Here is a 144179-nt window from a genome sequence, read left to right on the forward strand (position 1 = left end):
TGGGAAATTAAAGAATTTTTATCTTGTCTTCTGACTGCTAGTTGGTGTTTATGGATATGTTCTGCTAGTCTTCTGCTTGTTTGTCTTACATGGTGGCTGTTATAGTCATTTCACTGCATAAAAAAACAGATGACTTCTGTTTTTTCTTCTTTGACTGCTGGGTCTTTGGGCTTAGGAAATTCTGGAATGCTTTAGTTGATTTGTGTACTACATTGATGTAATTTTTTGGTAGACTTGTGTTTCTATCTTGCCATCATAGTCTCTGCTAGTAAGAATATCTAGGAAGGGTAGTATCTTGTTATTTTCTTCTTCCTTTTTGAATTTGATTCCTTTGAAGGTGTCATTGATGGTTTTACGTGTTCTTTGTGCTCTGTAGTCTCTGTTTATTGTGATAAAGGTATCTACATACATGATCCATATTTTGGGTTGAATGTAGTACAGAACATATATTTTCCTCTATCGGTAAAATCTGTTTATCCAAATATTTTAGAAAGTTTAAGCACTGGTCTTGATTGAGTGATTTTTTTTAAATTTATTTTATTTTAATTCCATTTATATCCCACCCTTCTCCGAAGACTCAGGGCGGCTTACAAGCTTAGCAGTAGCCTTCATTCTATGTATATGCCTGATTATTAGGGCTTTCACAAAGACCCCAAGCGGCATTATTACAAAGTCAGCTTATTGCCCCCAACAATCTGGGTCCTCATTTTACCTACCTCGGAAGGATGGAAGGCTGAGTCAACCTTGAGCCTGGTGGGATGCGAACCTGCACTAATTGCAGGCAGCTGGTGTTACTTAAGGAGGCATTAGCCCACTGCTCCACCAAGGCTCTACATTATGTGTGATAAGGTCTGTAGTAGCCATACAGATAGACTTTTCCCAGGATAATCTGTGTTCATCCTGGCCATTCAGTTCTTCCAACACCATTGAAACCTGTTTCTTCCAATTTGCTGTTAACGTGTTTTCCTGAAAGTAAGGCCTACCCCCCAATTGGGGGTGGGTCTAATATAAGCCCTATCCCCAAAATAAGCCCTAGTTTGGGGGTGAGGCACACACCTAAAAATCAAGCTGGGGTGGGGGTGTGGAGCTGCCCCATGTGTCCCGTACCCACTTACCTTGTAGCCAGGTCTCTCCTTGCCGGCCCACTTCTTCTGTGGCGTCTTCTGCAGCCAGGCCTGCATTTCTCAGTCACAGGCCTTTCAAAAGGCCTCTGTAGCCGAGAACCGAGCTATAGATTCAATCCATAGCTTGGTTCTGCAAGACGTAAGGATTCCAGAGCTCTGTACTCCGCTGCAGAGGCCTTCCGGAAAGGCCTGACTGCAAAATGCAGGCTGGATGCAGCTGCAGAATGAGCTGCTTCTTCGGCCACAGAAGAAGTGGACTGGCTGGGCGGGACTCTCAGTGCCAGTGGTGAGTATAAAAGACACACACACACCCTGAAAATTAAGACCTGGTGCCCCCTTTGGAGGCAAAAAAAAGACCTGGTCTTATTTTGAGGGAAACACAGTAGTTATCTTCTTCTTTTTCTTTGCATAGAGTTGTTCTAGCCAACTCAAATGCAGAATTGGAATGTCAGACCTACAAATAGATCAAGAAACTAATCCTGTATATGTCTAAAGCTTTTATTAGAATGGCTGTAGTAGAATCTTTCAAGTTTGATTGTGTTTCCCCTCCTTCCTCTTTTATTTTCATGTGAATTAAATGAAAACTTAACTTGTTTGTAAATCTTTTAAGTATGGGCTTAAGACAGGGGTCTTCAAACTTGGCCCTTTTATGACTTGCGGACTTCAACTCCCAGAATTCCTCAGCCAGCATGCCTGGCTGAGGAATTCTTGGATTTGAAGTCCACAAGTCATAAAAGGCTAAGTTTGAAGACCCCTGGCTTAAGGCATGCTTCTTTGTTGCCTTGGTAATGGATCTTCCTCTCTTTATCAAGGCTATCCTCTGTACTCTCTACCTAGAGGAAGTCAAAGCAGTTGGGATCAGAACCAGGTAGAAGACTAGGATGGCAGGCATACCATATTTTTTCCTATGTGAACTTGCCCAGTAATAACAATTGAAAGCAAAGTGTAAATATAACCATGATGAATAGAAAGTTAAGTAGAAGTTATGGACCCATTAATGACAATGTCATTAGACCAGCAACCTGCAGATCAGTAGCAGCACAAGTTGTCTTTGGTAAAGCTCTCCCAAATAAAAACAATTAGAACCACAAAAGGGAGATGGAAAATTATACTCAATCATAATAAGGAAGTACAATGTCTTCTTGGCTATAGAACACCCATTCATGTTCAATGTATTGTAAGAACACATCATTTTGAGGAATTGGTTATTATTTTCTGCTTGTGCTGTTTAAGCAGTGTCAACAGAGGATAAGATTATGTGAAGTTCTTGCTGGAATTCAGTATTTTGGGTGCTAATTGTCTCACCTATAAGCATTGTGTTATGTTCGGACAGACGAATGACACAGTAAGGTTTCGCAGTAAGAATGTTTATTAATACACATATGTCAACTGTTAACTGTCAGTTAAACTCCAGCTTATATACTCCCGAACGTTTGAACTGTATCCAATCCCCAGCCCGGAATTTCCCGCCGTTTAAACATTAACCAATAATTGCAACCGGGCTTCCCGCTTCACAGAAACCTCTTACTAATAAGCTACTGACACAACACCCCTTCCCCCCCAGATGATGTTATTTGTTAACGTAATCTCTCAAATATTTTGGTGGCTTGTGAACCCTTGATGGATATCTATTGGTCTTGCAACTTACAGCTGTGTTTACAGGCTGGCTGATTGTTATGGGCCTAGAAGTTTGGGTCACTGGCTCTGATAATTCTCTATTAGCTAATTGTTGTTGCTGTTGTTGTTGTTGTTGCTGTTGTTGCTGTTGCTGTTGTTGCTGCACAGGAACTGCTGGTCTTTCCATAGGAAACAACTCCCAATCAATTTGACTGTGCTGTGGAGTTGCTACAGCTAACCTGGGTTGAGTTTCCACTTCCCCCCCAACAGCTATTGAATCAGATTGGTTATGACAGGACGAAGTGTCACCCCTGTGTTCAATTTGACCTGCATTGTCTGACACACTTTCGGGAACCCTTTTCCTTAATTGGTCAATATGTCTTTTGATTACTCTATTCCCTTCCCCCTCAATGGTGTACGACAACGGCCCCGTTATGTCAGTGACTACCCCTGGAACCCATTTGTTCCCCTGTCCATAGTTCCTGGCCCAAACTAAGTCTCCAATGTTGAGAGACCTGTTTGGAATGTCAGGTTCAGCATTTGTGGGTAGTCTGTCAGGGTGTAACCTGTCCAATTTAGTGGTTAGCCGTCTGCCCCACCTCATTTCAGCTGGGCTTTTACCGGTAGCCGTGCAAGGGGTCGTGTGCTGAGTCAGCAAGAAGTTTGCAAGTCTTTGGTGCCAATCGCCACGGATGATTCGCTTCAGGGCGTCTTTTGTGATTCTGACGTTGCGTTCAGCCAAGCCGTTGGTGGAAGGGTGGAAGGGTGCCGATGTCGCGTGCCTAATCCAATTGGCCTTGAGGAAATCCTGAAATTCAGTAGAGGTGAATTGGGGCCCATTATCAGATACAATCACATCAGGTAACCCATGGGTGGCAAAGAGGCCCCTCAAAACCTGAATTGTTTTAGCAGATGACATAGAGGTAACAGGCACAACCTCCAACCACCAACCACCGGGAGAAACTGTCCACCACAACTAGGAAGGTTAGGCCTTGAAATGGCCCCGCAAAATCAATGTGTATACGAGACCATGGATTCCTGGCCATCTCCCACTTATGAGTATGCGCGTGTGCCTGTTCAGGCCTAGAGCGCTGACACTGATAACACCCTGATACGCAGTCTTCTATTGCCTTGTCTAACCCGGGCCACCACAAATGACTTCTAGCTAATGCCTTCATGCGGACAATCCACGGGTGACCCTCATGTAATTCTGCTATTACAGTATTCCTGTGATGTTCAGGGATGACAACTCGGTTACCCCACAAGATGCAACCCAAATGAGATGATAATTCATCTTTCCTCCTAAAATATGGAGTGAAGTTAGGGTCCGGATTTTTACTTGGCCATCCACCTTGTACCCAGGTTGTAATCCTATTGAGGATACGGTCTTTTTTAGTGGCCTCAGCAATGTCTCTAGCTGTTAAAGGGCATTCAGGTATTTCACGTAGTGACAAAATTTGTCCACTGGCGCGGGGTCATCCTCGGTGTTAGTTAAAGGTAGTCTGCTAAGGGCATCTGCATGACCCATTTCCTTGCCAGGTCTATGTTTCAAGGAGAATGAATATGCGGAGAGGGAAATTGACCACCTCAGCATCCTAGGAGACATTATCTGGGGTGTCTGTTTATCAGTGGTAAACAGTCCCAGTAACGGTTTGTGGTCAGTGAATATGGTAAAGTTCCTACCATAAAGGTAATCATGGAACTTTTTTACTCCTGCCACAATAGCTAATGCTTCTCTGTCAATTTGTGCATAATTCCGTTCAGCTTTGGTAAGCGTCCTGGAATAGTATGCAATTGGCTTTTGATGGCCCTGATTATCCATATGGCTGATGACAGCCCCAACACCATAAGGTGAAGCATCACACGCTAAATAGATTGGTTTGTTTTCTATAAAATGTGTAACCGTGGATTGGCTAGATAGAATATCTTTTAAGGTTTGAAAGCTGATTCTATGTTTTTCTTGCCACTGCCAAGGGGTTTTCCTGTCTAACAGTCTGTGTAATGGTTCAGCGATGGCAGCTTTATGTGGCAAGAATGTGTGATAGAAGTTGACTAACCCTAAAAAGGCTTGTAACTCAGCCTTGTTTTTTGGTTCAGGTGCTAATTTAATTGCTTTAATTTTTTCAGCTGTAGGATGTATTCCCATTTCATCTATTCTAAACCCTAAGAATTCAGTGGATTTAACTCCTATACAGCATTTTTCCTTTTTTAATTTGAGTCCTGCCTCTCTAAATTTCCCCAGTACCTGTTCCAGACGATCAGCTAAAATTTCTTCAGTTTTTCCAGCTATCAGGACATCATCAAAGTAAGGGCATACACCTGGTATGCCCTTTAAGGTCCTCTCTATCACCTCCTGGAAGATGCCTGGAGCTGCTGCAATGCCAAATTGCAATCTGTGGACTCGGAACGCCCCCTTGTGGGTAACAATAGTTTGAGCTTCAGCAGCTTCCCTGGAAACAGTGAGTTGCAAATACGCCTGCGCCAAGTCAAGCTTGGCAAAGATGGCGCCGTCCTGGATTGTCGCGAGGACCTGTTTCACCGTTGGGACCGGGTAAGCATGCTTTTTCATTCCTAAGTTCAGGGTGGCTTTGTAATTGGCACAAATCCTCACATCCCCATTAGGTTTTAGGGGTGTGACGATTGGTGTCTCCCACAAGCCTCCCTCGACCGGTTCTAATACGCCTTGGCCTACAAGCTTATCGAGCTCAGCCTCGATTTTTTGTTTTAGGGCAAAAGGCACCCGTCGGGCCTTAAGCCTAATAGGTTTTACTGCCGGGTCCAAATTAAAATTAATAGGGGGCCCTTTGTATTTACCTAAAGACCCGTCAAATACGTCTGCAAACTCATCGCAGACAGACTTGAGGGTCTTATTATTAATAGTATTTATTCCCCCGACCCAGATTCCCAGGGCTGGGAACCAGTTAAGGACAATTAAACTAGTTCTCTGGCCTTCGGTGACTAATAAGTCTAAGAAGCCATTAAACCCCTTATAATTAACCTTAATGGTGACTTTTCCCTTAATGTTTATTGGGTTTTTTTGGAAATCCGCTAACTGAATCTCAGTTGAACTAAGTGGAATTTTACGGCCACTTCTAAGTTCAATGTGTTTAAGGGTTTCACTAGAAATTATTGATACTGAGGCCCCAGAATCAACTTCCATTTTGCAGGGAATTCCTTGCAGATGGACTACAATTTTTAATTTGGGCCTCAGAATATGGTTTATTTTTGATTTCCCTATGTGGTTGACTCGCGCCACCTCCCCGCGGTTGGGGTAACGTGCCACAGGTCTGGGGGTCTCAATGCCACTACAGTAGGGGGTTACCTTACCTTCGGCCCAAACGTCAATTTTGTGAAGGCGATTGTCGCGGGGACGACTACGGCTAATGGCCTGAATGTGGCCCGTCTTTCCGCACATCCTGCATTTTGCAGAGCGGAATCTACATGTTGCTCTGGGGTGGTTGCCCCCGCAGCTTCCACATCTGGTGTCTGTGTCGCGCGGTCTGGTCGGGTTGTCTCTTGGTTGTCTTTGCGGTGCTGTTGTTTGATATCTGCATCCCGGTTCTGGTCCTTCGTTGCGAGAGGGTCTTGCCGACATTTTTCCGAATCTTCTGGCGACTTCGGCTATGTCGGCCTCCCATTGTTGATCCACCTCCCCACTGTCCACATGGCTTTCTAGATTTATTTCGGCTGAAGCGGCCATGCTATTGCGGGGGGGTCTCGACTTCCAGTAGATTCGTAAGTTAGCAATTCATCGAGGACTTCTTGTAGATCACCGGTGGGCTTAGCAATAATACGATTTTGTAAATGTTCATCTCGCAAGCCCAGCACCACTCTATCTCGAATTCTGATTTCGAGATTATCATATTTACAGCGCAAAGCTGCTTCTCTGACCGCTCCAACGAACTTCGTGATTGACTCGCCCGGTCTCTGATTGCGCTTTTCAAAAATACGCCTCCAAAACAGTTCAGATCTTTTCGGCGTAAAATGCACTTTTAATTTGGCCAATAAGTCAGCGTACGAGACACTAGATACCGGCATTGGTTGGCAGAGTCCAACGGCAACCCGGTACACGGGTGTGCCACTGATGGTCAATAAGGCAGCAGCCTTCTTCCGGTCATCGGTTATGCCATTAACAAGCATGAACCCTTCGACCTGTCCTACATATTGTTCCCAATCCTCTGGGTAGTTTGGATCAAACTCTTTCAAAGAGCCGACTTGCGCCATTCGGAGGATTTGTTAATTCCGCCGCGGCCGCCAACGGTTGACTGCATTTTAAATTTTACCGCCTTACGCGCAGCTGATTATCGCCGCTCCTTCACTAGCCCGCCGTCAATCCCACCTTCGTCGCCACTTGTTATGTTCGGACAGACGAATGACACAGTGAGGTTTCGCAGTAAGAACGTTTATTAATACACATATGTCAACTGTCAACTGTCAGTTAAACTCCAGCTTATATACTCCCGAACGTTTGAACTGTATCCAATCCCCAGCCCGGAATTTCCTGCCGTTTAAACATTAACCAATAATTGCAACCGGGCTTCCCGCTTCACAGAAACCTCTTACTAATAAGCTACTGACACAACACATTGATCACAGAGGAGATAGCTGAGTAACTTGTTCCTTCTGTAAAATAGTTATTTGGATCTTTTTGTGAAACATACCTGTTACTGGTTAGGCTGACACTGTCAAGGTTTCTTCACTTCCTCTCTACTCAATTCTATATTCTTCTGTCTCTGATAGGTGCAATATGGATTTTTACCTGGCTAATATTCTCTCCATTATTGAGGCACATTATAAGGTCTCCACTGCAGAAATACTTAAGTAACTCAAATTTTCCTTTCACTGTACTATTTTCACAGCCTTGGGGACGTTTTTAAGCTGAAATAATACTTTTAGCTTCAGTGTTTCTCAATATGCATATTCTTTCTGCCATCTGATAACCAGGAGCCCTTGCTCCAATCTTTATTTCTAGGTTTGATAACCAAAGAAAGGAATATGGTGCACTTCCAAAGAGTGTATAGTGGTAGTTGAGACCTGCATACAGTTTATATTAACAAACGGATGAGTTAAGTTAGAATAAAGAGTGAGTGGCTCAAAGTCTCCTAGGGATCATGTCAGAACTAAGCTTGGGTCTCTTCATTCACGCCTAGCACTTTAACAATATATCTTTGCAGCCATGAAAGAAAGTTTGAATAACATGCGTTTGCAAATCTGTTGAATTTGATTTATACATGGTCATTTTTCATCTTTCTCTTTATTCCATTTATTTATTCCATTGGATAATCATTTCATTTATTTATTTATTTATTTATTTATTTATTTATTTATTTATTTATTTATTTATTTATTTATTTATTTATTTATTTTTGGGACTTATAAACAATCCATTAAAAAGATCATCACATGGTTCCTAGGATATGCATTTTACTGCACTTTCCCTAATGCATTTTTTTACAAGAAACTTATTTTGTGATTTGATACATTATTGTTGTTGTTAGTTGCGAAGTCGTGTCTGACCCATCGCGACCTTATGGACAATGTTCCTCCAGGCCTTCCTGTCCTCTACCATCTTCTGGAGTCCGTTTAAGCTCATGCCTACTGCTTCAGTGACTCCATCCAGCCACCTCATTCTCTGTCGTCCCCTTCTTCTCTTGCCTTCAATCTTTCCCAGCATTAGGCTCTTCTCCAGTGAGTCCTTCCTTCTCATTAGGTGGCCAAAGTATTTGAGTTTTAGCTTCAGGATCTGGCCTTCTAAAGAGCAGTCAGGGTTGATCTCCTCTAGGACTGACCGGTTTGATCGCCTTGCAGTCCAAGGGACTTGTGATACATTATACTTACAAGCAAATATATTTGTTTCCCCACTTTCCCTAATCAGTCAGTAAAGCCAGTCCACTAGGCACCTTATCTTCAATCTCAGGAGCAGTACTGTTCATATTTACTATATTTATGAAATCTATAGGCTACCTGAATCTGTCATAGCTTTGGGCATGTCAGCACCAGGGAAATCAGGAGATCCAGGCAGTTCAAATGTGTATAAAGATTTATTGTAAGCTTAAATTCTCTACAAGAATCCGAACTATTAACAGTCAAAGGAAATTAGGAGAAGTTAAAAATATAAAGGAAATCAAGGTGGGCTGGATTTAGATCTCTTGCGGATGTGAAAGGGACTCGTGACTGTTGATGTATTTCACCCCTCCTTCGGGCTCAGCCTGGTCATCTCCTACAGGGCAGCTTATAAAATATAACAAGAAAAACTAGTTGTGCTTCCCTTAGAAGAAAAACATCTGGTGGAAAGAAACCTTCTAATAGATCAAATGCCACACAAAGAGTCTTTCCATCACTCTGATCCCAAATTTGATGGAAGAGCCAGGACATGGGGAGCTACAGGTAGTGCTTAACAATAGTAATTGAGACCGCCAACTCCATCACTAAACGATGCGGTCATAAAATGCAATGTCATTTGATTGGACCAACTTCCAACAGCAAGCTCCTATTGTTCATTTATTTATTAAATTTATTTGCTGCCCATCTCAACCACAAGGTAACTGGATAGCTTGCAGTGTTAAAAAGAATAAAGCAATGCAACGATATGTATACAATAAGAGTAAAACACTATAAAATACAAATAAAGTTAAAAGATGGGGAAGACAGAATAAGCTAAGCAGGGATGAGGTGGGATCTGTTATTAATCTCTCAGCCACCTCCAGCATGACCTTTGGAACCTCAGGCAGAGCAAATTGTTAAGCAAATGGTTGTTAGTCATGATATCACATGAGTGCCATTTTGCATCTTCCTGCAGGCTTCCCCAGTGACTTGACTTGTTGAAAGCCATCAGTGAAAGACATAAATAGTGATCATGGGACTGTGAGACACTGCAGCCGTCATATTTTTGAGCTGGTTAGCAAACATCCAAATTGAGATCACATCACTGTGGGAAAGTTGCAATGGCTGCCACTGCAACTCTCAGTCATAAATCTTGTTCAGTGCCATCCTAACTTTGAATGGTCATTGTTGTTGAACAAGTGGTCATTAAAGAAGGACCACTACAGTGGGAATGTAACAGCGTTCCGTGCGCCTTTGGCGTCTAGTCATGCCGGCCACATGACCACGGAGACGTCCTCGGACAAGCGCTGGCTCTTCGGCTTTGAAACAGAGATGAGCACCAGCCCCTAGAGTTGGAAACGACTAGCACGCATGTGCGGGGGAACCTTTACCTTTACCTTTTTATCTTGCTTATGAAGCTCTAAAAGCCATAAAGCCTGTTATGATCTCTTTTTCTGCCCTCCCACCCATATTTTTCTTAAAGAAAACATATCTTGCAAAAAATAATACATATACTAAACAGTAGATATGTATTTGTAAACCAAACAAAATTTTCTCCAATGAAATTGTGGGATAGAGCTAACATACTTAAACTCTTGAAATACTTGAATGTTATATTTTATTTGTACCATTAGGTGGCAGTGTTACATAATCTACAATTTGATACATACTATTAAAAGTTGTTTCTGAACCTTAAATAAAGTTTGCATTCCTTTGTCAGTAGAAGAAAAATAGGAAAAATGTATACCTTACATCACACTTTATGAAGATCTTTATAACATTTAATACAGAATTACAAACCTGGTATAATATATTTACACACTCACTATGCCGCATTTGCAGAGTAGAGCTTGTTTCCAAGTTTATTATAATCAAAGCATTTCATTGCAAAAAAGCAAAGTAATATTGGATTCTAATATATACAATGATACAAAGAATTTTAACGACCAATATTCAGATGATACCATAACTAGTAGGCAATAGGGTTTGTATTATTTTGTTCAGAGTTTCTTTCTTAATAGTTTTTATTCAACATTTTCACATAAGTATGTAAGTACATAAGTACAAAATAAACATGAAACTATATATAGTGAAAGAAAAAAACCAGAAAAGATAAAAGTAGAAAAGAGAGTGAAGGTAGAAGAAAAGAGATATTAAGAAGCAATTTTCAATCTTCTTTATAGCAGTTGCAAACAAATTCATTATGTGTCCTCCCTCTTTAAAGTTGCAGTTTGCTTTTCTTTTCCCCATACTGAGTTTATTTTAATTAGCAAGTCTGTAAATTATCAAATGCATGCTTTTCCATTTTCAGCATAAAGCTCTGAAGAGGTTTCCAATCTTTTATACAAGTAATTCTTGTCTTATCATTGATCAAACAGATTATTTTCACTATTACTGCGTGTTATGCCATCTGCATGATCTGTTGCTCCATTATGGATATTTCAATATTTGTCCATGTTTGTGCTTAATAATAGTTCTGCTACATTTACCGTATACAAAGTTGGTCTTCAATACGTTTACCCTAATTGGCTAACCATAAACCCGAATAAGAATAGTTATGGTATCATCTGAATATTGGTCTTTAAAATTCTTTGTATCATTGTATACATTTGAATCCAATATTATTTTGCTTTTTTGCAAGCCCCCCCACCATAACTCATTTTTAGTGGTGATGAGAAGTACTTTTATATATCTTTGATAATGTCTGCTCATGTAAAAACATATTTCATAAAAGTTCCTTCTTAAACTGTAATGTGAATTTCAGTATTTTGATCCACACTCTCCCATTTGTATGTTACAATAAAAAAATATAACCCGTTTTATTGTGTGTTCCTATCACATGTTCAATTTCAAATTCTGTTTTATGTTCAGTCCCATCTACTTTTTACTTATATAAAATGTCTCTTAATTATTTACTTTAAAACCATTCATATGTGAACCATCTGCATTTTGCATTAAAATTAGAAATAACCCAAACTGACAAGCTTGATCATACTTAAAATATAAGGCTCTTGGAACTTTTCTAACTGTGAAGAACTAAGCAAATTAATTCTGATTTTCCTTGTTGCTTAAATATGCTTGATGTTTTTTTTGTGTGAAGTGAAAATATTAGGCGCGTTTATTGTAACTAGCTGCAAATCTGCAAAAAGTGTAGTCATCTATAATTTTAAAAGGCTCCTAGAGAAGAATGTTGTACTATTGTACAGAAGTACTAAAATATTGCAGTATTTCCTATCTTAACATAACGTCTGGCCTAAATACAATATAGGATGGTATTTCTTTCACCTAGTTTGCATTTATCTGTGCTCAAAATAATATATCCGTTATTTGGTAAGGATGAATAGTGAGAGATCCGACAGTGTTTTCTCTTTTAGGAACGATTCTGGTCAGAAGTAATACCGGTCAATTAATGTTGATATCTCAACAAGCATTATTACAAGCTCAGAGTCAGACCTCAAATAATACCAGTGTAAGATGCTCAATACCTCCAACTCCACCTACAATCAAAATTCAGCCTGTACAGGTAATTCCTTAAATGTTCTTGCTGTTTTTGGTGCCTGTAAGAATTGGATAGTATGAGTTTAGGCATCGGTATAACTCCTAAAAGTGTCCACCAGTGTTCCTATTCTGACTTTTTATTTACTCCTTTAAAAATAAGAAAATGACAAGTATCAGTTTTTGTCATTATTGACCTTTGCAGGAATGTTTTAGACCCTTGTACTGGAGCCATAAACATTTTAAGAGAATAAAGATGGTAACTGTTCAAATAAATGCTTTATTTGAAAATTGAAATACAGCTCCAAATATGATTAAACAGTGGTGGGATAAAGTACCAGCGTGTTAGGACAGATGATGGGAATCAATTTCCCCAGTTTGTACTGTGGTAAATTGGTGTGTTGTGACTGCCTGCAGCCTCCATAGCAGCCAGTTTGAGACAATGCTCAGAATACTTCCAAAATATGTTCTCCTGCCCCCCCCCCCCCATTGCTGGCTCCTTTGCTGCTATAATGCATCTTTGCACATATGGAATTGCAAGGCCCTTAGATGTAGAACTTCTTTTGGTAGTACAATTTGTCTACAAGTAAGAAAGTGCAACAGAAGCATTTTTTCCACTATTACTGCCACTGCTACTGTTTTCACATGATAAATATTTGCAGTTTTAAAAATTATGTTCTTGCATGTAAGGTAGCATGAATGTGTATTTGAATAATCAGTCATAAATGCAACTTAACTCTGCACTAACCTTTCACATTACCCTGAATGCTATAACATTTGTAATAACACTCAAAGAAGTTTACAACTTACACAAAAATAGAAAAAAACTATATATGGGAGGCTGGGGGGAAGAGAAATGCCATTTTTATCCCAAAGCAGATAATTTATTTCCAGATAGTAAGGAACTTTCATTGATTACTAGCTGGAAAGTGATTTATTTTTTTACATTAAATCTGTTTCTTTACTGAAAGAGTTCTGGAACTCAGGTACTTAAAGTACTAACGGCTCCTGTTAAAATGCTGTCCTGGGCAACTCATTCTGTTACTTCTACTGTTAAGAAGCCTGCTATAATTCAGGTATGATTTGCATTCTGTTTTCTGGTTTTTAGTTTTCTTGGTAAGTTTTTTATTACAGTGGTTCACAAACCTAAAGAAAAGAGTGTGGTTTTAAAATATGCAGTTCCAGATTAAGATGTATCTTTCTCTAACGCAAACAGCCTATATACAAATTATTTCTGATCAATATTAGAATTTAGCAATTCTAAATTTCTAGTGACATATGCAGCAATAAAAGATGATCAACCTCGTAGATTCTCTGCTTCTCAGAGCTAATGAAGTTTGTGACATTTTTTTGTACATATACACGTGCTTGTAGTAGTCATGGCTTTAGGTATCCTGTTTTTATATTTTCTTTGATTTGAGGAAAATGAAACCGGCTCCTTGTTGCTTGCTATAAGAATTGGATAAGCCAGAAGTAAGAAGGCCCTTGCTTTTTTCAGTCTGGAGGGATTCTTTTACAAGCTAGCAGACTGCTAGCCAACCTCCTCCTAAAATAATAAAGTAAGCATTTAGCATGATACAGATGCTATGCAAGCATTGAGTAAAATAAGGGGCTACAATTTGGGAAGGGAGGGAACAAATCAGTAGCACAATCAACCACTAAGTCATGACTAGATGTGGTTTCTTGCTGGCCTTCAATATGAACCAGTATCCCAGATGCCTTGTTGATTGTTAGTAATTTTGTGGACTGAAAAAGAAAAGCAAAACTTTTCTTTTGTTAGCTCGATTACCCTATGGTGATACGATTGTGATGGTGCAGTGGTTAGAATGCAGCACTGTAGGCTACTTCTGCTGACTGCCGGCTACTAGCAGTTCGGCAGTTTGATTCTCACCAGCTCAAAGTTGACTCAGCCTTCTATTGGTGCTAGAAGTGCTATTGCTATCGTTATTGTGCCTATAAGAAGTAAAAGTAAGAAAAGACCCAAGATGCTGAATTGGAGTCATTTGGCAGCCAATCCTGTCTTCTGTCTCTTACATACAGAGGCGAAGATGTGAGACATCAGTCATCAATTATTTTCCTATTTGGGCTTGAATAATGCATGTGTCTGTATGAAATCCTGGAAAAGGCGTTGCTCAAAGGAAAAAAGACAGGGCAAAAAATTTGGATGCAGAAAAGAAAAGCTGATGCCAGTCTTTCTCTTCCTTTTCTTTTAGCACTCATCCAATAATTTAGAAAACTTGAAAACAAATATCACCTTATAAATAAAAAACAATATAACAAAATTCAGTTAGTCTTGCAATACAAGTAGTCCTTGATTTATGACCCCGGTTGAGCCTAAAACCTCCGTTGCCAAACAAGACAGGTGTTATTTGATTTTTGCCCCATTTTATAACCTTTCTTGCCACAGTTGTTAAGTGAATCATTGCAGTCAAGTTAGTAACATGGTTGTTAAGAGAATCTGGCTTCCCCATTGACTTTGCTTGTCAGAAGGTCACAAAAGGTGATCACATAACCCCCCAGTACACTGCAGTCATCATAAATATGAGTCACTTGCCAAGCATCTGAATTTTGATAACATGACCATGAGGAACAGTCATAAATGTTAAAAGCAGTCATAAGTCACATTTTTCAGTGCCATTGTAAATTTGAACTCAACAAACCATTGTAAAGACTACCTGTAAACCCTCTCTTGAGTAGCTAATTTAATCTATGGTTCTTTAAGAGATCACACATTAGTCAAAGGAAAATTCATTCTCATGGAAATAAGCTTTGTTATGCAGCAACATCTGTGTGGGTCCTGCCAGGAACGTTGCAAGTAACTTGTATGTCGAATGTCTTTCAGTCTGTAGCATCACCAAATATTATAGGCTTGACAGCAAAATCACAGGTTGCTGGATCATCAGCAAAGCCTCCTGTTTCTGACTCTCCTGTGTTGGCTTTGACTTCAAAACCAGTTGCTGATACAGGTGACTCAAGAGCCACCCAGCCTGTCAGTTATACGGTAAGTACAAAATAGGCTAGCAGTGCAGAAATAGTGATTTCATAACCATTTGATCTAAGTCACAATCTTCTGTTTTCTTGTCAGGAAATGCTGGAAAATGTGAAAAAGTGCAAAAACTTCCTTACAACACTAATAAAACTGGCATCCAGTGGACCTCAAGCATCTCAAACAGGGCAGACTGTGAAGAATCTGGTTCAAAGTCTGTTGGTAAAAGCTCATCTGCAAGTACTCTCGTCCTGATTCTGAATGCCTTTGTTCAGGAATGTTTCCGGTGGGACAGTTTGAAGCTGCTTGGTTGGAGTTTCCAAACTTCCTGCCCATCTTAACATACCTGCCTTCTGCGTAGTCTTTACATTTGCATTATCAAGCAGAGCTATTTAATGTAGCACTGTTGGCATCTTCATGGCCTCCAGGACAAGCCATAAGGACATGTAATTGATTTCATTTGTGTGATAATAGAATGATGTACAGTAGAGTACAGTAGAGAAGAATGGAATGAAAAATTAGAATAGAATAGAATAGAATAGAATAGAATAGAATAGAATAGAATAGAATAGAATAGAATAGAATAACAGAGTTGGAAGGGACCTTGGAGGTCTTCTAGTCCAGACATGTCAAACACAAGGCCTGGGGGCCGGATCCGGCCCACGAAGTGGTTTCATGTGGCCCGCGAAGCCATTCTGGAAATAGTGAGGGAACGGCCCCCACTGCCTTGGCCCTGGCCCAGAGACCCTCCTTCTGCCAGAGACCCTCAGATCTGTCCCACTCCTGCCCAGGCCCCCATAGGCACCCTTGATGCGAACGATGTAGAGCTGGCCATGCCCACCCAGTAGGCCATACGCACTCTAGCCACGCCCACCCAGTAGGCCACGCCCACCCTGGCCACACCCACCCGGCCCCCTGAGGGCAACCGCAATGCTGATGCGGCCCTCAATGAAATTGAGTTTGACACCCCTGTTCTAGTCTAACCCCCTTGCTTAGGCAGGAAACTACCATTTCAGACAAAAGGTGTCTAATCTTTTCTTTAAAAACTTCCAGTGTTGGAACATTCACACCTTCTGGAGACATGATTTTAATGTTGTGTATCTCATACCGTTATCACACAAATGAAATCAATTATATCCTTTGCATCATTTGTACCATTCATATAATGGTGCCATATGTCGTCATTTCATCACAGTTTCTTTATTTGGGCAGTGTTGAGTCACTGCCCAAATAAAGAACAACTGGTCACTTACCCTGCAGCCCAATACTGCCCAACAGGTACTAGCTATGAAAGTTACACAAGTATGTCATGTATTTATCTTTGTGAACATTTATAGGGGAGCTAATTTTATATATAAACTGTTGGAGGCTAACAACATCAGGTTATTGGAAGGGGTGGTTTTGCATCTATACACTGATTGCCTTCAGCTGCCATTTCTGTGATTGAGTTTTACTTCTGCTTGAAGTCAGATCACATTAAAACTTAGTAGTGCTGCTTTCTGGGGGGGGGGAAGGAATCAGCATATTTGCTATGTCCAACGTTAGATTTGCGACATGATAAAAAGAGAAGAATGTACCTTAAATATGAAAACTCATTCTTACACTTGTAAGTATGCTCATTAACCTTGGAGTATCATAATAGCTTGAAGCCTGGCTCTGCTATAATTTTGTGTCATTTTGTAAGATGATTCCAGAATGGAGACACTGTGTGAAATAACATCCCTGTGCTCACATTTTTATTCCATTATAGTGATCCCGATTAAATACTGACTTTTAGTTCTAGTAATCTCTGTTACATTTTTAAAATATATTTTAGCCCACCTTTATTATTTTTATAAAGTCAAAGTGGCAATCATACCAGTGGGGTGAATTGGGCTAAACGAGAGAGTGATTGATCCAAAGTCACCCAGCTTGCTATAATTCATTGTATAATTTTAAGTATGAGAGGGAGGAAAAAAAGGAACTAATATTTGTGCAAAACTATACAGGTGGCTCTTGATTTATAATTATCATTATTTTTTTAACATTTGTATTATTGTTTTTTATTGTTGTTAGCCGCCCTGAGTCCTTCGGGAGATAGGACGGCATATAAGTCCCAAAAATAAATAAATAATGGAATCCAGAATTTCCATCATAAGCCACGGTCATAAGTCAAGGCACCCCCATGACCAGACCCAATTTTATCACTTTATCTGTGGCGGTCATTAAGTGAATGCCATGATCATTAAGCAAATCAATGTATTCCTATGGGTGTGTTGTTGTTTTTTGGCCAGAAACTGGTTGAAAAGGATGGAAATAATCAAAAACATAGTAAATCACCGTCAATTTACCACAGATTTCTGCAACTGGCTTGAAAGGTGAGCTGGTTACCAAGTGCCAAAATGTGGCCTTGAGACTTCTGGGGTTTGCACAGTTGTTGGAACTCTGGAACTAAAGAAGCTTTTTTTATAAGTAGCTTTTAGTGGGTCTGTAGTGATTTTTAATAGTCACTAAGTGAGGACTGCCTGTAATCCTTACATTTTAAACTCGTAGTAAGTGCACTGCATGACCTCAGTAGGCAACCAGCTATTTTTGCTATGATTAGCACTACAGCACCCATACTTTTGCACCCTTAGGCACACTGGACTGAGTGGAGGGTAAAATTGAAAATCTCTGCAGAGTACCATATCTGGTATATTTTTGTTTAGGCAAAAGTGAAAGTCTAAAAGAAATTTCTTTTTTCAAGGTGCTTTGCTTACAAATGTGCTTTTACAGCTTCTTTAAACTTTTCAGGGTTTTTTTTAAACTAGTCAGGAAAATTTTCTTCTTTATATAACAATCTTCATTGTTAAAAAGTGAAAATTGGTTTGAAGGAGAAGACCTTCAATATAAAAAAGGCATTATATTGAAAAGGTGTATTGAAAATGTGCACATTATGGAATTAATTAGTACTAGAATGCAAGGGAATTGATGTTTCCTACCTACGAGGCATGTCTAGCAGAACGACAGTTTACATTTGTGCTGCATTTTTTTTCTACCTAGGAAGCTGAAATTGAACCAGAAGAATTTACCAAAGAACTATATGTGGAACTGAAGTCTTCTCCCCAGCCAAATCTTGTTCCCTTTCTCAAGGTATGTCTTAATGAATATTCTTGTTTTATGTATCACGTATTGGGTACTATGATGATGAAAATGTCATTTGGAGTTGGGGCATCTGAAAGCACTTTTGTTGACAAGAAATTTTGAAAGCCCTTGCTAATGAAATTCCTCCCTCCCCCTCTTAGTATTTTCATAACAGCTCCGTTACCCCATGGCTGGGTTAAGAGAACAGGTATAGGGAATTCTGGGAGTTGAAGTCCACACATCTTAAAAGTGGTTAAGTTTGAGAAACACTGGGCTAAGCCAAAGCCAAATTATCAATGAATGACGTAAAAGGGACACACATTTTTCACTTAGGTATTGCAAGAAAGCCAGGTAAAGATAGACCACTTTATAAATAATTAAGTTTCAGTTATATTCCTTTCGGATGAGTGCATTTCAGCATGAATGGTTCTGTCCATGAATCTGGAAAGAAGATGCAATGTTTAGCCAAAACATTATGCCTAGTTATTAAATTTAAGGGTGGCTCAGTGGGTTAGGATGCTGAGCTTGTCGATCAGAAGGTCGGCAGTTTGGCGGGTCGAATCCTGAGTGCCGCGTAACAGAGTGAGCGCCTGTTACTCGTCCCAGCTTCTGCCAACTTAGCAGTTCGAAAGCACGTAAAAATGCAAGTAGAAAAATAGGGACCACTCCGGTGGGAAGGTAACAGCGTTCCATGCGCCTTTGGCATCCAGTCATGCCGGCCACATGACCACGGAGACGTCCTCGGACAAGCGCTGGCTCTTCGGCTTTGAAACGGAGATGAGCACCGGCCCCTAGAGTCGGAAACGACTAGCACGCATGTGCGGGGGAACCTTTACCTTTAAAGTTTAGCACATTTTTGACACCATACAGTTTTCCTTGTCAAATATATATACTAAAACTGATATTAAGCTCTTCTGAGTAAATGTAACAAAAAAGATCACATTTCCACCTTCCTGCACAGATGACAATAATCCTTAGTCTTGACTGAAGCTTATGTAATTAACTCCAAATGTAGTTACAAGTGATTTTCACAAACTCCTATTTATCTAAAACAATTACCCTCCAGTTGCTCTTATGTATGAGAGATGCAAACAATATTTGGCTTGAAAAAACAACAGCCAAATGCTACTCTGAATTTGTAATATATATGGATAACTTTATAAAGTTTTTTTCAAAAATTCTGACAATGTATATGTACTTCAAATTACTTTAGTAGTATATTCTATAGTAAAAAGATGGTTACAACTCATTAATATTAGGTATTAACGGGACTACGGTTCTGTGGCAAAGGAATACAGCATGAAGTTCCAAGACTTCATCTATATACTATAACTCAGATATGTCCAACATTAGTTTGAAATGAAATGAAACTAGCTTTGTCCAAGCTACTTTGCGCTGCTTTTTGGAGTTCAATCCTACTGCATTGTCATTGCTCTTATTATCATCCGTTCTAGACCAAGACCTATCTCTGCCCAAGAAACATTTGTGCATATTTAGGAATGTTGCACTGAATTGGATTGAATTGTTTGAAAATATCAAATTGAAGACCACTGTGCGTTATTGTGGTAGTCTCAAGATGATTTCTAAACTTGTGATTGAACATGTTTAGAAGTAGATGCAGCTGGAAATCCTACCTTCATAGAAAGGGAATGAATGTGATTAGATGCATGCTTCTTCTCAGTACACAGTTCCAGGCCACCTAAGTTCAGGGTGTGCAAGAGTAATACTTCTATTGCAAATAAGATTATTATAAAAATAGCTCTTTTGCTAAACCTATAATATGGGTGTGTAATAATATTACCAGAAATGCTGGAAAATATGGGCGTTGCTTTTCAAACTGAAAGGATACAAAACAGAGCTTCAGAAAAGAAGATGCACTCTGACTGTGTATTTCATAAGTCCTAGTTTACTTATAGAAATTATAGGTTCTTTCCATTTCTAGCAAGGGTTGAACTGGGGCATGCTGGATACAAGTACAGGTAGATCTTTTTTTAAAAAATCCCATTTATATCCCGCCCTTCTCCGAAGACTCAGGGCGGCTTACAATCTAAGAAGCACAAATCAATGTGCTTAGCAATAGCCTTCATTCTATGTATATGCCTGCTTATTAGGGCTTTCCCCCCCCAGCGGCATTTTTACAAAGTCAGCTTATTGCCCCCAACAATCTGGGTCCTCATTTTACCTACCTCGGAAGGATGGAAGGCTGAGTCAACCTTGAGCCTGGTGGGATGCGAACCTGCACTAATTGCAGGCAGCTGGTGTTACTTAAGGAGGCATTGATCTTGATTTACAACCACTCGTTTAGTGACCATTTGAAGTTACAGTGGAATTGAAAAAAGTGACTTAGGACCAGTCCTTACTCTTACATCCACAAGTCACATGATCAAAATGTGGCATGTATTTACAACAGTTGCAGCGACCTGGGGTCCTCTGATCACTATCTGAGATCTTCACAGGCAGCTTCTAGCAAGGAAAGTAAATGGGGGAACTGGATTTATTTAACAACCATATGATTTGCATAACAATTTGCTTAACAACCATGGCAAGAAGGATGTAAAATAGGCATAACTCATTTTACAAGCTTTCTTAGCAATGGAAACTTTTGTTCCAGTTGCAGTTATAAATTAAGGACTACTGAGGACAACAGTGCTCATTCAGTTTACATGCAAATGGTCAAACTTACAAAACATTTTCTTGAGAAAGGTTAATGTTAACCAGGGTATCTAAAACTTCTGCCACAATGTACGAATGACTGTAGAAATGCAAAGGCAAATAGTCTGATTCTTGGCAAGCTCTTTTGAATATCATTTAACATAAACTTCATAGATTAAGCAGGCTTGTTATAATCCTTTCCAGTTTAGCTATTGTACTGGTGACTTTGGAAAATATTTACTTCTGAAAGAGATGTTAATAATAATAAAGTTGGAAGGGACCTTGGAGGTCATCTAATCCGACCCGCTGCTCAGGCAGGAAACCCTATATCATTTCAGACCAATGGCTGTCCAGTCTCTTCTTAAAAACTTCCAGAGTTGGAGCATTCACCGCTTCTGGAGGCAGGTTAATGTACTATACTGTGGCGTGGGAACAGCAAAATACTCTGTCTGGTTTTTATTTTATTTTATTTTTTGTCATCTTTCTTGCCTAGAAAAGTTTACTCGCCTTACGGCAATTAATGCCTAATACAGAGACTTTTATAGAACAATGTCTTCAGCAACCTGTCCCTCAAACAGCTTCTTCTACTTATCCCACTGCATCATCAACTTCTTCCACCGTTGCTGACAGCACTTTTGTGACAATGGCCTCTTCTCAATCCGCAACATCAGTCCCCAGGTCTCCACTTCAGATCTCTTTTCCGCAGATGTCCGTTTCAGTACCCTGCACGACTACAAGTGGTTCTGAATCTCTTCCACTTGTTGAGCCAGCTTGTGCCTTGGCTGCAGGGGCACTCTGTTACCAAGATGACAAGTCCATCCTCTCCACTCAACTGATTGGAGGAATCAATACCATGAAGGTCATACAGCCAACTTCCACTGCAGGGGAGACGGGAGCAGTTTCTCTTCAGGTAGCAAAGGCAGACTGTAACCCAACATTACCTTCAACTACTGTTACTACTAATTCTATGAAATCAGCCACATCAGCTGTGATGACATCACTTGAAGTGGGAAAGTTGGTCTTGACTACCACAGCAACCTCAGCTGCATCAGTAAGCACAACTCTCCAGCCTGTCTTGCCTATCACTGAGGTACCAACAGCTGTAAGGATTGCCCATCCCAATTCTGCCCTTCCCCAGCAAATTCAGACTTCTCAGGCTGTAAAGGTAAAACAGTTGGTAAGAGAACTTTACTTGATACTTCATCTACAGTGTTCTGAATTATGAATTACAGAGTTTGGACCCTTTGAACTGATTTATTCTCAATAATACAATTCAGCCAGAAATTCACATAGGCATCTGCAACAAGTCACCGTGGTGAAAATAATGACATGCCTTATGTACTAGTGTCCTGACAAAAGTATGTAAGTAGTTTCCTCAATCTACTCTGCCCTTGTACCTCCGTCTGCACAAGCAAGGTTATGAATTCTTTCCTTCTTCAGTGGAATTTGTGAACATTTGTGGCAATTATGTACTTTTTAACTACGGAAAGTCTTGCGATTGTGGTGGCATACAAATTTAATAAATGTGCCATACCTAAATAGTACCCATGTGGCACACAGATCATGATCAGTTAATGGCCATTACTTGAGCAATTATTCAAAATTTCAACAGTGCTGGAGGGAGAGATTTAACCTACTGCTCAAAGTTGCTGCTGTGGCAGTGTCCCTGCAGTCACCTGATTGCCATTCAGGTGCTTAGCAACCTGCTTGCAATTACAATTGCTGCAGCATCCCATGGTCACGTGATCATTTTCCTGGGTTCGAATAAGCAGTGTCAATGGGAAAGTCGGCAGGAGGTCACAAATGGTGATCATGTAGAGTTGCGCTTTACAACTGTTTCTTAGCAACAGAATTACCGTTGCTCACTAAGGACAACCTGTACAAAAAGAAGCTATTAATACTGAGCAAGAGATCAGTCTTGGGATATATCAAAATATATGTCAAATGGAGTTTGTTCCATTTTGACTTTGCAATAAGCTATGATATATTTAATAAGGTGTGTAGCCAGACAGCGTGTGAATGGGAGTAGATGCAATTTTTGATACTAAACCTGACCAAGGACACTCCTGCTGAACTCCTCTCTGGCTTTGAATTTTGGTCTCCTTCTTCCCCTATCATGTTCAGGTAGTGGACAAGATGTTCAAGTACAGGTTCTAGCAAAATTATCCTTTTTTTTAAAAAGACTGGTAGTCAGAAGATTTTGGTCCATAAACAGAGAAACAGTGGGAATGTTTAAGCATATGTAGGAGCCTGAAATGAGAACTTCTTTCAGTACACTGTTGTATGTTACAAAGGCACAACAAATAAGCAGTTGGGGAATTATTTAGGAAAAGGCTGTCATGTCCTTCTTGGTGTTACCTGAACACGAGAGAAACTACAGCAACAGGGATGAACTGAAACAGCAAATATATTAGGATGGTGAGAAGCAGAACACAGCCAGGAGTATGTGAAACCTTTCACCAAATGGATTTCTGTATCAAGACTAGATATGCATATAAGCTTCTATGGGTAGCTATCGCTTTTATTACTTCAGTTTGCTTTCAATTCTTGGGCTCAAGAGAAACAAATGATAAGGTAAGGTAAGATAAGATAACCTTTATTGTCATTTTTGTACTGTGGGCACAACAGCACACATCAAAAATGAAATTTAGTTGCACATGTTAATCCACGTGTTCACCAGGAATAAAAGCAGACAGGAAGAAGTTAAGCTCACACACACTTCATTAAGCCAGCCATGCTGGCTAGGGAATTCTGGGAGTCAAAGTGCATGTTTCTTTAAGTCGGCAATTTTGAGAAACATGGGTGGAGCAATGAATAAACTTTTTCTCAGCATGCAGATAGCAGCTGTAAAACTGATGACGGATCATTTTCAGAGTTCCATGTCTGTCTGAAATTTAGTGCTTTCTGATAAGTTAGGATGAAAGATATTTTAAGATATGTTATTATGCAGTAATACATTCAGCTCATTTTGTCTTGGGCTTTTCAGCCTTATCTTTTTTTCTTCTCAGCTTTCTGATTGTCTTCACCCTTCAGATGCCATATTAATTTATACTAGATTTTCCCTTCAGTTCTGAGCAGTTTATATTAAATTTTCCCTTCAATTCAAAGCATAAATTGCACAACTTCCGGCAAACTATCAAGATTGATGTTAGCCCTTTTAGGTAGGCCAAGTCAAACTTGAAAATTTCACATTGGCAGGCAAAATATATTTATGTCTCTATCTCGGTTCAAAGGGTTACTTATTTAATTTGCAGCATCTTATCTGTTGATGCTATGATTTCAGGTACTTAATTGCCATTGTTCCTTTTCATATTGGGATTACAAGTGTTTTAATTTAGCTGAAATGGGGACATCCTCAGTTCCTCTTCTAATGAAGTGTAAACGTTTTGATTCTGCGTTTTGATTTTAAAAAGGTCTTGGGTATTTGTTTGGCAATAGGAAGAAAATCACAGGAACACTTAACCATTAAGTTGGCTGAGGACATTGTGCCTTTAAAGCACAAGAGTTTTCAGTCTGCCGCTTAAAACTTTTTCACTTAATCAGGAAACAAATTTACTATAATTTAGACAATTTTATTCTTTTTTGGCAAATTTCCCAAAGAGCCTCTTAGAATCTAAAGAAGAAAACTTAACAGATGCCAGATACATATTGAAATAACAAGCCTTCAGTAGGCATCTAAGCCCTAAAAGAAGCAAGATTAATATTCAGGTAATCAGCTCAATGGCAGAGCATCTGCTGTGCATGTAAAAGCTCTCAAATCCTGTAGAAAATGGTGAATGGCAACCTGGCACTTAGTTTAGATGTCGCTTTACTCGACTGGAAAAAATAATAAAGTGGGTTTTTATGCAATTTCACAGGGTTTGTCTTCTGGTGATTGGACATTTATGACTGTTCATATCCATTGTAGAATTTATTTTGGGCATAGCAGGGTATTGCCTAGCGCCTAGCAGTCATTTTGTGTAAATATAGTTTAAATTTCAAATGTGCCTCTCAGTATGGGAATCCCTAGATTTTTACAGAAATACTGGATAGAGTCATAATTCAGATACTCGACTTCGGATGCTTCTATTGCAATCTGTATCCACATTTCTGCTTTATGTAATGTAATGTAATGTAGTCTAATGTGTAATTGAAGCCTTAATTATATTTCTGATTATAAAGGAGTATACTTGTAACAATATTTCTCCTCCCCATTCTTAGGCAGTCCAACAGTCTTCTGGAAGCATCTTAAGAAATGTGGTCAAGCATCAGCAGGGTTCTTCTGTCCCTATTGTGAACGAGCTATGTGAAAATAGACCACTGAATGCTTTTATCCAAGGTAGAAATCTTCCTGCAGATGTGGTTCCAACATTGGGTGAAACAATGACTTTCCCTTAAACCAAATGGTCAGCACTTCAAGGTTTACAACATGCTTTGGCATCATGTCTGACGGGCTTTTAAAAGTAAACGTGTTGCTGGGGTAGTGTTTGGATTTAAGCTGAGAAGTTGACATATTGAGAAAAGAATCATTTTGTGGTTTCTCTAAATGATGAATCCTTTGGGGGTTCACTTTCATCCTAGCTGTTTCTATTAGCCTCATGTTCAATTTCTGAATAATATATACAGAATTGTTGCAGAAATGTACTGTAGCTATGATCTGTTGCTGTGCTTTGTGTTGCTGGAATGGGGATAACTAGTATTCATAAATCTTAAAGGGGTTATAAATTCTGATATGGCTGCTAAAGGGCAGATTAAAAAAATACAATTTAATAAGTACTGTGGTTCAATCCTTTTGGTGCTTGTAGAGTAGATAGTACAACTGGGGTGCTTAGCACTGCAGCTCTCAGCATTCCCATAGCAGCAATGTGCTGTGTTGGAAATACTTTTCCTTAATAGAAAAATATTTTGATATTCCAGGGGTAGGGGTATTGTCACAATACTTTATCAACAAATGAACAGTATAATTATTCAGTTACATTGGAGAGAAAAACTTACAGCAGTTTATCTAGAAGAGAGAACAGGCTATTTAGAATTGACTTTTTATTTGAGCAATTGCCTCCTAATCAAACAATTTCATTATCTGTACTTAAAGGTGACTTACATACTTTAGTGAGGCTTTCATGCCTATCAAGAATATTACTCTTGTCCATGTCGTAGTAGAATAACTATAGAGAGAATACAAATACAATGGATTTTTGACCTTCACCTATATGTAAGTTTTTACATCAGAATTGGATGTAGCCTTTGCAGTGTTCTGTGCATTTGCTGAATGTCATTTTGGATTTTGCTTTCTGTTCTGGATTGTTTATCTTTTTTTTTAGGCTCTGTTGTGAAACAAATTACCTTGGCAGGAAACAAAATTCTGTCGCTTGAAGCATCTCCTGTTCAGAGAAATAAAATAAGAGAGAATGGAGCAACATCCTTCAGGTAAAAAAAATAAGTCAGAAATTTATTTGGCTACAGGGAAACCTGAGTTGTGACTCTGTGGCCATGTGGGTGTAAATATTTAAGATTTCTGATAACTGTCCTCACTTCCTTGCTTCAAAGATTTAGAGCTGAAGATTGGGGGCTCAAGGGACTCAATGCAGCTGTTTTAGATAATACTTTGCAGCTCCTTTGGATTCCAGAAACACAAAGCCCAAGCTTTCACTTGGTTAACTCTAGTACATTTGTTAACACAATAAACAAAACTGATTGCTTACTATTGAAAATGTATTAAATCAGATAAAAATATCCATATGGGTTTCCTGAGATGTTAAAAGAAGCCAGTTTATGAAGCTTAGGAACTCACAAGTGTTAATATTTTTCTTTGATGATAAAATCTGAAAATATTTTCTATGTAATATAATAGTTAAATGGTTTTAAGCCAAGGAAAATTAATTGCATATTGGTTTTTAATATGGTAATGTATTCAAAACACACACACACACACACACACATAAAATCAAATGTAAGAATTGATTAGAAATTTGGAGATGAAGCAGAGCAAACTTTTATGATGTCTGTCAATAAATACTACAGATGTTTGTGCTGTAGCTGATTGATGCCTCAGGCTTACCTTTCTGGTAGAGAGCAGAACAAAAACATTTTTATATATTTCGAGGGAATTATTTACTGAATGATATATGGGATTTTTGAGAGCCAGTTTGATGTAGTGATTAAGGCATCAGCCTAGAAACCAGGAGACCATGAGTTCTAGACTTGCTTTAGGCATAAAGCCAGATGGGTGACCTTGGGCCAGTCACTTACTTTCAGCCTGAGGAAGGAGGCAATGGTTAAAGCACTTCTGGAAAACCTTGCCAAGGAAATTGCAGGGACTTGTCTAGACAGTCTCTGAGAAGCAGGCACAGTTAAATGGAAGAAAAAAGTCATTTAATTAAAGCATGCATCTTTATTAACAGTGATTGCAAAGAATTGGTGAAAGGAAAGTCATGGGGTGGTTCTGTTTGGATTCCAAATATAAGCAATGGTTTGGAGAGGACATGGCCATCCTGGTTGCAGCTGTCACCATCTCCTTTAGGGACCTTTGTCCTTTGGATATGTGCAATAAATTTGCAGCTTTAGGAAAATACATCTTTGTGTTAAGGAGACAGTGATGAAGTACAAGTTGTCATTCCCTATTGCCGGCTCCTTAGCTTAAAAGCATAAAACTAGATGTCACTTAGTGACTGCAACTGGGACGGGCAATTCTGTTGCTAAGCGCCTCAGCCGCTAAGCAAAAAAAAAAATCATACAATAGGCATTACTTCCCATTTGGTTGTTAAGTGACTCATGTGGTTATTAAGTGAGATACTTGTGGTTATACTTCCGGATTCTTCATTAACGCTGCTTGTTGCAAGCTTTTTGGAAAGCCCATAAATCACAATGTCATGATTTATAACTACAGTAGTTATAAATGTGCACCAATTGTGAAATATCCGAATGGTGATCATGGACTGACAGTTGCTGTGATGGTCGTAAATGTGAGGACTACTTACAAAGCTGGGGTTTTTTTTATACTGTTGCAACTGCAAGCTACTAAAGGCAGTTGGTAAGTGAGGACTACCTGTATTTTCCTGGAACTGTGAAGCTATTGCAGGGGTCTCCAACCTCTGGGCCATGGCATGCCAGAAACTGGGCCATGCAAACAAGCAAAGCCCCATCCATGGGATGCAGACAGCATGCAAAACCGGTCCATGGAAAAAACTCTCCACAGAACCAGTCCCTGTTGCCCAAAAGGTTGGGGGCAAGTGAGCTATTGCATGAGCAAGGAAAACGGGGACTCCCTTGAGGAGGTGCAGACCAGTTTTGTGATGGTGCTTGCCTGTCCTCATGATTTCTACTTCTGAACAAAACAACTGAAAAAGAAATCACAGTTGGTTTCTTCAATTTCCATTCTCATTGTATAAGAAAGTATCAGAAGTCTGAGTATGTAAGGATAATTTTATTTTTTATAAAACACTCTGAAATCTTTCCTTGTATGAGCAGTGCTATGTTCGCAGTGGAGAACAAAAACACATGCCTTGTTTTAGTGATTGTTTGTTTCTTAATATTGAGAGGTTTAATCCATATGTCAGTTCCTTCTAAGAACAAAAAATGAAAATGTGTTAACTATTTCAAATGAGATAAGAATGTATATTTAAAATCTGATAGTATTGTTGCCTGGTCCAAGATTAAATCTAAATTATTCCATCAAGATTCGGATTATAAATCTTTTGCCTGGCTCATTACACCTGTCCCTATTTTTAGAACAATGGATTAATTAAATAATATTTAAAGTGCATGGCCACTATTTGAACAGCAGAGGTTGCTAAAGACTTGCTTGATCAATTCATGGAAGTTTTTGCCACTTGCATATTTATTAAATGAGATCAGAAGGGGTTTTCACTAACTTCGAATAATTGAATATATCAAAATCAGTGTTACTTGAGGGCACAGATATAAGTTATCAATAACGTAAGTGGAGAGAATAGGCTTCTGTAGTAGATGGATTAATTTAATATCACTCTGGATGAATGGTTCACAAATACCTTCGAATAATGTTTCTTAAAGTGTGATCTGAGGATCCCCGCGGGCGGGGTCTCTCAAGACTCCCTTAGAGTCTGCAAAATCAAAATCATTTGCCAAATGTTGAACACATTTGCAAAAATTAAAAGCAATGTTATTCTTCTTATTATTACTTTTCATTTGTTAAAAGAATAAAGGTTTCCATGAAGAATTTACTTATCTTCATATCTAATGCTTTAATGTTATTTTTACATGATTTAATAAATATTCTACAAATTCGTTGGTGTTCATTTTTAATACAGTTAATATCATACAAACTTATTGTTTTTAAAAGTGTAATAAAGAGAGGTTTCTGAAAGCAGAAGTTTTAAGAAATTCTGCCTTAGAAGAAGGAAATTTGTTCCCCATTTGTGTAATCCTAAGGATTCTTCCCCACCCTGCCCACATAACAGCTTGCGAAATTGTAGATGATGAAAATATGCATTCATGTTTTGAGCTGACAAATATGCCTCAATTCAAACCCAAAATCTCTTAATGCTATCCTTTGGTAGACTTTTACTAGGAGCACCCATGGCTTTTCATATAAAAGGATTGAAGTGTACATTTCTTTGATGAAAGAAGTGGTCAGACTGAAATGGTCCTCTTTGAAGTAATTCAGTTTAAAGTATCCAAATGGAGCAAGTGTTCAGTGAAGCAAGAGAGTGTATACAGTCCTTGTATAACTTTTGTTAAGTATTTTTATATTTTCCTCCCAACCATTCCACATAAGAAAATACCAGAGAAGAAGATTACTGATTTCTAACTTGTGAAGTGTGAATTCTGGTCAGAATATGACTTCACTCCAGCTCTTTTTCTTTAATTACTACTTAATGTATGGGATTTTCTCTCTGTGGAGAGATACAGGAGAAATAGCTTAGTAATTAGTGGCAGTAAAGTAGAAGATTAGTGGAATATCAACCTCAGTTTTGCTCATTTTAAGTTTAATTCCTACACCTATCTTAAATACTTCAAGTCATTTAGCCTAGATGTCTTTTTGATATGTGCCATTTTCATATTAACCCCTTGCAAAAATCATAGTGGATATTTTTAAACAATGTTCCAAATCTATAGAATTACAAAAAGCTTTTTCCAGTTATACACCAGATTTGACCAGCATCATTTGCTTGCAGATCCGATCCTTTTGTTTGAAAAATCATAGAATACAGTGTTCTTGATTTCTCCCTGAGTTAATAGGAAAATATGAAACACTGATTTTTTAAAAAAATAAGATTCAGAGCAGAGTTCAATGAAATTAATCCAAGCCAGACTACATTATCCTAATTCTTACTGCTTAATGCATAGAAATCTGAACAAGACAAAATCCTACTGCTTATCTTGTAATCTTATAATATCAATACTGTTTCTACGTACCAAAAGGAGTATCATTCTTTGACAACTTGTCAAATGTCCTGCACAGTGAAAATGAGTCTTCCTCAGCAGATTTGTCACCTCTTCCTAACTCGTCATATTGGAATATTATTTACAGTATATTCTTTAATTCATTTAGATGTCCATTGTCAGAAAATTCAGAACTTTTTTCAGGACCCAACGAACAACAGCCGTATGTGGCAAGGCATCTAGGCCATTACAGACTATAAGATTGCTCCATTGTGTGGAGTGACACAGACTTTTTAAATGAGCTGAACACCTTTTTCTGGAAGATTCAATATATCAGATAGCACCTCTGCGATGAAAGCTGTGCCCCATCCTGACGAACAAGTGCTTAGCTTTGTTGTTACCTCTGTCCGGAGAACATTGCGGAAAATTAACATTTGGAAAGCAGCAGGCCCAGATAATATCCCTGGGCATGTTCTTAGAGAATGTGCAGATGAGTTGGCTTATGTTCTTACAGATATTTTTAATCTTTCACTGCAGCAGCCAGTGGTCCCGTCATGTTTTGCCAGTGCCAAAAAAGTCTACAATGAAGGATCTCAATGATTACTGTCCAGTTGCACTTACATCCATCATTATGAAATCTTTTAAGAGGCTAATAAAGGACATTATAGTATCCGGCCTCCCTCTAGCATTTTACCTGCTTCAGTTTGGTTACTATCCAAATCACTCTACAGAGGATGGTTATTTCTTCTGTTCTCCATCTGAGCTTGGCTCACTTAGAGGAAAGAAACACGTGTGAATGCTGTTTGTCGACTTCAGTTTGGCATTTAATACAATCATTACTCAGCATCTAGTAGACAAACTGGGCCTTTTAGACTTTAATACTCCTTTGTGCAGCTGGAATTGTGATTTTCTTATTGATAGGCTCTAGTATGTGCGAGTGGGGACTAATATTTCTAACACCATTTTCTTGTGCATAGGTTCTCCTCAGGGCTATTGTTCACCCTGTTGACCCATGACTGTTGTGCTAGGTTTGCTCCCAACTACATTGTGAAGTATGCGGATGATACAATAGTAGTGGGTCTTATTCAAGATGACAATGAGGGTGCTTACCATAAGGAAGTATGTTTAGAGAGTTTAGTGAACTGGTGTAACAAAAATCTATAATGTAGGAAAAACTAAAGAGATCATTGTCAATTTCAGAAAAGGCAGGGACAGCCACACACTTCTGTATTAATGATTCAACTGTGGAGTGGTTACCATCAATTTTCTGGGTGTGCAGCTAACAAGTAGGCTAGCATGGTCATTCAACAGTCAGATACTGGTGAAGGAGGCACAGCAGCACTTGCATTTTTTGCATCACATGAGAAGAGTACATCTTCCTTCCCTTGTCCTTACCACTTCTATAGAGGATGATTGAGAGCATCCTGTCATATTGCATTACTGTCTGATTTGGAAGCCTCACTGCATCAGACAGTCAGTGCAGAGAGTGGTGAGGATGGAGATAGGTAGTTCACTTCTTTCTATTCAGGACATAGCATATAAGCCATGTTTGAGCAGGGTCCACAGGATTGTCTGGGACGCTACACATCCTCTTCACAACCTGTTTTCCTTGTTATGTTCTGGGAAGAGACTTCGTGGTATCAGAAACAGAACATCCAGATTCTCTCTCTCTCTCTCTCTCTCTCTCTCTCTCTCTCTCTCTCTCTCTCTCTCTCTCTCTCTCTCTGTGTGTGTGTGTGTGTGTGTGTGTGTAGGGGCATATAGGGGTGTATATATATTTAGAATATTTATATGTGTATTATGCATGTGTATGGATAGATACATACTTTTCAGAGCAGGCAACAGAATTTCATTTTTAATGTGGGTCAGTGCCCTCACAGTAAAAAAATGACAATAAAGCTTACCTTACCATATCGTCTTATCTTCCATACAAAAACTTGTATTTTCCTTCCCTCTACAATTTCCCTCTTCTGGCTGATGTTCATCCAAGAATATAAGGGCTGTTGATAATATTTGTCTGTGGATTTTCATTAGATATTCTGGATAAAAACTGGATGTTAAATGCTGACTTTTATGTTATAGAAATGTATGTTGGCCTGGTTTTATGTCTTTGAAAGCCTGCCCACAGCTCATTTCTTAACGTTTCACACTCTGGCTGCCTAAATTGGTTTCTTAATGTAAATGAAACAACTGTTGTTGTTGTTAGGTGCAAAGTCGTGTCCGACCCATCGCGACCCCATGGACAATGTTCCTCCAGGCCTTCCTGTCCTCTACCATGTTCTGGAGTCCATTTAAGCTCATGCCTACTGCTTCAGTGACTCCATCCAGCCACCTTATTCTCTGCCGTTCCCTTCTTCTATTGCCCTCAATCTTTCCCAGCATTAGGCACTTCTCCAGTGAGTCCTTCCTTCTCATTAGGTGGCCAAAGTATTTGAGTTTCAACTTCAGGATCTGGCCTTCTAAAGAGCAGTCAGGGTTGATCTCCTCTAGGACTGACCGGTTTGATCGCCTTGCAGTCCAAGGGACTCGCAGGAATCTTCTCCAGCACCATAGTTCAAAGGCCTCAATTCTTTGGTGCTCGGCTTTTTTTATGGTCCAGCTTTCACTGCCATACATTGCAACTGGGAAGACCATAGCCTTGACTATACGCACTTTTGTTAACAGGGGGATGTCTCTGCTTTTTAGTGTGATGTCTAGATTTGCCATGGCTTTCCTCCCCAGGAGCAAGCTTCTTTTAATTTCTTGGCTAAAGTCCCCATCTGCAGTGATCTTGGAGCCCAGGAAAATAAAATCTGTCACTACCTCCATTTCTTCCCCATCTATTTGCCAGGACTTGAGAGGACCGGATGCTATGATCTTGGTTTTCTTAAAGTTAAGTTTCAACCCAACTTTTGCACTCTCCTTCTTCACCCACAACAAGAGGCTCTTTAGTTCTTCTTCACTTTCTGCCATTAGAGCTGCCATTTACAGCATTGGACTTTCCTTTCACCACCAGACACATCCACAGCTGAAGACCCATTTGTTTGAATTGGCTGGTCTGGCCTGATGGGGGAGCTGGGTTTTAAATTGTTATTTTAGATTGTATTATTGTTTTTTAATGGGGCATTGATTTAATCTCTGTTTTAACTTTTGTATAGTATTGTATTTTTATTTATATGCCCTGTGAACCGCCCTGAGTCCCCAGGGAGAAGGGCGGTATATAAATTAAATAAAACGTAAACGTAAACGTAAACAGCTGAGCGTCCTTTCGGCTTTGGCCCAGTCGCTTCATTCTTTCTGGCGCTACTAGTACTAGCCCCCTGCTCTTCCCCAGTAGCATATTGGACGCCTTCCGACCTGAGGGGCTCATCTTCCAGCGTCATATCATGTGCTGCCGCCACGTGGCTGTTTTGGAGAAATTACAATGTGGGCAGTCAGACCCTCCTACCCTATGATGTATTTCCTCTTCCCTCCCCTTTCTGGGATGGACTTCCTCCTCCTTTGTCCCTGGAGAATCTCCTCCTCCATTAACCAGCAAACATGTGACAACAACAGACATGTGCAGACGCTGGGAGTATTACCATTTTCTGACTATTCTGGATCAAAAGCCATTGTATTGTAATTAATCCCTTGTTAAGACTTCTATGGTCTATATAAGCAGATGCCATTACCATTAACAGCTCTCTCTCCAGATAGCTGAACTCGTGGAAACACCCTTTATCATATAGAAATACCTTTATTGCATGTAGAGTCGAATACAGTAGGTGGGTGTATTAAGATGATGTTTGTACAGCATTTCCAAGATATTTCCAAGGTATCTCCAAGGTCAGAAAATGGTAATACTCCCAGTGTCTGCACATGTCTGTTGTTGTCACATGTTTGCTGGTTAATGGAGGAGGAGATTCTCCAGGGACAAAGGAGGAGGAAGTCCATCCCAGAAAGGGGAGGGAAGAGGAAATACATCATAGGGTAGGAGGGTCTGACTGCCCACATTGTAATTTCTCCAAAACAGCCACGTGGTGGCAGTACATATTGTTTTGCCTTTTGGTACTGTCCATAGGGTTTTCATGGCAAAGATACTGGAGTGGGTTGCCATTTCTTTCTCCAGTGGATCACATTTTGTCAGAACTCTCTGCTATGACCTGTCCGTCTTGGGTGGCCCTGCACGGCATAGCTCATAGCTTCATTGAATTACGCAAGCCCCTTCGCCACAAGGCAGTAATCCATGAAGGGGAATGAAACAATACTAAGCCATTAATGTGTTTATGCTAAATTTTAGTACTATATGCCAAATAAGTGAAGTAATTGAGTTTTTTTTCTAAGGATAAATATCACATTTATTAAATGGAAATTTTATTTCCTTGCATAACCCAATCCAAAATGTATGCTTGCTTTTAGGGAAGAAGATGACATTAATGATGTGGCTTCTATGGCTGGAGTTAACTTGAGTGAAGAGCATGCGTGCATATTCTCAACTAATTCTGAAGCAATCGGTACTGTTTTGTGCTCTTGTCCAGAGAAGCTTCTCCTTTCTTCAGAGGCATTGCAGAGGAGGATCTTAAAAAAAAGTGAGAAGTTCGGAGAATAATTTAAGGCACTTGCAACTCTTTGTTTGAAGAAGAAACACATTTTTTTCACAGTAAAAGTGTCCAATCTAAGCAGTAAACAGTTGGCCATATCATTACTAAAATGGATATAATGGAACTTCTGTATAACAAACTTAACATTCATCTTGAAACAAAGGGCATACATTTGAAGTTATCCTCAAAGTATTAAAAGTTTATTTTATGCTACTTTTTAGGGCCATGGGATCATCATTGTCTTAGGTTTCTTTTTTTTTTCCTGAGACCAATATGAACAGAATTGCAAGAGTGTTTCTGAAAAGATCATGAATGAAAACATATGAAACAAACAATTGAGAAAAATCTACCTGTACTTTTTCACCTATTTGGTCAGAAATCTACACATTTACAAGCAAGTACTAAACCACTTGAGTTTCCTATGTCTGTCATGCATGATTTTCTCAGAAGACATTAAAGGTTGCTTTAAATATTTATGACTTTCCCATCAACTAGGTAAGTCCTTGGTACAAAAGTTCATGATTGCCAAGTCCACTTCATAGGCTAACAGAGTTATTAGTGTTGTATGATTTATTCACAGCAGTCAGAAAATATGTGCTTGTCCTGGTCCAGATAGAATGAACCCATAGACTTTGTTCATTGTCTTTCTCATACAGCTGTCCTGAAAATCCCCTGGAAGATACTTTTTGCTAGATCCTTACTTTATTTTCAAAGTTTATTCACTTAATAAATTCATCTGTTTGAAAACATGGAAAACAATTGAAACTGTAAAACAGGATCTGAATCTATTTGGATTATTTAGATGTCCAATAGAAGAGAACCTACATGCCGCCATAAATTCTAATATCTAAAAATAGAAGATGAAATTATGATTTTATTTGACATCACAGCTCTCTTAGCACCATAGACCCAGAACTAGCAAAAGAATCCATAGCAGCAATACTATACAACATGCCCAACCTAGCCAAATACAGTAAAGTCAAAAAATCCGGAATACTAGACCTCATCAATTTCTGTCTCATTGCCTACTTATAGTTTGATGGACAAATATAAACAAATCAGAGGAACAGCTATGGATCTCAGGACTCATAGCAGAAACTATAATGTAGCATCAGGAAACTATAGCACTCCCACACTTACAATCAAAATATAGATCCGTGTATAGGCACCTTTGCTAAACTTAAAAAAGGAACAGCTAGAGAAAACTCAACAATTAATATCGTCTTCAAAGCAATAAAATTCACAAGGGAAGAAGAGCCATTCAGCAGGAACAGTAAAAAAAACCTAAGGAGGAAACAAAAAAATCTTGTCCAGCAAACAACATCTATATAAGCAAGGATTAGCGCCCTAACAAACAACCAAGCAGAAAATAAAATCTTAATGAAGGAACTACCAAGGGGAAACGTGCACCCCACCAGTACTGGCAGAGCAAGCTAATGTATATCAATAGGGAACAAATCCCACAGTCATTAGCATTGATGTTTACCTAGTTGGGTAATGAAACATCTGCAAGTGAGCAATAACGTCCCCATAGTATTTAGATGCTTTTGTGCATGTAAAGAAATGGGTTTGGAAATTGAATTTGAACTGTTTTTCAGAGCAACATTTCTGATCTGATTTGCCTAATTTCCATGGGCATGTCAGTGACCTGATCCCAGTTTCTTTTTATCTGGAAGAAGTTAGTGTGTGCTGATGTTCTAACTAATACTGCTTCTGAGGCACTTGAATGAACATTGGCTCACAACTGTTGTGCCTTTTCTACTGGGCAAAGAAGCGATACCTACAGTGAGGAATAGATTAGCTTGCTCCTTCCTTTCGTTAAATGTCTAGAACAGGGCTTTTCAATATTTTCACCCATTGCACCACTTTTAGGATATGGCAACATCCAAGTACCACCAGTCACCTAGCAAGGTGTCAAAAACTTGATGACCAAAAAAAAAGGAAAAAAGTGATGAAGTACAGGTAGTCCTCGACTTACAACAGTTCACTTAGTGACTGTTCGAAGTTACAATGGCACTGAAAAAAGTGCCCCGCAAGACACCTGACTGCCCACCCGGCGGCGCTCTTCCTTCTGTCCGAGATTTTCATTGTTGTGAGCATTTGTGTTGAGGATTGGCAGCGAGAGTGGGGTGGGGGGGGGTGTTTGGTTTTTATTTTTCCTCCTCTGCTGGGTGGTTGTAGCAGGTTTTGATCACTTCACATGACCCTGGGACACTGTGACCATCATAAATATGAATCAGTTGCCAAGCATTCTGAATGTAAATCACAAGACCCTGGAGATGCTGCAACATTCCAGCTGATCGGTGCTTCTTCTGGACTCAGAAGCGCCAGGATTGGTGCCTAGCTCCAGCTGGAGTTTGGCGCTGATCCTGGCGCTTCCACTGAGCCCTGACAGCCCTGCAGCTCCAGCCATCTCTCACTCAGGCTTCTGCAGTGCTGCCACCGGTTCAGCTCATTCCCTTCCCACGCTACCACTTTTCTAGGTTGCGTACCACCTGCCAGGTGCCAATGTACCACAGGTGGTACCCGTGCCACTGGTTGAAAAGCCCTGGTCTAGAAGAGCTAATTCTGGTGAGTCTACAAGAAATGCAACAAATACATGTAGTTCAACGTAATCATTTTCCAATAATAACAGTAATACAATATACTACACAAATATGGAAAGAACTCTTCTTGGCCCAGTTAGCTGCAGTCATGGCCGTACTGTATTTTCTTGGAGAATAAGCCTTGTTTATATTTTCATTCTGAGAAAAGTGAGATTCTGTATTTGAGTATTGCTTCAAAAGATTTAGGAGTAAGATGTAGAACACCTAGTCTGGTGTGTGCAAATTAAGATATTCATGCTTTAAAAAAATCCCAAGTTCTTTCTTTGCTTACTGGTTCTCAGCATCCGAATTACTAAAGGTAAAGCTTTTTTGCAATGACAAAACTTCTCTCTAAATCAGGCATGTATTGGTTAATAACACATCCCAATAATTTAATATACAAGACAAGGTGACTGTTTAGTTTTCAACTAAACTGTTCTCTTGCCATTAGAAGCCAGGAGCTGTATGCATCTATTTCGAAAGCACATTTTACTCTGGGCATAAAATAAGATGCCTTTTCTACATCATTACAGTTGGTGTTTTCAGTTATGACACCTCTGAGGAAGAGATGCAAGAAAATGCCTTTGGATGTGTGTGTTTTTGAAGTTGTTTGCTGCTGTAGCATTGAATTGCTCAGGTACTTGTAGTACTTCCCTAAGCCTGCACTGATGGAGGTCAGTTGTCAACAAGACAAAGAGCCCTGAATTAATATGTGTGCAACTTAAGGGCATGACAGAGATGATGCTTCCTCTTAGAACATTGCTCAGGCAGTTTCACTTGAAACAAACAGCATTCCTGTTGCTCCAGGGAATATTAGTGGAGGGAATGAGGACAGTAGCAGTGCAGAAAAAGCAAACTTTGGACAAGTTGCAGTTATGACAGAAATGGAAAGAGAATGGTTTTGGATCTTAACTGAGTGAGCTGTCCAAGTTATTCTCTAAGAAGGGTGGGTGTCATAGGTTATTTTGTAATATATTAATTTTTTTAATATGGTCACCTTAGTATTCGGTAAACAGTGTGTTGTCTGGGTTTACATTTAAAAAACATTTGCTAACCATTGGTTTCTATGATCTATAATCCACATAATAGCTTTACTTGATTTCCTCTTATTCCCATAATGTTCTCTTTTACCAACCTTAATACAATTCTTATTGTTTTGATAGATAACAACTGAATATATTTTTTTCTAATATTTCCGCTAATATCACATCAATATAATATTTCTTTCCTATCTAGTCATTCTGGTTGCCTCATCATAGATCCCGTTTATAGTTCTTGTTTACATTTCCCCCCCCCAATATTCAAGACATTCTTACTGGTTAAGATTTTCTCAAAGTTTATTACATTTAGATATTTGATTCTATTTTTTCTCATGTAAACCACCCCGTAACTTTTACCTTACTTAAGGAATAAATAAGACTAAAAAAAGAGAAAAAAAGAACAAGAGTAAAGGGGGATAAAAAGATAGCATACTACCGAAAGTCCATGTTTCCCCTAAGCAAATACATATTTATTTCCAAAAATTTTCCATCCTTTTTTTTACCATAATTAAGAATATATTTAATCTTTAAATATTCAATTTAATAAATCTAGTCATCTGGTCTTTTATCTCTTATTCAAAACATTTTTTTTTCAATCCATTGTAATTTTCTTAAAATCAATCACATGTAAATACCTAAAATATGTCCTTATATATAAGCCATTCTAACTCTTTTATATTACTCATGTCAAGAAATAAGAAAAGAGAAGTACTATGTTATTTGAGGGACTCCTCCCTCTTAAAGTAAAATTCATATTCAAAATCTTTCAATTACTTTAACCATAATCAAACAGGTATTTCTTTTTTAAATACCGTATTCTCTCTGATAAATCCCATCATCTATTTTCTTAATTTTCACTTTGGCCTTCTTCTTTTGCCCAATATCTTTAATCAATATATTCTGCTGAATCAAAGAGTCTTTCCATATTCTTGTAGGTGTCACTATAGATATAAAAAATAAGTCAAGTACAATATCTTTGGAAGAGGCATTTGCTTTTTCATGTTTGTTGAAAATCTTTTTTTCTCTGTATCTCTTATCATTTTTTGCCTCTCCAGTTCGAGTGGTGTTCCTGACATCTCCAATCCATTTTAACCAGTCTTTTTTCTTATCCTCAAATTTGTCTTGTGGTCTTAAAGTATAAGTTGCCTTTTCCAAAACTAATATTTCTTCTAAATTTTTTTCAATTTGGGTTAAATCATACTTCTTTGTTGTGTTAAGTTCCATCTTTGAGTCTCTATCCTCGAATTTGTGTTCAGTTATCTGTTTTATCTGCTCCTTTATTGTTATTTCCTGGGATTTTTTTGGTTGTAAAGTTAAATTGGAGATGAATTGGTTTATGTTTTCAGAGTTATTTTGGATTTCTTTGTGGTTAGAAGTCATTGTTGTTTGAATTAGTTGCAGCATCTCATATGTCTCCTCTTGAAAGGTATTTATTTTTTCGTGATAAGTTCTTTCTCCAAGTCTCTGATTTTCCATAGTGGTCAAGAATCTAGGTTTTCTTTTCTCTGCAAATAGCTTTAGAGTCACAGTTTAGTAAATATTTATAATCCAAAAAGGTTCAAAAAGATTTCCTGAAGTTTATAATCTTCTCTGTCTGCAACCCAAATTGTTTTCTTTTTTGGTCACAGCTGTTCTCTATTGTTATAGCTTTGAAGGTCACAAGCACAAATTAGTTTTTTCCAGATTTTGCCAAGTCCTTTATAAAAGCCATAGCTGTCTTAGTCTTTATCCACCACTAGATGTCGGCACCAATTTATTTTTCAAACTATCAAAATAAAAGTTTTTATTTATTTAATTGAATTTCTATACCGCCCTTCTCCCAAAATTGCGTTTAAAATGAGAATCCTAACCATTCAACAATTGCAAACATCCAAATTTAAGTTTTATATTCATTTCATTTCTGTATGTTTTGGTCCTCTATAAAAGGTTTAATTCACCGCTTCCGTTAGTAAAACGGTGGGGCAAAAATCCCCTTCCTTCACGTTTGGAGGTTTTTTGCTTCTTGGGAATTTTTTTTCCAGGAATGTTAATAATTGGGATAGAGAAAATCAATGATCTTACCCAGATTCAAACGCGCTGTTTACAATCAGCTTAAAATAGTGCTTGTAGCTTGGGCTAGTTGGTTAGGCCGTCTCTGCATGGTCCGTGGGACTTGCTTCTTTGTCGCCTCTTCGGGGCGACTTCTGGCCCATTTAGGGTCCCCTAACAGGAAGAAATTCAGCCAAAGTGCACGGAGCCCCGAAATCCCTTGGCTGCTGCACTACTGCGCAAGACCGGAAGTCGCCATAGGTTATTTTGGTTGGGCACAAATAGTATAGGTATGCCTTCACTAGACACCTCTGTTCATTAACACATCAGGATTTAATAAGTACAATGTCAAACAGGACAAAAACTGTGTCTGTATTTTTAATTACTGAAATTAACAGAATATGGCACTAGCTTCTACAGCTACTGCTTCTCTCCTTTTCCAAACCAGAAGGCCTGATTTCTGCATTCTTATTAACTTTATCCTATAAATGACCTTGCAAGGAGAGTGATTCTAGAGGCTAAGTGAAACAATGTCTATTTTCTGAAGCTGTAGGCTAGGTTTTATTAATGTAACGTCTAAGATCTTTGAAGTTGTGACTTTACCAGGAAAATCACAATCTCCCAAACCTTTATTCATAATGGGTATGACTTCCAGGGGGAACAGGATGCCTGCTGTGCTAATTATTTCAATTATCAGCTAGTACTAAAATACGTAATGGATTTTCTCTGCCTCAACAGGTAAAAGGCATGACATTATGGAAGTTAATTCTGATGTTCTGAACTTGATCTCCCATGCTACACAGGAGAGATTAAGAGGACTTCTAGAAAAACTAACTTTAATTGCTCAACATCGTATAAGGACCTATAAGGTAAAAATAATGATTGCCAAGTTTCAATTTCTCCTTTTAAAATAACGGTACCCTGGAATGATTCATCTTAATTTATCCTGAAGAATTTATGCTCACAGGACCTGGATTATATACACTGTGCAAAATCTTGATAAAACAAGCTGTATTCATAGATGGGAAGGAGCCAAAAGCCTTGTAGCCTTCTGTAGACTCCTGATTCTTTTGCTTTTATTTGTAGGGAGAGAAAAGTGCATTAACCATTGTAATCACTAAGGACGGCATGTTTTGCTTGGATAAAGTCTGGCAATGTAGAAATTAAGTATAGTCTTATGGAAGTTTAAATATGTAAATGTATTTTTTCCCTTTTGGTTAAGTAAAACATTCATTTTTGTTTAAGTATTATTCCATACAGTTATTTGGGAATTTTTGATTAAGATAAAGATAGGCAGCCTGCAGCCTTCGGAATCCATAGGAGTTGGGCACCAATGCATTTAAATAATAAATAAATAAATAGCCTTCATATAATTTTAAATTCATTTGCAGTAGATTAAAATCTCTGACAAACTGTATTCTGTCCTTTCCCTTTAATAGACAGAGAAAGGTACACACAGCCACTTAACAGCCATTCATTTAGCGATCATTCTAAGTTACAATGGCACTAGAAAAACAGTCTCTGCTCTTATTACCATTGTACCATTCCTATGATCATGTAATCAAAATCCATGCACCTAACTAGCATGTTTTTATGATGTGTGTATCATTCCGGGGTCATGTGATCAACCTTTGCATTTTTCCCAACTGGCTTCGGAGAAGCAAAGTCAATGGGAGAAACTGGATTCCCCTAATGTTAAGTATGATTTACTTAACAACGGCAGTAATTCACTTAAGAACCATGGCAAAAAAGAAAAAAAAAGGTTGCAACTGCTTTTGCTTAGCAACTGAAATTCTGGACCTCATTGTGGTCATAAGTGAAAAACTCCCTCCATTAATCAGACACTCATAATTAATCAGCTCCATAACTTTTTCCTACGGAGTTTACCTCTGCCTTTTTACATTTGACTTATTTTGGAGTTAGACATTTAAAATCATGTGTTTGAGAATTTTTACTATCAGGAAGCATACTATCACAAGAATGCTTTTCAGGAAAAAAAAATTCAGCAGTAATGTAAACTTTATCAGAAAACAATTTTTTTGGTATTTATTTTTATTTATTTATTTATTTATTTATTTAATTTTATTTAATTTATATACCGCCCTTCTCCCGAAGGACTCAGGGCGGTGTACAGGGCAATGCAATAAAATACAATGTACAAAAATTAAAAAAATTAAATACTATAGCCCTATTCAATAAAATTAATACAAAACTATAAAATACCCCTAAATCTTAACTGCAACTGCCTTTATTTATTAAAAAAAAATCCAATGAGCCCAGTTAGAACAAAGAGACTGCAGAACTGTCTTTGAAGTTTCTCCCAGGGATTTTCCCAGGAATGGCTCTACTTGCAAATGAAAGACAACTTCTATTCGGGTGCCACAAAGGGATATGCAAGTGAATAAAAAATTGAGTTCATTATGAGAAAAAGGGCATTTGGACTTTAAATGCTTCCAGAAAGGAAACACAGTTAGCTAAGTGACATGTCAAATATGTAGGTCTTTATCTCTAAAAGGTTCTTGTTTTCTATGATTGACAAATCACTGTATTCTATGTTATTTTGTAATTAAATAGATCCTTAGGTTGAAATCAGAATTTTGTTGCGCATGTAACAAATTATGCTCTTTTTCTTTAAGGGGAATGACGAGTACATTTTATCTAATGATACGCGGTCTCAGCTTCAGTTTCTTGAACAATTGGATCAGGTTGAGAAACGGAGGAAAGATGAAGAAGAAAAAGAACAGTTGCTCCGGGCAGCCAAGGTGAGAGAATTCAGAAGGCAAGGAATCGCAGTGGAAATCATTTTTTCCTCTTTGTTTTCTTGTTGGAATTATTTTACTTCTTATCTTTCTATGTTAAGGAATTAATTTTTAAAACTTGCTGCAGAAAGGATGATATATTAAGCCTGTTCTATGTAGTAAATACCAGTATCTAGGCAGGTCCCCCTCTCCTGTCGCCATGTAGGGGCAAGGCTTTTTTTGTCATAGAACGCTCAGAACGGAGTTCCGGCACCTTTTTTGGATGGAACCTTGTAGTGTAGGCAAGGTGGGTTGTATGACATGTGTGAGTTCCGGCACCTTTTTCTTTTACAAAAAAAGCACTGTGTAGGGGTAATTTCTGGAGTTCCCCCTGGAAGGAGGAGGAGTCTCCTTAAGACTTCCTAATTAATGAAAAGTATAAACTATAAAAGTAGTCCTCGACTTATGACAGTTCATTTAAAGTTACAACATTATTGAAAAAAATGACATATGACTGTTTTTCACACAACCATTGCAGCATCCCCATGGTCACGTGACACGATCAAAATTCAGATGCTTGGCAACTGACTCATATTTATGATGGTTGCAGCATCCTGGGATCATGTGATCATCTTTTGCGACCTGACAAGCAAAGCCAATGGGTAAACCAGACTCATTTAACAACCCGGTTACTAACTTAACCATTGCAATGATTCACTTAACAACTGTGGCAAGAAAGGTTGTAAAATGGAGCAAAACTCACTTAGCAAATATCTCGCTTAGCAACATAAATTTTGGCTCAATTGTGGTCATAGGTTGAGGACTACCTTACAAGAAAACTGAAGTTAGCTTCTCTAAAAAGAGGCAAGAGCATGTAAATAGAGTGGGGGGCGGGGGTCCCAGGAAGTAGGTTATTGTTAAAGCAAACTGTGGTTCAGCCTCCAGAAAATAGCCAGTGGAACAATTGTTCTTAGTTCTGGAAGCATTGAGTTGGATGGAAGTTTGATGGTGGATGGAACTCATGGTACCGATAGGCACAAGTTGAAATTAACAGCTTCCACTTAGCTAATGGGATAGGTTCCCTTCTGCACAGGATCATAGTGTTGTGATTCAGGGTCAGCCTGTGGGTTCGGCAGTTGGGTCGGACGACTCAGAGGAGGAGGGGGGTGTTGAAGACCTTGCTGAGGGGGTTGAAGATCTTGCTAATGATAGCCCTCAGGCAGGCCCCTCCCACTTGGTCACCATGGAGACCAGCTGTGTGAGCCTGACAGTGTGAATGAAGATGACCCACAGCTGGCCCTGTTCAAGGACGCCCGACGCAGGAGGCAGTCAATTAGGAGTAAACAGAGGAAGGCAATGGGGCTTCTCGGAAGGAGGCAGAGAGAAGCCACGCCCTGAACTCTATATAAGGGGAATGTCTGGGAGGGCTGGTTTGCTGAAGGCAACCGCTCGGATGGTTCATGTTTCTTTAAGCTTCTGTTTCTTGGTTCGTGTCTTGTTTGTTTTTGTTGCAATAAATTTGGCAGGCGTAATTCCAGCCTCTTGCCGTTTGTGGAGGGGTTGTCCCTGCCTCTTCTGCAGGGCCGGTAGCAGGCTGGTACAGAACACATAGTCTCACTTCCTTCCCATGTAATATTCCAATCTTACAGGTGTCAGTGGCTATCTGGCCTTTAGCCAGTATTTGCAGACTTACTGAAAACATCTGCTGGCTGATCATCTTTATTGACCTCTTGGCAGATACATTTTAACCGATTATCACAACCCGTATAAATGGCTCTATTTCTAAATCTACCTCATTCTGAAAAAAGGGAGTTTAAAATTAGCCCCCCTAAGGCAGTCTGCTGTATTATTCCAGCAGAACATGGGGTTAGAGCATTCTTTTTTTTCCCTTCTGCCTTTCTTTTCCTTTTCTCTCCCCAAGTGTCTGCTCCTGACATGAACATCATCATGCCTACGCTGGACCTGACTGACAACGTTAGCATCATTTTTAGTTCAAGCTTCCTCTGGGCTACAAGCAAGGCAACCGTCCCTGATGAAAGGATGTTTGGGCACACAGGGGTGGGGGAGAGCCAAGGCAGTCTGGCTTGCGGCATGAAGCCCCTAGAGCTAAGATTTCCAATCAGAACAAAAAAAATGTAGCTGATTAAATATTTAAAGATAATGTTTGTATTTTGGGTAACTTCCATTACATTTCATTTTCTGCCTCTCCCTCTCTCTCTCTCCCTCCCTCCCTCCCTCTCTCCTTTTTTAATAGAGCCGTTGCAATAAAGAAGATCCAGAGCAGCTGCGTTTAAAGCAGAAAGCCAAAGAAGTACGACTTTCAGGTTATCAGGTTTGGCTTTGTGTTGGGAGGAAAGGTTGGCAGGCCTCCCCTGGCAATTAGGTCAGGGTTTATTTTGCTGTTGCATACCATTTGTGGAGGCCTTGGGGAAGGACAGGAACTGCTGCAGGCAAGGGCAACGCTTCAAATGAGGCCAGTGAATTTATCAGCTCTCAACACTTTACTTTCATAGTTCACAAATAACTATTTCTAAGCAGAGCTCAACTCCGGCAATGTGCTGGATAGGAATATAATGTGGGATTAGGAGGGGGAAGAAAAGACACTTTAAGATTTAGCATCTGGGACTGTACAATAGCCTACATTTTTCCAGGGTAATTGTTCGTTTTGTAAATCTGATACTGCTTATAATTCTTTGGCTGGGAGGTGGTACTGGGATTTAGTTTTAAATGGAAAACGCCTCTGGCTTTTAATTTTCTGGGCCCAGCAGTTTTCTGTTCTGGAATGGAGCCCTTGTTTCACACAGTTCATGTTTAGCTGCAGGGGTTTTAGTTTATAGCTTAGACTGGTTAAGCTGTTACTCCCAGAGGCCTCTGCATAGCAACTGCAGAAATCAACAAATAAGTTCATTTATGTCTGCTGCAGCCTCCTCTCAGTAGCTGACTTTTTACATTTCCCAATATCCATTTCCTGACTTTTTTAGCCGGAGAGAAAAAAGCTCCACTAATTGGAGCTTATTTTAATTGAGCCTTAATATTGGATCTCGCTGGAGTTGCCCCCAGAGCTACTGGGAACAGAATTAAATGAAAATACCTAAGGTTGAAAACTGTGTGAGTGAGAATTTTTTTTTTCTTAACTTGACCTACAGATTCTTTTCCTCCATTGAATAAATCAAGCCTGTTCACATTTCTGATTAAGGATCTGACAGAAAACAATAATAAAGACAATTGAGGTGGGAGATGTGTGATACTGAGCTTAAGAAATTGGTTTCTATAGTTACTTGAGTGATTCCGGGCCATTTTTAAAAAGGATTTTTGTAGTAAATGAGTGATTTTTCTGAACAACCTTTTTCTTAACTGTGCCTCTTGAACTATGAAATTTGTTGTTGCTTAACTTGCTACGGTTGGCTTCTAGATGCCAATAGTAGCAGCAGTGGGTTATTTATGGATGCTTTAAAAGCCCTTATTGCTTGGATTAATGTAAGAGGTGAGCCAAAATAAATAGCAATCCAGTAAAATGGTCTGAAAATCAATGCATCAGTTTCCAGCCAAAGCAAAGAAAGGCTCCTAGATGAGAAGAAGTGAAGAAGTAAAGGTGCATGCCATTCTTTCATGTCAAAAGGGCTGCTGCACATTGCCACCTTTAACAAAAGCGACCTGGTCTTTGCGTCTCATTGGTCTCCATTAGGACCTGCACAACATTCTGTGCGGGCAGCATTTGGCTTCCCTTGTTTGTTTCGGAACAAAGGGGTGGTGTGTGAACTGCTGGAAGTCTATAGGCTGGAATTAGAAGGAAATGTAGGGCATTTCAGGATAAAAAAAACACCTCAGGCCAGATTGTGTCACTATAGAGTATGTGCATGTTACCATACATGCTTGTTCATATTGGTCCCTCTTAAAAATATTCCTGGCAGTGTACTTGACATATGTTTTATTGCAGTAAACGTAGGTCAGGGATCTCCAAACTTGGCAACTTTTTGTGGACTTCAACTCCCAGAATTCCTCAGCCAGCCAGCTTTGGAGACCCCTTGTTTTATATGATAAATTAGTATGATGAGCATTGCTGGATCAATGTACTGTTTTGTACAAAAATACATCTCCCCATTTGTATGAGTTTACAGCCAGAATCCATGATAAGGGAAATCAGGAGGAGGCACCAATGCATAATGTACTTATATCTAAGCATCTGTAACTAGCAGGGCATAAGGGCACTAGGGGGGTTGATCAAAGGCTAGAATGGGCAACTCAGCACAGAACAGGTTATACTAATTTATTTGAAAAATAACATCTTACTGAAAAGGATGGTGGAATATTTGAAGAAAGAAAATGATCCTGTAGTGTCAGATATTGCTTATACAGTTGGTAATGTGCACGTAAACCAAAGGGCATGAGTGTAGCACCTCGTCTCTTCTAGAATAAAATTGCTGAATGAAATAAAGATAAAGATTTCCCCTGTCCAATCATGCCTGACTTGAGGGTGCAATGCTCATCTCCATTTCTCAGCTGAGGGAGCCAGTTTTGTCCAAAGACACTTCTGTACATCTGGAGATACTAGGTTGGGGAAGGCTGCATATCAAGACACTATTTCTAGATGTGATTAATTGTTCTATGACAGAATTAATTACTATGAAGCTGACATAAGAGCAGTGACCATGATTTTGATACCAGAAAATTTCAAAAATCTAGTTCAAGATATAAATATAGCTAAACCACTTGGGAGTAATACTTGCACTAGCACTGAGCTTTAACTTTAATGTAATTGGAAAGGTGCCTAGAAGGTTCAAAATGCACATCTTGCATTTCAAAATGTAAGAATTTTTAAATGAAATCATTATAATTACAGAAAAGTGAAAGTGCTTCATACATGCAGAAGTTCTGCATACAAAGTTGCACTTAGCAATAGCAATTAGATTTATATACCGCTTCATAGTGCTTTATAGCACTCTCTAAGCCATTTACAGAGTCAGCATATTGTCCCCAACAATCTGGGCCCTCATTTTACTGACCTTGGAAGGATGGAAGGCTGAGTCAACCTTGAGCCAGTGAGAATCAAACTCATGGCAGTGGGCAATGAATTAGCCTGCAATACTGCATTCTAACCATTGCGCCACCACAACTCCTGCATATGTAAGGAACCTGCAAGTTTTATTAAAAGCTTCCACAATACAATACAATAGGGAATTTAAAAAAATGTCACAAATTAGAAGGATGATTAACTAATCCAAGAAATGCTAAGATATGTCAATACTAATGTCATCAAGTATAATAATTGGAAAGTTACTTTAAAATATATAGAGAGAGATGAACAAATATTTTGGGAAAACTAGTACAAATTGACATGAGGAAGGGAACCAAAAGAGGACATGCATTTTAAGAGAAACAGGACCAAGAAGTCACATCGGACTTTTGGGTATCAAAGGAAACAGGAAGATTGACATGTCCATCTGTTAGTTCCATTAGTTGTTACATGTTTGGCTTTTATTGCTGCTCTGCCCTTTTAGTTTAAACTTTGTAGTTTATGTTTTTAGCCACTTGGAGGAACATACGGGCTATATATTCTCCAACATATTCCTCTCCAATAAATCATGAATGCCACTGTTTTTTTAACTATAAGATGCTTGATATACCCTTTTTAATAGTTATTTCAGGCCCATCATAGAAAGCAGACGTACAACATTTCAGTGCTAAGAGAACATTGGTTGTTTTATGTTGTATGCAGAAGGATGAGATCCTTGCAGAAGGATGAGAAGGCATGGACGGACCTTGGCTGCTTTCTGATAATGCAGAAAGCCACAAGAGAGTTGTCAGGCTTCCCCAGCTTTTATCAGCTTTGGTCCCCTATGTTTGGTCTAGTTAGTAGTTAAGATGATGAACTAATCTTAGCCAAGGCCAATAAGCTCTATGTAATAATTTTAGTCTTGCCTTAGGCATGAAAACTAACTAGATGACTTAGGGCGGGTCAGCCATTTTCAGTGCTAGGAGAAAGGGCAATAAAAACTTTTGCCAAGAACACTTAATGGATTCGCTGTATAGTCACCAGGAGTCAAGGCTGATTCAAAGACAATCCCTCCAACCCAAGACATTTCAATATTTTAAGGAAGCAACAGACTAACATTCTAGAATTGGACCATCATTGTTAGGTATAATACATTAGCTTCTCTATTTTACTGTATGAAAAAAAATGATCATTTTTGTTGTTGCACTTATAAACAACCCTTTGCAGAAATACTTCTTTAATAAATGTCTTCTATTTTCTGTTTCCTTGTCCCTAGTTTTCTATGGAAGCTTTTAGAATCAGCTTTCTCAGTCTGGGTATATACTCTTCAAATGGGTGGACTTCAACGTGCCAAACTTTAGGAAGGCTGTTCTAAATTATCAGCATCCAATCAAATAGGATACATGAGATGTGCTATGCTGCTCATATTTTTAGAGATAATTTAAGTAGTCTTGTTTTTCAGGAACCTGTACATGAAATTAGATAAACTCAGTTGAACATTGCTACATATTAGACAGTTTTTACATTTCTATATCTACAAATTCTGATAGTAGATTTTAGTTACCATCACCTGACATAATGATTATGTTATTAGATTTTTTGTCTGTGGATCACCCGTGTTTATGGAGTGGAAAAACTGTTGATTGCAAGAAAGACCATGTACTTTCTTGTATTCATCATCAATAGGACAGGCAGATTAAGCAAAACCTCCTCATTACAGGACAGGTAAGTTTATAAATTAGATTTCCCAGACAATACATTTTAATGGTAGCAGTAACCAATTATCAGGAGTTGATGATTATATATTTCTTCTTCTCTGGGAGAAAATGAACGTATTTTTAGCTCATCTTTGGATGATGGAAAAGTGCTATAGTTTTTCCAAGATAGCAAGCAGCACCTATATTCAACTCTCCATCAGATGGCACTGCCCTTTCACTTGCTTGAACCAGTTTTCTTAATCTGTGTGGTTCCATACTTTACTTGCAAATCACACATTAAAGTATAAGAAGCCTTTGTGCTGTGAACTCTAAAAATGTTAATGCATGTGTTAAATGATATTAAAAAGATCACTTCTATAATGTGGATGTTTATTGCCTCTCTTTGAGCCCCTATGCATATCCTACTCTCCAAGTTCATACTTTCCTTTATTATATTCATGTCTCCATTAAGTAGCAATAGATAACAGTTTCCTACACATTCTTATTACCACAGTCACTCTGTTTCTTTCATGTTTAGCCGCTGTCTTCACTGGGATAAGCACACTTCAACCTTGTAGGATTCAGTTTCTTATGTTCTTCAGAGTCTGAGGTTACTTGAATATATTGTCTTTGGAGATGCTCTGCTATTTTCCACAATATGACCTGTTTACTTCCTCTGAGTTGCAAAATGCTTGTTCCTGTATTGGTGCTATTGCATCTTGATAGATGCTATTCCCATCTTGATAGATAATCAATTATTTTCTTGAGCATCAGTCAGGCTCTTTTGAATCTTTTTAGAATGCAGACAATGATAGTGTGAAATTATAGGTGTTCCATCAAACAGCTAATACTAAAAATGTTTGAAAATATATGAATAAAAATACAATTAAAATCAAAACAATTTTTATTTTTATATCTATTTCAATCTATCTGTATCAATCATAAATGCTAATATAAGTTAAAATGTTGCTTTAAAGTTTTACTCTTCTTTAGTGGTTTGGAAATTTTACCTGTTTTTTTGGGGTAGATTTAGAAATGTAGTTAAAATATTAGGTGATGTAAGCATGCTACAGTAGGGGAGGATGCTTAAGAAGGACAAAGAATACTGTTAGATACATTTGTAAGACAAGAAAAGTTATAAAACTAAAGATAGATAAACTGAGTGTAGGGGAAGAGTTTAGCAGCTGGCCATGGCTGAAAGACTCCTGAAAGACTACAGTATTAGGGTTTGAGGTCATAGTATAGTTAGTAGGGATTCTGCCTAGTAAAGTTGGTGCTGACATATGCCATGATTGCTAATTCCACCTGGTAAATGGATGAATACGTGATGATAGGTAAATAGTGTAAACACCTTGAGTTTAAAGGGCAGATGGACTAATCATTTTACTTGTCCAACATTAGGCTTGTGAGTGAAAAACAATAAAGATTCCCTTAGATGTAAAAGAATCATTCAAGTGTTACTGAACATTGTAGGGTGTTCTATATTCTCGCACAGGATAAAGCTTACTTTGGAGAACAATGTAATATTCAGTTAGTTTAGTTTATTAGTTTAGTTTTATTAAATTTTTATACCGCCCTTCTCCCGAAGGACTCAGGGCGGTGAACAGGGCATATAATAAAAATACAAAACTACAAAAGTTAAAATAGAATTAAATTAATGCCCAAGATAAAACAATAAAATATACAAATATTTAAAACCCAAATTAACTCCCCATCAGGCCAGGCCAGCTTGTTCAAATAGGTGGGTCTTTAACCCGCGCCGGAAGGAGCGGAGATCTGGTGCCATCCGGAGCTCAACCGGCAGTTGATTCCACAAAGCCGGGGCGCCCACAGAGAAGGCCCTCCCCCTGGGGGCCACCAGCCGGCATTCTCTGACCGGAGGCACCCTGAGGAGGCCCTCTCTGTGGGAACGTACAGGGCGGAGGGGAGTTGACGCCGGCAGCAGGTGATCCCCGAGGTATTCCGGACCCATGCAATGTAAGGACTTAAAAACCATCACTAAGACCTTGAACCTCACCCGGAAGACAACTGGTAACCAATGCAGCTCGCGGAGCAAAGGTGTAACATGGGAGTACCGGGAAACTCCCAAGACAACTCTCGCGGCCGCATTCTGTACCAGTTGGAGCCTCCGAGTGGTCTTCAAGGGAAGCCCCATGTAGAGAGCATTACAGTAGTCTACGGTCACGAGCGCATGAGTGACCGTACACAGGGCATCCCGGTCCAGATAGGGCCGCAACTGGCGCACCAGGCGAACCTGGGCGAAAGCCCCCCTAGTCACAGCTGCTACATGATCTTCCAGGGTAAGTCGTGAATCTAGGAGGACTCCCAAGTTGCGAGCCCTATCCACGGGGGGTAACAGCTCACCCCCCATAGAAAGGGATGGAACATTTTGAATGTCCCGGGATGCCGGAATGTACAGCCAGTCAGTCTTGTCAGGGTTGAGTTGAAGTCTGTTCCTCCCCATCCAGACCCGAACCGCCTCCAGGCAACGGGACATCACAGCGAGGGCATCACTGGGGTGGTTTGGGGTCGAAATAAAAAGTTGGGTATCATCAGCATATTGATGATACCCAACTCCAAAACCACAAATGATCTCACCCAGCGGTTTCATGTAGATGTTGAACAGGAGAGGCGAGAGAACCGACCCCTGAGGAACTCCACAAACGAGAGACCTAGGGGCCGATCTCTGCCCCCCTGCCAACACCGACTGCGAACGTCCCAGGAGATAGGAGGAGAACCACCGAAGAACCGTGCCTCCCACTCCCAATCCCCTGAGACGCCGCAGCAGGATACCATGGTCGATGGTATCGAAAGCCGCTGAGAGGTCTAATAGGACTAGGACAGAGGAACATCCCCTATCCCGAGCCCTCCAGAGATCATTCACCAGAGTGACCAATGCCGTCTCCGTGCTGTACCCGGGCCTGAAACCCGATTGGTACGGATCCAGATAATCCGCTTCATCCAGGACCAGAGGGAGCTGATGCGCCACCACACTCTCAACAACCTTCGCAAGAAAGCGAAGGTTGGAGACTGGACGAAAGTTGTTCAACACAGCTGGGTCCAAGGCTGGCTTCTTGAGGAGGGGTCTCACCACCGCCTCCTTCAAGACGGTGGGGAAATTACCCTCACTCAAAGAAGCAGATATCACCGCCTGGAACCAGCCTCGTGTCCTCTCCCTAGCTGCATAAACCAGCCAGGAAGGGCATGGGTCCAATAAACATGTGGTGGAGCTCAGCCTCCCCATAATCCTGTCCACTTCATCAGGGGTCACAGAATCAAACTCCTCCCAGATAACATTGACAAGACCGCCCGTGTCCTGATCGTCAGACTCTGCCCAGCTGGAGTCCAAACCGGTCCGAATCCGAGCGATTTTATCCGACAGATGCTGACCAAACTCCTCGGCACGACCCTGCAAGGGATCCCCCCTCACCTCCTGATTAAGAAGTGAGCGAGTCACCCTAAACAGGGCGGCCGGGCGGTTATCTGCGGACGCGATGAGGGTGGAGAAGTAATTACACCTCGCCACCCTCATCGCAGCGAGATAAGACCTAATATAGGTTCTTAACCGCAACCGGTCGGATTCGGATCGGCTGGACCTCCAGCATCTCTCTAGGCCCCGTTTCCGACGCTTCATCTCCCGGAGCTCCGCGGAGAACCATGGAGCTCGTTGGGATCTGCACCGGGTCAGGGGCCGCAAGGGTACAACTCGGTCCAGTGCCTCAGTGGCTGCCCTTTCCCAGGCTTCCACTAAGGCATCCGCCGAGTTGTGAGCGACGGAGGCAGGTGGGGATCCCAGCGCTGCCTGGAACCCGTCAGGGTCCATTAAGCGCCTGGGGCGGTACCATCTAATTGGTTCCGTATCCCCACGGCGGGGGGTGGTAAAACGGAAGACCAGCCGCAGGAGGTGATGATCGGTCCATGACAGGGGCATGATAAATGGAGAGCCCCCACCAAGATCATCCAACCATCGTCCAGATAAAAAAACTAGGTCCAGGGTGTGGCCTCCCTCATGAGTTGGTTCAGAAATTACCTGCGTCAGGTCCATGGCCGTCATGGAAGCCATGAACTCCCGAGCTAACTCAGATGACCCTCCCAGGGATGGTAGATTGAAGTCACCCAAAACTAAAAGTTTGGGGAACTCAATCACCAAACCGGAGAGGACATCAAGTAGCTCAGGCAGGGCTGCCGCTGTGTGACTAGGCGAAACGTACACCAGCAGCAAGCCCAACTGCGCCCCCGAACCAAACCTCAAAAAGAGAGACTCACACCCGACTATCTGAGGGACGGTGGTCTCCCGCGGACATAAGGTCTCCCTGATAACTACCGCCACTCCCCCGCCCCTACCTAATGCGGCTGTCTCTAAGTTGATATTCTGCAAATAGTTCAGGATTTCAACTTCCACAGTTACCAGCCTAGTGTTTGGTCAATTGTAATCCAAAAACATCTGGAAAGCATTGGTTTGGGGAAAAGCATTCCTGAAGTGAACAAAATCATGTTTCAGTTTACCTGGCAACAAACCGTGGTTTCTATGGGTATTTTAAGCTTGCATGGATCTTAAGCAACAGGTAGATAACATTTGAACAAAAAGTAGACAGAAGTGAAGGTGATGTCAGTGAAATGTTATAAATGAGAAAAATTTCATTTGTACAAAATAAATATTTTTTCTTAAAGCAGAGCATACCAGAGTTCCTTTGATAAATTCCTTTGTGCAACTGTAGCTTGGCTGCATATGCTATCTAACTATTGGGAAGGGCTTTAAAAATATATCTCTACTTTATTTGTGCTTCAGGTCAGATTAACTAAAATGGTTATTGTGTCACCTAGAAACTACTTGATTGCTTCAAGACTAGACTTTAAAAACCCTATATATTATTATTAAAAAGGCCAGGAGCAACAAAGACCATTTTACCATTTCTGCAATGTTTTCATGGCAATTTGATCTTTACACAGGTTTTTTAAAAAAATCTTTGTACTTGGAGCTGATGGAAAAATCGAAGAAGGGAAATGGTTTTGAAACGCTTTCTCTATGGCTTCTGATTATCTTTTTTTGAGTGAATATATAAGGATGTAGCTAGAAGTATCAGTTGGCTTTGTGGGTACTTGCTTTATTTAGTTTAAGAACACATATCTTCCCCCATATACCTCTGTAACTGTTGTTTATTATTATTAATTTTGTCAGGAGATAAAGGCATATAGGTGAGGCTCACATATACACAGTTGTCATAATTTATAACAAGACAGAGTGCATTTATATATGAGAGGATAGCTATTTAAGCTTTTTATAAGCAGCCTCCAGAATGGAATCTAAGTAAATTTTTATATTTCAAAGCTGCCCTTTGCAAGAAGGGAGCTAAAATATCTGTAGCAAAACCCCAAATGACTGTAAAACCTGGTGCATAAAATATCTATTTTAAAATAATACCTCAATTGATCTGATTGCATTTAATAGTTTTGGACCACATTTCTTATATGATAAAAATCCTACTGGAATAATTTCTTAATGTATAGCAGACATGTCAAACACAAGGCCCGGGGGCCGGATCTGGCCCGTGAAGTGGTTTCATGCGGCCCGCGAAGCCATCCTGAAAACAATGAGAGAATGGCCCCCACTGCCTTGGCCCTGGCCCAGAGACCCTCCTCCTGCCAGAGACCCCCAGATCTGTCCCACTCCTGCCCAGGCCCCCATAGGCACCCTTGATGCGAATGATGTAGAGCTGGCCATGCCCACCCAGTAGGCCATATGCACTTTAGCCACGCCCACCCAGTAGGCCACACCCACCTGCCCCCCTGAGGGCAACCGCAATGCTGATGCGGCCCTCAATGAAATTGAGTTTGACACACCTGATGTATATATAGTAAAGAGGGATCTTGTAAACAGTGATTCTGACCCAATATTTTTTGTTTGTTTGTACGTTTAGGACTGATAAAACTTCCTTGCTATTTAAAGAGCAAGTAAAAGTGGGGGGGAAAGCTGATAAAGCCCAAGGGTAGCTTTCATGATATTCAGATTTATTTGTTCATAACTTTCTCTTAATCTTAGATGCAACAACTGGAATTTGCACAAATGCAGCAAAGGGAGGCTAACCGGGCAGCCCTGGAAGCTCTTGGGCCAAGAAAGAAGAGACCTCTGGATTCGTCTAGTTCTTTTTCTGGACTTGAGGTTTGTAACATTATGCTTTTTTCCCCCTCTGCTATATTATCTTCACCAGTTGAACCTTGTTTTTATTTTTTGTAAAGAGTATGGTCTGCTTAAGGAATTCTTTTATAGTAGCATTTTTTATTAGTTTCATAGGAATCATCTCTCTGTATGGTGTGGTGGTCTAGTGGTGAAGACGCTCGCCTCTTCTTGGAAGGTTGAGAGTTCAATCTTAGGTAGTGTCAGATGTTTCTCTCCAAGGGTACAAAGAAAAAATATCTGCTGTGAACTCCAACAGTGTGTCAGGAAGGGCATCCTGCTAGTAAATGCTCAACTTCATCCAGTCACCCCCAACTCTACCCCGAATTAAGGGATTACAGGATTGTAAAATGGGAAGTGTTCTTTTTTTAATAATCAGTCCTCTATTTGGCATCCGGAGAACTGGACTTGATTGTGTGGTGTTCTGTGAAGGAAGTAATCCTGCAGCAAAACATATTGTTAAGGAAAATGTATATAAACAAAGCTTATAAAAATGCTTACCTAGAATCTTCCTATAAAATTCTTATGGGGTGTTGCACTATTGGTTTCCCAGTGTGAAAAAGGGTTGGAAAAGTCCAGTAATATAGAATTATTCCCATTAAAAGCACATCTGCCCACCCTGGGAATGATCTTAGAATTTTTTTCAGCAGTAAATCTTCCGAATAATTTTGGCTGTGCTCCAAATAAATTTTCATACAATGATATCAACAGATTTGTTGTTGTTAGTTGCAAAGTTGTGTCCGACCCATTGCAACCCCGTGGACAACGTTCCTAAAGGCCTTCCTGTCCTTTACCATCTTCTGAAGTTCATTTAAGCTCACGCCTACTGCTTCAGTGACTCCATCCAGCCACCTCGTTCTCTGTCATCCCCTTCTACTCTTGCCCTCAATCTTTCCCAGCATTAGGCTCTTCTCCAGTGAGTTCTTCCTTCTCATTAGGTGGCCAAAGTATTTGAGTTTCAACTTCAGGATCTGGCCTTCTAAAGAGCAGTCAGGCTTGATCTCCTCTACATCCAGATTCAGTCACTCTGTGTGTGTGTGTGTGTGTGTGTGTGTGTGTGTGTGTGTGTGTGTAGGGGCGTATAGGGGTGTATATATATTTAGCATATTTATATGTGTATTATGCATGTGTATGGATAGATACATACTTTTCAGAGCAGGCAACAGAATTTCATTTTTAATGTGGGTCAGTGCCCTCACAGTAAAAAAATGACAATAAAGCTTACCTTACCTTACCTTATCGTCTTATCTTCCATACAAAAACTTGTATTTTCCTTCCCTCTACAATTTCCCTCTTCTGGCTGATGTTCATCCAAGAATATAAGGGCTGTTGATAATATTTATCTGTGGATTTTCATTAGATATTCTGGATAAAAACTAGATGTTAAATGCTGACTTTTATGCTATAGAAATGTATGTTGGCCTGGTTTTATGTCTTTGAAAGCCTGCCCACAGCTCATTTCTTAACGTTTCACACTCTGGCTGCCTAAATTGGTTTCTTAATGTAAATGAAAGAATTGTTGTTGTTGTTAGGTGCGAAGTCGTGTCCGACCCATCGCGACCCCATGGACAATGTTCCTCCAGGCCTTCCTGTCCTCTACCATGTTCTGCAGTCCATTTAAGCTCATGCCTACTGCTTCAGTGACTCCATCCAGCCACCTTATTCTCTGCCGTTCCCTTCTACTATTGCCCTCAATCTTTCCCAGCATTAGGCACTTCTCCAGTGAGTCCTTCCTTCTCATTAGGTGGCCAAAGTATTTGAGTTTCAACTTCAGGATCTGGCCTTCTAAAGAGCAGTCAGGGTTGATCTCCTCTAGGACTGATCGGTTTGATCGCCTTGCAGTCCAAGGGACTCTCTATACTGACTGTATAGAGCTTCTCCATCTTTGGCTGCAGAGCACATAGTCAATCTGATTTCTGTGTTGACTGTCTGGTGTCCATGTGTAGAGCCGTTGACAAATTACTATCAGCCTGTGCCCTGCTTCATTTTGTACTCCAAGGCCAAACTTGCCTGTTATAAAATATAGTTTTTTCTAGAAAAAAAATGTTTTCACCTGTTAAAAACCCATCCCAGTCAAAGCCAATAAAAATGTTTTCTCACAGTACCTCTTTAATTGCTGTCACTATTTTTAATACTTTTGATTGAGGGGACCTCAGATAAGTAAGTGAAAAGAGGATTAGAATTGCCAAATTCACATGATTGTAGGTGCATCTGTCATGTGTTTAGTTTGGATGTACCTCCAAATATATTGTTTTCAGTCCATTATGTAACAAACATAGCACTTACATTCTGAGCCTTAGTTCAGAAAATTACGTTCTTCTAATCATATGCTCTACTAAGGGAACAAAAGGTTTGCTTGTTATTTCTGGGTAGGGAGTCTGTGTCTATATATTCTCACAGCTTCAGATGTTCAAAATATGCCTCACAGTCTTGAATGTGGACTTCTGAAGATTCTTTCAAAAGTTGTCACTAAAGTGTAATGTTTAAAATGACAGAGGAAACTACACTGGTAATAATTGTATTAACCGTATTTAATATAATTTTATTTTATATTTGTATTTATTTTGCTCTAAATTCTTTTTCCTCATCTCTCCACTTAGAATTTATGTTCACTAGTTTTTGATTATCTGGAAACCCACTGTCACTTGGTGGTTTTCCTAGCTTCTGAGAATAATAGTTGTATACAATATTCAGACTTGGTAGATCTCTAGATGAGGTTATATAATAATAATAATAATAATAATAATAATAATAATAATAATAATAATAATAATAATAATAATAATAATAATAATAATAAAAGAAGAAGAAGAAGAGGAAGAAGAAGAAGAAGTTGGAAGGGACCTTGGAGGTCATCTAGTCCAACCCCCTGCTAAGGCAGGAAACCCTATACCAGGGGTCAGCAACCTGAAACAGTGAAAGAGCCACTCGGAACCGGTTCCCTCACAAAAGGAAAAACTGGGAGCCGCAAAAAATGTATGCGCATATGTGCACACATGCGCAGAACAGGGTTTGACTGAAGAGTGGAGTCAAGGCGAAATATGCACCTACCCTGCATATTTGAATTGATTGGTTGAAATTTTTTAGTCCCACTTTTTTTTTTTTTTTTGTACTGCACATGGCAGAGGACTGGGAGCCGCAGGAGACGGCTGAAAGAGCCGCATGCGGCTCCGGAGCTGCGGGTTGCAGACCTGTGCCCTATACCATTTCAGACAAATGGCTGGCCAGTCTCTTCTTAAAAACTTCCAGTGTTGGAGCATTCACCACTTCTGGAGGTAGGTTGTTCCACTGGTTAATTGTTCTAACTGTGAGGAAGTTTCTCCTTAGTTCTAGGTTGCTTCTCTCCATGACTAGTTTCCATCCGTTGCTTCTTGTCCTGCTTTCAGGTGCTTTGGAGAATAGCTTGGCTCCCTCTTCTTTGTGGCAGCCCCTGAGATATTGGAACACTGCTATCATGTCACCCCTCACCCTTCTCTTCATTAAACTACACATACCCAATTCCAGCAACCGTTCCCTATATGTTTTAGCCTCCAGTCCCCCAATCATCTTTGTTGCTCTTCTCTGTACTCTTTCTAGAGCAGGGGTCGGCAACCTAAAAAAGGAAAAGAGCCACTGGGAACCGGTTCCATCACAAATTAAAAAAAGTGGGAGCCGCGTGCGTGTGTCCACGCACGCGCATGCGCAAAAATGCGCAAAATGGTTTTTTGCGCATGCACGGACGCACGCGGCTGCCATTTTTTTAAAAAGTGAGATGAAACCGAAAGCGGCAGCTTTGCAGACGGGCCGCGGCAGCCTCCTCAAAGAGCGGCGCCCCTGCCCATTCCGGGAGGTGCGCGCGTACCTCCGCACAAATGGGCAGCGGTGCCTTGGCAGCTTCCTCAAAGAGCGGCGCCCCTGCCCATTCCGAGAGGTGCGCGTGCACCTCTCCGAACGACCGGAGGTGCGCGCGTACCTCCGCGCGAATGGGCAGCAGTGCCGCTCTTTGAGGAAGCTGCTGCGGCCCGTCTGCGAAGCTGCCGCTTTCGGCAGCTTCGCAGACGGGCCGTGGCAGCTTCCTCAAAGAGCGGCGCCCCTGCCAATTCCGAGAGGTGCGCGCGCACCTCTCTGAACGACCAGAGGTGCGCGTGTACCTCCACGCGAATGGGCAGCGGTGCCGCTCTTTCAGGAAGCTGCCGCGGCCCGTCTGCGAAGCTGCCGAAAGCGGCAGCTTCGCAGACGGGCCGTGGCAGCTTCCTCAAAGAGCGGCGCCCCTGCCCATTCCGAGAGGTGCGCGCGCACCTCCCCAAACCTTTGGAGAGGTGCGCGCGTACCTCCGCGCGAAGGGGCAGTGGCGCCGCTCTGAGGAAGCTGCCGCGGCCCATCTCCAAAGCTGCCGAAAGCGGCAGCTTCGCAGATGGGCCGCGGCAGCTTCCTCAAAGAGCGGCACCGCTGCCCCTTCGCGCGGAGGTACGCGCGCACCTCCCCAAAGGTTTGGGGAGGTGCGCGCGCACCTCCGGTCGTTCGGAGAGGTGCGCGCGCACCTCTCGGAATGGGCAGGGGCGCCGCTCTTTGAGGAAGCTGCCGCGGCCCGTCTGCAAAGCTGCCGCTTTCGGCAGCTTCGCAGATGGGCCACGGCAGCTTCCTCAAAGAGCGGCGCCGCTGCCCCTTCGCACGGAGGTACGCGCGCATCTCTCCAAAGGTTTGGGGAGGTGCGCGCGCACCTCCGCCCATTCGGGGAGTTGCGCGCGCACCTCTCCAAACGGGCGGTGCCACTCTCCATTTGGAGAGGTGCGCGCGCACCACTGCCCGTTCGAAGAGGTGCGCGCACACCGGGCGGCTGGGAGCCGCAAGAGACGGCTCAAAGAGCCGCATGCGGCTCCGGAACCGCGGGTTGCCGACCTGTGTTCTAGAGTCTCAACATCTTTTTTACATCGTGGTGACCAAAACTGGATGCAGTATTCCAGGTGTGGCCTTACCAAGGCATTGTAAAGTGGTATTAGTACTTCACCTGATCTTGATTCTATCCCTCTGTTAATGCAGCCTAGCACTGTGTTGGCTTTTGTGGCAGCTGCAGCACACTGCTGGCTCATATTTAAGTGATTGTCCACTAGGACTCCGAGATCTCTCTCACAGTTACTACTATCGAGCAAGGTACCACCTATACTATACCTGTGCGTTTGATTTCTCCTGCCTAAATGCAGAACCTTACTTTTTCACAATTGAATTTCATTTTGTTAGATAGTGCCCAGTGTTCGAGTCTGTCCAGATCCTCCTGTATCTTAAGCCTATCTTCTGGAGTATTGGCTATTCCTGCCAGCTTGGTGTCATCTGCAAATTTGATGAGTTCCCCATCTATCCCCTCATCCAAATCGTTGATGAAGATGTTGAAGAGCACTGGGCCCAGAACAGAGCCCTGGGGCACCCCACTACACACTTCCTTCCATGTAGATGCGGTTCCATTGAGGACCACACGCTGAGTACGGCCTGTCAGCCAGCTACGAATCCATCTGGTGGTGATGCTGTCTAACCCACGTTTTTCTATCTTATCAATTTCCTTTTTAGAAACCAATTGGCCAAGCTGCCATCCCTGTCTCTTAGGGCTTACAGTCTTTTTCTGAATAGTTTTGTTTTATGGCTAAGAGTCAAAGTTAAGGAATTGCAATCACCACTTTCTCTGCATCTAATTCAATATTTCAATACCATAATTGTGCTTATGTAGCACAAATGGCAATGAAACAACAGAGGGAGTAACTTTAAGGTTTGCAGGAACGCCCCCTCCCCAACATTAGTAGGAGAAAGAAAATTTAGTTTGAGAGGAAGGAGAACAGCCAGTGGCTATTGTGTATAATGTTGACTGAGGGGGTCGAATTGAAAGAGGGTTGGAAGGATAATGAACTTCTGTGATTGAAAACCTAGGAAAAAATAGAAAAAAAGATAATAAATAAGTAGATATGCAGAGGAAACAATCTTATTGTCTTGATACAGAAACTTAATAAATTATAAATTTATTATATATATTGTTATATATATGTAAATTATTCTAACTAGAATGAGAGCAGTCTATGGAAATCAGAACATAAGCTCAGATTATAAAAATTGAAGTACATCCCACCCCCAAAATTGGATATTTATGGTACTTCTAGATGAGGAAAATGTTGAATAGGAATTGTTGGTTGCGCTTGCTAGAAAAAAATATTGAAACATTGTGAAATAGAATGTCCAGAATGTTAAAGCATACAGAGGACCAACCCAGCTAGCCCACAAAAGCAAATTAATATTAACTTGGGAGATATTAACTTGCCTTTGAGCTTGGGTGTATAACTTTAATAAATTAGTAGCTATCTACTTTATGTGTACAGAATGAGCCTTTATCTCTCTTAATTACTGCTGAAAGATTTGAGATCATGAGCTTGGTGTAACAGCTTTCCCAGGTTCCTCCCATCACAATTAAACTTTTCATTAGGTAAACCATTATGTTTACTATTAAGCAGGAAGAGGCTGCATAAGAGCAAGGTAGTAATTATTTCTAGCTTTTCCTTTTGTATAATGCTAGAGGGTTTGTAATGGGTGCCCCTTGGACATATTCTTGCTGTCGCTGATGTGACTTCTTTCTTATTAAACCCCTCTGGTGTAATCCTATAAAACACTATTGATGAAAATGCCCGTGGCAATGGAGTCATGCATCAGAACAATAGAATTCAACATTTTGTGCTACACGAGCAGAAGTACATTTAGGCGTACTGTACGTGTACTTTGCATATTTATAAGATGCCTAGGAAATACAGCAATTGCAAGTTAGTGATTTCATTAGTTGTATAGGGATGTACAAGTCAGTTCAGATAATAAAATGGCAAATCAGAGTTTGCTAGAACTCTAAACAAAGAACAGTGAGAGCAGCAAGGAGGTATGCCTGAAAACTTGTATCTATTGCTTTAAGGGTTCAGGTTTTTAGATGGATAACTAAGCAGCCTTGCTTTTCATTTTTGGCCATACAGAGAACCCATGTGTGTTTTATGAATGAAAACAGGATATTTTTCTCAAATGTAAAGTTGACACATAAGCTTTGAGGGAGAAGCTTTGTCTTGTGGGAGAGGGGATTAGTAATAGGTTTGCCAAGTATTTCTCTGAACATGCTTTTTAGAAACAAAAGTGGGAGGGTGGATTCTATGGAATCCACTAGAGGTCTTAAAGGGCCATTGGCATTTATCCCATCCAGTTGCCACCAATATTCATGACATTTCCTTGAAATGCTGGAAACTTTTTTCATGTATATACCATTCTTTCTCACCGTAAGATACTGAAGCTTATAGTATTCATTGCTTGCCAGGAGTGTGTTTGAGCTGTTCCATGAAAGTATTCATCTTTGGACATATTTAAAAGTGATGCTGCTATGTTGGAAATAAATATAAGGATTTGTACAGGCAAATGTAACTAAGAATACTTCATAATTATCAGGTAATTTGGAAATCTTGAAGCAGAATGCTTGCTTTGCAGTCATAACAAGGAAGACAAAACATCCTGATATGTAAACATTATTTTGTTCTGTTCAGCAAAGAAAGGATGGCCTTGAAGTAGAATATGCACTAATTGCATATTTTCAGAAAATTTGGCTAACTTAAATATGTAGAACTGAATAATTTGAATGCAAGGATGCACATTTCTAAAGCAGATAAATGTCAGGAATAAATTAGTTTCACATACATGTTTCCCAACTCGTTACTGATCTTATCAGTAGAGGTTAAGGCAATGCTAATTTTCCCAAATTATGCTTTGAATTTTAGCATCTTTTGTTTCTGTCCAATGGGTCCATGCAGCAGGTCTCTTAAATAGCTCTCTGGGCTTGAATGGAAGATGTCATTTCTTAGCTAGTACTGTATACCACTCGGAGACCTATAAAAAGGTTTGGACCTGAGCCAAAAAAAAAATCAAAGGATAAAATAGTCCCCCCTTCTCCAGCAGGAATGGTATACGGCAGGGGTAGGCAACCTTGGCTCTTTTATGACTCATGGACTTCAATCCCCAGAATTCCTGAGCCAGCATAGCTCAGTCATAAAAGAGCCAAGGTTGCCTACCCCTGGTATAGGGGTTCTTCAGCTTCAAGGAAATATTAAATTAAATGCTAAGAATAAAGAAACTCTGAAGCTTTATTTAATATGTCACTACCTTGACCAGTTTAAATGTAGCAGCTTATAGGGCTTATGCACATTCCCCAAATCCACTCATGAAAATTAGTGCAGCCGAATTAATGCAAATTTGGGAATTCATGATTAGGACATTTTAAAACTTGAGTTTTAAAAGAAACATTATCCTTACTACATCTCCAACAAATGTCCTTTCCTATGTAAATATAAAGGTGTGGAATTAATTTTAAGTGTTATTTTTGTTATAAAAGTCATAGCTTAAGGTCCATTGACACTCTTGCTATAGAAGTTCAGACACTCTTCTATTGTCTGGGAAATATAGGAACCTCTAATTTTGTATTCCATTCATTTCTTAACATCTGGATCTCAAATTGATTTATTGATAACAAATATACAGTCATGGCCGAAATTGTTGGCACCCCAGAAATTTTTCCAGAAAATCAAGTATTTCTAACAGAAAAGTATTGCAGGAACACATGTTTTGCTATACACAGGTTTATTCCCTTTGTGTGTATTGGAACACGACAAAAAAGGGAGGAAAAAAAGCAAATTGGACATAATGTCAAACAAAACTCCAAAACTGGGGTGGACAAAATTATTGGCACCCTTAACTTAATATTTGGTTGCACACCCTTTGGAAAAAATAACTGAAATCAGTCGCTTCCTATAACCATCAATAAGCTTCTTACACCTCTCACCCGGAATTTTGGACCACTCTTCCTTTGCAAACTTTGAAAATTTTGAAAGGGTGCCAATAATTTTGTCCAGCCCATTTTTGGAGTTTTGTTTGACATTATGTCCAATTTGCTTTTTTTCCTCCCTTTTTTTGTTGTGTTCCAATACACACAAAGGGAATAAACCTGTATATAGCAAAACATGTGTTCCTGCAATACTTTTCTGTGAGAAATACTTGATTTTCTGGAAAAATTTCTGGGGTGCCAACAATTTTGGCCATGACTGTATATATAAAGAAATAGTAGGGTTTTTAGTTTTAAAGGATTTAAACAGTTATTCTAGTATCTGATGTCTTGGAAGCTCAGAACACTGCTAGTCTAAACAAATGTACTGTAAATATTGCTATTGAATTACATGTAACAGATGATATTTATCACTTAACATGTACTTCATGGTTATGTATGTATATATGTATGCATGCTTGCATGCATTTCATTGTTTATTTTCAGTTGACCTGGGAATTCCATTGTGGAGGTAACTGCTAGATCAGGGGTCGGCAACCTCGGCTCTTTTATGACTCGTGGACTTCAACTCCCAGAATTCCTGAGCCAGCATAGCTGGCTCAGGAATTCTGGGAGTTGAAGTCCACGAGTCATAAAAGAGCCGAGGTTGCCTACCCCTGTGCTAGATTGATGGCAATCAGCACCTTCTGCCCCTCATGCTCTCTCCCATCCATCTTTTTGCTTCTAATATTGATGTATTATTCTCATTGTTTTCCTTTGTTGTTGTTTGTTTATTGTTCTCTTACTTTACTTCTCTTTACACTTTTTTCATTTTTCTTACTTTCCATTATTGTAAACTGCCTTCAGTAGCCCCATGGCAAGATATGCAGCAAGTAAATTTAACAAATAAATACATTTAATTAGCCAAAGCTCTGTATATATATAGGAAAGTAAGGTGGATGTAAATTTTGTATTGTCAAAACCAGGGCAATCCTCCCACGGTTTTTTGAGACTTCTCACGTTTTCAGGAGGCAACCTGAATTTTACATCCTTTAATCTTCCCTTTTGTCTTTCCCCCTGTTATGCCGGAGACTGCATATTTGCAGACTAGCGTAATGATCCTATTTCCTGTATTTCTGTAAATGCACAATACCTTGTCCTTTTAAAAGTAGTTTATCCTGTCACTTATTTTTATTTTTCAAAAGTAATGAAATTTGGACTTTAGCATTGGTTTCCATTAATAGTGCAGTTCATGGAAAATCATAAAACACCACGGTGGTTATTGGCATTTCATATTCAATTATCTCATTTGAGCCTCCAATAGCTGTCAACCCTGTAAGTGCAGCCTTGATCAGGAGTCCATCATTAAAGGATGATAATACTGCAACATTCTGCCAAATTATATTAGTTAGTCCGGATAAAAATATGTCAGCTTGAGGGACTAGAAGTTTTTCTTTTTTGTGGCCCCCGATTTTTTTATATGTAGTAGAGAAAGAAAAAATAGATTAGCATCTACAGGCAGATGTATTTGTTGATCCTAAATAAGATATTTCATTTCTAGCAATTTACAAAATTTCACGTTTAAAAAGTCTTAAGTTGACCTTCTATTAATTGCTTTTACCTATTCCAATTTGTTTTTGTTTTTTTATCTGTAAAATAAGATTACTGGCCTTTGTGCCAGTTTACCATTGAATAATAATAATAATAATAATAATAATAATAATAATAATAATAATAATAATAATAATAATATATCCCTGATCTGTAATAACTCACGTGATAGTTCAACTCACCTCATAGGGTTATTGTTGTAGGGAAAATAGGACAAGGAAGGAACATTAGGTATGTTTGCCACCTTGAGTTATTTGTAATATTAAAGAAGTTGGTATAATAAATTAACTAATTTTTTAAAAAATGTGAATACTTTCTTTTTTATAACTATTGAGCATAACCTTGGTGGGAAACCTGATCTTATAAAAAAAAGTAAAAACAAAAGTAGATCTATAAAGCCTGAAATCTACTCAGTTTTAATCTCGTTATTCTGAAAGAATGCACAGATTTACTGTTGCAGAAAATCTGTTTCTCTGGGAAGCAAGAAGCATGTTAACATGTGAATCATTTCAATAATGTAACCATGAAATTCCCCTTTGTGTTAGATGCATCTTGAGCCTCCTACTCATAATTCATATCTGATTGAGATATTTTTCATTAAAATTTCTAGAAAATAACAAATATAATAGTTGAATGTAATTGAAAGGACTAATGTAGTTTTTATTGAAGGAAAGTGGAATTCAGAAGGTGCTAAATTTTGTTTTTGGTTTAGGCTACATTTGTTAACATAAAAACCGTGGCGGTATAGTAAATAGAGCTATTCCAGACTGCAATTCATTGGTTTGAGATATATAACTCACTGGCAGAATATTCCTGCTATTCAGAAATGGAGCTTAATTATTTTGTGTAAAAGATCTCTGCAATTTAAATGACTAATTGTATTGTAGCTTTGGGCTAAACATATTGATAACATAAATGTTGATGGCATCTGCAAGGTCAAGAGACTGATAATTTTGATTATAGTGGTTAAATGATCTGGCAAAAATTCAAAATACTTCAGTTTAATAATTGTCTATTAAGGCAACATGACATATTTTGTACAATATTTGTTACCTCCAGGTACAGATTAAAGATCTGATGTAGCCACAGAAAGTGACAAGCATATATGAATCTTAGGCATAGTAGAGAATAAACTGTCACCATATTTGCAGTAATTTGTCTCAATATGTAAAACATTCTGCTGGTTACACTTGAACCAATTTGTAGAAATGTCACAGAGGAAATGGGGTAGAATGTTGTACAGCTGAATATTAATACCAGTTTTTTTCTAAATCTGACAGTTTAACTCAGTTCCAACTTGACTGAAGATAAAAAGTCCTTAATATACACATTAATTCCTAAATTGTTTACTGTAGTTCAGTAGTTAAATACTTTTCAGATTGTAGCATGATTTATCCCCATGAATGTTATTCTTTTAAAATTCACACTTCTTTATTAGATATTCAAGCAACACTATAAGGATAATAGTTTCTTACAAAGTTTAATGATGTAGCTATAATGTAGTCGCTATAGATTATTGTTATAATGCCGTATGCACTCAAATTGAAACCATAGGAAGCCATTTTCTTTTTTTATAATAATTTTATTAGAGTTTATAAATGCAAAGATAAATAATTTATAAAAACTAAGAAAGAGATAAAAATTTCCAAAATCCCCCACTGGAACCTTACTCTTTTGTAGGTATGATTTATTATAAGTGCTAATATCAACATACTACAGAATATGTATATTGTGTAAGGTGACTTGGGTACTAAATAATATAAGATAATAAATGAATTATTTGTTATGTATTTATCCAGATAACATTTTTGAAATTTTGATTTCTCCCAGTGTTTTGAAGAAGAGTATGGAAGTGGCAATCATGAGGATTTGAGGGAAAGGTTAAAGGTATAGACCAAAACACTGGGCTTTCTAAGAGAATGTGCAGTTTACTTATGACTTTGATGAATAGACTACTTTCAGAAGAAAATATCTATAAGAGGAAAGTGAAGAATATTAAATGATACCAATTTCTACCCTACTCAAGTTATCATCAGGAGATTTTTATGAAATTAAACACCATCCTCACTAGAAGCAAGCTTTAAAGCTTCCATTTGTGGGTTTTTGGGCTTACAAACATTGCTACATATTGATGTGAAATACAAATATGAATTTTACTGAGTATTTGTACTTGGTGTACTGTTCGACAGACTTCCAAATCTAAGTTAAATTTCAGAGATAGAATATGAAGCTGCTTAATTGCAACAAGTTGCAAATGACCACCACTTTGGTTGATACCAGCCTGGCGTTCACATGGTCCTCATTTGATTACCCTTAGGCTCTTATGGCAGTATATGCTTGGCACCTGTTCCTTATTGGGCTGGGTTGGGAATTTTCTTTTACAGTCCCACAGATGATAGAGAAGATCTTAGCAACCACACAGGCTGCGCAGGGACCCTCAGTAGTTTTGCCACCCACGACTGCTTTGGTTCTTTCTTTTGCGTCTAAAGCAGGGGTGTCAAACTCAATTTCATTGAGGGCCACATCAGCATTGTGATTGCCCTCAGGGGGCCGGGTGGGTGTGGCCTACTGGGTGGGCGTGGCTAAAGTGCATGTGGCCTACTGGGTGGGCGTGGCCAGCTCTACATCGTTCGCATCAAGGGTGCCTATGGGGGCCTGGGCAGGAGTGGGACAGATCTGGGGGTCTCTGGCAGAAGGAGGGTCTCTGGGCCAGGGCCAAGGCAGTGGGGGCCATTCCATGACTGTTTCCAGGATGGCTTCACGGGCCACATGAAACCACTTCGCGGGCCGGATCTGGCCCCCAGGCCTTGTGTTTGACATGTCTGGTCTAAAGGCTTTTGGGGGTATGGTTGATGATGTTGCCAGTCAGTGAGGCACAAATGGCCCCCAAATGGAGTTTTCTGTGTTGTGGTATGGTTAAGAGGGACTCCACACTGCCTATAAGGAAAAATTCAGGGAGTCAAAAGAACATAAAAGTTGTGCTTGTATAATCCCTGGGCTATCCCGGGATATACAAAGTTCCATATGGCTTGTGGGGCTTTGAGAATGTGCCACTGATCTTAAAAACCTTCAGTGGCAAGCATTGTATTTTTTTATAACTTTATGGATTTTCAAAAACAAAATTAAAAGATAGACAAGTAAAAAAGAAAGAAAGATCAAGAAAGAAAAAATAGAGGTACAAAAAGAAAAAGTAGGAAAAAAGAGAAAAGGAATTACTTTTGACTTTCTTTAGTACAGATAAGATTTTAAAAAATACATCAAACTCTTAGCCTAAGATTAATATTTGCCTACATTAAGATTAAGATGTTTCCACTCATTTTTCCATTACACCTTAAAGAAATGCCTATGGTTTCAATTGAATATTCATTTTTAAATCTTTTGGATCAGAATATGTACTTGATCCCAATGTCCACAAAAGATTAAAAATGTACCCTCAGTTTGATTACATTGCCAACAAATAATTGAAATTCCCTTAGTACATCTTTGACAGTTTATGTGATGTCATATCAGTGATATATCATTTTATAAAAATTCTCTTTAAGATTTAAGATTTTAAGTCAATGTAAATTGCAACTATTTCTTCCACATTCTTTCATTGGTCCAACTTTCTATTATATCCAAACTTTTTTGCCCATTTTATCATACCTATTCGTTCTCTGTTTCCATTTTCAATAAAAATATGTACATAAAAATAGTATTCTATTCTATCTTAATCATATAAATTCTTCTCAGCAGTGATAGTGGCAATCTTCTCCATCTCACTGTATCTTTCTTGTTCATTCCATACCTTAATATAATTAATTTGAAAAAAACATATAATTTGTTAGACACAATAAAACCAAATATTTAACCTTTTTCTCAATTTTAAAACAAATTTCTTTCATCAGTGTCTTGATCCTGTGTAGTTATATTTCTTTACCATCTTTGTTTTCTGTTTATTGATCTTAAACCTGCTAGTACACCAAAATCATTTTTTCATTGAAAATTCAATCCCTTTCAGAAGGTCAAATCAAAACTAAATTATCAGCCAAGGATCTCATTTTAAAGGACTCCTTTTTAATGTTTAGGCCCATTATCTTGTCATTTTGCCTAATACCTCTATTTAAAACTTCAAGAACTGAAAGAAACAACAAGGTGGAGAGAGCATAGACCTGTCGTATCCCCTTCCAAATATCACATGGTTTGGTCAAATTACCATTAATTGGCAAGCATTTTAAAGCATATATGGAAATTGTTAGTTTCTCCCTATAATTGGCTTCTTTTGAATTTGCGTTTCTTGAAAAACCTGAACATCTCCAGGGGTAAAATTCAGAAAATCATCCTGAACATTCTAAAGCCATAATTGAATGATGTCATGCTTAGTTGCCAAATGTACATCTCAATATGGGAGTGAATGATGACAATATCTATACAGCATTCCCCCCCCCGGTCACCTTATTTGGTATCTATGTGATGTTGAAAAAGATGAATGCATGTCATAGTCTTCAATTTACTTAATCTTGTATTTATTTGTGTTGCTTGAATCCATGGAATTTTTAATTTAATTGTAGTGCTTTATGTTTTTGATCTATACCCTATGCATGTATATTGAAAGTCCACTGAAGTTGGTATTTTTTTTTAATCTGACCTATAAAACTTTTTCCTCTCCCTATTTTTCTTTGAAATATTGTTTTATGTTGAGGTCTGACTCTATTGTATCATACTAGGAGGAGCGTCCCTCACTAATGGTACTAATCTCCCTTCCATAACTATTCCAAATTCCTGAAGAAATGGGAAGTTTTAAACCAAGGGTATTTTTTATTATTTTGGTTTAAATCAGTCAATTGTGTTTCCTGATATTAGCAGGGAAAATACACTTTCCCAAAAAGTAGATTATATCAACTATTCAGAGTGGCTTAATTAAATTGCTGACAATACACTTTTTATACCACTTTTATATTTTACTTAAATTGCTGCATGCTTTTTACATCACTTATCAAACTTCAAAGTGCTTGGACTTAAATTGTTTCAGCCATGCTTCTAAGCAGAGGTTGAAGTTAATTTAAGTTACATATCATTAAAATGTCTCAGTTAAAAATGTTTTCTTACTCCACTTCCTATCCAAAACATTTTTCCTTGAAGCAATTTGCAATATAACGTTAAAACTGCTATGTTTACTTTTGATATGGGGTACAGATTATGTGAAGATTAAAATTATGTCTATTACATACTTAAAAAAAAAAGAATGAGCCGACCAACTCAGATTTTTCTAGAACAGGGATAAGACCCATGGTGAAATGACCTACACAGGGCAGAAGTGGAAAACTAGCAACTACTAATAGATTATTGAAACATATACATTTGTGGATCATGTCCAGATCATCAGTACGATACTGTGAAAAGAATTCAAATCAAAGAATTGGAAGGGGCCACTTAGGCATTGAGTTCAACTCTACTCACTGCAGAAATCCAAAGCAAATATCTCAGACAGATAGCTGTCCATAGGTTCCCAACCAGAGGTGCTTACAACCCCTGGGGTTGCGAGACGATATTCCAGGGAGTGCAAAAACTTGGTTTTCAAAATTATAGTGTATATGAGCTTTTGTAAGGAGTGTGAGAGTATATTAGAATTGTTCTGGGAGTGCGGGGTATAGAAAAGGTTGGGAGCTGCTGCTTTACCAGAACATATTCAGTGAAAGGGAGCCATCAACTTTGGTTAGTTGACCCCACTGTCAAACAGGTCCCATTGTTAGGAATTTTTTCCTAATATTTGATCAATTTTACATACACATATAGCTGTTGAGAACTGAGTAATTGTTTTTGAAAAAAATAGTGAAATTTTAAGAATAGGCAAAACTGCTGTACAGGGGACATAAACAGAATACAGAATGCCTTAGAGATCTGCTTTACCCCAAGTTCTATGCAGAAATCCACTATAACAGTACTCCTGAGATCTCTAACCACGCAGTCTCTGTTTACTGCTGTTGTGTCTCTCTCCACAGTTTTTTCCAGCCTAAAGTTACTGAACTCCACAATTATTCCTTATTAATATGTCGATGAAGATTCTCAGTCATCCAAGTAGAGCTGTCCGGAATTGAGTTATGGCAACTGGACTTCTTGTTGGTTCAAAATGTTTCACTGCTTATCCAAGTAGCTTCTTCAGACTCAGTTTTCATATATTTCTTATAATGTTTTCATTTCAGAATCATTGTTGATTGCTTTCCTCCGAACCCTTTCCTACACTTTGTTATTACTGTATTCTTTGTAAAATGTGGTGCCCAGAATTAGACACAATTATCTAGATGCAATCTGACCAATGCAGGAAAAAAATAAAAAGAATCAAGATTTCTCTTGGTCATGATGTTCTACATAGGTCAATGCAGCCTAAAAATTGCCCTTTTTTTTGCAACCACATAATTCTGTGGGCTTATATTTAACACGTGATTGACCAAAGCACCCAGTGCCTTTTTGTATGTATTGTTGTCTGATATGGTCCCTCACATCTTGTAGTCATATCTTTGATTTTCCTTACCCAAAGGTAGGACTTTGCATTTGTATTTTCTGAAATACATTTTGCTGATTTCTGCCAATGTTCCACCTGGTCATAATCCTTCTGGACAATACTTCCTTCCAGCTTAATGTGGAATAGTTAATGGATATTAGCATGTATGATATTTGCTCAGCTAACTTTAGCATTTAACTCATACCCAAAGTATCATAATTCAGCTCCCTTTCTGCTATCTTCTCTATCAGAATCTCATGGGATACTTCATAGAATACCACTTTGTAGAATATGCTAAAGTCATTTACCATGAATATGGTAAATATGTGTTTACCATATTCATTTGAAGTCAACTGAACTGATCACTATTTTTTCACTGTAAAGTAGTGACAAATCATTTGCAAGCAATCTAAGTTACACAGATTCTGATGGCCTTTGAAAAGCCAACAATTTACCAAACAAGTTTTATATTTCTAGGAAAAGACAATAGGTATCTGCTGATGAAGGGAGAGGGAAATGGTGAGAGTAAAGCTAGGCAATTATTTGAGAAGTGGACATTCTAACCAGGTTGTTAAATGAGTTGACTATGTTGTGAGAATGTTATACCCAGTTTTGGCTATGTGTTTATGGTAATTATTTGTTTTGTACTTTTTATTTTATTAGGATTTTTTTTGTAAAATTGATAAACTTTATGAAGCCACAATTTGTGAGTATGATGGCCTTATAATGAATAAATAAACTTTCTTCTTTACTGTTTCCAATGGGCAACTTTTTAGATATCTTTTCTGGATATATTTCATAAATAGATGTTTAGACTGTCATTAGCTTTAAGTATAATTGTTAAATTCAACACAAGTATTGACCAGCTTTGGAGGAAAAAGAAGCTACAAGGATTCAAAGTCAGACACTTTCCTCAAAATGTTGTGTTTTATTTGCTGTAATTCTGAGCAAGCCAAATCCAGATAGTGGCTTAACTTGAAGTCCTTTGCAAATACAAGTAATAAATTTGGTAAAGCATCTTTTCTGATGGCAAGCATGTTCTTCCTTTTTAATCACTGTGTAGTGGTATGATATGGGTATTAATAGAGGCAACAAGCTTCTTTAGCAGAAAAATTCCATAGGTTGTATGAATAAGGAAGAGGGTCATAGTGGGAACAGGTATCAAGAGATACTGTAGAGAACAAATATTAGGTAGTGATGCTTAGGTGGCATCTCTCAACCCATTGATTGAAGATCTGATTGCATTTGCCATCATTGGGCAGATTGCCTACAGATGTACTATATGGACAAGTGTAATGAAATACAAGAGTCTTTTACAATGAATACTGTAGGTGAGAAAGTGTATAACTATATCAGAAATACACGGTATACATCTTGAATATTGCATTAGTCTAATATATATAAAATTGTAACTTATTATAAAAGACAATAGTTTTATTGTTTGTTTTGGGGGGCTTGTCACATTTTTCCATTTTTTATAGCACATGCATTTTTTTATTTGAATATATATCACTCACTTTTTGTGTTGCTCTTTTTTGTTATTAATTTAAAAAGCAATATAAACAAATGTAGTGATTCTTACATGTCAAACTTAGCAAAAGCCTATTTGGGCTCAGCAAAGCCTACTTATACATCTTAAATGCTTTTCTTCTAACTTTTTCTCCCATCACAGGGATTCAACAGATCATCTGGTCTTGCGAAACCATACCTTTGGCCAAGAATAACCCGAATTTGTCTCAGGGATTTGATCTTTTGTCTGGAACAAGAGAAAGAAACAAAGCATTCTCTAATCTTATATCAAGCTCTTCTGAAATAGTGGCTAATCTAATTCTGCATTTCAGCTTATCATACATTGCCAAAGAACAATTTGTTTGCACTTATCCTGAAATCATATATTACAAGAAATTGTAAGGTTGTTGTTGAATGTAGGCATGCTGCCTGGACATGTGGAAGAAAAAAGGCTTCGGGTGCCAGTTAAGTTCCATTCAGGATACTGTATTGGTATATAAATCCGCAATATTATTCCATGAAGCGTGTGCCTTCTAACATTGCAGTTAGTGAAGAATGACGTGATGAATGTATTTAATGACAAACTAGCAGTTTGCTAGTGCATAGCCTGCAGGATTCAGCCTTTCCACCTGGGAGCCAACCAAAAAGTATGCAGGCTATAATTTCCTGCCTTGAAAGAAAGATGGGGAAGAAAGAATCCCTACTGGCATTCTTTGTGTTACCAGTCCTACCAGACAGATCTGCAAAGCAAACTACAGTTGTAAGAGTTGGAGAAAGCAATACTAGAAAAGTCAAAGTAATTTTGTAGAATTGTTCATAGGACGGTGGCCCATCCATTTTCAGCAGAGGATGACTTCGTTCACATATGCATTTATGTGTGTGTTTTTAAAGTGACCTACACAGTTCAAGATGCCCCATTGCTTTCTTTAGACTATGAAGTGATTTCATCTCTCTCATTATGGGAATTACGAGAATATATGTACTGATTATCAGGGATCTGCTCACTTTATCTTGCACTGGTGACTTCAAAAATTCTAAAACCTGACAAAACAGCAGCAGAAGAAAAATTTTGTTAGGGCATTTGCAGAACAGCACAAAACTCTCCAGAGTGCCATAATGTTGAATCTAAATATTAATCCCTCCTGAATAGATGAGGAACATGATTATGATGATAGAGATCAATCTGCTATCATCTTTTGCACTTGCCTATGAACATTACTTTATTGTCGACATGAAACAATACCATATATGGCATGGATGTATATAGTGGAACCTGTGGGAAAGACAGCAACTGGATGCCTTTGAAATTGAAGTCTTTATTTTAAATAAGAGTAATCTATATAGTTTCTCTAAATATTACAAAATGGATAATACATGGATGGTGGAAGCACTTGATAAGAAGTACTACTAAAGTTATATTGAGTTTCTAATCAAGTAATAGTTTCCTTATTTGAAAAATGGTGGACTGAGGTAGTTAAACCAATGAAGTAAATTGTTTGTGTCTTTGTGCTTATTTATAAAGTGGGCACTCTTGAATAAGAAAGAATAGCACTTTGAAGGTTCAAGGCAAATATGTTTTGTATAGTAAATGCTTAACTTTTTATTTAAAATGCAGTGTATTTTTCCTGTTTTGTGTATTTAGCCTATGTGACAAATGTTTCAGATTTATTTTAAATATTCTATTAAAGTAAATATTTTATTAATTCTAAGAGTAACTTCTACATCAAATTCTAAAAATGGCATCACTTCATAGAACAATCTAGTCATGATATCCTAACAATTGGGACATTACAGCTAATATTCTCAGCAACACTTAGACTTGTGGCATAACTGGCCATCATTTTGTACCTTAAATGTAGCCTTTTTTCTTTTAGGGCAAATATCTGAGACAGCTACATGCAATTTAAGCATATATTTGCTCTCCTCACAGATCAAGTCAGGATGAGCAAAGGCTTAAGCCAAAGCGTTAAATTAGCTCCCCCAATTGAATAAACATTGGTGCCACACATTTGGTTCTCAAACTTCCCTTTTCCAGACCCGGACAAGCTTAGCTCTCTAAAATTTATACCTGTCACTTCAATACTCCCACACACTCAGCTGAATTACACTTAGGTGGAAGCTGACCTAATTGTATCATCTTATCATAAAAATAAGAAAATTCCCCAAACCTTATTCTAGGAAGAGGAAAAAGATAAGTTTCATGCAGTTCTCCCCCCATGAGCCTCGAGATGCCTGTGGCTCCTGTTCTGACCTTTAAAATTAGTCCTGGAAGACACACATTTTTAATGCAGAAAATACAAGAAGGGGAACATAAGGAAAGGAGAAGGTACAGTATGGTAGTCTTCAGAAACTAAAGGACTCTTGTCAGAAAGGCTACAACTCAGAATGAGCTGAGGTTTGCAAGGAAAATGGAAAACAATCAAGAAAGTTTTTTGCTTATGTTAGAACAAAAAGGAAAGCCAAAGAGAGTGGAGATTTGTTGTAAAGAGAAAATGGTGAAGTGGTAATAAGTGATGCTGAGCAAGCAGAACTTTTCTTATTTTGTGCCCGTCTTCTCTTAAGCAGGAAATGGAACCCTAGCTAGTCATCACTATGCTACTGAGGGAACAAGAGCTTAGGGTAGACAAGGATAGTCTAACAGAGAAATCAGCTAAATTAAATAAGTTCAGCTGTCCAGATCACAGAATCACTCTCTGCCCTTTATAGGCTAATTGAGCCAGCCTATTACAGCAGCTTATGTCAAGAGCCAAGTTTCAATCTTAGCTTAATGGCTATCTAGACAACCTTTGCCCCATGGGGTCATCATTTTGAGATATTTCCTTATCTAAACGGAGATACAGAATGACTGCAGGTGGCCAAAAGAGCAGTGGGAGCCGAAGCAACTTCCAACTTTCTGCTGGCTTCCTCATTGACTTTCTTCCTTTCCTCTTTCCTAGCAGGTAAGTAAATGGCTGCTGGTGAGTGGGGTAGGAGTGAGGGATGAAGAGAATGACTGAGAAACTGTCATGGAATGATGAATATGAAGATCATGTGAGCATATCAGCAGAATCATAGCGTTGAGCAGCCACAATTTCCTCAAATTTCCTTCTCTCCAGAGTAACGGATCCTGGGTTTTGGATATGCTCTGTACATTAATCCATTTGAGCTACCTTGGTTGGCCTATGCTGCATCATTTTGCCCAGTTAAAAGGTTATAACAACAGTTTTAGTAGCTTATAGTTAGATTCTATTAGACCAGCGACATGCCCATTTAATTCTTAATGTTGTCTTCAGATGAGAAAAAGTTTTAGAAGAAGAAGAAAATTATGCCAATATGGATATTTTTAAAAGCAGATTGCCTTGAATTGTTGAATCTGCCCCTACAACTGGTATAACCATGATGCTCTTCAATCAATGATGCACTGATTTGCCCAACAGTCCTAGGTTATCCTGTAAGGCATTTCTTTGTTCTATAGCTTTGTTTATGCATTCCAAAGTGGTTTTTTAAAACATAGTTTCCTAGATGTTTTAGTATAAAAGTTACTGATCATTAGGAGCTAATAACGGATGATATGCCTAGTCTAATCGCATGACATACAAATCTGAAATCTCATTCATCAAGTAGAATTTAACTCATTCCAGGTTTTCTTAATTACCATAATAAATTTTATTGTTACAAGGAAGACAGACCGGAGGCATTTTAACTCATAGTACAAAAGAAATGCACATCTTTTTAGCCTGTAAGAGTTATAGGTTGCTTGAAATGTGTTGGTCAAGAAATGGTAAACTAGCTAGAATTAGAAGATGTGGATCATCTGATGCAGGCAACTGCTCATCTCTGGTGATTTCATCTCAAAAAAGGAAGATACCTGGGTCTGGGAATTAAGCTTCATCCAGATTGTCTATTGCCAGAGGATGTTAGGATGTAAGTGCCTATAAAGTGACTAGTTGCAGCCATTGATTCAAACAGGGCATCTGTGTGAAGCAGGGTAGATTAAAAGGTTTAAAGCAGGGGTGTTCAACTTTGGCAACTTTAAGACCTGTGGATTTCAGCAAGTCCACAGCTTTTGAAGTTGGTATGGTTGGATACTTCCCGTTTAAACTAAGGCCCTGGTTAGGAAGGATTTGGAGAATGAATTGCTTGATTGACTATCTTATCCCTCAAGCATTCATGGTAGGCTTTGCTCTTGACTTGCAATCTGATACATTAGGCCATCTTCTTTACCCCAAAAATGCTTGAAGTGCAACCAAAATTTCAGTACCATGCTGCTTGCTATCATTCCTTCTGCTTTCATCATTAGTGTGTCTTTCCTTCCACTTCTCCAGTAAACATTTTTATCCAATTAAATATAGATCTAGTTAAAAGAGCAAATGTATTTTGCATATAATATAAAATATAATCAAATTTTAAAACTACTGCTACCTTGACTTAGTATCACTTGTATACAAAGTATGTATGAGCTGGCTTGGGGCCTTCAAAATAAATGTAGTAAGTGAAGATCTTCTGATAAAAGGTACTATATATGCAAAATACTTTTTACACATTCATTAACTACTGCTGGAAACTTCGCCATTGGCCAAATTCTTTTGCTTTTTCTCCCTCAGGTCATCAACAACACTAAGTTAATGATTATCCTGTGAAAACATTTTCTAATTGGTGCATTGTGGGTTCTTTGGAAGCAAAGAAAGCTTTGAGGGGGTTCTACCTCCCCAAGCAAATTTAACTGGAATTAACATTGCTCAGCTGTTGTATCTGGATAGATAATTGACACTCACCAATGGTTTTGGAAGCCAATGGTGAGTGTCATTTTACAGATCTACCCATCTGTAAAATACTCTGGCCTATGATAAATCAAGAAACTGCTACTGGCTTATTTGGAGATGTGGCAGACATTATACTGAAGTAAATACATGTACACACAAATAGTCAGTTGCTGGTAAGCAAGTTGAAGAAAACTAAAATGTTACTCATTATAATAAAGTAATTCCTTCTATAATTTTAGCGTACAATCTGGTATTCACATCTAGATGTGCTATGTACTAGAAAGAGGTATGTGATGCAAAGAGACCAAATGTATTTTGTTTAGATTTTTTTGGAATGAATTAGAGGTCACATTTTACTCAATGAATCTGAATGAATTTGTGAATGAAATAGGATTCAGGCTTCTCAAAATTGTATACCTGCCAGAGTCATCTGGAGTTAGGTGGTCCATGCACTTATTTATTATTTAATTATTTAATTTCAATTGTTTAAATTAAAATTAATTTTAATTTCTGTTAATGAATTAACTTAATATAAAAACAATCAACTTTATTTTAGCTTTAAATTAACTTTCTTTAACATGATTTATTTAATTTTAAATTTAATATTAACTTTAAAATATTGTTTAAGGTTTATTATTTTTCAACAAAGGGGAGTGAAATTTTCAAGTAAGGTACATTTTTCTAGCCTGGTGAAAATGGCATTTGCCCTGTTTCAGAGAAGTAGATGGGCCTGTTTTGGGGTATTTTCCAAAACCCAGAAAAGCAGAAGTTACCTGCAAAGGGGAATCAAGGAGGTCAAATGATTAATGTTGTGTTGCACCATTACGATGAAAGTTCTGGCATTTTTGTTTATGATGTGATGTTATACATTATTCGTGATGTTGTACAAAGTACTGCAACTTGTTTCACATGCCACATTTTTTTTTAGTTTGACAAAAGTATCTGATCATGCCTATCTTTGTAGGAAAGAATTGCACCTTTGTCAATATTCAAGTATAATTGAATTATATTTGTGACTTCTGATCAAGTCAATGAATTTTCTTGGCAAAATTTTTGAAAGTGGTTTGCCATTGCCTTCTTCCAAATGTTGAGAGAAATGACTGGCTGAAGGTCATCCAGATGGTTTTGCACGTAAGATGGAATTGGACCTTGACTGATAAACCGAAATGGTTCTAATATACTGTCAGTCTAGTAGAACAGGGCATGGACTCAACTTCACAGGAAGGTTGAGGTTTTTTATTGAGAGTAGTTATAATATCAGAATCTTGCAAGTCTGATTTTCCTGTATCTCCTTTCTTTCTTATATTCATGTGAATTAGGAAGGTTATATCTGACATATTTTCTGATTTTCTCCTTGTTGCTTTGATAACTTGCCTTTCTCTGACAATGTCACTTTACTTTCTATGCATACTATATTTCTAAATTTATTTATTATTTCTATCCCACCTTTATTTTTGTATAAATAACTCAAGGCAGCAAACATATCTACAATTCCTTCCTCCTATTTTCCCCACAACAATCCTGTGAGGTCGGTTGGCTTGAGTGACTGGTTTAAGATCACCCAGCTGGCTTCCATGGCTAAGGCAGGAATAGAACTCAAGGTCTCCCATTCTACCCTGGGGCCTTAATCATGAGACCAAACTGGCTCTCTATAGGCAGACATAATGTATCTGCTGTGAAATTCAATGTTGCTAAGTTTCTAGACAGGGGTTAGGCAACCTTGGCTCTTTTATGACTCGTGGACTTCAACTCCCAACTGGCTCAGGAATTCTGGGAGTTGAAGTCCATGAGTCATAAAAGAGCCAAGGTTGCCTACCACTGTTCTAGACTATATTTATTTATTTATTTATTTATTTCGATTTATATACCGCCCTTTTCCCGAGGGACTCAGGGCGGTTTACAGGGCAAATTAAAACAATACAATATATACAGGTTAAAATTAAATTAAATTAAATTGCCCCAAAATAATTAAAAATTTAAACCTTAACCCAAAAAACCCTCAGTCTAGGCCAGCAAGCTCGAATAGCCAAGTTTTTAGGTCCCGGCAAAACGAGCGAAGGTTGGGGGCCATCCGGAGTTCCACAGGCAGATGATTCCAAAGGGGAGGCGCGCCCACAGAGAACGCTCTCCCCCTGGGGGCTGCCAGCTGGCACTCCCTGACCGGCGGCACCCTGAAGAAGCTCTCCCTGTGGGAGCGCACAGGACGATGGGAAGTTGATGCTGGCAGCAGGTGCTCCCGAAGATAGTCCAGACCCATGCCATTTAGGGCTCTATAGGTCATCACCAGCACCTTGAATCTCACCTGGAGGGCAACTGGAAGCCAATGCAGCTCGCGGAGAAGAGGCGTTACATGGGAGTATCGGGAAACCCCCATCACAACTCGCGCGGCCGCATTCTGCACCAGCTGAAGCCTCCGAGTGGTCCTCAAGGGCAGCCCCATGTAGAGAGCATTGCAGTAGTCTATCCGGGAGGTCACAAGCGCATGAGTGACTGTACGTAGGGCATCTCGGTCCAGATAGGGCCGCAACTGGCGCACCAGGCGAACCTGGGCAAAAGCCCCCCTGGCCACGGCTCCTATATGATCTTCCAAACTGAGCCGTGAGTCCAGGAGGACGCCCAAGTTGCGGGCCCTATCTACGGGGGATAACACCTCACCCCCCATAGTTAACGATGGAATAGACTAGTTAATCCGAGATGCCGGTATGCACAGCCACTCAGTCTTGCCGGGATTACGTCGAAGCCTGTTTCTCCCCATCCAGACCTGGACCGCCTCCAGGCAACGGGACATCACGTTGAGGGCATCACTGGGTTGGTTCGGGGTGGAGAGAAAAAGCTGGGTATCATCAGCATAATGATGATACCCCACCCCAAAACCATGAATGATCTCACCCAGCGGCTTCATATAGATGTTGAACAAGAGGGGAGAGAGGACAGATGATCCGTTATGTTTTTCACTTGATTTCATTTCCACTCTCTTAATAGAGTTAAGAGTGGATTTTTTCCCCAGACCAGTGGCTGCTTTTCTGTCCACATTCAGAAGCAATATTACAACAAAACTTCCTGATTGTTTTATTTAATTCAAGTAGCCTGGATAGATTTCACTTCACCATGCAGAGCTAGACTGTGTAACTTTTTATAGCAACACCTGGCTTTTGAATGGGCTGGGGACTATGTCTGCATCTAATCCTGGAGCTTCAGATTGTGTTTCTCTATTTTAGAACTATATAATCAGTTGAAAATCACCAGAGTCTGAGTTGTTTGTAAAATCATGATCAGTACTATGAGAATCCTTGACCACCTTCAGAAAAGAGGCATATAGTATTCACATTTACAAAAAATCACTATTTTTGCATTAACCATTAATGTGCTTGTTATTTGTATCTTCCTGGAAAAACATGAAGCATAATGTTGTGAATCTTGTACTTAATCTTTGCTTATCTTAACTATAGCAAAATATAGACTAATTTTCTGGGAATTAAAAAGCCATCTCATTGGTTTGGTGATCCCAGTATAGTCAGGGAGACAACTGTGATTAGCTATAAAATAATTTATGCTGAATATGAACTATGGTATGAGCTATCACTTAACATACTATATTAAATTCAAGTTCAGAAACATGCATTAATTCAGGGCCATAATCTGGAGCCCATGACATCATTATACAACAAAGGTTGACTAAGTCAAATTATTTTTGTAATTAAAGTCACTGAGTTTTGTAAGCAATGTACCTGTAAACCTGCAAAAGTCAACATGATTGCTATTCTACTTAGCAGTCATTTTAATTATTTTTTAAAATTAGTATTTCTCATAAGGAGAGACCTTAAATATTACACATATTTTATTTGTGTATGGTGAGTTCATGCTGAGAAATTTGTTAGATGACAATGCTATTCATATTATAAATATGGTGTTTTAATAATAGACTTAAGACAGTGATGGTGAACCTTTTAGAGACCGAGTGCCCAAACTGCAACCCCAAACCCACTTATTTATTGCTGGGTGCCATCTGGGCGTGGCCCACTGGGTGAGCATGGCTGTGGTGGTCATGGCAGACTGGGTGGGTGTGGCCAAGGTGGGTGTGGTCACCTTGATGTTGCTCATAGGGAGGGATGCCTATGTGGGCCGGGCAGGGTTGGGGGAGATCAAGGAGGTCTCTGGCAGGAGGGGCAGTGGGCAGGAGGCTCGTCCTGCGGGGTGAGGCGAGGCAAGGCAGGGTGGGGGTGCCATTGGCACGGGGCAAGGTGAGGCAGGGACAGCTGCTGCCTGACACCATCGTCCCCTGCACACAGGCCAATGAGCATATGGGGCCGACGGTGTCCGTCAGTAGCCACAGCCTGCCGGCTCCTCGACCGGCGCACTCTGGGGTCCATAGCCCACCGCCAGCAGTTCAGACAAGCCACCTTTGACCTGGACAGATGGCCGACAGCTGAGTAGATGATATCAGTGGGTCATGCCTGGGAAAAGGACAGCATGCGAGGCCAGGAGGGATGGGATGGGGGGAGGGAAACCAGCCATGCTGGGATACATCTGGCCACATGGGACCTCGGACAGCTGGTTGAAGAGGGACGGCTGCCATCTCTGGGCCATGGCCCGTGTGCCCACAAAGAGGGCTCAGAGTGCCGCCTCTGGCACGTGTGCCATAGGTTCACCACCACTAAGAACATATAAGGGATGTCATCCTACTAGGGTGATTTGAGGCTTGGAGTGGAGTTTCATGAACCACAGCTGTGTTTAGTCTGTATATATATTATTTCCTCTGTTAAATAAATATGCCCTCAAATTGAGCTGAGTTTGTGGAAGCTCCACTTTCCTATGTATGTTAAAAAGCTGTTTGTCATTGTTATCTTCTGAAGTGTTTTTTTAAATCTTTCAATCTAGCCCTCTAGCTTTGGAATTTTCAAGCAGCTCCCCATTCAACCATTAACCAGGACTAGTCCTGCTGGTTCTGAGATCAACCAAGGTTGGTTAAGTGCTGCCAACTGTTGATTATTAGGAGTGCCACCATCTTTCCTTCTAAAGTAGAGTACAGCTTTTTATCCCATTTGTGATAGAATGAAATTTGCTAAATTGAGACTATAAGACAGCATGAATACAAAACCACACCAATGTTCAGTAGTCCAAACCATTGTACTCAAGCTGAAGGATGCTACATGAAGTGAAGTGGTCTTCTTCTTTTCCCCTCAACATAATATGTTTACATAACATAGGGAAATATATTAGCATTAGCATTTTCTATGAAAATGGATATTTCTAGAATTACAGCTACTAAAACATGTTCAAATATGTTTTCGAAAAGAATTCAGTCTACTTCTGTAGAAGCCATCCAAGTCTGCTCAGAATTATTTTACTATCTAAGCAAAAGGACATGTTCTTCCTTCTTCTCCACTGCCCTATGTAAAGGGTCTTGATGGGTAATTGAATCATACTAACACTAGCAACAAGAGAGTATTCTCTACTTCAGACTGCTTTGAATTTTATTTATTCAATTCTTTATATGGTGCCCAGCAAATGTTTTCACATGTGAAATGAATAAGTGTCCCACAATAGTAGGTTTATTTATTTATTTATTTATTTATTTATTTATTATTTATTTATTTTATTTTAATTCCATTTATATCCCGCCCTTCTCCGAAGACTCAGGGCGGCTTACAAGCTTAGCAGTAGCCTTCATTCTGTGTATATGCCTGCTTATTAGGGCTTTCACACACACCTCAAGTGGCATTATTACAAAGTCAGCTTAATTGCCCCCAACAATCTGGGTCCTCATTTTACCTACCTCGGAAGGATGGAAGGCTGAGACAACCTTGAGTTTATGTGCACAATCCTCATTATCCACAATAAAGGACAAATTTATTAGACTGTAAAATAGATTTTTGTTTGTGGTTCTGTCCGAAGGACTTTTGATAAAAGGATGCATGTGATTTGCACATGTGCAAAATACTGGATCGACTTTTGTGCCAATGTAAAATAAGATTTGTTTTTTTGTAAAGGCTATGGGTTGTTTTTTTCTTCAGAGGAAGCAGTTCTGAGGCCTGGACAGCTCAGGTATACTTCTAATAATATATAGTATAATGTATAGAGCCAACATTTGGCCAGAAAACATTATCATAAAATAAGTTTAGCTTTTTTAAAGCTGTTTGTCTTTGCCTCCCTTTTAATAAAAAGCAGGTACAGAGGAGATTATTTTGGCATTCCTCATTCAAAGAAAAGTGAGTGTGTTACTCTGACTTCTTTATGGAACAGCCTAATATTTTTATCTCAGCCAGAACAGGTAAAGCAACTGTCAGAGTCCTTACCAGCCATAGTATGTAACCTCTTTGTGAGGTCTGGTTAATGAGATGTGACTTTGAAGCCAGGTTAAAGGGCCCACATGGCTTGCTAACAGTTGAAAGGGTCAGCACGGTTAGCCCAGAGATGCCCCTGCTTCAGGGAAGAAGCTCTGCTACATTCACTGGTATTATCAATGTGGCTTTCCTGTCAGGTTTATGGAAATGTTTTGCCACTCTGGTGGTTTTGCCTCCCTGGTTTTTCCAACAGCCCTCTCCTTCCCAGGCACTAATTGGGGCCGACCCTGCTGTTTCAGAGATCAGCCAAGCTGAGTGAGGTGCTGTAACCTGCTAAAGCAGGCAGTGCTGCTGAAAAATGCTGCAAATTAACTACAGCTTCTTTCAGTGCCTCTCTGAGCCAAGACATCAAATACCTTCATTTCTTTGTAATATTGTACAGCGAGAGGCACAAGGGGGTAAACAGCCTGAAAGCAGAGTGCTTTTCTCTCTTGCGTTGCCACGCTGCAGGCAAATGCCAACTTTTTGTCTCATAAAAAGCAATCTAAGGAGTGATGGAAAGAAAGCAAATTCCACCCTGTCCTCTGGCAAGCCAGGAAAACAAGACTTGGGCATTTTTAATTGAGGCTTGCAGAACACAAAGAATTGAAGCTGGCATAAAGTGCTCAGCATTATCTCCCTTCGTGGCAAGCACCTTTTTAAAAATATCTGGCTTACTCAAGCATACCACCAAAGGGCATCAGAGAGTCAGCAGTCCTGTGGCGTTTGTCCTTGGGCAACTGCCAGCGAAACCGGTTTCAGCCAGCAGATGTGTGTGCAAGCAGCTGAAATTCAGCTTTTCTGCCCCAGATTCCGTCTGTCTGGCTGATTGTTTCTTTTTTTTTTCTCCCAGATCCTCTTATTTTCAAGCTGGTTTGCTTTAATTGTGACTGTCCTATTAGAGGAAGACAAAGTGGCATGCTGGACCTTTGTAACAAAATTGGGGTTCTGAATTATTTTAAATGTACTGTGAAGAATTTTAAAAGCTGAAACGGAAAGGGCTTCCGTCTCCTGCACCCTCAAGAAGAACAGATAGCATTTGAAATAGCTAAAGCTTGTTAAACAGCCTAGCCTGAAGCAGCTGCTGCAATAATTGGTGTGGAAACCAAATCCTGACCAATGGCACATCAAACAGCGCCTGTTTTTTTTTTCCCCAGTCTGCCTTTTTCTTAAAAAATTAGAAGCTGCTAATTTATCTTATATGATTGTGCTATTGTACTGGTACACATATCTATTCTGAACAGTTCATCCATGTGCTCCTTTCTGGTTCCATATCTTTATCCTATTTTTAGCGGCTAAGGTAAAAATTGTGAAATTAAGGTGATGCAGATATATGCATTGCTATATCCACTTTCATCCACCTTCCCTTAAGTTTCTGTGCTGCATTGTTTCTTCTCTTTCAGGTTCTGTTTTTTATTAGGTACTTTTTTAAAAAAAAATTGAAAGCAAACAAATTTTAGCAATGTAGTAAAGGATCAACTGTTCTCAAAAGATTCATAGTACACAAAGGAAGACTCCAAAAAGGCAGGTATATTCTTCTGCTCAACAAGAAAGCACAGATGTGGAGTCAAGTAGAATTTCAGTATTTTGGACTAGACCTGCTTGCATGGAATAATCTATAGTTAAAATACAAACAAGCAAGAAAACCTAAAGTGAAATTTCAAAATATTTTTTCAGTATATCTTCATTGCAAAGAAACATTTTAGGAAATCCTATAGATCTTTCTTAACATTGATAGTTTGCCCAATCCTTGTATTATTACCAAGGATAGTTTTGTTGAGACCATTAATTTTCATCCATATTTCTCCCAAAAACGAGTGTCTACCCAACCCATATATTTTTGGTAGAATATATAAAGCCGGTCTCTTTCCCTATCAATCTGATTGTAATAAATGTCATAAATATACCCTACAATCTACAATATTGGATTTTGATATCCTAAATATGCAAGTCTTGTTGAGGAAAATTCACTCCTTCTTTTGACTTCCTTCAGTGAGCTGTAGAGATTGTTTTGTAAGTAATTTTAATACTGATCTGTTTCTACCTAACTGCTATGATGTTCTCAGTTATAAATAATACATTTTTTGTTTTTGTGGAGAGCCATAGAGATGGCCTTGAGGGAAATATTCATAAGCCATTAGAAAAGTGGGGGAAAAAGCACTCCTTGAGGTAGAATTAGGGGCAGACTTGAGCTGCTCTTCTCTCCTTCGCTGAGATATACCGTAGTTTCCGGCGTATAAGACGACTTTTTAACCCATGAAAATCTTCTCAAAAGTCAGGGGTCGTCTTATACGCCGGGTGCTGAAACTTTAGGGACAGGGCTGGCTGGAAAACCTGGAGCGGATCTTCCATTTAGTCTGCGCAGGGAAAGCGGGACCAATTGGAGTAGAAGCTGCAGTCTGTGATTTTTTACAGGCTGGGGTCTAAAGTTGAAGAGCAGCTGTAGGCAGGTGGGGAATGCAAGAGCAACTTGAAAGGCAGGTGGGGAATGCCGTAGCCAGAGCAGCTGCTTAGCTCTAAGGACACATTTGACTCAGGAACTGGGCGGGCTGGCTGGAAAACGTGGAGCGGATCTCCCATTTGGTCTTTTTTTTTAAAATCCCATTTATATCCCGCCCTTCTCCGAAGACTCAGGGCGGCTTACAATTTAAAGCACAAATCAATGTGCTTAGCAATAGCCTTCATTCTATGTATATGCCTGCTTATTAGAGCTTTCCCCCCCCCCACAAGCAGCATTATTACAAAGTCAGCTTATTGCTCCCAACAATCTGAGTCCTCATTTTACCTACCTCAGAAGGATGGAAGGCTGACAACCATGAGCTTGGTGGGATGAGAACCTGCACTAATTGCAGGCAGCTGGAGTTACTTAAGGCTCTGCGCAGGGAAAGCTTTAGAGTGAATTAGGAAAAGTGAAAAAGTGAATTAGAAAAATAGGAAACGGTTGCTGGAATTGGGTATGTGTAGTTTAACGAAGAGAAGGGTGAGGGGTGACATGATAGCAGTGATCCAATATCTCAGGGGCTGCCACAAAGAAGAGGGAGCCAAGCTATTCTCCAAAGCACCTGAAAGCAGGACAAGAAGCAACGGATGGAAACTAGTCAAGGAGAGAAGCAACCTAGAACTAAGGAGAAACTTCCTGACAGTTAGAACAATTAACCAGTGGAACAACCTCCCTCCAGAAGTGGTGAATGCTCCAACACTGGAAGTTTTTAAGAAGAGACTGGCCAGCCATTTGTCTGAAATGGTATAGGGTTTCCTGCCTTAGCAGGGGGTTGGACTAGATGACCTCCAAGGTCCCTTCCAACTACTACTTCTTCTTCTTCTTCTTCTTCTTCTTCTTCTTATTATTATTATTATTATTATTATTATTATTATTATTATATTATTATTATTAATCCACTTGCACTGTTTTATGTTTACATGTTTGATGACAAACAGCCTTATGTGTATAAGTGACAGTTTTCCTACTAAGTACCTGCATGTCATAAGCATTTGAATTAAAATTACCATATTAAAATCAAATCTGATGTTTTTTAATTTTTATTTGGTGTGCGTTGGAAGAGGGGTAGTCTTATACGGCGAGTATAGCCCAAACCCTATAATTTAACAGGAAATGTAGAGGGTCGTCTTATACGCCCAGTCGTCTTATACGCCGGAAAATACGGTAAGAGCAAGGAGTAAGGGTGGGAGGAGGAAAAATACAATCGGACCTGCGAGATTCTTTTAAAATATAGCCATTCTCAATCAATCTTACTGATCTGGGAATCTGAAAAGACTGATAATTTTGGTCTTAATATACCCAAAACGTAGTCTGAGTATCTGATCATTTTGTAAATGTAATATGCTTCTCTCTCACCTCTACATTGCCAAATGACTTGGTTTTTTTTTAAAAAAAAATGTGTACTCTCCGCTAATAACAGTAATTGAGCCAAAGGAAAAACTGAATGGCGCAAATAAGTAGGGAGAAGCATTAAGCATTCACTGCTGCTGCTCCTCTTTCTCATTTCCTATGAGAAGAAAAAAAGACGACCATCTTATTTCAGCTCAAGATATTCCCATGTTAAAAATAAATGGACTTGGGCCTCACTATTAATTATCTGATTATAGTTCACAGAGGGGGAAAAAGCCAAGGCAAGATGCAATGCAGAGAAGCACTCCATCTTTTGTCAGCTTTGTAAGTGTGTATTAGAGTAGGAAAGTCAGAATGTATCTCAACTTCACTTATTTGAGTGATGTGACAGAGATGGAACAGCTGTCCATATACTCAAAGTAAGGGAGTGTTGCCTATACCAGTGCTTAATTTGTCTATAGACTGCCAAAAAATGGCTCAAAGAAACCAGTGAACCTACGATGTCTCATTACTTCATTTCTACTTATGAAGCCTGGACTATACTGTATCTGCAAACTCTTTTGAAGGGCTGTAGATGAAAAGTGAATTCAAGTATTCTGCCTTCTGTATTATATAGTAAACAAAAATTATTTAAACAAGAAGGTTGTTGTAAAATCTATGCTCCTCCACTGAAGCAAACCTAGGAAGAAAAAAAAAGGCTGGGAGAGATGCCTTAAGAAAGACTTAGAAAGGGAAGCTTTGTAGAGCAGAACAGCAGGTCCTTCCACGCACAGGGAGTGGTGTGGGAAAAAGAGCAGAAGGCAAGAGTGGGAAGAAAGCATTGCAGCAATGAAGAAGTGGGTGGAGCAGAGACACACGGAGTGTCTTGGAGATGCACAGAAGGCAAACATGAAAATGTGTCCAGAAGCATATTGACTTTTGTATGGAAATCCAGAAACTTTGAAGGAAGAAAACACTTGGTGGAATAAATCACTTTAAACCAAATGGGAACTGTGTAATGTTAGCATCAACTAAAAGTTTCAATAATTTTTTCAGTTAGTGAAACTTGGAGAAGAAAGCAGGAGTGGAATGCTAACTAAAATGCCCGTTAGGGAGTGAAATAACTGTATGTTTCTCCCACCGGTTTCATCAGAACTCTTCAAGTTTTCTTAAGACTGACATGAAAAGATACTTCATACCAGAATCAGTATTTATGTAATTTAAAAAGAAAACCAGTTCCCATTTGGTTAATACTTATATTCTAGCAAGAGACATAAGAAGACAGATAATTTCCTGTCCTTCCATGAATTTAAAACGCAGCAAAAGGTATGGATTAGACCCTTTGGTAAAGACTGACAAAAAAACAGCAGTCCATTTTGGCTTGTTCTCTCATCTTTAGTTTTAACATCTCTGTGTTTACTGCTCTAAACCTGTGTTTTCTCCTTAAAACAACAACAACAAAAAAAACCAGAATGGAAATCTATAGATGAGAGAAAGCACTGTCACTGTTTGCCTGGGGAAGGCTTCAAGAATGATGAACTAACTAATGGAAACTCATTAATGCTGTGTTGAGGAGGCCATTATTTTTAGAAAAACGGATTAATACTGAAATTGTAAATGACAGATGTTAATGGAAAGGGGAAAATGGAAATGAAATCTCTCTCCTTCGCCAAATGGAAATGGATGCTGTACTTCCTATATTCCTTAGTTGAAAATATACCGTACTAAAAAGTGTAAGTATAAAGAGCAGCATTCAGGAAAGCAAAATGATGGTTGCTTTTTATTGCTCCTAAACATATAATTACGAGCAAAGTAATTAGTCTCAGAATCCTCCTCCCTCCCTTCTTCATTTATCCCCAGTATATCAACTTATTTAATACCTAATTGCTCTATTCGCCATTCGAAAGCTACTTAAGAAAAACTATACAGGTAGTCCTCAACATACAACATTTAACACTTCGTTTAGTGACCGCCTAGTTACAATGGCACTAGAAAGGGACTTATGACTGTTTTCACAGTTATGACCATTGCAACATCCCCATGGTCATGTGATCAACATTCAGATGCTTGGCAACTGACTCATATTTATGACAGTTGCAATATCTCATGGTCATGACCTTTCACGATCTTCTGACAAGCAATATCAATCGGGAAGCCAGATTCACTTAACAACCATGTTACTATCATAACAACTGCAACGATACGCTTAGTAAATTGGCAAGAAAAGTCTTAAAATGTGGCAAAAATCACTAAACAAATGACTCACTAACAACATAAATTTTGGGCTCAATTGAAGTGGTAAGTTGAGAACTACCTGTATTACAAATTTATAAAACCAGTATTTATTGAAAAATATTCTCAATGGTACAGCACTCTTCCTATAATAAAATTATAAAGTTTCTTTGAGTTTACCTTTGTGTTTTCATTGTATCGTATATTATAAACTAATAAAACTTTTTGAACTAAATTTTTTTTGTTTGAGTTGAACTTTATGCCCATGTCATTTTCTTGGCAACAATATGGAAATGGTTTGCCATTGCATTCCTTCTTTTATTTAACTTTACATTTTAACCTACAGGATTCTAAAATATTCATCTTTCTCTTAAACATATGGCCAATTTATTAGTGAAGACACAATCTAGTCATATGCCTCTTAAGTTGCTGAAACAAATGAAGTTGCTTGGGAATATCATATACCACTGTAGTCATTCTACCTAAACACACCACATAATCTATTATTGTGGTGAGGATGACATTCATTTACAAACTAACACTAAAGTAACATCATCTCTAAGAAGTATGCCTATATCAGAAAGTTGAGCATGATGGCATTATAGTTGAACACATCTAATTCATCACTGAGTTTAGACAATTTTTAAAACTTCACATATTGCTAACTTTAGGTACATTCTTCTTTCCAGATCTAACCTAGAAAGTACAAATTCTGACCATTTATGGATTTAGTGGGGGAAAAAATTATGTCTTTCTCTAGAAAAGTATGAGTAGTTCAGATAATATTCCTCTAAAACAACTTATACCAAATTGCAACTTTTGGGCAGCTTATTGTTCTTGTGTAGCTACAGAATAGCCTTGGTTAAACTTAGATAGTGAAGGCATTGATTTATAACTAGAAAAACTGACCAGAATTAAACAGCATGAAAAGAAAAACAAGAGGTACTTTTGTTTTACAAATGATGTGAAATGGTTATTCCAAAGTAAATTGTGATAAACTAGAATTTAGACATCCACACTCTTTCAGACATAGCTACTTATTTGGCAGTTATTTTGTACTAAAAATATGCTTAAACATAAAATTAGAAGCAAAGCAAACTTAATCTAAGAGTCTAAGGTTGAGAGTTTTCTGTTCTGTGCCCTATCAAGACTGTGTCAATGGAGTAAGTTCAGGTGGGAAATAGACTATTCCTCCCTCTCTCCCCTCACATTTTCTGTGATGGTATTTTTTAAATAAAGAGTTTCCACTTGATTGATCCAAATAGAACTATCTCAGCTCCAGAGCTAGAATAATTTCCTCTTTTGATCACATGTTGGGAGAACGGGACAGCTTTGAGCATAACCATTCCAAACATATTCCCAAAACGCAATGTAATCTCTTTCCTTCCTCCTCTTTAGTATCACAAAAGCGCCAGTGACGTCCTTTTTCACATTCTCATGCAAAAGTTTTAGAAGTTGGAACTGTGTCACTAGCTGCCAATTGAAGGAACTGGCAACTTCTAATGGTTGGTATTCTGTTATTCCACAATTTAACCAAGACTATTCTACAATTTCATTATTCAAGAACAGTGAACATTGTTTTTAATAATATAACACAATTTGAAAGGGCTGTTTTAGTAGTGGCCATACTAAGTTTACTCACAAATCTGTGATACAAAAATCATAGTGAAAAGATTGATATTTTAATACCATATGTAATAATATTTCTGTCCCCTTTAACCATTCCTTAAGAGCAACAATGATATCCCAATACAAGCTTTTTTCTGTTCCTAAGTCTAAATGTCCATGATATATTTATTGCATTTCCATCTACCCAACACTTTGAAATATAATTTGAGTTATAAAATTATGTAGAATAGATTAATATAAAATTAATTCACATTACATGTTGACCACCTTCTTTATATTGCATGAAAACTATTTTTCTTAAATACTTTTCTACCGATTTATCTACAAAATACTGAGAATCCACTATTCATGCATAGCTTCAGGCAAATACATGGCAGGAAAAATGTGCTTGAAGTCTTGAATCACAAGTACCCTCAACACCCATACTTTCCCAGTTAAAAGTATGTCAGCAATACAATCTGAATTATACGTTCACTTTCAACCCTCCCCTCTCATACTTACCTTAGGACAAAATTATAGTCTTCCAATTACAGGGGCAGTTCAAATCGATACAAAGGTGGGAGAAAACAGATCATTTTTCTTATGGAACTGTTTTCATTAATTTTTCATTAGAACTGCTTCGGTTTTACTATCCATCACTAGCAGAGCTGCTGTGCAGTAGATTACATTTCAGTTATCTTCCATGCTTCCAGGATTTAGTAGATATTGCTTGATAATGCTGCAAGCATTGTGGCTTTAACTTTTAATGATCAATAATGTACCAGAAAAAGTTACAGTACTATTTTTATAGTAGAACCAGTACTTGTCTTACCTCTCTAAGCCAAAATGATTTTTTACCTGAGTAGGTTCTAGAATAGACTTTGAATATGGATTACATAAACTGCTCATTCACATACTTTTAAAAATATACTGCATGAAAATTAACTAAGAACTAATGTTAGTTAAGCTTGTTGCTTGATAAACCAGTGAGAGAAGTAGGTTTCTTTAGTCAACAGAGCAAGAATGATTATTTAAAAAAGGATTAAGATAGTTATTAAAATATATGGATTCTATTGCTACAACAAAAGCATTATGCTTAGAACATCTCTAGTACACTTAACTTTAAACCAGATAGTTACTAGGTTGTATCTATAGGGCTTAATGTTAGCCAAAGTTAATAAAAAGGTTTAATGCAACTTCACATCACATAATCCATTTAATAAAAATAATTTCAGCTTCATAACTAAGAATATGCATATAAAATATACAGGAGAAAAGAATTACTTGCTTCATTTTTATCAATAATATCCAATGAAAACACAAAATATTCATTCAAACTAATCTTTTCAAAATACTACCAGATGTCCATTCTCATCATATAAACTAATTAGCCTCAGCAAACAAATATTGCTGAAAGATATGGCTCACTCCTGAAGGAACCAATAATTAGAATGGCTATATCAATAAACAAGATGGAAAAAACTACCAAGTCATGTTAGTTTAATGCTATTGCTAAAATGCTAAACATATGTGAAGTTAAATTAACATAGTATATAGCTATAAATCATAGGCCGCTGGAACCAAAAACTAGGCCAAGCCAGGGATCTCATAATGAACATTTTCACTTGGAAAGGCAACACTGGCAAAATAAAATCTAGTTATATTTTTGTATTATGAAGGAATTAATTGCCCCAGATTGTTGGGGGCAATTAAGCTGACTTTGTAATAATGCCGCTTGGGGGTGTGTGTGAAAGCCCTAATAAGCAGGCATATACATAGAATGAAGGCTACTGCTAAGCTTGTAAGCCGCCCTGAGTCTTCGGAGAAGGGCGGGATATAAATGGAATTAAAAATAAAAATAAAAAATTTGTTGTCAACTGCAGCTCAAAGTAGAGACAGCAGTACCCTGGCTCCCATTCCACTCTCCACCCATGATAACATTTTAATTGTAGTTATCCATTAGTTGGTGTTTCCAGCCAAGATGGTAACTGGTATTAATAAAACCTCTAGATTAAATTTTTATCACTATAGGATTCCCTCACTGCAAACAAATGCTTTCTCAATAATTTAGTAATAACTCATAGATCCTAAACCCACTGAGATTCTTTTGAGATCTTTATGTTGAGTTTCTAATCAGACATTGATTTATGATTTTCTCCTTTTGGGGCATGTAATGATGGTCAAATGTCATACAGTACAAATAATTGTATGGAAACCTCAGGAAAACATACAACATAAATAGGAATCTTAAAGATTATGGGGCTGCTAGCTGGAAAATGGCAACTTAATTTCCCTTCCTTAGATGTCTAACTCAATTTATCCCATATTTTAACATTAATGTATTTCCCTGACAGTTATAACCAGTAATAAAGAACAGACACAGCAATAGGTCACTGTCATCGTGTTTAGAAAGAGCTGAATTTAGATAGGAAAAAGGAAATTTGCAGAAGACAATTTTTCAGCATCAACTAGGACTTGTTTTTAAATTATATTTTCTTTATATGCTAAATTTGGCACTTCAAAATTCTTTAATGCAACACTTAACAATCAACAATTCATGTTTATTGTTATATGTGAGCTCAGTTGAAATGAAGGAAATGCAAATTAAAATTATAACCCATATAGTTTGTTTTCACATTTCTGAACCACCCATGACTCTCAGAGAGGAATTCTGTTGCTCTTACCTTACTCATATTTATAACAAAAATGACTGCAGATGTGTCATAATTTTTATATTGAAACTCCATTGTTAAATTGGAAAGTGGTCAGTATGAAATAAAAGAAAGGGATCAGCACTATTTTAGTCGGGGGGGAAATCTTTTTTTTAAATGATAAATAAAACAAAAAATATCCAAGTTTCCAATATAATTTTGAATTAAAAATACAAGATTGTGTGTCTCGAAAGAAACAATAGCCTCAGACAGACAACCTGTGATCTAACATCCATTTTTTCTTAGTGTAGGTAATCAAATCAGTGAGGAAACAGCCAAAGATGACAAGAAACTTTAATGCAAAGTATTGATCTTACTACTGGTGATCCCTTACTCTCACAAGAAATAATAAAGCACTCACATTGAAGTTTGAAATATTTAACCGGCCCGAAGGGCTTGGAGCTTTCCTGGTTTCATTTCCACTGTAAATAAACCTCAGGCTGCAAGAATGTCTGTATTCAAATGCCACTTGTCCAATGGAAGTAATTCCTAACACAGGATTCTGAAGGACAGGAATGACAGAGTAATTGGTTTTTAGTTTCTAAAGAAATAATAAAAAAGAACAATGGACAATATTATTGCAGTTTTAAAAAATCTATTTCACTTCCCAATATCAGTTTTAGTTTACCCTCTTTGGCAAACTGGTGATCAAAGACAAACATGTTGATAAAAAAAGTACAAAATTTAGGTAAGCACACTCCTAAATATTCAGTCTACTTGTAAAATTCAAAATCAGATTCCACAGCTTAAAGAAGAGCTGTAATTAAGAATCCCTCAAATAGACAAACTCGCATTTGCTCTATTTGATACTTCAGTCATGCTAAACAGGAAGTTGCAGTATGTGTAAAACAATTACACTTACTCCTAATTACTATTTGTCCTATCCACTGGACAAAAATCAGTGAGGTCTAGCTTACTTCTAGAGCTTTAAAGCTAATATTCTAATATTAAAAATTACATCCTCTTCATCTGTCTGCTTTCAACTTTGATTTCTTTTGTTTCTGCATCACTTAGGAGCATTTCTCAGTGAATGGGTCTATGGTATATAAGCTGTTCTCCCTGGAGGCTGCAGGTATTTTGTATCTTTTGGTATTATGTGTTCTCTTGCTTTATATACCAGTTTTGGAAACAGCTTGTTAAGAGTTATTAAATAAGAAACAAATCTCTACAAATTTTATTGATTAGGCTCATTTTTGAGACATGTCAAAATGTCTATATTAGACAATGGGTGGTCTAAGTATGCTTTAAAGAAATAATCAGATTAAACATCAGAGAACTACAGAGGCATTTGTATTAGTTAAAATGCATTCAAAATCAATATAAGCAACAATGATCAATTTGTCTTCAGAAGTTTGTTTCATTCACAACTCCAGCCACATTATTTTGAGGAAGTCATATTGTATGCATTTTCCAGTATATGTTGCCAACAGACCCTTTGGTACCACTTAAATCATGTTGAAAGAATACAAAATCTTGGCAACTGATGTTCTATTTTTTATGAGTTACAGCAATATATAGCATCCACCGACGAAATAAAATGTAGCTAAATTATAACCACCATTATTTCAGAACTTATTACCTTATAAAAAGAGAGCTGCTCATTTTTTCTTAAATATATTTATTGCTCTTATCTACCAATCTGATTTAACAAATGACATTTAACAGACTGTTCAAGATTCTGCTCTCTTTGTATACAGCTAATCAGTCTTACCAAGAAGTCTACATTTTGTTACCCCTGCATCATGTTTTATTCAGCTCATAACCTCAGATTCCATGACTGACCTAGAATGTCTCATTGACATTCCGGCCCTCCACAATCTAATTCAATTCATGTAACATTCAATGAAAAAATGTTTATCTGACTAATAAAAGAATTAGAAAGGAACATGATACAATGTCTATTTCAGACAACTGAACAAGAACAAATTGCCAATAAAGATTCCATATCCCATCAAACAGAAAAATCACAGTAATTTGGGCTGCAGCATTTGTAAATGGGAAGAACAACTTTCAGCAACAGATATGTGCTGTCATTTTTCCATCCAATATCCTACCCAGCGTTTTAACCAAGTAAAACCCACTGGTTCTTATGAAGTACAGTGTGCTACGTATAGAAGATAACATTACCCCATCATCTGATTCTTAAAATTCAGTGTCTGGACCCATCTACTTTAAAAATGGAGGGAATGCATATAATATTAAATGTAAGTACAGATAGTGTTAAATTTTATTTTTCTTATACGTTTGTAGATTTTTCTACTGATTAAGATTAAAAAGGAATATTTTTCCAACTTTTCTGTTCCTTCCGTTTTACCATAGTGCAAAATAAGATAAAAATGCACATCCATTAAGACTAATTCCCATTAAAAAATAAGCATATAACAATAATCCAAATACAGCAATGCAATATTATTGCTATTGTCCAAATTTACTGATTTGGGAACACAAATTCAGTATACCTTCTCAATGAAACTGTATGTTAATATTATTGTCATCCATCATTTTACCTTAACTGTTTATGATACATATGCCATTGGATAAATGAGGTTATATTAATTTTACAAGTTTACATTTCTGGAATAGCACAAGATTGCTTTTGTCCATCAACATATTTTAGGTATTTATTCTTTCAATTGCGGTATGTAATTAGGTTATTTCACATTTTTAAAAAACTCTCTCTGGTAATGCTTTTAGCTTTCACTGATTACAGCTATATCGGATGGATTTCTTATCCACTTGAAGCTCTGAATTCAAACTTTTCCCAATAAAGTATCACCCCCAAAAAAGCAGAAGTGTTAACAGTGTTAGATTTTATATAGAAAGATTCTTTGTGGGGAAGAATACTGTAATAGCTGAGATTAGGCAAGGAAAGCATCATTTTCTCAACATTTTGGTGCTTCTGTAGTATAACTTGCAATCTCTTCTGAGAGTAAGCCGAACCCACTTAGTTAATATTATTTGGCCAAAAAAGGAGGAACTATGTTGGTCCTTGAAAAGAGGATCTTTAAAACATGTAACATAAAAGTCTTATTAAGACCAACTTAAACAATGCACTTTTTTATTTTTACAGATTTAGTCATGCTCCTATTTTTCCATTTTTTTTAAAAAAAAAGACATTCAATTTTTCCAAACTTCACATTAAAAAATAGGTAAAGAAAAAAAGATAATAAAATAAGGGAAATCCCAACTGCAATATATCCCCATATTATAATGCAGTACATATTTTGCCTACTAATAAGTTTTCTCAGTAATTTTTCTACCCATATTGGGGGAAAAAGAACCAACAGCCAATAAAATTTTTATGGGTCCTGATAATATGGCATTTTCTATTTTAATAAAAAGTGTAGATTAAACATAGATGACTTCAGATTCTAAAGTAACAAAACAATGCATTATTTCCTTTGAGTTAAACTTGACTCCTAGTAACTTTATGAACATGTCCACATTATTTTCTTGGCAATAGTATGGAAGAGGTTTACTAATACTTCCTTTATTACTGAATTAGTACAAAATGAATGAAGTCTCAGTAACTGATATTGATGGTGGTAGGGAAATATCTCTCCTGTTTTAAGAAAAGCAAAACATTTTTGCAAAAAAAAATTGAATATAAGATTTAAGAGGACAAATCTAAAAACACAGATGAAGCTATACCAAGCAGAGGTGTTAGATAATTCAGAATTACAGAAATAATTCTGTAAATATCCAATTAATTGCTTTACCAAGTTTTTTTAAAAATTATATAAAATTCTAGGACTAACATTGGGATATTACCATACAGCCACCTTTTCAAACAAGGCTAAAATTAATAAAGAAGAGAAAGTAGCACTATAAGGTGCAACAGATTTTCTTTTGCTTCAATAAGGATACCATTTCTTTTTTTTACTAACTTCATGCCTTCATATTTTTTCCAAATTGAATTCATCAGTTTACAGTGCAATTCTATACATATCTCATGAGATCAGTAAGACTGATTCTCAGATAAGTGTATATCACATTGCAGCTTGTAAATGCATAAAATGCAGTGAGTTAAAATTATTATTTTAAAAAAATCTTGTTTAATGCTGATTTTAATAGTACTTTTTCAGTGAATTTATTGTACTTCATTTATTATCAAGTTTAAAAAAAATACTTTTGAATTCATTAGATTCAAACAAGGGCCACTCTATTACATAATAAATTCTAGATCCTTTTTAGAAAGAGGGAAAAATGTTCACATCTGTCAGGTGGGCAGAAGTGTATGACTTCTGTACAAGCTACATTTTAAATCCTTGTTTATGACCTTTTCTTTTGCAATGGATGAAGAAATCTCTTCTGTTCAGTGACTTCCGAAGCAGGCATGTGTAAACTCGATTCAAGGTGTATACACTGAAAAGCAGACTGCCATTTAATAATGGAAAACAGAAAACGTTAGCTTCTAGTAATGGCAATGGCTTCTTCACAGTCAATCAAGGCCTTACTAAGGCCTAGGAGACTTAATGGCCATCACAGCACCAACCTCACTTACCCATTTTTATTTTCTTTTGCAAACCTAATATTTCACATATACATATTTTACACGTTGAAATTATTACTATTCCAAATGCTCTCATTTGAATACAGGCATGGTCTCTATATTTTATATAAACATGTCTTTATTCAACTTTTCATTCTAAAGCTGTTTGGTGTCCCAACTGCACATGAAAAAGGTTCCCCTTGGGTTGCATAAGAAAAGTGTCCTTAGTCCAGAGGTTCTTGTTTTATTCGAATGACCGAGGATGAACGAGATGTCCTTCTGAGTTCTCGCTTAAGTACATATTCACTGAATTGGGAAGAGTCCACTCCTCCTCCACACGAGCCAACAATTTCAAATCCTCTTTGTTGCAATCTCTCAAGTACCTATAAAACATAAAAAGAACGAACAGCTGCCTAAGTGCAAAAAAATGTCATTCAGAAATCATAAATTACTCCCAGTTCCACCATTATTAAAATGTATCTCTGAAATGCTTCTCTACAGCCGATATTCAAAGCATGATAGAATTATTCATACGACTGATAATTCTGAATGAATCTTCTGAATTCTAACAGAAAATAAGAAACATAAAGTGATTATGCCATAGCCTTATTTTTAACCAAAGTATCTACATACATCATTTTTAATTTTTTAAAATTAAAAACTAGAATCAAATAATGAAAGTTTATAGAGATAAATGCAATATGCCTTAGAAGAAACACAGTTCAAATGAACAGTATCGAGAATACATGGGCTTGGTAATGTTTCTTGTAAAAACATTCTGTTTGGTCAAGCACTAACCTTGTACAGTGCCCATTTCTGAGCAACTCACTTTAAGAAAATTCATGACTAAAACAAGTTAAGAGAAAGATGGTAAGGAAATTAGAAAGTTAAGACCTATGAAGAAAGGTACAAGGGGTCAACTTATTTTCCAAAGCACCAGAAGGCAAGACAAGAAACAATGGATGGAAACTGATCAAGTAGAGAAGCCACCTGGAATTAAGGAGAAACATCCTAACAGTGAGACAATTAACCAGTGGAACAACTTGCCTTCAGAAGTTGTGGGTGCTTCATCACTGGAGATTTTTAAGAAAATTGGACAACCACCTATCTGAACTGGTACAGGGTCTCCTGCTTGAGCAGAAAGTTGGGCTAGAAGGCCTCCAAGGTCCCTTCCAGCTCTATTCTTATTGAATACTTATAGCCTTGAAAAAGGCAACAGACTATGAATACTTGAAAAAACACCAAGGCCTGTTTCTCTTGTTCTTGAGTACAAAAAAATAATGTATTTCAGTTTCAAGAAAGATGATTCTGATTTATAGTTAAAAAACAAGAAAGGCACTTTAACATGAAATTGTTCAGATGATAAGCTCTTCATTGAGTATGTTTGAGAGGTTGTACACCCATCTGTTTGTAGTTTTTATTTTAATTCTTGCATTGACCAGTTGGTTACATTTCATGTTATATATGGCCCTTAACAACTTCGTTATGCTGCTTCACCCATTTATTTAAGCATAAAGTAATGTATTTTAATTGTATTGTATAAGCTTAAAGAGGGAAAAAGAGTAAAAAAAAATAAAGATACAAAAGGCAAGATGAAAGTCAAAACTATGTGAAGGGGAATTTTGGTAATACATCCTCCTATACTTCTGATTATCTTTGTCTACCACTACCTAGATATTTATGCCATATTTTTAATTTTTAATATTAAACATAGAAGATTTTTGTTTCTCTCTGTTCAGGTGTTTTCATCTGTTGTTTTTAATTAGTCTCAATTCTTTTCATACAAACAATATTCCAAACGTCTAAATCTGCTTTGCTCTGTAATGTGTCATGTCATATATAAGAGCTGTTTCTGCTTAAATCTGGTTAAACTTTGTTATGAATATAGATTAAAAGGAAAAAAAGAAAAAAGCTAATACATTGATTACATACCTGAACTGAATTGAGGTGACAATATCCATTTAATGGAAATCTGATGACATGCGTTGAGTCATGATTCCAACCTGCATTGACTGAATTGCACATCACGTCACCAATTTCTGGGAAAACCTCTTCTATTAAAGATTTATCTCCACTTAAAGTAATTCTTTCTCCAAGATCTGGAGCAACACGTACAACCAAGCACTCACAAGATTTCGAAAACCGGCCTGTCTCCCGATCCTGTTTCCATCTTTCCATTTCCCCTAACATGGGCTGAAGCTGAAAATACTTTGCTTCTTCATATAACAAACTGTAATCCTGAAAGATACATGATATTTAGTAACAGAGTACAAAAAACAACAACAACCTCATAATGTAGTACCTGAGCAGGTATTTACTTCAGTACAATAGGCTAAGGGCCAATAGCAGCTTATGGAGAACTCTACATTAATGGAAATCTCCATTATTTTGCAACTAATAAGAGTTTATGGATATTTTCATATTAAAAGAAACAGGTAGACTGCTGTATTGTTTTGGGTATATATATATATATATATATATATATATATATATATATATATATATATATATATATATATGTAAAGGTAAAGGTTCCCCCGCACATGCGTGCTAGTCGTTTCCGACTCTAGGGGCCGGTGCTCATCTCCGTTTCAAAGCCGAAGAGCCAGCGTTTGTCCGAGGACGTCTCCGTGGTCATGTGGCCGGCATGACTAGACGCCAAAGGCGCACGGAACGCTGTTACCTTCCCACCGTAGTGGTCCCTATTTTTCTACTTGCATTTTCTACTTGCATTTTTACACACTCACACACTCACACTCACACACACACACACACACACACATACAGAGTGAGCGCCTGTTACTCGTCCCAGCTTCTTCCAACCTGGCAGTTTGAAAGCACATAAAAAGGCAAGTAGAAAAATAGGGACCACTACAGTGGGAAGGTAACAGTGTTCCGTGCGCCTTTGGCGTCTAGTCATGCCAGCCACATGACCACGCAGACATCCTTGGACAAGCGCTGGCTCTTCGGCTTTGAAACAGAGATGAGCACCGGCCCCTAGAGTCGGAAACGACTAGAACGCATGTGCGGGGGAAACTTTACCTTTACCTTTACCTTATACATATACATATACATATACATACATACATACATACACACACACACACACACACACACACACACACACACACAGTATGTTATTACTACACTATGTTACATTATTTACACACATGCACATATATACATTTCCATATTCTATTGTGATTTATCATATGGAGATATATTTTATCTTTACATTTGATCATATGAAGAGAAAGAAAATATTGGAGATATTGGAGTGAAGAGTCTACCCCAGGGGCAGCAGTCCACTTTACTGGGCCATGGCCTATTTGGAATTGGCTACATGAGTGGCTGGCTGAAGCGTGCATGCACTTCAACTTGTGTGAGCAGCGGGCTGGTGGGCACATGTGCTCATGTATACTGGCCTGCCACTCATGGAATTCAAGTGCTTGCACAACTCAGTTCCCCTTCCCCCCCACCCCCAGCTGAGCTGCCAAGCCGCAAAGGTTGGGGACCACTGGTCTACTCAGTAGGATGATGTCATTAATTACTACTGGGGTTATTTTTACACGTCTTCCATACAGTTCTGTTCATAATGCATACACACAAAAGAGAATCAAGTGAGATGTTATTAATAAATATTAATAAAGATTGAGATACAATTATTCTCTAGTTTAGATCATCAAGAAATATGTGAAACCTTAGAGATATATTGTGAACAGCAAGATAATGAGACTCATTTTGAAAGCATTAAAATGAAGTATATTCATTGCTAATAGCTGCCATAAATTGGTTAAAAAATAAAGTATGGTTGAGAATCATACATTCCCTAGATGGTTTGTTTTTGTCTCAGTAAATATTTTTCTGTATATGGTATGTAATGCAGTGTGATATTTTAAGCAAGCTATTCACAAACAAACTTAAATATCCTAACTAGAAATAAAGCTAAATGATATTTTAAAAAAATCTGATGGTGGAGATTAACAGTAAATTACTAATTGAGGAGAACCAGTTTGGTATAGTAGTTAAGGCACCAGGCTAGAAAACAAGAGATTTTGAGTTTTAGTCCCATCCTAGGCAAAAAGCCACCTGGGTGATCTTCAGCCAATACATATTCTCTGAATCCTAGGAAGGAAATTATCCACTTCCGAAAATCTTGCCAAGAAAACTGCAGGGACTAGTCCAGGTTAAAGCCAAGAGTTATTTTTTTTCCACCTCTGTGTTTAAGAAGATGCTGGATAGTTAAATTTAATTAAAAACAATCAAATGAAATATTGACTTTAGAATTGGATTTGATCGCGAAAATAATCTCTTTCAACTCTAGGATTTTAAGTCTAAATTTGTGATTTGGACAGCAATAATTTTTCCATCTTTGGAAGGACTTTAATTTAGAACACTGAGTCATGTATTTCCTTCATATTAGATTCAGAATCAGAACAGACTTCAGATCAGATTATTCTTATTCAGTCATAGGATTGTTGTGAACTATGGAAGGGAAAAGAATATCATATACCAATTTCACTGCCTGAAGAAAAGTTGGGTATAAATACATATGTCTATGATTTCCTGAATCATGTTATAATATTGATTCAAATACAGTAGGTCACATAAATAAGCAAACCACAGATATGGTTTAAATAAAGCATTTGTATTAAAATTGGATTACATGAAATGTAAATCCCATAAAAGGTCTAGTGGTTCCTATCAAAGACTCATTTTACTCTGCATTTTGTTTCAATAATAACCCCAAGAAGACCGCAAGGTGATAAACATAAAAACAGCAGCCTTTTTCCATTATTGCCCACCAGAAGTTGGTATTCAGAAGCAAGTGGGTGATAAACCTCTATAAAGAAAACATGGTTTGGCAAAAGATAATTAGGCTGCATCTTCTTCAGCCTTGCCTCCTCCAATGCCAATGTTCCAGTGCTGCAGCACCCTTGCCTCTCAATGCTATTAGCACCCTTGCCTTCCTTTGCTTTTCCTTTCCTCTCCTCAGATGCCAATATCCTGGATTTTTCCCCACTTCCTTCAACTGAATGTGCCCCAAAGGAAGCAATCCCATCTTGTTCTACATACAAAGAAAAACAGCTCATTTAAGTTTCATTAAGGACAGACCAAGACTTCTGAAACAGGCATGTTTGGGTTGAGGCACAGCTACCCAAAGGCAACATACACTTGGCCTAACCATACTTTTAAAATTAGAAGTTGAATACTGCTTTGCTAATTTCAAATATTCATTTTATTGATCTATACTTTACCAAAACCAAACAAAGCAATTATTCCCCAAGTGTTTTACAATTCTTTACTAGTGTTACTTAAACAATTGCTTCATAATCCTTCTGTTGTTATGAAGAAAATGACAATAAATACAATTCACCTTGAAATCATCCGGTATGAGTAGCTTTGAAGTTCGTAGAAAATTCAGAATATATCTGAACATTTGGCCATCTCTGTCGATGAAGTAGTGCTGCTTCAGGCTATCCAAAACAATGGGCTCCGTGCCATCAAATAGCCTCCCAATTCTGAAAATAAAAGAGAAATCAAGACCCGCATAAAGTTGCCATCAGCACACATAACCATTAGTAAGAAATAAATCCGATTATACTAATGGTTTGATTTTAGTGTTGCAATGTCTAATCAGCTGGTTACAATGAAAACAGAGCAACAAGGGTATCATCTCCCTTTTTATAGTTTCTTAAAGCTGGTCTGGGAATAAACCAATTGAGTTAAGTGAGGGTTTTGTTTGGGAAATATACATAGGATTGTACAATAAAACATTTGCTATTACTCGATGAAGACCTATCAATTTTAAGGACCCTTAACCATTTCCTTTAGTTAAAACATATTGCAACATTCAGGACAGAGATTACAATAGTCTTCTTTGCACCTCAATAATCCAAAATTTAACTCCTGAAATTATTTTTGTTATACTCAAAATGTTTACTTTTGCATTCTTAAAATTTGACAAAAAACTTCAAGTTAATCAAAGGCTTTAAAATAAATTATCATAAGAAGATGGTTTCTTTTATGGATCACTAACTGCTAGCAAAGAACAGGAATAAATAAGGGGGGAAATCTATCTATAAGATAGCTAGGAGCAACCATGAGCTGTGATGGCGCAGTGGTCAGAATGCAATACTGCAGTCTAACTCTGCTCACATTGCCAGGAGTTTGAGCCCTTCAATCCTGATCGGCTCAGCCTTCCAACCTTCCGAGGTTGGTAAAATGAGGACGCAGATTCTTGGAGGCAATATGCTGAGTCTGTAAACCGCTTAGAGAAGGCTGTAAAGCACTGTGAAGCGGTATATAAGTCTAAGTGCTATTGCTATTGCTAGGAGGCATGGCACATAATCAAGCAATCAAACCTTTGTGGAAAAGAATAAAAAGTTGAGTCCCCCAATGTATAGCAATTTTAACTTGTTATATATGTCCTTGACTTGGGGATTAGTCAAATTTGGATGCTAAAATACAAAAGTAATTATGAAAGATACCGATATACTGGTGAATGTTTTAGCAAATGGTAAATATAATTCAATTTAAGTAAATATAAAGTGATATACCCTGAGGCAAAAAAATGTAATTTCACACATAAACTGCCAAGCTCTGATGTAACTGTAATTAACAAATAAATATTTTGGCTTAGTTTATGGTAGCTGTGAAAAAGCCAAAATCCCATAATTAGTAAAATTAAATGTTTTATTATTTTAAATATAATAAATTAAATATTAAATATTTTTAAAAATCAGCATTAGGAAAAGGTTTAAAATTAAAATGTCCTCATAGAAATCTATGGCACATCTGCAACCTTAATACTGTATAACCTCTGATCGCCAAATTTGAGAAAGGATGTAACAAAACTGGTAAAAATAAAGGCTTTCTGGGCTCCATTTTCGATTATGCCTAGCTAATCAGGTATAGAAACATAACTAGTAACTTATAAAGGAGACACATTTTCCTGCGCTAAAGGATTTTTATACTCCCATGCCCAGAACCACCAATGACAGTTGCTTCATAAGAAAATATTTAAAAATACATTAGAACAATTTAGCCTAATTTAAAGATCACCGCCTTCTTTATAATTTTGAGTTACATGTTCTTTTTAGTCAGCAAATTTGCTATTTTAAAAGCATGTAATATAATTCAAAGAAATTGACTGCCATGAATTATTACTTATTTACAAAATTAATCAAAAAACCCAAACTGTTGATGTTATTCCCTGCTGTGTTCTCTAATATCAAGGATAGGTTATCCCTGTATATGAACCCATTTATAAACACACATAGTCCACCATCATTTTTTTCCTTCAATAATGGCTAGGTTGCCTATATGAAACCTAAGAGAATTCTTGGAAGAAAAGATGATTCTCAGTCTGGTGATTTGCAACATGTCGCTGTCACAATTTATTTTTTTTAATTATATATTTGAAAAAGGAGTGAAATGGGAGAATGTACAGGCATCTCAAAAAGTGTACGTTCAGTAGCATCTTCTGCATGTGGAATGTCATCTGAAGTCAGAATATAACCTTTTGGGCAAAAATAAAAGGTATGAATCTATTTGTTTTCTATAAATATCAAACATTTTTTTAAAAAGGTCATATATCATGCCTGCTGCTTCTCTTATTACCCGCTGCCCAACCTTTAGAACATAACATTATCCAATGTTCTGACCTGTGTATGTGCTTCTTCTGGCATTTTCTATGTATATTTCTCATTTAGGTGATTTTCAGTAGTCATCAACTAAAGTAAGGAGAAGTAGCGGAAAATGTAAAGTGAATGACTGTATTTTCAAACCATCTGTCTTTACTTTGTGGAATCACTGACCTTCTATTGAACTTCCTGAACATCTATTTTGATTTTCATGCTAGAAAGGGTGCAAGTAGAAAGTACTAAATGGTAAGTAGAATAGATTTTATTTAAAAGGTCCAATTCCATTATTTAAAATACAATATAAACAAATTAGGAAGATTTTACTACTACTAATCTTAGTAAAAGTGCTTTTTTTGATATGATTAACAAAAATCAATTTACTTCATTTCATTTCATTTTAAAAGACAGTTATTGAACACATAAGAACTGTGACCATGATAAACTCTATCTATTGTGCAATATAGGAAAATTTATTCTAAAATGAATTTGAAGTCAACATTTCATTGACTTCGCTGTATATGTGTTACAAAGATATACTGGATATTACCGTTATTACTGATGCATACATACATAATAGTAAAACATTTAAAATTGACTATAGTCCTTGACCTATGACCAAAATTGGGATTAAAATCTTGATTGTTGATCATAGAGGTTGTTATGTGAGACATCATGTAACTGCTGTGATTAATGACTACAGCCCCAGCACTCATGGTTGTGGTCATTAAGTGATCACACAAGTTAAACGGATGGAGTCCCAGGTAAGGAGCAGGGGGTTCGTTAGGGGAGTTGGGGAAGACCCTGAGAGCCTCAGTTCAGGAGCTGAAAATCCTTCCTGCTGAAATCCAAGGATTTCCTGTGCTGGGGCTCCCAGCGGCTCCCCCACCTTTCTAAGAACCCCGCATTCTTTGCCTTATCACACTGACTTCCTACTTGGATTTCAGCTCCCTCTCATCTCTTGAGGTTGGCTGAAAGAGCTGCCTGCTGAAAAAGTTCAGCTGTTCTCCAAGCATGGAAAGGAAAACCTTTAATGAATGCAGGAATGATGCGAAAATCTTTAGAATTTGAGCTCTTTCTGCACCCTACTGAAGGGTTTAACCACATCAGCAAACAGGAACAAAGCTGAAATTTTCAGGATTTTGGCTGTTTTTACAACCTGCCAAAGGATTTCAGTTCCTCTTACTTTCTGAGGAAGGCAACAGAGAAGATTGCAAATAATGATCACAGAGCTCTCAGCATCCTAACCGCAAACAGTTTGCCAAGCATCCAGATCAATTATGTCAGGGGTGTCAAACTGCTGTTCGAAAGCACGTAAAAATGCAAGTAGAAAAATAGGGACCACTACGGTGGGAAGGTAACAGCGTTCTGTGCGCCTTTGTCATCTAGTCATGCCGGCCACATGACCACGGAGACGTCCTCGGACAAGCGCTGGCTCTTTGGCTTTGAAACGGAGATGAGCACCAGCCCCTAGAGTCGGAAACAACTAGCACTAACACTTGTGCGGGGGAACCTTTACCTTTATATTAGCAGGAAGAAATAATTGTTAGTAGGCTCCCTAAATATTGGAGGTTTTGTCACATCCACAATGCATGCTCTGCTCTGGCAGAGAGAATAGTACTGACAGAATAGAATATGTGTCGCTCAGGGTTGAACCGTTGGGTTTTTAGTGCTTTCTGAGCTTAGTTGTTTTCTTGCAGACGTTTCATTTACAATTACGGTAATATCATCAGAGCTAGTAGGGAGTGGGGCTTGCTCTCCTTTTATATATTGGTCAGAGTTGGTGGGAATGATCTTGGGGGTTCTTTGATCAGGCTGTTGTTTGCTATTATCTTGTTTGGCCGTTCCTTGATTAGGGCATTGTTTGATTTCTGAGAGCATGGTTCATGAACTGATGAGCTCAGTGATGCATTATTATTTTTAATTCTGGCAGTGAACAATCAACTATCTTAACTCTGGGAAAACAGTTGTATACCTTCTGCCTTTTTGGAATTGTTTTCCTATTTGTGTTCTGCAAAGTTGGTTTTTCTTTTCTGGAAGGTTCACAGCTTGTTTCTTCTGTGAAGATCTTAAAACTGTGTGTTAGAATGAACATTATAATCAATAATGTTCATTCTCAGTCATGTTCTATGGCCTGCTGCCTTGACAGGCTTTCCATAATTTTCCCAAGATTTAAAATGAATGGAAATTCTATTCCTCAGGCCTGTAGGAAAGTTCTTTACTTACTTCCCTTCCTCACATCTTTTTCTTTGTTTCCCTTATACCAATCCCTATCCGGATAGATGCTATTTCTCATCAACAACCATTACAGATGTTCCTGACTTACAACAACAGTTGGGACCACAATTTCCATTGCTAAACAAGGTGGTGGTTAAGTGAGCCGTGTCTAATTTTATTTTTTGTCATGATTAAACAAATTACTGCAGTTGCAAATCTGGTTTCCCCCATTGGCTTTACTTATTGAATGTTGAGGGGAAAAGTCGTTAATGGCAATCATAAGACTCCAGGATCCTGCAGTTGTTGTAAATATATGCCAGTTGGCAAACAAGCAAATTTTGATCATGTTACCTTGGGGATGCTGTGACAGCCATAAGTCAAAGGGCCATTTGTAAGTCACTTTTTTTAGTGCCGCAATCACTTTGAATGGTCACTAAACAAGTGGTTGTACGTCAAGGACGAACTGAATTCACTACAATAAGATAAAAGCTCAACTATGAGCTCACACATCTAGCAAAACAAACTTCTAAGAGCAAACTCTCATTATTCCATTCCATTCAAACTGCATTACCTTTATACATCTACCATTCTATTTTAGCACAAAACACATACACATACACTTTAGAATGTGAAAACATGCAACCTTTTACCACACATAACTATGTCCAGCCTGCATTGTTTATCCAAGCCTATGCTAAACTGTAGAGAATAAAACTTCAAATAACAACAACTATTGTACTAGTGATAGCATTTGTTGACAACAAAGACATTTTATTCAATATTTTCACATATAGAAAATTGTTGTTGTTAGTTCAATTACGTTGTCCAACATCTTTCTACTTTCCAGCACTATGTGAAAGTAGTTATTTCATTATAAAGTCTCTTCTTACTTAAATTATGCTTTGATGCTTCTTCCCTTCTTTGTACCTCATCCTTCTTTCTCAAAAGGTCACTTTCTCACACATGCCTGCATTTGTTTAACATTTGTTACTGAACTTCTAAGCAGATTCATGATGAAATTGATAGTTTTTGTCAGCTTCAGTGTGGCTCAAGGCAGAAAACAGTTATACAATTATAGGACAATAAACTATTCACAAAATTAACAAAATTGGAGATTAGAAAAGTTTAAATAATAAATTTAAAAATATTAATGAAATAAATGGATCGGTCCCCTTGACATTCTTTTGCATCCTAGATGTTTCAAAACAAGGACACATTTTACCCCTAAATCATAATTCATATCAAACATGACTGAAAATATGAGTAATAATAGAAAAATGTTTAACACCACTATGAATTTCACTCCAAACATAGTGAATGGCTGTTTCTACTAAATTATTCTTACAACTATCAACAAGTCAGAGAGAAAGGTGGTCAGATATGCTGCTAATGGGAACCAGGAATAGGAACTAAGAAGATTATCATGCCTCTTAACCCAGTCTTTTAAAGAAAGGCCTAGGGATAAAACCTTCATTTGAGCACCTTATTCTACTTTTTTTAGCATCCTATATCAATATAATGGTTTTAATCTATTTTTCTTTTGGTCCACTGAAGTCATTCCAAAAACATAAAACATATCTTGGAATCATATTTTAATGAATCAATTTTGTTACTCTGAATGCAAAATACTCCACACTTCATTATTAAATAATCTGCAAATCACGTTAGTTCTAACATTCAGAATGCAGATCAGACAAGCATGTTTCAGTTTTGTATTTAAAGGTACTTTTCTGAGTTATATATTATCATTAATCTAAAAGTATAATGAATAATTGGTTCTGTCACTCATAAGAAATCTAGTGACAGTTTTCACAATGTGGGTGAGAGAGATGACAAACCCGATAGAACAACAACAAAACTATAGCTGACTCAGGAATTCTGGGAGTTGAAGTCCATGCGTCATAAGGGAACACCTGCTGCCGGCATCAAGCTCCCTTCGTCCAGTGCGCTCCCACAGGGAGGGTCTTCTCAGGGTACCGCCGGTAAGAGACTGCCGGCGGACAACACCCAGGGATAGGGCCTTCTCAGTGGGTGCGCCTGCCCTCTGGAACCAGCTGCCAGTGGAGCTTAGGACCGCCCCCGACCTCCGTTCGTTCTGCCGGGACCTGAAGACCTGGCTCTTCGAGCTCTCTGGCCCAGGCTGAGAATTTTAATTTTAATTTTAACTGGAGTTTTATTTGTTCAGGGACGGATATAATTTTTTAATCTGTTTCTAACTTTTGTATTTTTTATTTTAATCACCCTGTAAACCACCCTGAGTCCTTCGGGAAAGGGCGGTATATAAATATAATAAAATAAATAAAAAATAAACAAATAAATAAAAGAGCCGAGGTTGCCTACCCCTGCTATAGGGGAAGCACCTGTTGGATTATGGTTATCAGGCCTGCAGAAACAAACTTCTTCCACCTTTCTGTGCTGCCTGGCTTGGCCTGGCCTGATTACCCAAGTAGAGAAGAGGGTTGGTTTTCTCAAGAGGGAAGGAAGAGAACCAGTAAAAAACCTGCTTATATATCTATACCTACGGCTGGAAACTGTTGCTGAGAGCACAGGAGAGCAACTGCAAATGGCTGCTACAGAAAAATGTACCTTCTTGGTTATGCATTTTATTTTGAATGTCTATTTTGAGTTCATAGTTTGGACTGCTCAGACTTCAAAGAATCAGTTTTTGCTTTCAAACCCTGCTCCTGAATGCTCAAAAGATTGGGGAGAGTCAACTTTCAGCAAGTTCTTTTCACTTTTGGGGAATCCAGCATTTGCTTTCTGTTACTTGCTAGCCAGCTTTCTCCTGTTCAGTTTACAAAGGTCTTTGCTGGGCACCTAAAGATGCGGGCAGCCTCTCATTCACAAAATTGTCAGGTTTCCATCTCCCTCCATTATAAAAACAAAACAAAACAAAAACTGAAAGAGAATTTTGTCCTTAAACATTGTCTATAAAAGATGCCTCATTTGAAAATAGCTTATTTGCTGAACTTCTTGTGCTATACTTTACTCTTCCTTTCAATAAATGTTATTCACAAGTTCTAAATGTTTTATTTTTTTAGATAATGTTTCCCCTATCCATATTGCTAGAAGGAAAGTCCAACAGATTTTTAAAGTTGCTTATTTTCTACAAGTTATTTAATTAAACTTTTTGATATATTAATGATTTCATAGCTGTTCATTATTGTTCAGAAAATAACAAATAATCTGTGAAATGGAATTTAAGAATGCTGATGTCTGTGTTACATTTTATAAAGCAAATGGATATGAAAACAAAATGTTCATGATTCATGAAAGACTAAATCACTAAAACTAAAAAAGTTAGTATAATGTAGTGGTTATAAGTAAGTCTGGATTAAATGTGGAGATCTGACTAGACCTATTATAAACCATGAAACCTGGAGACACCAAACCTACTATAAACCAATGAACTTTAATTCAATCACTTTCTCAGCTAAACCTATTGGGTTGAATTCTTGTGATGCTAAAATAAGCCATTATATACATTTCCTTGAACTTTGGAAGAAAGGTGGCATGTAAGTATAATAAATGAATTAAATAAATAGCAAAGGAATATAGTTTAATACTAATATAATCATGTTAAAATTAAAACTGAAAAATGCTATTTTTTTCAAATGTGCTTTTTGGAATATCTAGGCATTCCTAATAAATGGGTAAGCAATTTAGGGACAGAAAGCATAACTGCAATTACCCATTCCTTCATTTCCTTTTCAGAAGACATCTGCTGTATAGCCTTCTTTAACAAAAATCTATTCTAAAGAAATGCAAATCTAAAGAAATAGTTGAAGTTTTCCTTCCTATAACATTTTTGTAAAATGTTTTATATTTTACTCATGAACACTTTATAAGGTTGCAACATAAACCTTTTGTTTCTTTCTATTTTAAAATATGATAATGCCATCACAGAGCAAGGGCAAGAAATGAATGCAATCCCAAACATTTTAGTTTAGCACGTACTCTGGCTAATACTAGTTTATCCCAATGTTTGTAATTCTTTCCTTACAAATCTAAGAATGAGGTGGGAAGCTATCAAATTTTCACCTTGTTTCTTTCTTTTGAAATTAATCATTAAGATAGTGATACTTTTGATGAATTATCTCACACAAGGGCGTGAAGAAAATAGATTCAATAGATACACTTAAAGGATCATTTGTCAATTTAGTATTGACTATTTGGAGTGCTTTAAGACAGGAAGAGAATTCATTTTTTTTAATATAAGTTGTGAAGCCCTGAAGCATCATCTTAAGCTATTTAAAAAGAAATCAATTTTCAGATTGGTAAAAAAGCCTAGAAAAACCTTGATGAACCTAAGTAAACCTGGATCTCTTTCTAATAATATGGCCAGGCAAGTTTAAAATCTACTTCTCAAGAGACATTGTGGGTGGGAAATGTTTGTTGCTACTGTTTAGAATTTGTGGTTATAGCTCCTGAACTGAAGCCATAAATTACTGTCTTAGTACCCAAAACATAATGCCTACTTGCACAAGAATATAAATTAATTACTACTTCTAACAAGAATAAAAGGAAAAGCAGTAGTGCAAACTAGATGTTTATGTATGAGGGAGGAAAATATTAAATCTTGTGATCATGTAAGTTTTGTCCCTATATTTGGAGAACTTCACAAAACAGCCATAACATTGTTCAGCCTCCCCCCCCCCACAAATAATATTACAGCCTCTTTTAAATTATACCAGATGTGTACTTTGTGGCTGTGGAAAGGGAGATTTTACACTGACAGGAATATCTGCCCAATATAAATGTTTTGAGGAAAACTGTAGCAGAAGGAACACAAACAGCTTAACTCCACTCATGGTTCAACTCATATGGTGAATAAAGCTGAGGACCTTCTGGATCTGGGTTCCTAAATATATTTTAAAAAAGCAATAGTGGGGCAACTTCTGAAGAAATCAAATCTGAACCCACAATATTAGTTATGTTAATTTGCTATTGTTGAGTTTGGTTTTTTTTTACCCTGGCTCCTGGTTTGGGTGTTGTCTTTCTGTTTTTTCATGTGATTTTTCAAATATTGTTAGCCACTTTGAATCATGAATTTGAGAAGGTAGCCATATACATTTAATGAATAAACTAAATAAACAAACAAACAGGCCGATAGCCAATATTGCCTTTTTTGGCAAGGCGCTTCAGTGGGTATTAGTTATTCAAATCCATTCTCTCTTGATAAAACTGATTTTTTTTTAAATGCACCTCAGTACAATTGGAGGTTGGACTATGAAACAGAAACTGCCTTGGTCACGGCTATGAGATGACTTGTAGTGGGAAAAAGAAAGGGCGAATATGACCCTGTTTGTCCATCTGGATCTCTTAATGGCTGTCAATATGATCAATCACAGTTTTCATCCTGGACAGGCTGTCAGGTGGGGCATTGTATTACAGAGGTTCCATTTCTATTTAGAAGGCTATTTCCAGAAACTGGTGCTAAGCTTTTAATTCTTCCTTATGGCAGTTGGGTTATGGAGTGGCCCAGGACTCTGTTTATCCTCCATTCTTTTAAATGTCTATTTGAAATTGCTGGGAAAAGTCATCCAACAATATGAACTGAGGTGCCATTAATATGAAAGCCAGCTCTACCCTTTCCTTTCATCTAACACAATTGAGGCATTTGGTGTTCTGAACTAGTATCTGGACAGGGAATACACTGGATGAAGGCCAATCAACTGAGACACAATCCAGGAAAGATGAAGCTTTTTATGAGTGATGCATCTGTACCACCTGAGTCAGGCTTTGTCTGTTCTGGAGTGGTCCACACTCATCCTAAAGAAGCAGGTTTGCAGTTTGGCAATGTTCCTAGATCCATCACTTGTCACTAGAGATCCAAGTGGCCATAGTGGCAAGGAGAGCCTTTTACTAGCTGTGGCTAACTTAACAACTATAACCTCACTAGGAAAGGGATGGCCTCACAAGTTAGTCACACCCTGGTAACTTTTTAGATAGATTATTACAATGTGTTGTATGTGAGGCTGCCTTCAAAAGGGTGCAGAAACTTCATTACTTCAAAAGAAAACAGTTTATAACATATGCTAGTTCTTCACTATTTATACTGGCTGCTCAAGCCATTCAAACTTATTATTAATAAACTACAGCCCATACTGGACAATGATGCTGCACTTTCTCGGGGATTGGGTGCCAGGTCCATACTTGCATACAGGCAACCATTCACCCTGAGGCAAGTTTTCACAAGTAAAAAAGAAACAAGAAGCTAACATAGGAAGCAGACCCTGCCACAAACCCAAACCTGTCTCCACATCTAATTCAACAATATAATCAAAAGCCTCAACCATATATACAGTACAAATGCTTTTCCTCAAATGTGATACATACAATCATCTGAAAGCAATGTCCTTCCAGATTCTACATAGGACAAAGGGAGCAAACTTTGCACAAAACTGCAGTAACAATGATCATGAGTTTAACATCAGAACTCAAAACTAGGATAAAATAAGAGGAGAGCATTTCAAACTTCCAGGATACTCTACTGCAGATTTCAGTATGACAATTTTGAAAAAATGAGACGGTACCATTAAGCAAACCGTTGCTGCAGTTACAAATATCAAAAGGTTTTGGACTATTTCAAAAGGTCTCAAAAACACAATGTTCTTAAGATGTAACAATAATTATAAATAATATTTATAATCTGTCTCACACGTAATCTGCATTTGTCCTTTCCTTAGCTTTTTCCGAGTCATCCCAATTTAAATTCTATGTCTACTATGCACCTGATGAAGTAAACTGCAGTTCACCAAAGTTTCTTTCCAATAAAATTTGTTAGTTGGAAAAAGGTACTATTAGATTCCTCCTGATTTTTTTTGTGTAAAATCTTTAAGGAATTCAATTCCTATTTTCACAATTCATTCCTCAAATATGGATTTCAGGAAAACTTTAAAAAGAGTTTGAAATTGGTAAAAATATTTTCCTAGGATACTGAACCTGCAAGTTGAGTTAAACTATATACAGGAAGAAAGGCAAAGACAGCCAGTTGGTGTAGTACCAAACTGTAACAAATTGTAGTAGGAAGCTAGAAACAGGGATTCCTGTCTTAGGCACAAAGCCAGGGGGTGACTTTGGCCCAGTCACTCTCTTTCAGCCCTAGGAAGCAGGCAACAGCACACCACTTCTGAAATCTTGCCAAAAAATAACAGGACTTGTCCCAGCAATACAAAAATATAACGGATTGTTTACTAAATAAAAAAAATGTTTTAAATGCCACACTTCAAAAGGCATATCTAATTGCATTATTAATATAGGATTATAATATTTATCATCTTATGAGAGGGATTGTATATCTGAATTCAGAACGTTCTAACATTTTCAAATGCCCTGCCGGCTTTTTCTTCTAGTGACAATACTTTTCTTTTGATATACCACCAAATCCATAGTATCTGGTTCGATCTTTTTTCCCCCTCTCCCTGAAATACAAAGGTTACTCTTTCTCACAAAACTTTATTCATATTCAATTAGAACAGTCCAATTCCTTTATCATTCAAGAACACAGCGGAGATGAGAAGCTGAGATCAATAAGTAAATAATTTCCTGATTCACTGACTAGGCTGTTGACATCAGAAACTGAACATGATATTCAAACCACTTCCATTAGCAACTAGCTTTAACTTACCACAAATTCTATTTAATCAAACATTTAAATAGGACTCCAAGATCTCTCATATAATGCTCTCTGCAATTGTATTCAATTTTTAATCTAGATTTTTTAATGCAATGTACTGTCTTTCATTTTTTTCTATTTCAGTTTTTCCCAACTAAACTTATTTTAATTTCTGCCTATTTGCCTATTTTGGCTTGCTTTATTACTAAAACTTTCCCTAATTGCAGGAATAACTTTTTTTGTTGCATTGCTGCCTTACAGATTTTCAATATATTCTGTAAGAGTTTGGGGGACAAACTCTGTGTTCCTTGATCACGGCCTTTTGCATATATTTTCTCCCCTTTGGAGTTAGGTTGAAGGGAAGCATTTTATCAAAAGTGATTTGAATTGTCCAACTAGAATTTAAATGGCATCAAGATATTCAGTCTGATTTATCCCAATCTATGACAGTCTTTCTCTTTTTAAAACTATCAGTAGAAAAGCATACCTGTTCCAAGATCTACAGACATCATCTCCCTAGCTTCTATTTTATTTTAAACTGAATACAACAGTTTTTCCAAACCTGACTATATGGACCAACTCACACATCCAAACTAGTATGGCCATTGCTAAGAACCCAAGGAGTTATTTATTTATACTAAATGTTATATTCATTAGTAGGAAAAACTTGCAGTGGCAATTAAAATTTTGATCACCTTGAGTACTTTTTTTAAAAAGACAGGCTTAACTACTTTAAAATAACAGATTAAAATTTATATTAGATGGTGCTCTCAAAAATGCACTCATAGCATCTAGAGAAATATGCTGTCTTGGGCACATATATCAGCCTGCAGCAGCAGTCATATAAAAACCATGTGGGCCTTGCAAAGAGTGACAACAATACAATACAACGATACAAAAAATGTAGTCATTAGCGCTATATATGATTAAAGTTCTGATTGTTAAAATATCAGTTTGAAGAAAACGGCATCCAACCCAAAAGATCTTCATCTTTTCACAGTCCACTTTAACTAAGCACTTGTAAACAAATCCCTCAAAGAATAAACCTTTCCAAACACAAAGCCAACAAAACGGTGCACCAGAGCCAGCCAAAAATCTTCTGGAGCTTGGCAGCTATATCCTGAAGCTTCAAACATGCCCTGTGGGTGGCCATGGGTGTTGGCTGCAAAGCTACCAAGTCTGTTTAGTACTGCAATTATATACACATTGTACATTAAATTACTTAGCAACTATATAGCAATTTAAGAAATACCTGCATAAGATTTTTCATTTGGAAATGTACTGCATGCAGTTTAGAAATATTTCTCAGAATGAAATATTTAATTGTTATGCTTCAAAATACTAAAGAATTAGGGCCAAAACCTGTAGGTAATAGGTATCTTGCCTATTAACAGTAGCAGTATAAATATCTGATATTCAATGCATCTATAGAGGTCACATCTTTTATAGAAACTGCATTTTAAAAGCAGGAAGGGAGAAAAAATTTCACAATTCTTTTAAAATATTGGGACTGAAACTCTGAAATATGATAAAAGGCACACGAGCTGACTTCCTCACAAACAATGGCAAAGGAAGGGGAGAGGAGAATAATGAATGAGAAGTTACGAAGAAGCTAGAGTTGCCTTTACTTCAGTTTTAAATAAAAAAGCTGTATTAGCATCTGAGGTAGAATAATTGTGGGGACAAAACTGGAGATAAAAGTATTATATAAATTGTTCTGAGCTTTTCCAGAGAAAAGACAAAGAAATTCAATGAATGAATAAAGAATATATTGTGAAAGTAAGGTAAAATAATATTTGGGGCAGGAACAGGATAGAAAAGTGGCAACACAGGATACTAGGTTTAGGAATATAAAAGCTAACACAATATGTAGCCAGGACAGAACTCAATATGCCTGTATTCAGAAATAAGAGCATATGCCAGTTACCATTCAGAACCTTTATATGTCATTCATTAATATCTGAAAATACTGAGTCACTGCAATTCCCATCAGCAAAGAACTTGCTATTTGAGTCAGTAATTGCTCCAGTCATTAGTTTTTGAAGAGGCATTATAACTAGTTCTTAGTCAATGACTGCCTATTTTAGCAACCATTCAAACTCTAATGGTTCTGAAAAAGTAGTTTTACAATCACTCCTAAAACGTATGATTGTAGCAACCTTGTCCTCACGAGACTGGTATTTGTGTGCTTCACAGCTGGCCTCCGACAAGCAAAGTCAATAGAGAAGCAGGCAATGAATTTTAAGTCATGGTCACCATGCTATATAGTGTAAGGCAGGGGTTCCCAAGCAGGGGTGCGAGATGATATTCCAGGGGGTGCAAAAACTTGAGTTTTCAAAATTATAGTGTATATGCATAATTCGTTGCAGTTATTTCGCACTTTTGTAAGGGGTGCGAGAATATATCAGAAGCGTTGTAGGGATCCAGGGTATAGAAAAGGTTGGGAGCCACAGGTGTAAGGTCATTCACTTAACAACTGCAATAGAACTGATGTCATAAGTCTGCCACAGTCATGTAATGGCTCGCTTGATGACCATTTTAGCAATAGAGTTGCTGGTCCCAATGACTGCAATTATTAAGTGAGGACTATCTATATAATATAACTCCTTACCTATTTTAACATAGCTCTTCTCTATCAGTCATAGCTAAGATGACTTTTATAAAAATTTAATGCCAAAGAATATAGAGCTAAAATGTTAAATTTCTCTGTAAAGGGCAGAGAGACCTATTTGTGGAAACAGTGTTACACTTTTATTCCCAATTCTAATAGTGATTTATATTTATCAAGACAAATATAGACATTTCAAAGATGACACAAGAAATTTAAAACAAAATCACATTATATAGATTTTTTTATAAAATGAAGCGTGTTAAATTGAATAATGCAACTAATACTAGCAATTAAAATGTATGCTAACTGCTAGAAGGCATATTTGATGTACCTGACTGGACTGTGAAGGTAAGACTAAATGAAAACAACTTATATTGTGAAAAACCCTTCCAAGATTTTGGTCGCAATAGGATAGAAGAAATAGAAAACTAACACAACAAAATAGCCAATTAATAGCGAGTGAGTCAAATCATTACACTTACCTTAACATTTATGCATATTTATGTCAGAAATAATTAAGTCGCTATATACTTATGTGTATTATTATATAAGTATTATATATGATGTTATGTAATTATATAATACATAGTATATATTATGAATTTTTGTTAGACTGGATCACCCAAGATGAACAATATAATCCAGCTGGACAAAATATGAGTTTTTTAAAGAGAATACTACACTTTGCTGTTGCTTTATTATGTCAAGTATTTCAGGGACTTCTACTGTTTTTTGTTTCTCCATTATACTATGCTCTCCCTACAAATTCTACAATTTTCACATTTTCTAAAAGAAGTGAAAATAGTGCATTCCAAATCCAAATGCTAGAAATCTACAATCCTTCACCCAATCTGTCATCAACAGATTTTAATAATGTTTTCTGAAAATAAAAATGCAGTATTTCTGCAGAAAACTGATGCAAGGGAATATAAATATATTTGGTTACTTCACAATTTGCTTTTATCTATCAAAGCTAAATAAACACTTTGTAAATTAGCTACCCTCCGAATTAAAACAAGATGCCCTACGCACAGTCACTCATGACAAGGTCATTTAGTCCAACCCATTACTCAATGAAGGATGCACTATATCTGTAACAGATGATCATCCAGCCTTTGTCTGAAGACTTACTATAAAAGAACTTACTATATCATGTGGTAGTCTGTTCCACTGGCTGATAGCTTGTACAGTTACAAAGGTCCTCCCAATGCCTAGTTGAGCTTACTTCCTTATAATTTTTAATCCACTGGTTCTGGCACTGTCCTTTGAGCAATGGAAAGTGTGTCCACTCCCTCTCCTGTATACACATGTTCCTTAAGATATCTGAATTTATCACATTTTCCCTCAGTTCTTTTCAATAGGTTAGTCATGCCTAAAGCCCTCAACTGTTCTCATAGCACTTAGTTTCCCGATCCTTAACCTTGGAAGGCCTCTGCTGAATTAGTCATTGTATTTTTTGCACTGTCCTCAGAGTCAAATAGGAAAATGACTTTCTATGGTTTGGACTCTATGTTCTTGTTAGTGCACCCTAAAATACTGTTTTGTTTTTTAACAGCTGCATCATTAGTTATAATAAATATTAAGTAGCCTCCCATCAAAACATAATGGCACAGAAATGACAGAAGTTATCAGGAGATATATTGAAAAAGTAATATAAGATATAACATGCAGTGATGTAATGCAGGCAGATGATGCAAATTAAGTGGCTCTTGAGCAAAGAAACATTGTTGCGTTTCCTTTAGTAAAATGTTTTCCAACAACCAGTTTAAGGCACCCAGAAACTTGGGGCACACTTTCAAGTGAAAAGATTTAATTCCAAATAAAGATTTAGCACAAAAGTTGAAAGAAAAAAATGAGCAAGTTAACATATCTTCTGGAAAAATGCAACATAGTCCTCAGAATTACCTTGATTCAGGATATTTAGTTAGTGTGGCCAAGCTGCTGGTGTACATGTGCCCACCCACATCAATATGAACTGGTGCATTGGATTTTGTGAGTTGTGCTGGTGTGGGGATGCCTTGATTGTTCAAAGGAGATGCAGGGGACCTAGTGATCAGAGGTCTTGACATATTGGGCCGACTGTCCTGTAAAAAGACACAAAGCATGTTAGGGATCTGATCTATTTTAGGAAAGCTAACAATCATATAATAGTGTTGAATAAAAAAACAGTAATAAAATACTAAACACATTTAGGAGTGAATAAAACAAAAAGTTACCATTAATTTTTATCTTTAGATATAATTTTAAGAACCATTTAGCTTTAAAATTTGAAATTTAGGTGCACTACAATTGTAATGTCCAATAGATATATAGTGGCATTTAAACCTACATGATGGCAAGGTAGTATTTTCAGGCTTTTGGCTAAAAACAAAAACTGATCAATGCTTTATTGCAGTCTGGTTAAGTCATTGAAGTCTACTGATATAATACCCCAGTTCAAAAATATATTTTCCAGGAAGGGGGAGAGGAAGCTGTTTGTTGTGCCCCAAACCCTTCTATCTCCTAAGCAGTTAGAATAGGTAAATACAAACCCTCAGCTCTTCCATTCTGCCAACTCTTCTCTTGAATTTCCAAGTCACATATCACGCAAAGAGTAGAGGAAACACCTGGACTAGCCAACTGTTCATGTACTGTAAAACATGGGGCACCGAAAGCCTTTGAGAAAGACATTTTCCATGTAAGTATTATACAAGTTGTGACAGATGGCCCTCTCTGCCCAAATAAGCCACTATTCCCAGCAGCTTGCCCAAGAAATCTCCAAAAAGGAGCACCACAAGCAAATGCAGATGAAACAAACACCTGTGTCAAACTGGAAATGCAACATCAGTAAAAAGCAAGCAGTAGATATGTGCATAGTAGGGTGGTGCAGAGCAAAAGGAAGCATTCTGCTGAAGCCAGCAAGGCAGACCAGTTTCAAAATTATGGAATGTAAACAGATCTAAATCCGGTCACATTTCTAAGATAGTCTTACTAACTCTTTAACGTATACACTCAATGATGAACTTGGGATATACTGACTGACAATATCAGATATACCCTAGAATTTTCAGGAAGGAAAAGCATCATTTTACAGTAAGCATGATGAAGTACAGTATATTTTGTTCATGTTCCAATTCATTTAGTTGTACAAACAAGTGTTAATAATTTAGTAACATTTAAGGGGAAAAAGGAGCACTTTTTAAGTGACCTTGAGCATATGCACCTTTCTAAAAGTGTAGTCATGTATGTATTATCAGTTAATTTAATGGCAACTCCTGAAAACAACTGTATTTATTTATTTATTAATGGGATTTATATCCTGCCCTATCTCCCGAGGGACTCAGGGCGGCTAACAACAAGAAAACTTAAAGGTCTCTGTACAGTAAATTAAAAAATAAAATTTGAAATAAATTAAAATAAATTAAAGAATAAAGTTAGAATTGTAAATATAATTAAAATCCCTGTCAGTCTAGTTCAGCCAGGTGGAAAAGGAGTGTTTTGAGGCCGCGGCGAAAGGACTGGAGATCTTGGGCCATCCGAAGCTCGGGGGGGAGCTGGTTCCAACAGGGCTGGCGCTCCCACAGAGAAGGCTCTTCCCCTGGGGGTCGCAAGCCGACATTGTCTAGCCGACGGTACCCTGAGGAGGCCTTCTCTGTGTGAGCGTACTGGGCGATGGGAATTCGTTCCCGGCAGCAGATGGTCCTGCAAGTATCCTGGGCCTAAGCCATGTAGGGCTTTAAAGGTAAGAACCAGCACCTTAAATCTCACTCGGAGGGCAACCGGTAGCCAATGCAGCTCACGCAGGAGAGGTGTAATATGGGAGTATCGGGGTGCTCCCATCACTACCCGTGCAGCTGCACTCTGCACCAGTTGAAGCCTCCGGGTGGTCTTCAAGGGTAGCCCCATGTAGAGAGTATATTTGTGTTCATTATAATAATAATAAGTTGGAAGGGACCTTGGAGGTCATCTAGTCCAACCCCCTGCTCAGGCAGGAAACCCTATACCATTTCAGGCAAATGGCTGTCCAGTCTCTTCTTAAAAACTTCCAGTGTTGGAGCATTCACCACTTCTGGAGGCAGGTTGTTCCACTGGTTAATTGTTCTAACTGTCAGGAAGTTTCTCCTTAGTTCTAGGTTGCTTGTCTCCTTGACTAGTTTCCATCCGTTGCTTCTTGTCCTGCTTTCAGGTGCTTTGGAGAATTCACAGGATTGAAGACTAACTCAAAAGATTTACAGGGATTACAGAATAAAAATTATGAAGCAGAACTTCTAGTTCCAAAAAGTGTAATGCTTAAAATAATTCCAAATTTTAAGATTTTTTTTAAAAAAACTATGTCTCCCTCACAATGCATATATCTTTTTTGCTAGAATGACGATGAATCAACCTAAGTGTATGAAGTTGACCTGCATATCAGCTGAATCATTTGGATAATTTCTGGTTAAAACAGGCAAATTCTTCTATTGAACCAGCCATCTATTATAACTGATCACACTATAAGATACTGCAAATAAGGAAATGCATACATAGAAAAAATACTTAACTATAACATTTGATACCATGTTCTTTCAAATCAAAGAAAGAATAACAATTTTATTCCATAACTTAAGGTATGATTAAGGACCCCAGATAAACAACAATGTAACACTAGATCCAAGTAATGAGTCCAAAGAGAACAAACAAGGAAATCTGTGTAAAGAAAAATATATTTTGTTATTTCTACTCATCCCTATTGGCAGACTGCTATGAACATGGAAATGCTGGAAAGACCTATCTGGAAATAAACTAGTTTATTTATCAAGCAATCATTTGTGTAGGAAGACTGTTATCAGCATGTAAGATATGCGCTTATATGTTTAGTATTAGGAATAGGAGATGACACTGATAAAGTGTGAAGTTTGACAATATCAGAGTGAAATTAAATATATTTGGACAAGATGGGAGAAGATTTCATACAAAATGATCACAAGCAAAGAAAAAAAATGCCCTATAGAATAAAAACATGATTTCCTTTATAAAACTTTTTTCAATAGATATAACTGGAGTTCCTGCTGAAGCCTTAATCTTACTATGCAACACAGATAGTCCCTGACATACTTTCAATGACCACTCAAACTTATGACAGTGCTGAAAAAAATGAACTTACACTGACTGATGTTATGGCCCTTTCAGTGCCCCCATGGTCAGGTAATCAAAACTTGGGCCCACCAATACGTAAAATTTCAGGGTACTTCTATTTGCTTTCTGACTGCATCACTTAGTGATGGAAATTCCAGTCCCAACTATGATTGTAAATCAAGGGCTACCTGTAAGAAGGCTCAGGTGATTTACTGAATACCCCCTCATAGGGCCTCATTTTTACTAAGGAGTACAAAACAATGGAGGATACAGAGTGCAGATGGCAAATATTTAATCAGAATATGCTTGAGCACAGATAAATGCATACTATGTTGTAGTTATGGAAATAGGACAAATCAGGAAAATTAGCAATAAATCTTGATTTTCTATTGAGAAACTTATTTAAGTAGAAGTTCACAGACACGACAAAGATAGATCACTTCTTTATTGTGTACAAAAAAAATGAATTTGCGCAATAGAAGAGGATTTGCATGTTGTAGTGCACATTTTAAGATCTATTAGAGATTTAGAGTAGAGGCTTTTTTCCTCCCATTTTTCCAAGTCAAAAGTTATAAGCTTTAGCCCTTATAACTATTTGCCTGCAGTGAATCTCTCAGAAGAGATTTACGGGCAGTTAAAAATATGGCAAGAATTGGTGAAACAAATCAAATGGATTCAGGTTTGGAGAAGCAATGCAATAGGTTTGTGATGGACTTTATAGTCAAGCTTGCTCAAATCTGCACTAAACTGGGTGCTAAACCAGAAGTAGAGAAACTACATGATTATTTATGGAAAGATGAGTTTCCAGCCATTGAGGCCTGAAAAAAACTGGACAGGGACCTTGCAGGCACTGCTTTCTTGATCCTTGCCCTTTATAATTTTTAATAAAGCATGTATGTTACACTGCACAGAAACAGTGGTGAATACCCCAGTAATGGAAACAATGAAATTTATAGAGTTTAAAGTATACATGATACAGTACCTCCTAAAAAGAAATTCTCTGATTCTAGGGTTTTTATCAAGCCTTGTCTCCTAGAATTACCTTCTGGGCCAAAATAATTTGTGTGTGGTGATTGAACAACTACAACAAATTCTGGATGATTTTGTCTGTCATAAACTGGCTTTAGAGATGGTTTCAGCACAAATATTATTTTGGTCAGCCTGGCAGATGGCCTTTTAAGGAGACAATAGGAGAGTCACCCATATTTTGATCTCATGGCAGGTTTTGACACCGTAGTTTACTAAAACCTATTGGGCTACCTCCATGAGTTGGGAAATGGAAGCACTATACTTTAGTGATTGAATTCCTATCCAGGGGAGGATCCCCCACAGTACTGCTAGGGATCTTCTGTTTGGTCCCCCTGCAGCTGTGCTGTATAGTTTCACAAGATTCAATATTATCCCCTTATTTATTATTATTATGCTATTTAATATCCATAATAAACCACTGGAAAAATCATTTAGAGGCTGGAGTGAAGTATCATCAATAAGGAGGTGACACACACCCACTCTTTTCCTTTTGAACCAGAAGTGACAGAAAACTGCTGCATCACTCTGTACAAGATGCAACAGGCTCAATGAGATCCAATACAGGAAGGCTGAATCCCTGGAAGATGGGCAACATTTGGTCAAACAATAGTTATATCCATCAATTGGCCCAATTATATTGTTGGATAGATTGCACTGCCTCTTCAGGACTAGGCATGGGGTTTGGGGATGTTCTTGGATGCCAAATTATTACTTAAGACACTTGTAGACTCAGTGACCAGAGACAGTTCTATATTTCTACCTAGTATAGGTCTGTAGTGTGTGAAGTTAAGGTAAAGTATCAAAGGGTAACTATAACCATTTATATTGTCAAAACAAATTTAATAGAATTGCTTATAATCATTTTTCTAATCATTAGTTATGCCTAAAAATGTTGCCTACCAGTATGACAAATTACTTTACCTGCATTAAGAAAAACTCTGAATTACTGCAAAGCAATGTAAAAATTCAGTAGTAAAAAATCTATAGGAAATCAGGAAAATCCTTTATTTTGCAAGTTGATTTCTCTTTACAGTCATGCATGTGAAAAATGATTTAGCAAGTTTATTATTGTCCAGATCATGTAATCAGTTTCCAATCAACAAGTTCGTATTGTTCACAGCAGTATTGGTTTCTAAAGATTAACATCACTGAGGTTTAAAAGTTATTTAATAAGTCTTCCATTGAAAAAGAATGAAAAATCTATTCAAAGGTCACCCAAAATTGATGAAAAGAAGTTATCATGTAACAGGTTTGTGCAGCATTTTGGATTTGAAGACAAAAGGTGCTTCAGATAGCATATTGGCATCTCTTTTCTCTGAGCAGCTGCAGTGCAATCCTGGGGAAAAAAGCTTAGTTCGAAAGTTGCAGGCAGGTACTGTTTATTGAGCAGAAAAAATCACAATTTGACACTTTGATTTAGTTTATTCTCCAACTTGGTTAAGTTCCAGATTTACTAAACTAATCATTATTCTATTTGATAGCTTACCTTAAAAATAACATACATGAATCATGTTTTTATCTGTAGATATTAACAGAAAGTTCTTTTTGAATAATACAAAACCCACAGCTCTGCAATATTGTCACTTTTTTTTACTATTTTTACTGTTTGTATCCACTGTTTGCCTCCCCAGTATCATGATTTTAAAAGAAAATAGACTTTTTCATTATTTAATTCAACCAATCAATGTCCAGTTCTAATGTTTTAGTCACCCAAAATCTAAAATCAAATTATGTCACTGGCAATAAGGTATATATTTTTCTTTTTTATATAAAAGCAATTCCAACAGGCATCAAGACAGGTTGATATCATATTTTACTGACATAAACTGATTTCACTGCCACAATGTAGGAAAGTGTGTTTACCCAGGTACTTGTATACTTGTCTTGAATTGCATTTCCAAAATATTTTATTCATGAAAATTAATTTCAGAATATGACACAGCTCTCTAAGATAGAAAAAGAGTATTTTGGTTATTATCCTAGATCAAAGTTAATCCTGAAAGAGAATCTGGGTAATCAAGCTAAAAGAGTTTAACTCAAATACACTTTTCCAGGGCAAGTAAGCTCAGACATAAAACATGTAGAAGGCTAAGGAATGCTGATAAGCTGTGAGAGAAAAAAATAAGGTTAATTCCCTAGAAATAAAGTATGTTCATGAAATACTGCCTGTTTTTTCAAAATCTCATTGTCTTTGTAGTGTTGCTCCCTTACCTCACAATTATATCCTAATTGCCTCTTTGACCTCACTAGACACATCCTTTGTATCCAAATACTTGTCTATATCCAATCAAATACCTTGCTGCTGTACAAAATCACATACCGTATTTTCCGGCGTATAAGACGACCCGGCGTATAAGACGACCCCCGACTTTTAAGAAGATTTGCAAGGTTTTTCATCTTATACGCCGGAAAATACTTACATGCCAGTTGCCAAGTGTCCGACACAAGCCCGATTCAGCCCTGTCTGATGCAGATGGTGCAAAGCCTCCCTTTTGAAGCCCAAAGGGGCTTTTCCTTCCACCCACCCATTTGAGAGCACATTTGCAGACGGAGCAGCCGAGCGTCTGGAGCCAAGCCCCACCCAGGAGGCGGTCAGCCAGGTGGGCTCGGAAGACGCGCTGGAGAGGCGGGCTTGGGGCGGCCATGCCGAGGCCGGCTGGCGAGGGCCGCTGCGTGGTCTGCGGGCGAGAGGGGCGCCAGGCCCGCTGGAAGTCCCCGGAAGTTCCTGGAATGGGCTGGCAGGCATGCTCTTTCCCGGCCCGCTGGAAGTCCCCGGAAGTTCCCCAAACTTGGAACGGCCTGGCGGCGGGCGGGCGCTCCCTCCCCGATCCGCTGGGGAGTGTCTCCCAAAGCGCAGCGTCTGGCGGCCAGGAGTCCGTTGGCCTGGTCGCTGGTGAGCTGGCCCGCGGCTAGGGCCGGGGCCCAGGAACCGGTAGCGGGGAAGGAAAGCCGGGCACGGGCTTCTGCGGCTGGTTGCGAGGCCGGATGGGGCCATCTGCCAGGAGAGAAAGTGGGTAGCAGGGCGCGCTCTGCTTATGCTCAGATGCCGCTTGGGTGAGGGTGAGGGGCTTCCTGCCGCTCCCGGGGTCTGGCATTTGCAAGGGGGAGGGGAAGGGGCTTAGAGGCTCTTGGGGGTGGGGAGAGTCACGATGGACGGGGGACTGGACTAAGGAGGCTTGAAGTTGCTTTGCAAGAATGGGGACGCTCGACTGATTTATGTTTTTTTTCCGGCGTATAAGACGACCCCCCAACTTTTGAGAAGATTTTCATGGGTTAAAAAGTCATCTTATACGCCGGAAAATACGGTATACAGAATCTTCTAATTTGCTTACTTCTATAAAGGGATTGTAGATCCTCCTCTCCAGGCTTTGTTATCAATAAAACCAAACTGTGTTTCAATTTGATGTATCCTTTCAGTTTCCAGATAAACTAGAGGCCATATATTATGCTTTAATATTAAAGGTAAAATTTAATATATTTTACAATATCTTTGTAGATTTATAAATGATGTGTTCTAGTCACTTGCTCTCTGTATATATTAGAAAGTACTATAAAAGCTAAAAAAATGGGCTAGATTACTAAATTTGGGGGGGGGGATTTTATACTTTAGCAATTAGCTTTTACTTTTCCTGTTTTCCTGTTTTGAGTAATATTAAGCAGAAAATAATCAGTGACTGTGTAGAAATAATGACTGATGTTGGCCAGTTAATGGTCTGGGTAAATGGAAAATAACTGGAACTACCAGAAGGAAAAGTTGGTGAAATGTACTCTATGGTAGCCAACAGCAATCAGCAGCTCTATTCCTTAACCTGGATAGTTAACATCAGTGGATCTGCTACTGCAAATAAAAGGACATTATAAAAAGCACGCTTGAAAAAAGGATTTTTATTACAATAGAAAACTTCATTTGGAAACTTCATCATGTTGTTTACCATACAACTGTTATGGTTAAAAAATTGTGAAATACTATTCTTAGCCCTGAAGTAATATTGCTTCATTTTCAAGGCCATTACAAAGAGTATAAAATTATTGCTACTTTGCATTTTGCATCCTGGAAACTATTGAGTTTATACAAGACAGCACAAAATCTGCTATCACTGAGGCTAGTTTTACAACGTTTAATTAAACATATTACATTTTAAATAAGTATGCTGCTTATTCTCCGCTATGGTCATTTACAAACCCTATTTTACAGTTTAGTACCTGTGAACTCTACCTTATATTAATCATTTTACCAACCATGGTTAAATAAACCATGGATATGTGATACCTATTTCTGGGTTTTCCTAGTCTCACTGCCAAACAAACAATTTGTAATATTATACTGCATGTTGTATACATTTAAATTTGCCCAAAGACAAAGAAATTGCTGGATGAACCTTACTGTTTTGGAGTGCAAAGTAGCCTGTCTCATGTAGTAGATAGGAATCCTTTCCTCCAGCCAAAGTCAACATCAGTGTACTTTTTAACCAAAAGCAGTAGTCCTGGATTGTACCTAATCTATTAACATTATAAAAAATATTTGTAAACTACCCCAACCTACTGATTTCCTCCCATTTATACCCTTTTGGCCCCCTACACTCTTCAACCTAGACCAGGGGTAGGCAATCTTGGCTCTTTGATGACTCGTGGACTTCAACTCCCAGAATTCCTGAACATAGCATAGCTGGCTCAGGAATTCTGGGAGTTGAAGTCCACGAGTAATCAAAGAGCAAGGTTGCCTACCCCTGACCTAGACCACCCTAACAGACCTTTGACATCATTTTCTACTGACCAATAATACCTCTAGATGATTCCTAACTCTGAACCAATCAGTAGCAACCCCAGATCTTTCTAGTGCTATGTGTCTGGAAAAATAATAGGATTGCTCATTACAACACATCAAGTATTTAAATTAAGTATATACTTTTTATGTTCACTAAGATCATTGTATAAGATAGAGTTATAATTCAAGACCTTTTGTTTCCTGAGAAACTTTCCTGAGTCAGGCAACCAACACATACATGAACGTCTACTTTGTAACACACCAAATTGAAACTACCTAGTAGTCATTGGATTATAGCCTATCAGATACCGCACAATTTCTTAATTTTTTCCAGTCCTATGCAAGTAGTAAGAGCATATGATTGCTCCATGATGGCATCCTACATAGACCATAGATTATAGCAAATAATTTTTGTGGGCCTGAATTACAGCTTTTACTGGAATATGTATCAATAATTGGATGTCTACTGGTCAATTAAAGATACTTTGGGGGATTATTGCAGTCCTGGAAGACAGCTAAAGTCAGATACAAAGGCATACACATAATATATATTAAATCAATTTGCAGATAGAGTTGAAATTCTCAAAAAGGTTTCTTTTGCTTCAGTTAACTGTGAATGTGGTTTATCTGCAACAACAACAAAAATATAGTTACTCAGAAGCTATTATTTTTCTCTAAACAACTCAACCAGCTGTAATTCATCTTGCTAGATCAACACAATTCTATAAATAAATTATAGTGACTACAGGTGAAAGTAACTCTTCTGAAAGCTATTTTTGTGCACTGTCTGTATCTGGAGTTACATTTTTCCACTCCTGAATATAACAAAGAAGATTCTTACACAGATTCTTACACCTATATAGTCACTCATTAATTAATAGAATTAAGAGAACACGCTTCATGTAATGTAAGTAGATGTCAGTGGCTATGACTTTTGGGAGAGGTGAGAAGTGGTTTATAGGTTCAGGAGCAACAATAACAACCACCGACTTTTCCCAGAATATGGACCTGAACCACAAAGGAGGTCCTGTACATATTAGATCTAGTTTTTCGTCTCAGATAAGTTGAAACATGGCTGAGTATAAGGGGAACATTGCTATCTTGGTTATGGTCAGATCACTCTTTGGTTCTGGCACCATGGATCTCTCCGGGGAAAGAATCTTAATGAATCCCTTTAATTTCAAAAGGGAAACTGGGAATTTTTTCCAAAGCCTTGATATGTAGGCTCTGTTCAGTTTTTGATCTCTGGAACAAGGAGGTAAAGACAGTACTTGATAGAAGTGCTTCTGAGATGTCTGGCATTTCCAGGCAGCTTTTTAGTTTACAGAAGATCTCTGGCAATGAAGCATCAAAAGAGGTGTCCAGGGTACCAATGGTATAAAATTGACTATGACAGAACAGGCAAGAGCTCAAATGAATCTACATCACGACCGTAAAAGCAGTGACACGGACTTGCTTTTTTGCTCTTGCTATGTCTGTTGAAAGCTACTTAGCAGCAATGTTTCTTATGTGGCAAAGCTACAAGAAAGATTGCTGGATTACTGCTATGAATTCTCACAGATCTGAAGTAAAAACATTAGTCACATTAGTTTGAGTCTCTGTATTTTGACAAAGTGGACAGATGACCAAGCGCCCAAAGTATGGTCATATTACCATGGGAAGCAACCACTGGAATTTTGAATCCGGATCATAAGTGGCCCCAAGTAGGTCCATCGGAACTTTGAATAATTGCCAAGCAATCTATCGTAGGTTAAGGACTGCCTGCATATTCACTAGATATTATGCAACATATCAGCATTATACAGAGGACACCCATACCGGATTGAGTAGGAAATGTGGAAGAAGTCCTGACCTGATACCTAGAGACTCCTAGCATATGATTATGGAAAAACTCCCTTAGATTTAATCCCAGCAAATGGAGTGGCTGTGTATTTGAAAGCTGATTTCAACTTGCATTTCCTGCTTCTCATGAGCTTTTGCACAATTACATGTTGTGTGCCAATTGTAGCAATTTCTGAAATAGGATACTCTGTCCTTATCACCTTGCATGTGGATTACTGCAGTGTATTTTATATGGGCTTTGAAGGCTACCTGGAAGCTTTTGCTGGTGCAGCATGCAATGCCCTGAATATTTATGGTGTGCCTAGATTTACCTATGTAACTATCACTAATGAGAGAACTGTTCTAGCTGCCAGTTAGCTTCTCTATGCAATTCAAGGTATTGTTTTTCACTTTTAAAAATCTAACATGTCTCAGGACCTAGATATCTCTAGGATTGCTTCTCTGGATTGCTTCTGCCAGTTGACTGATATCAAGTAGAGAACACTTACTAAGACATATGAGATTGAGCCTTCTGATACCTTTCCTACCTTGGAGTATCTGGGCCACTCCCTTTTTATTATGTTTCTGAACAGCTGTAAAAATATGGCTGTTCAAGAAGGCTTTGGGGGGTAGATGAAGACTTTCCTATCCTTAAAGTGTGATGCACTCTATTGGAGATGTTATGTAACTGATTTTAACTGTGATTTGCTGACATTTTACATTATGTAGGTTTGTTGTTACCAATCAGAGCCATTATCATTGAGGGTCAGATAAACCAGAGCAAGTAAACAAGCATATGTATGTATGTATGTATGTATGTATGTATGTATGTATGTATGTTACCCAATGGCATAAACAGCCAATAATCACCAAGGCATCACTTCATTTGGATCAAATGTTTCAATAAAGTTGGCAGCAAATACAAATAATTAGATAAAGTATGCAGAATTATATGCAGCGACAAGATAACATTGTATGAGTAGTAACAATTATGTTACTTTTTAATGATTAAATCTATAACTTACCCTCTATTTTCTAATATTAGCAAGGAAAGATGCAATACTGCAATGCCAACTCTTTAATTTTTATACACACGGTCACATGACGCACATGCACATACAAATGCATGCAAATGTCATCAACTGAATAATTGACATATTTCCTCCACCCAAATTTCTTTTGTTTAAAAACTAATACTCAGATGCCAACATTTTTTCACATATATATGCACAAGGACCATGCAAGCATTATTCTGTGCAAAGGAAATAAGATAGGAGCAGTCTAATCACATCTTGCCACATTAGAATTTCCAACTGTTAATGAAATCATACAGAACTTTAATACCGAAGATTGCATGAAATCAAGAATGAATTAGATAAAAATGTGTATCTATTTTACTTTGTGCATTTGTGTAAATATTCTACAAAATGTACATTTATAACATTTAAACATTTAACACATTTTAAAAGTATTACATGCTTTACTGCATGTGCACATTGCTATCTAAGACACTAGAAAAACTAATTATGGAAGAGCAGAGGCATTCAAGCAATTTCACCCTGCTGTACGCACTAGAACAAATTCTAGTTATGTCCAGATGTTATTGTATACATTACCTGGATTCAAGGTTTGGACTATGATCTTATTAACTATGATCTGTGGAACTGGTCACAATTAACATATAGCGGCATCATGCTAAATCCAAACTAGGCAAACTGCATTGTGTCATAATGCAATATGAATATTTATACAATTTCCATAATGGATTCTAATTTAGCTAAGATATGACAGTTGTCTCTCAAAGTCAAGAGAGGTAGGCATCATTTTGTGCACACTTTCACATAATATGCCACAAAAACAGAAGCTAAGAATATTTAGGACATTTCTAAACATTAACAGAAATGGAATAAGCAGGGTTTTTTTTACTATTGACGATTTTATTTTTCTCTGAATTAAAAAAATGGTTGGACTGACAATACAATACATACCATTCACACTTAGCTACCAATATATGCTATGTGATTTACTGCAAAGAGTAAATAAAAACATGTTTCAATTACACTTGCATAATGAAACATAATATGATATAATGTATCACCACAAACTCTGTCTGCTAGCTACTATGATTTGTAATGGAATTTTTAACCGATTAAAGGCTAAAAGCCAGGGGCTTCTCAGAACAGACAAATGCATAGAGGCTTGGAGATAAGTAAAAATGTGGCAATTAATTACCAATAATACAAAAGGCTAATTAAATGCGTAGTACTTATTTTATATTGATATTTTAAATGATTTCTTCTAAATCTCGAGTCACTACTTCTTCATTATCTCCAATTTGAGAAAAATTTCAACATAACTGAGTGATAAGATTAGCAACAAGAACCAAAGACCTAGGTATACACTGGGTTAATGTAATATGCTTATTCATGGTTAATTATCTCTACTGAATGTTTTGGGTTCACCCACAGGGAACCATAGATAAAAATTAAGGCCAGTACATTAAGCACATTTTACTGCCATAATATCATCTCTTTTAATTCAGAGCTGATCCTGTTAGAGAACTCGAGCATAAGATCTCAGCCCTAATATTTGATATTGCTCTAAATTGCAACAAATGATAATTCTGGAAAATTCCAGTATCCAGACCATATGATTCAATCAAAAGTAGAATCACAATCTCATCAGTGTTAAAAAGAAATAATCTGAAAACTATTTACATATGTCATTAACTCTTGCTTCCTTCACTACAAAATCTATCTCCCAGGGTATGATCAGTGAAGATGTACAGGACCTGTACACAGGGATTCTGGATGCCAAGTTCTTTTATTGTGGGGGTGGGCAATTAATTTCCCCAAGGGGCCACATGAGTGGGATTGTTTTGAAGGGCTGCCACTGCTGCTGCCCCATCACTGTCCCCCATCGCCACCACTGCAGGCTGGATATGGACAACTGAATGTTCATATCTGTTTTACTGGTAAAATTGGTAAAAGCATCTATGAGCAGAAGACAATGTTGTTAGTGACAAAAAGAAGGCAATTTTAGTTGACTGCTCTTTTCCCTATAGTCTCTGCCCATCTGTGTTGAAAGGCTTGGAGTATTCCCCCAATTAGGGAATCTAATGAGGAACTGGCTTTCACCATCCTTTTTTCAGTTCTAAGATCAAATACATTCATGAAAGTTTCTGTTCATAAAGGGGCTTCAAGATTCATGGCAATACATTTTGACAAGAGTAATGCTCCAAAGCATTGGGCATGTCATGTGAGTATGTGTTAAAAAAAAATTGAATAGCCACCCAGCTTATATCCAATACCGGGGAACTGCCAATCCTGTAACTGCACAACTTAATTTTTTTTTCTTGTAACATTATTAGGTTGCCCTCCGGGTGAGATTCAAGGTGCTGGTGATGACCTATAAAGCCCTGAATGGCTTGGGTCCGGGATATTTGAGGGAACACCTGCTGCCAGCATCAAGTTCCCTTCGTCCAGTGCACTCACACAGGGAGGGTCTTCTCAGGGTGCTGCCGGTAAAAGATTGCCGGCGGATAACACCCAGGGGGAGGGCCTTCTCTGTGGGTGCGCCTGCCCTTTGGAACCAGCTGCCCGTGGAGCTCAGGACTGCCCCTGACCTGCGTTCATTCCGCCGGGACCTGAAGACTTGGCTCTTTGAGCTCTCCGGCCCAGGCTGAGAATTTTTAACTGGGGTTTTTATTTTCAGGGATAATTTAATCTTTTTAATTGTTTTTTAACTTTTGTATTTTGTATTGGTGTGATTTTAAAATACCCTGTAAACCGCCCTGAGTCCTTCGGGAAAGGGCGGTATATAAATCTAATAAAATAAAATTAAATTAAATTAAATTATTTCCTACTACAACGATATTGGTTGGGAAGAAGGGTTTTCTATCAAATGTACTCATGCAACCAATGCTGCCACACCATTTAATGAAACAGTCTTATAAAACTGCTACTGCATTACACAAATAATATGCAACAACTCCTACTACTTTATAAAACTAGTATTCAAACATCAGAACTTCTTTCAAGTATATATACTTTTTAAGTTTCTTCAAACACTGAATCCAAATTGAACTGACATCACTTCCGCAGAATTAACAACATATGGTTCTTTAAACATTAACTGGTATACTAATATTTCAGAGCCATATTCACTGCTTCTCTTCCCTTTTGAAAAAAAATAGAATACACAAATTTCTGATATTACACAAAAGGCAAGAAAGAATAAAACGTGTTGAAAAAGACAGGTCTTCCAAAGTGATTGAAAACTGCATAACTAATTACGTACCAACTTCTAACACAATACTTGGAATTCTGGGGTTTGTTATCAAGTTTATAGCTCAAGGCAAGCAGACAATATAACCCTACATTCAATTTAATTACAGCTCATGGCTTTTGCAGCAGTTGGCACATTTCAAAGAGTTTAGCCACTCATTTATTTCTAGACCATACATAAAATAAGGCATCTTACTGTCATAGAAATTCACCAATTAAAACTGAACATTTTCTGATCTTTTGGCCTCTGCAAGAAGAACTGAGCAAAAGAGAATCTTTTTCCACAGCAAAAGCAGAGAATCCTCATTTAATAGGCAAATGCTTTCAGGCGCCTAGTGTGCTAGTCTGTGAAGTTTTGATGTTTGTATACTGGGCTAGTAGGGTAGTAAATTATTTAACTATTTGAAAAAGTGCAATTTATGAGATGTCACTGCAGCACACCTTGATAGCTTCCACAGATTGCCTCAGTTTAAAAATAATACAAAATTAAAAGTTTTATCCATTTTTAAAGAGAAATCAACTATTATGATTGAAGTTGCAAAGAAGTTACTTTAAGAGAAATACAATTACAAGTCAAATAATAACACAGTATAATGGTTCACACTCCACTATACTGCTTAACGTCATCATGTCAAATAGTCTTAAAATGGAATATAAAAGTGTATCACACACCTTTGCCCCCTTAACTAATATTAAAGAAACCCACCACATATCTCTACATTAAATTACTATAACATATTCAGAGTGTGGTTGCCTTTCATGATCACCTTAAGTTTCAATTGGTTAAAATACATTTATAATACCAAAACTTCAGTTATCCATAGATCAAAATACATTAACTCTAGTCTAACACTTACTTTACTAGCTTGCTATTTCTTTCTAAGACCCATATAGGTGCTGCTGGAATTTCTAGTCTTCATTCTCTAAAAGATTTAGAACTACCATTTATCTTTAAGGCAAGAGAATGTTTTCTTATATAGGCATGCTGGAAATGAAAATGAATAGCAGAGGTCTCATTCTCACTGTCATTTTCTCTCTCCTGTAGTATCTGCCTTACCAATCCAATCTGTCAGGGTTGGTGACCTCCAGATTCCTTCAATTGCGCAATGCTATTGGGACTCCATAAGTGTGCATTCTCTATCACAGTATTTGCTTCTGGAAGTAGGTTCTGCCTGAGACCTGAATGGTTCCACCCTGATGGTATTTTGAAGGGGCCTGAAAATCTGAAGAAGGGACCCAAAGTTTAGGCCTTGACTGGAGCCTACTTTTCAAATTTAGATTGTTTTCTTTTGTTTTTACCCTGCCATGTCCTTGCTTTTTTGCTTCTTGTTGCTTTGTCATATTTTCCATGTTTTAAATTATTTGTAAACCACCAGTGTCACTGGAAGTTGAGCAGCATATAAATTTAATAAATAATACCATCAATTGCAAAAGGCAGTTTTACTTGGAAAAGCTTGTATTTTGCGACAATACCTTTAATATCATCAAACAATAACAATTATCTATCCCATGTCTTTGGGAAGGACTTGATAGGTTGATGGAGGTTCCAAGTCTAGTCTAAAAACCTGGCTGATTGAACAATAATAATGACTGTGGCAAAAGAAAGTACATCCTGCAATGATACCTTTAACACCATCAAACATCCACATCTGCCTAACCCAGATCCTTGGGAAGTACTTGATAGGTAGATACAAATACCAAATTTAGTCTAAATGTCTGGCTGTGTGATGAACCATAATAATCTGCAAATAAGCAAGACTAGGACATGTTATATAATAGTGCCATGACTCTGTAACAGACTTATAACTGACGTTTTTCAGGCTCACATTTAGCATTTCTTTTCACAGAAATTTAAGACAGTTTTTGGCCTTTTAAGTAGTTACAAAACTATTACAGTGTTATACATGTTAAAATTATAAAATCTCATTTTAATACTGATCTTGTCTTCAACATCCTTCAGGTACACAGAGTTGGACAAATACTGTTAAATAGTTACCGGTAATATAAAAATATTCATGACCTTGGGCAAACTTTCTTTCCTTATATGCAGATCCCAACATATAAGCACTAGCAAAACATTGACTTGTCTGCTACTTCAACAGCAAGAAAAGCACTTGTGACAAATAAGATGGAATAACATGAAAGCTCTTTTTTTTTTACATCCAAATACTGGAGCAATGATTTACAACAATCGTAAGAGCACATAGAAGATATTTATACCTAGCAATGCTTTTTAAGTTGAAGATATTCTCCAGTTTATGGTTTCTAATTAAAATGTTAGAAAGTTTTTGTGCTTAACTAAAATTAGATAAAATCAACATTTTAATATGCTTTTTCAACATTCAATTACTGTCACGTGATATTTCTATTTCACCCTTCATGCGTGAAAGAATAAGGGAAAATGCTCTATTAAGGTCAGAATACATGACTTCTGAACTTTCAGTACTTTCATATTGAGAAATTAGTAATAATGTTCTGCAATAGAAATTCTGTTTTTAAAAATATGGTATAGCCATCCTTTATTTTATGCTAGAATTACACTCTCCAAAACGTTTGCACAAAGCAGATTTCATAAAGCAAGGAAGTAAACCAAGAGAAAAAAGAAGATTGTGGAGTATGAGGTCAATTGTGTAACCCAAATGCATTAACAAATAGGCAACTAATATGCTTTAAAAAGGCTTATTCTTAAGTATTATGTTACTCAAATATATTGAAAAATGTTCTCTCAATATTTCTACAGCTTGATTTTTAATGTGAATTACTATAATAGCAGATAAAAGAGATAGAATGGATCATGGCACTACAAACATTAGCATTCTTTGTTATTGCACATGATAAATACACCTGGATTAAAATCTTGTCTGAATGCTTAAGATTGACACCACTTTATTACATTCAACTTCTAATGTTGTAAGCCACCCAGAGTTGCTTTCAGGCAAGATGGACAGCAAACAAATTTAATACCAAGCAATAACTTTGTTTCTGGTGTTAGAATAAACCTTCCCCTGTGGGGTATGGGGGTTGGACAAAATGTTCACAACCAATTTGACTGCATAGCAACAGAACAGTGGTGGTTATTACAGTTAAAAAATAAGTCAGAAACAGGACACACAATTAGAACAACTCAAACTAAATGGTAGATGTGTGACTATGGGCACAAAGGGATGTGGAGCCTGGTATTGGAAACTATTCAAGTGTTTTTGGCAGGAAGAAGTCTTGACACATTTCCAGACCTTTGATGCAAATTAACTATGCTGGTGTAAATTACATAACAGTATTTTTTTCTGAAATAAAGTGAATTCTTGGGCAAAAGTTATCAAATACATAATAGCAAATTTGCATAAAGCTAGAGAATCTTGTACATAAATTTTGACCACGGTTCTCTGTGCAGGTATAATTATGTAGTGACTCCTAAATCTAATTGCATATGATGACTATTTCATAAATCTACATTACATATGTGGTAAACACTGTAATGCATGAAACCACTGCATTTTCCCCAGAAACTATAGAATTATCTTTACTTAGTGTAATGCCAGACAATCCAATAAACACACCCACATGCTTTTTCTTCTTTGCTCTGAAATGCCCAATACAGTTAAATCAGAGAAACTAATGATGGTTTGATTTCCATTCACAAATCAGAGCCATCAATTCTATGTAAGAACTACTAGTATAATGGTCAATGCATAAAGATAGTATAAAGTCATCAAATTCAATGTATTCATAGCATAGGTATATTAGGATTAAATACCAATATTATAGTAAATTAGATAATTATTAAATTCCTCAAGGACCTCTGAGTGAAGTTTATCTTTACTGATTTCAGATGAAATTAATCTTTTAATTCTGTTTTTGATTAAACCTAGGGAGTATAATTTTAACTATAAGTAGCAGTAAGTATATCTTCATAGTATTCTCAGTCAATAAAGCTTTCATTTTATGACCCTCAATACTTCAAAGCTATCATGAAAGCAGAAATATTTGTCAATCATGGAATTCAGTGGCATGCTACTTGATGAAGTCAATTCAGTTATGACCTGAAATATCTATGTTTACAATTAAGGATAACAGTTATGGGCCAGGTCATTCCTTTCAGGTTAATGACCTGTTGCTGGCCTTTGGCATACTTCAAGGCTATTAACCCAGTCATTTCTTTCTTTTAAGGCTCAATGAAAATATCATTATCTTGTTTATATTAAGAGAACACGTATCTATTATTATTGTTTCTATTTTGATATTTGTACTCAAATTAGTAAGGCTGTCTATAAATGTGACAGAGTTTGCAGTTATTTAGGCAAAATTGTGGATAATTAGGATTTTAAATTAAAACTCATTGCCATGCCCTCAATGAAGTATTTTTATCTTCCCAATAGTTTTCTATAAAAATGGGCAAATAAGCAAATCACCTTCATCCCAAAGATGGTAGTATTATTAAGCTATCTCTATAAACTTCATTAAATGTTCAATTGTTGCAGATTGGGACAGGTACTAACACATTACAATTTATGTTTTTATTCTATCTGAAATGACTGATTTCAAATAGAATATCTGTCACCATAAACACTGACTAAACCTCACTTTAGACAAATTTAGCCATATATTTATGGAATATAACTTTATTAGATTAAAAGCTATATAAATAACAAAAATCTAAGAAAAAAAATATTTTCATTTGTTCACAACTTCATTAACTGGAATACTTTTATGCTGAAAAACAGAATGTTTCATATAACAACTTTACCTACACATCAGTGGATTTATGCTGCAAACCAGGAAACCAAAGTACAATACTCTACTTAAGTGGCCCCAAACTCCAAACAGAGAGGTCACATGTATTTCACGGAAGACAGCTGCTGATGCAGCCATTCACAAAAAGGCTCTTTCTTCAGTCAGCCTTCAGGCTAGCTGATTAGCTGGCAAACTCCTCTAAAAGGGTCAATTTGTACAAAACTGGTATTTCTACTCTGGAAATTGTTCTGGCATGTTATATACCTGTATCCACAGAGCACAGCTCTTTTAAAGCTCAGTTGAATTTGATTAACAAGGAAGCCAAGATCATTGTTTCTGATTTTTCAAATTTACTTTGTGGGCCTACAAATAATTGTAATTTGATGCTATGGGAACCAATTTGTTTAAAACTGAACTACTTATTATTATTCTTTAAAGTAATTTGCATACTCCATTTTAAAAAAAGCCAAGAATGATTCTTGAGAAATCAGCTGAGGGCTTTCAAAATTTGAAATTATACTACCAGCCAATGCAAGTGGAGAACTAACCAATTTGCTTAATTTCAGATACATGTTTGTTGACATTTTGACAAGAATCTACAGATCCAGTAAGATCCTCAATTTTTTTTTGAAATACTTCCCATTTCTGAAATTTAGAAAAATCAATTTTCTAATAGCTACCAGTCCCATAATTTTTTCATAATGTACACAAAAATGTATGACTCTCTCTCTCTCTCTGGCAAAGGTGTCTGATTTCCCAAGTCTTTTCTTCGTCACCTGATGGGACACATACAGTAAAAAAAAACTTTGTCCAGTTTCATGATACCTAATGTTAAATGCAGTCAATTAGTACTGCCATCACAAGAGATGAAGGAAACTAATAAAGTTGCCAAAGTTTCTTTAGCACGTACACTATTTTCATGAAACCAATTGGCAAACCTAAGAAAAGGAGAAAAAAAAGCTGTGCATACGGGGGTGGGTGGGGAGGAAGAGGCATTTTCTTTTTGGTTACCTGTGTGGGGGAAACCATTGCAGGTGAAATGACTGTGGGAGAGTTGGTGCTTCTCAGCCCGTTAGCTTCAGGTATGAGGAGAGGCAAGGGGTCGTGTTTCACCGAGACCACCACCACGGCAGCTGTGTCGAGGGGCTCGGCAGGCCTAAGACAAAGTCTTTTGGGGGACGAGGAAGCGCCGCAGGCATCTCCCACTACCGCGACCCCGCCCCCGGCAGCGTACAGAGCCTCATGGGAACGCTTAGTCGGCACCAGAACAGCAGCCGCTTCGGCCTTCACGCTGGGGTGGTTGTCGCCGTCCTTGGGAAGAATATAAGTGTTGTTGGCGGGAACGGGCGGGAGGCGGGCTCTGCCGTTGACGCCGTAGAAACCTCCGCCGGCAGCTCCTGAACTCAGCTTGGTGCCAATGCCGGCGATACTGTTGAGGGTGGCGATGGAGACTGCGCCGATGCAGTGGTTAGTATAAGTCTTGGAAAGCTTGGCCGCCTTGGAAAGCATCTGCATGCGAGTACCCAGCAGATTCTTGCCGATGGCCTTGTTCTCGTACCAGGTGACGTCGCCCTCACTGCAGTGGTCCCGCGGGCGCTGGAAAAAGGCCTTGCAGAGCGGGTTACGCTTCGCCAAGTATTTCACAAAACTGGCGTAAGGGCAGAACTCCGTGCCGGTTTCGTACATGCGCGGCAAATTCTCCTCGTCGCTGCTCTCGGCGCGCTTTTTGCTCCAAGACGACGAGCGCGACTTGTGATACGGGCCCAGGGCCTTAAAGTAGACAAACTTGCGCCCGTCCTCATCCATGGCCAATCCGAAGGAGTCCTCCTCGAGCTCGCGCTGGTTCTCGCGGCCCCGCGTGCAGAAGTACATGCACGTCTCGAACCAGACCTTATTCAGGAGCCCGAAGGGGCTCTGCGTGCTGAACACGTTGCAGGTGTAGAGCTTCCGAAGGTCAGCGCGCGTAATGGCTTGCTTTTGCACCACCGGCCCAGCGCCCTGCTCCTCTAGCTTCCGGATGACGGCGGCCAGAGTCAAGTTAGCGGCGCGCAGCTCCGGGTCCTTCGTCAGGTC

General features: G+C 38.0%; 2 protein-coding genes across 6 annotated transcripts in view; one reads left to right on the plus strand and one right to left on the minus strand.

Annotated features, from left to right (window-relative positions):
- Positions 1–11973: 11973 nt before the first annotated feature.
- TAF4B (TATA-box binding protein associated factor 4b) lies at positions 11974–76055 on the plus strand (the record flags this gene model as incomplete). The annotated part of the gene is made up of 14 exons (XM_083360312.1): positions 11974–12087; positions 13031–13135; positions 14902–15060; positions 15145–15267; positions 18067–18156; positions 21293–21976; positions 25000–25117; positions 26100–26205; positions 34519–34688; positions 41092–41222; positions 42990–43115; positions 45346–45402; positions 55822–55941; positions 74518–76055. 14 exons carry the CDS (start codon positions 11974–11976, stop codon positions 74659–74661), a joined length of 2247 nt encoding a protein of 748 aa, XP_083216438.1. The 3' UTR covers positions 74662–76055.
- A 22726-nt stretch (positions 76056–98781) lies between these two features.
- KCTD1 (potassium channel tetramerization domain containing 1) overlaps positions 98782–144179 on the minus strand; it is a gene marked incomplete at its 5' end in the record, with an annotated part of 47560 nt that continues 2162 nt past the window's right edge. Inside the window, 5 exons of one of the 5 annotated variants that reach the window (XM_083360524.1) lie at positions 98782–100674; positions 102224–102529; positions 105669–105813; positions 122286–122464; positions 122912–123035. In XM_083360524.1, coding sequence (XP_083216650.1) covers positions 100516–100674; positions 102224–102529; positions 105669–105813; positions 122286–122464; positions 122912–122926 — 804 coding nt within the window. In that variant the 3' untranslated portion in view covers positions 98782–100515. Of the gene's footprint in view, positions 100675–102223; positions 102530–104820; positions 105360–105668; positions 105814–122285; positions 122465–122911; positions 123036–143117 lie in introns of those variants that run through there. The other 4 variants (XM_083360522.1, XM_083360526.1, XM_083360525.1 and 1 more) reach the window with 4 other exon arrangements.

The sequence above is a fragment of the Vipera ursinii genome (genome assembly GCF_947247035.1).
Source record: "Vipera ursinii genome assembly, chromosome: 3".
Lineage (NCBI taxonomy): Eukaryota > Metazoa > Chordata > Lepidosauria > Squamata > Viperidae > Vipera > Vipera ursinii.